This window comes from Rhododendron vialii, chromosome 9a (genome assembly GCF_030253575.1).
Source record: "Rhododendron vialii isolate Sample 1 chromosome 9a, ASM3025357v1".
NCBI lineage: Eukaryota > Viridiplantae > Streptophyta > Magnoliopsida > Ericales > Ericaceae > Rhododendron > Rhododendron vialii.
Genome location: NC_080565.1, coordinates 32,989,457 through 33,098,925, shown reverse-complemented (window position 1 = coordinate 33,098,925; position 109,469 = coordinate 32,989,457). Strand labels below are relative to the sequence as shown.

Here is a 109,469-nt window from a genome sequence, read left to right as displayed (position 1 = left end):
TTTTGAGATTCTAATTTTTATTTTATTTTTCTCTATTTTTTTCAATCATTACTCATATTTTTAATCATTACTTTATTTTTTCTATACTTATTACTTAGTATAAATCTAAATTCAAAATCTAAAAAAGAACAGGGTCTTATGTCTCCAACTCAGGGGGCGCCCTCCCTTTTGAGGGACAACACAGCTATGTGAGGCCTTCTCCTATCTCATTTTTGATCGATCGGAAGCGTTTAGAGCTATTTGCGTTGAACAAATACGCAAAACATCAGCTCAACGATTCCTAGTGCTGCCCTCTTTGAGCATGGAGGCTTGACCTTGATTAGTTTTCGTTAGAGGTGTCAAATGAGTGGATTTTGGTCAACTTGGGTAAGTTATAATTAGTAGATTGGGCCTTTAATAGGTTATTGATCCATTTAGACCCAATTAGTTAGGAGTCCAATTATCCAACTTAGAGGTGGCAAATTGAACCCAAACCTATTAAGAAACCCAAACTCACCTATTAAAAACTAGACCCAACCTAACCCATTTATTATTGGGTCTTAATTGGGTCAACTTAAATGCCCAATGGATCATGAATATTACCCAACAAAAAAATAAAACTACCACAAAAATGAAAAAAACAAAAATAAACATGTTACGTGAAGTGAACCTTTTTCTTGGTCAAATCGGAAACTGGTGACTCGGTTTGAACGGTTTCATGTTACGTATTCCAGTTACAGTACAAGCCGAGTCGAGCCGAATATTGTAGTGAACTCGTACACTAAACGAACCAAAAATTCAAACTCAAACTTCGTTTGTTTGTAAACGGGCCAAGCTTATACAAAACGAGCCGAGGATTTAGAGTGTTGAGTTCGACTCATTTACTGTATGCACCTGAAACTTGAGTTTGAACTCGACTCAATTTGGGGCGCTATACCATATGATCGGCGAAAGGATAATGGTTAAAACTAACAGAAAAGCTACAGGTACAGCATTTGCTGCACAGCAGCCATGCACAGATCTGTTTTGCGCTTGTCTCGGGTCCCACAAAGATGATCAGAGCCGCTCATTTTGTTCCAAATGCGTCGTTTATGGTCCTTGTAAAAAATTACCTCAATCCGATATCGGGAAGAGTGTTTACGAATCATCCAACTTTGCTTCAAAATTTAGCCTAAATTTTGAAGCAAAGTTGGATGATTCGTAAACACTCTTCCCGATATCGGATTGAGGTAATTTTTTACAAGGACCATAAACGACGCATTTGGAACAAAATGAGCGGCTCTGATCATCTTTGTGGGACCCGAGACAAGCGCAAAACAGATCTGTGCATGGCTGCTGTGCAGCAAATGCTGTACCTGTAGCAGAGTTCTAAAACTAACCTACTGAAGTTACTGTACCTTTAACCGCATCCAATGAGAAAACTTGTCACGTACTCTGCTCCGCTTGATGGTTTTATTTGAATTTTTGCTGGCTGCAGACTTTCCACATGTTCAAAGCTCATAATTTGATCAATCAAATAATTCCTAATCTATTTGTAATTCTAAATTTGATCAAAATTCATAGAAAGGATAAGAATAAGAAAAATAAGTTGATTTATTAACTTATTTTTGTCTTTATTCAAAAAATTATGAGTTGCGATCAGAATTTTTTACTTTCCGATTCCTCTCGTCAAGACAAATTAATAAGTCACAAAAGTTACGCAAAATAGATAAATGCAAAAAAAAAAATTCAAATAAAGAAAAAAAAAGTTACTTAACTTTTCAATCCAAACCCACCCTTAGCAATAATTAATCATATTGATCATTTTCCAATCCCAAGCGTCAGATCCGGAACAACGGGTGCCACCAGATCGATGATGATTCGCTTAAGATTAATGTTGATGGTGCTTATAATGCCGTGTTTGAAAGAGAGAACATGGAAAGAAAAGAGATGGGAAACGACTTTCACTTTTTTTTTCCTTACACTTTCTTTTCTTGAAATCAATTTTGCAAGCTACTATTGAATATTGATTGTTAAAGGTACATTACAGTTATAAGAGAGATTGGGGATGGAGATAGCCCACGAGTTTGGCCCAATCTGACATAAGGTTTAAAGAAGCTAATCTGGACATAATAATCACCAACAATTTAGAAGAGAAAATCAAGTAAAAAAAACCCTCAAAACTCTGAACAGTTAAGTTCAAAATTTCCTAAAATTTCAGCAGAATCTCCATTCGGTTCAATAATTTTATTACACAGGGGTAATTTGGTCATTTTAGTATAGGGGTATTATGGTAATTTTAGTATGCAAGGGTAATTTGGTCATTTAAATGTACAATGGTGATATGGTCATTTCTGTGTATATGGGTATTTTAGTCATTTTTAATTTTAATTGGGTTAATGGGCGGGTTAGGTTTAATTTTAAATAAATTGGTTGGATTGGGTATGGGTAATTAGACTCCTAACTAATTTGGTCTAAATGAGTCAATGACCCATTAAAAACCCAATCCACCCACTCCATTTATAGCTTACCCAATTTGGCCCAAACCCGCCCATTTGACACCCCTACCCGTACCCAACCCAACCCAACCCAACTCATTTATTTAAAATCAAACCCAACCAGCCCATTAACCCAATTAAAATTAAAAATGACTAAAATACTTATATATATTGAAATGACCATATCACCCTTGTACATTTAAATGACCAAATTACCCTTGCATACTAAAATTACCATAATACCCCTACATACTAAAATGACCAAATTACCCCTACATACTAAAATTATTGAATCGAATGGAGATTCTGCTGACATTCAAAAAAAATTTGGACTTACTAGTTCAGAATTTTGAGATTTTTTTTTACTTGATTTTCTCTTTTAAATTGTTGGTGATTATTATGTCCAGATTAGCTTCTTTAAACCTTCTGCCAGATTGGGCCAAACTTATGGGCTATCTCCACCCCCAATCTCTCTTATAACAATAATATACCTTTAACAATCAATATTCAATAGTAGCTTGCAAAATTGATTTCAAGGAAAGAAAATGTAAGAAAAATAAAGTGAAAGTCGTTTCCCGGCCATCTCTTTTCTTTCCATGTTCTTTCTTTCAAACACGACATTATAAGCACCATCAACATTAATCTTAAGCGAACCATCATCGATCTGGTGGCACCCGTTGTTCTTGATCTGACGCTTGGGATTGGAAAATGATCAATATGATTAATTATTGTTATGGGAGGGTTTGAATTGAAAAGTTAAGTAACTTATTTTTTTGTCTTTATTTGAATTTTTTTATTTTGGGTCAAACTTTTGTGACTTATTGATTTGTCTCGATTAGAGGAATCGAAAAAGTAAAAAAATTTAATCTCAACTCAACAAGCTGGACTGGACAAAATTCAACCTCAGCTTGTCTCTCTAAGTCTCAACCAGGAACCCTTGAACTCAATTTGTGGCCTCAACTGCATTTAAAGCAGAAAATATTTAACCTGTTGTGGAGTCCTGTAATGTACGACGAAGAATCGAGGTTTCGTTTAGTAATTGAGTCGAGTTCAAACTCAAGTTTCAGGTTCGTACAGTAAATGAGTCGAGCTCAACACTCTAACTTCGGCTCATTTTGTATAAGCTCGGCTCGAACCGGATTTGACTCGTTGACATGTTTACTTTTGTTTTTTTCATTTTTGTGGTAGTTCTATTTTTTTGTTGGGTAATGTTCATGACCCATTGGGCATTTAAGTTAACCCATTTGAAACTCAATTAAGACCCAATAATAAATGGGTTAGATGGGTTTGGATTCATTATAACCCAACTAATAAATGGATTGGGTTGGGTCTATTTTTTAATAGGTGGGTTTGGATTTCTTAATGGATTTGGTTTCAATTTGCCACCCCTAGTTTTCGTTGATAGCAAGAATGCTCCTACAAAAGAATAGGATAGCTTTCATCAACTAGCTAGGACTAATTTTATGTGAGCCTTTAGGAATAATTCATCAAATTAAATGGTTATATATCTAAAAAACGAAGCACGTGAACAAAATTCATTTTTATCCCATGCTTTTAATAATATGGCCTTGATCTGTCATTGCTTGAATAGATAATAACATGATCACTATTTTATTAAATGATGTGGAGAAGAGTAGTGACATTGATCACAAGAAGCTCATGATATAAAAAGCTCAATTTTTTGTGCTCTTGATACGGTTAAACAATCCTCTTTAAATAATTCGTCCAACCAAATGATAGCAATAATGTCATGAAGTTCTTTGTAACATGTGGACGAAGTGGAAGCAAGAATGTCGGCTTGAGTAACGTAAACATTGGTAAAAGAGAAATTATTGATGAACTGAGCCCTCTGAGTCAAAAATCATTAAATTCCTTATTGAAACACCTTTTATCTTGAAAAGAATGGATTCGAAACACTAGATCAAACCCACGAAACCCATTATTTTCAAGTTATATGTATTCCTAATATGCAGTTAATAATATCCGATCAAATTGATTTTTTACACACTAGTTTGTTCTATTTGACGAGCTCTACAAAATAAACATTTTCAATTAATCAGAATAATACTAGAGCGGCCTCACTCAACGGTCAGCACAATACTGTTCCTCAAAGAGACAACACGCCCCCTTATTCCCTTTGTCCCATATTACTAGCAATATTGCATGGGAATTTTTAAGCAGGCTGCAGGCAATATTGCATGGGAGTATCGTTTTACCCGTTTGATATAGGAGACAACAATAGAAAAAGCACCGACGTTTTTTCATTTCCCCGTGCACCAAATATCTACAGAGGTACGCCACCGAAAGTTTTAGATTTCTTCTTGTTTCTTGTCTTTAATTTTTATAACTCGCCCTTCACACAAATATATTAAAAACAAAATCACACCCCTCAAGTAGCTCCTTTCCGATGTTAGCTTATCTGATTGTACTCCTTAGCTTCCACGGGAGAGGTTTGAAATTCAAATTTATAGAAAGACAACAAACTCTCTTTTCTGTTAACCCCACTAACTTTTTCAAGTCTATGCGAACTCTTTTGATTGTTAATGATGTACATCATCGTAGGGCCAAAAAAAAAAAAAGAGTAGCTCCTTTCCAAGACAGTGTTGTTGATCTGCCACTCGTGGGACTCACCACGACACTATTTTAATGATCTAATTTTCTTTACCTATAGGTAGGGTTTTGCTAGTTACTGCCTAGTGGGCAGCACCTCGGTACAGGGGTAATTCCCACAATTGTACAAAAAAATATGACTTGTTAGCCTTTTACTCCGGTTTCTTTTCCTTTTGTCAACTTTTATGACACTAGTTCTCATATTTCTCTAAATGCCGAATTTAACCTTAGAGAGTATGCGCTGCACTTTGAAAAGCACCCGGGCTACTTTTTGTTCACTTTTCTCTCTCCTATTTTTTTCACTTTTTAATTTTCGAACGGTGCTATGCACTCTAATTTTATTTTACAGTTCATTTTTTGTGAGATCTACCTCTTATCTTACAAAAATGATTTGAACCGTTTATTTTCTAAATTTTTTTAATGAATTTCTATAGAAAATGAACTCAATCAAATATCGAGAATGGTTTTTTTTTTTCAGAATTCATAGTGCAAAACTGGGTGGTTTGCCCTATAAATTTTGAAACGATTCTTATTGATATTTAATTGACCTGATTTTTTTTACTGGACCCCAAAAAAAAAAATTTAAAGAAAAATGGTTCATATCATTTTTAGGGGACCCGAGGTGAGCCATACAAAAAAATATGTGCATGATCTATCAAGTAGAATCTATGCGCAAAGATCTTTTGTCCATTTTTGCCTTGAAATCACAAGAACCACACTGAACATACCATAACAATTCTAGACTTGACACCTACGGTTTTTATATTATATTATTTTTAATTTTTTATAGCAGACCACTCAATGTTTACACCCTTGTATCCAGCAGCATTTTAAAAGCCTAAGCCGGATAATCAACCACAAAAAAAAAAAAGAAGCCTAAGCCATAAAAACGAAGAGTACAAGTAGTTTGCTTTGCATAGATTTGTGCAAAGATTTTTTATGGGACCTATTTTTGTGTCTCACACAAATAATTCGATCCGTTTATTAATTTTAAATATTTTTTGAGGAACCTTGTAAAAAATCATGTCAATATGATATATGTAAGTGTTTGATCCAATTTTACAACTTTCAATCAGAATTTTAATCCGAAATTTTGAATGAAAAGTTATAAGATTTGATTGCAAATTAAAGTGAGGACTTGCCATTCTTCCAAGACTCCTTGGCTTTTTGTCTAGCAGAAATGACAAGTTCAAAGGGAAGAGGTGCTAAAGATGACCAATGCTCATGCTTTGGGCCCGCTATATCTGCACATATGCCTGTAGAGTAGGCAAGCAAAAATTGGGAGAATAAAAAAATAAGGTGATGGAATCACTACGGATGTTGGCTACTCATTTAAAGCTAACAACAGAACAATGGGATACAAGCAAATCTGGGAATTAACTTAATTTGATAAAAATATTAAATAGATTGGTGCCTAACAACTTGTTGCCTCACAAAATCATGCTTCATACAATACATACCCTCTATAAACCGAATTAGAAGATCGAAAAATGAGATAAATCTTTAAAATGACACTGATTTTTCATGCAACACAATACATGAAAATTCAACTAATGAAACAGCTAATATGCCACTCTTTTATGCTTTCTGCTTAGTTGTGTTTAGTTCTATCCAGGACGGCTATTTTCTAGATGCTCTCCCTCCTAGTTTGTAAAGCATTGAGGTGCCCCCTTTAAACATACTTTGCTTGGTTTTACTAACTTGCTCAATTACTAAAAGAAAACACAATAATTTCCCACTCTTTCACAACAATAGTAAGTCTTGACAACACTACAACAAGAAAGGGCTATAGCGAGGATTTAGTTTCCTCACAAAAGCACTTGATTTCCTCGTAAAATGTATTAGCGAGGAAAAATTTTGTCGCCAGTTTTCCTCGCTAAAACACTGTCGCAAAAAGTATTAGCGAGGAAAATAAATTCCTCGCCTAATTTGACGTGTTGCGAGGAATTTTTTCCTCGCTAAATGCTTAAATTCCTCGCTAAATGTTTTCCTCGCAAATACCATTTGTCGTCAAATAGGCTACGAATTTATCAATAGGCGAGGAAATTTTTTCCTCGCTAAACAAAAAGAATCCCAAAATAGAAGTTGTCTCCGCGCTTTTTGTAGCTGCTGGTACTCGAAACTTGGACCTCTCCCATAAGACGCGAAGCAACTACCAACCACGCTACACTGTACTTTCTGTGAAATAGGTGAAACTTTATTTATATATTATCTCTTTCACCACTCCAAATTAATTTTGGCCTTTCTACTTTTTGTAGTTTTATAGTGTCTGAACTTTATTTGAACAAGTTAATTTTTTGCTAGCACAACAATTTTATCTAACAACTTTTGAAGAACTAATAATATGTGTTATTATTCTCATTTTTTTTATGGGATAATCCTAACTTTTATGGAATGAGATTACTTTTGTCGTCATAAGCTTGAGATATATTTCAACGAAAAGTTAGGGACAAAGAAAATTTACCTCAGAGTGCCCCGAAAAGAGCAACTAGTGGTTGAGATTCAGTTTGATGTGTGGGACCCTATATATCAAAGTGAATCTCAACCACTAATTGTTATTTTCAGGTAAATTTTTTTTGTACTTAGTACTAATATTTTAATATCAGATTATGAATAACAAGAAGCATCACCCTCATTTTCTAATTTTAAAAGTGAGTTTGGCCTTCTTTTTTGCCAAATACAAAGGGTATTATAGACTTGTAATTTTTTTCATCATCGCTATAATAATATGAACAAAATTTATAAATATTCATATAAGATCATCTTAAAAGCACTAAAGAACATACTTTTTTAATTTTTTAATCTTTAATAAATTTTTTAAAATTTTAAATTGCCCCTCTCTCTCTCTCTCTCTCTCTCTCTCTCTCTCTCTCACACACACACACACACACACACACACAATATGTATATGTATAAATAAAATTATCCATGATACTTACAAAATTGCATTTGAAATTAATACTTAACATATTTATCTGGTTATAAATGAATGCCATTACAATCACCTAAGTTGGTTTAAATAAAAATCAACAAACTATTTACAGGGGAAAAAAAAATTACAGCATGAATGCACAATACATATGAAATAGTGTATTTTTTGTGAAATAGTGCATTTTTATGTAGATATTCTGAAAATAGAATTGTGATGATCCAACTTTGAGATATTTTAAATACAACATCAGTAACTTAAGATATTTTTAACTTTATCTTCTGTTGAGTTTTTCACTATTATGAAAAAAATCATCGATACCTACACTTCAAGATATCTTTCATTGCTAATTAGAATAAGAAAAGTGACAAATACGAGGTTTCTTCACCAATTCAATGCGATTGGTGATGAAAACTATTCGTTCCCTTTTAACACTTTTTTATTTTAATAAATTTCATAATGGTATAGTTTATTATGTCATACCGTCGTGATATTACAAAATACATAAGAATATAATTAATAATAACTTATATATATAAAAAATGTATCCTAAAAAAGGTGACAAAATATTTTCTCATCGAAAAGTTACATTTGGCGAGGAAAAATATTTTCTCGCAAAAAGGTTACATTTGGCGAGGAAAACAGATTTTCCTTGCCAAATGTAACCTTTTTGGCGAGGAAATTTGTTTCCTCGCTAGAAAAGGCGACAAAATTGAATTTCCTCACAAATAATATACTTTTAGCAAGAAAATTCATTTTCCTCGCCATATTTCCTCGCTATAGCCCATTCGTGTTGTAGTGCAATTTGACACACACAAAAAAATACTTAAAAAGAAGAACAATAGAATTTGCCTAGCCAAAAGCTAATCAAATTATTATTGCAATCAACCTTTTTTTCTATCACAAAGAACGCACTTGATGAGGAGAATATTCACACCTAATAACCCTCAACTTTCTATCAATTTTTCAAATCAACCCATGTCTCTCTCTAGTGACAAAACCGTAACCCAGAAATTTCATTCACAAAGAATTACTCCATATATACAGTAATAATCCTAACCAAAAATTAAAATCCAAAATCAAAATCCTAAATAAAAATCAAAGTCTGTGATGAAACCCTAACCCAAAATTTTGAATCCGGAAATCAAACTCTGTGAGAAAAAACCCTAGGTTGCTACTCTGGGGCAGAAAAATCACAAAGCACTAAAAAGAGTAGCACACAACAAAATCCCAACAACAACACCTAATCTGGGCAGTCACCTCTCAACCAACACCAGAAATGCAACCGGCCGCACAAAATCGAAGAAATCGCCCCAGAACCCTCTCTCTCTCTCTCTCTCTCTCCAGATGTTCCACGGAAACCAAACGAAGAAACGAAAAGCACAGGGGGAGGAAAGAAACGAAAAGGCACAAGGGGAGGGAAGAAGCCCGGGGAGAAGCAAAAAAAGAAGAAGAGAGGATAAAACCGGAGAAGAGAGAGGGACAAAGACAAATACCTGATGGTGATGTCGTTGATGGAGTAGAGAATCCGTGTGGTGGTGCGATGCAGTGGTCGTGGATCGGAGGGGCAGAGAGCGAGTGAACAGAGAGAGAACAGAGAGGGAGGCGAGAGAAAGGCGCTGTCAATGGAGACGATCACAACAAGCAACAATAAAGGAAGCAGCCAAACGACGAACAGCTGTAGACGGACGCAGGCGGGAACAAAATGACACAACTACCCCCATACCCTAGGCAATCCGTTAAATGGGCCAAATTAAAGGGTAAATTGGTCCAAATCGAATTTAAGACATCCGAAAAACTGCCTCTTTTTATATAATGGTTGGATATAATGGTTGGATACATGTTTATAATCCGGATCCCTAAAACAGTGCATTGGTGCAGGACGCGTTTGTGAGCCATTGGATTAAGCCAGGAAAAGAGAAGGCAATAAAAACTTGAGTAATTACACTGTCCCCCCTAAAACCCTCACACTTCCCTCCTTTTCATTCCATGGCTCACGCTTTAGAGAGAGAGAGAGAGAGGGAGGGAGAAAGACGCGACGCGAACCAAAGAAGGGAAAACGAAGAATGAAGAAGAGAACGACGACGATTGAAGCCAGAAATCTTACGCGATCCTAAGGATACACCAAGGTCTCTCTCTCTCTCTCTCTCTCTCTCTCTCTCTCTCTCTCTCTCTCTCTCTCTCTCTCTCTCTCTCTCTCTCTCTCTCTCTCAAAATTTGGATCTTTCTCTATCTAAGAAACTAGGTTTTTTTTTTTGTTAGGGTTTCGATTTTGATTTTGATTAAGAACAAGATATGAATAAGAAGAAGAAGATCGACTGGAGAACGTGATTGAACCAAATAAGGTATCTCTCTCTCTCTCTCTCTCTCTCTCTCTCTCTCGGTCGTTCGACTGATTTGAACCCCTTTCCATCTTCGAATCTATGTTTATTTTGTAATCTTTGGTTTGGTTCAGAAATTAGGGTTTGGGTTTGTGACATTGGGTCTCTCTCTCTGGTTCAGAAATTCTGGTTTAAAATAATTCTAAATTTTTACATTAATTCTGGAATGGTGTTAGGGTTAGGTTTTTATTTTGATTAGTATGGCATCTGTCCTTTGCATTGTTATTATTAGGAGAATAAGACTTGTTTGACACAAACCCATGTAGCTATCTGGTCTGAATCTGCTGTAATTAGACCATGTTTGGAATTTTGTTGATTTTGGCATAAGGCAAATCTCATGATTCTGATGTTCATGCCTTTGAAGTAATTTTCCTCAAATTATTCTTCTATTGTTGTGAAGTTATTGCTGTACGTTTTTAAATGAATGACTTGAAGATGTTTGTACTCCTCAATTTTCCAGCTTTGTAGTCAGGGTTATAGTTGGTTGTAGTTAGCATGGGAGACTTATAAGTGAACCCTCTCCAAGCCTGCCCCAACTTTCATTTGGTCTTGGTTAGTCTCTTATGCCATGGTGTCTGTTACTCTGCGTGTATTTGTGCTTACCACTTCTCCTTTGGCTGCCATTTGATGCATTTTAAGCTCCATTAGCCTTTGTGACTTAAACTTTATATCATGCCATTTTCACCTTTCTTGTTTGCCAGCAAATCAACTGGCTAGTAACAGTTTTGGTCAAGATTAAGATAAGTGGCGTCAAGTGAATTATTTCAGTGTTCTAAAAGCCGCTAAGTGCTAGTCTAGCAGAAGACCTAGAGGCCGACAAGTTGGGGCCTAGGCCGATTTTTATCTAGGCGTTGAACCGCCTAGACTGATTGTTAAAACAGAATTTATTTGTGTTTCAGAATTAAATATTACCTTTCTTTTATGTGGAATTGGAAATAGTTAGCTGCTAAACAGGGTGAAGGATGTTGTCTTGTTTTTTCATGGGATCAGCAGCTGTGAAGTGCTACTGCTTCTTTTCACGGTGTTCTACTGACAAGGATGAGGCTCGTTCTTCGTGACAATTTGAACGAGAATCATGTTTTTTCTCTATTTGATTCTCTTCTCTATATATACGGGGTGATTCCGTAAACAACCAATTAAACACCTAAAAAAACACCCAAATCTCAATCTCATAGTTTCCGATCAAATTTTTATGATCCGAACCGTTCAATGTGTGTAGAATGTGATTTTAAGGGTGCCGACGGGAAATTAGCAAAAACTATGACCGGAAAAGTGCTTGTTTTGAGTAGTTTTTTATTGAACCGTTCATTAAATCTAAGCTAAAAACTGCTCAGATCAAGCCATTCCTAGTCTTTTTTTTTTGTTGATTTCTCGCATGTACCATTAAAATCACATTCTGATCATATTGAGCGGCTCGGATCATTAAAATTTGATCGGAAACTATAAGGTGTTTTTTCAGGTGTCTAATTAGTTGTCTCCGGAACCGCTCCGATATATATATATGAACTTTGGCATAATGATCAATGTTGGAGCGCAGTGTTAGTATTATTGTGTTTGATTGCAAAATTTTATTTAAGATTGTGCATACTAAGAGCATCCACAGTGAAATAATCAAAAGTTATCACATCATCTTTTGGTTATCCATTTAAGGGGTTGTTAAGATTAGCAATATAAAAGTCCAAAATGGTACAACCAAAATTGAATAACCAAAATTTGCCACATCTTCGGGAAAAAGTTGAAAAAAAAACAGTTTTCGGGAAAAAGTTGAAAAAAAAAACAGTTTTTGAATAGAAAAAGTTTTTTCTTTGAAAAGAACAGTGTTTGAAAACAAGGTTTTAATAAAAAAAATTGTTTTGAAATAGAACTGTTTAAAAAATTGGAAAAAACAGTTTTAATAAAAAAAACTATTTTTGCGAAAAATTAAAAACTGTTTTTAAAAGTATTTTTGTTATTAACATGTTGAAAATGGAAGAAAAAGTATTTTTGTGTAATGATGGTATAGTTGATTGAGTAAATGTGAAAACAACTAAATTTGATTATTGACAAAAGGTTGGTAGTTTTGATTATCCAAGGACCAAAATTTGATGAGTTGTTATAGGAGTGTACACAGTCCGGATTGGTCCGGTTCTCTAGAAAACTAGTAACCGGACCATTTCCAACGGTTCTAGAAAATTGAGAACCAAAACTTAACCAATATATGCGTGGAACCTAACCAGAACCAAACCGCAAAATCGGTCCGATTTTGGTTCGGTTCCGATTCTATCCAATTAGCATCCAAACACTTATTCACAAAACATAAACTCATAAAATTTAAATTTTAAAATATCAAATAACTCATAAAATAATAATAGACATTTTATTAAGAATCAAAACCCAATATGATTCACGAAATACTTGACACTCGACCGAAAAACATTGACGAAAACCACCAATAAAGTAGTCAAAACCACTTATGGAATAATTAAATTTAGTGACATAAAACATTAATGACCAATTATATTTAGGACTAAAATTAACCTATATCATAAACTATAAAATATAGTAGCAAGTCTTGAAGTAAAGAACAGCAGCTCAAATGTCCAAAACATCACTTAAATCAGCAGTACTAACTGTTTCCATGTTCAAAAAGTAGACCAATCTCAACACATATATTTATTTTTATATAATTATATATATATTAGTTTTAAACGGTCCGGTCCGGTTATAACCACGGTTCTTTAATTGAAAACCAGTAACCGAACCAAAATTAACGGTTCTTATTTTTTTGGAACCACAACCTGATCATAGAACTGCAGAACCAGACCAAATAGGATGGTTCGGTCCGGATCAGACCGGTTTTACGGTTCGGGCGATTTTCTTGAACACCCCTAAGTTGCTAAGATGTTTCTAAATTTGGTTATTCCAATGTGAGCTCTTTTTGAGTAAATATTGCTAACCTTATAAACCTTTTTGTTTTGATTATACCACTGTAGATGCTCTAATAGTCTAATAGGTGCCCCCATTATATGTAAATCCTGGGTCCACCATTGATCCAAATCAAAAAGTTGCTAAAATTAATTAGCAATGTTTGCTCAAAAAAAGACTCATATTGTTATAATCAAATTTAGTAATCTCTTAGCAACTAACCAATTTCGGCCCTTAATTAACCAAAATTAGCAATTTTTTGTACTTCCATCGTTACAAACCAACACCCCCAACCCCCCCCACCACACTTCTTTTTTTCTCTCTCTCAACAATGTTTTTCACTAAAATGGTTTTTCTTAAAAAATATATATTTTTTAAAGAAAAAGTATTCAAATTATTATCATAATTTTTTATTTTTAGAATTTTGTAGTTTGAAAAGTTTTGATTATTCAATTTTGAAAATTAAATTGTGGATGCTCTTAAGAATTAAATGATTGGATTTCTTAAGGACTGGGGGAAGCTGCTATGCAGCACGCCGGCGACGCCTTGCCAGCATCGGTCCGGCGATCGGAGACGTTCACCGTGTAGAGCTCGTCGAGTTCTACGTGTGCGCCAAAAATCAGCTCGATCAAATATCGTTAAGTGCCTCATCGGAGTACATATGACTTGAAAAAAAAACGTAATGGATACAAAATATTGGATCAAAACCATTGAATCCATTTTTTTCAAGTTATATGTGTTCGGATGATATACTTATCGATATTTGATCGAGCTGATTTTTGGCGCACACGTAGAACTCGACGAGCTCTACGCGGTGAACGTCTCCGATCGCCGGACCGATGCTAGCAAGGCATCGCCGGCGGGTGCGCAACACGAAGCTGCACAGCAGCTTCTCCCAGGCTATTTCTTAAACATATTTAATTCTCGCCGACAGCAAATCCACTTCTTTCATCATCGGACGTCGCTCTGGATTCTTTTCCACACAGCCCATCGTGAGTTTTGTGATTTCAACCCCATCACCAGTATTGATCACTCTCGACCACAAGTGACTTAGACCGAGACTCTTCTGTTTCTTGTACATTCCCCACAACTTGGACACTGTCAGTCTCGACATTTGGGTTGCTCAAACCCAACTTCATGTCTTGTTGCCGATTTACTGATAAGTCATACAAAATAAAATAAAATAAAAAATATACAAGTACAAAAAATAACATCAAATTTTCAATGTTCCTTTAGATTGATAACATCAAAAAAATCAATATCGTAATGTAAATCCGGTCATAGTACTTTATAATTAACATGATTTGATTTGAAGAAAATAACAACTTCTTGCATTTTTTGAAGCAAATTTGTCAATTCAATTGTCGTACTCTACTTATCCAAGAACTCGGGTCCTATTTTGCTAATTTTTGATTATTTGGCTTTTTAATTGATATATCATATATGTGACGAGAATAGCCCATCTCGAAAAGTGTAAGAAGTTTAAAAAAAAAAAGTCGTCTCAAATCCCCAAAAATTCTTTTAGTGGAATGGAGCCTCATTTTCAATTAAGATTATAGCCAAACTACTTAACCTCTATTTCGATAAGATAGTTTGAAGGTAAAAACAAAAACGGGGGTGTGTGTGTGTGTTATAGGACTGGGAAGGAAAACAAAAACAAATAAAAGAGGTAGAAAATGGAGAAAAGAAAATGGAAAACAAAAACAAATAATTGGTTCTGCTATTTATGGGAAACGTTTTTATATTTATACCTAAGCTTAAATATTTTTTTTGGTTGGCCCAACCTGGAGATTGCCCAAGCCCTCAGGCTTGCGGAGATTACCCCTGGCAGGCCCTGAACTTGGACGGGGTTTTTTCCCTCTAGGCCCAGGAAAAAACATAACTAAGTGTTCCCAGATACCTTTTGCCTTCTTTAAATCAAACTCTCTTTTTGCTATGAGCCCCGGAAGTATAACACCTTATGCAAAAACATCTGTTTTATCCAACCATGCACCTGTTTAGAGATTTCCCCAAGAAAACCAATTAAATGTTCTGGCTGCTTGTACATTTGAATTGAGGTTCACTTATATATGTCCTACAGGATGGAAGGGGAGTGCATCTGATTTGAGGATAATTAAAAATGCACTTGCAAGAGAATATAAGCTCACAATTTCTAATGGTAATTCATTCTTAGATGAATTTTTTATTTTTTTTAAACATTACATTGTAGTAATATTGTAGTGATGCACTTTTTTTTCTAATTTAATAATAGGCAAATACGATCTTGTTGATGCTGGATATATGCATGTTAAGGAGCGGGGCTTATTGCTCCTTATAGAGGTGTGTGTGATCACTTGAAAGAGTACAATTAAAATAAGAACCTTAACGAAACAGGTCTTTAATCTATTGGATCCCTAGAAAGGTGCCCAAATAAAAAAGAATTACTCCATTTACTACAGTATACAGGTATCCTTTTAACACAGTATTTAAAAGGTGCGCATTCGGTGTAATTTAAGAAATAATAGAGGAGGCCTTTGAAATTGTCAGACTTTAGAGAGGTAACTGTAATTTACCTACCTTATCCAAACACCATTATTCCGGAATTAAAAAATTAACGCTGCTAGTGCGACTGTTGAAGTAGAATTTATTTACTCGGTACACCGTCGTACTCGCACGAAGATTTCATGCCTGTTTTTTTTTTTTTTTTTTTTTTTTTTCTCTCTTCAGGTAAATGGATTTATAAAGACAAGCAATCGGACAACGTGAACTCAATCTGTAGCATGCTACATGTACGATTAAGAGTCTAAATGCTTGCAATATTTATGTAAAGTCAGGAAATTGGAGTTATACCACACCCTTGTGTAATATTGTTCACTTGAGAATGAACCAAGCAAAAGATCAATGTATATACACACCAGGAGTTGCCTCAGTAGTAAGAGCTAATGATTGACTTTAGGAGAACTTCCCTTGGTCAAGGGTTCAATTCACCACCGGATGAGTACCCAGATAGTAAGTAGGGGGCCGTGACTGGTGTGACCGCGCTAGTTACCCCAAAGATTTGGATTACACGGTCGGATCCAATTATGACTCGACTGTGGGACTGTTCCTCGGTTATCAAGAAAAAAAAAGATCAATACATATGGTTTCAGTAACCTGTAAACATAACCCTTTTCGATGAACATCAGCAAATCTCCATGTGCGTGTTCCCCCAAAAATAAATGGAATGGGGAGAATTTAAAGATTTTCCCATCAAGAATTAACTAATCAAATGGGAGGGTATAAATCTGATAATTGTGCTGTTATCAGCTTCTTATTGGCGGATGAACTTGTTTCGATTTTAGAGTGGATCAATGTTTAGACTTGATTTTGGGGCTTTATTTTCTAAATTTTTGGTGTATGTAAAAAAATTAAATTGCACACTCAAATCCGCTGATCCAAACCAATCCGTCCAAACCGCATCCAAACATCACAGACGGTTGACAGATGGAGAAAACGACAATCCACCGTGAGCGAATCAGATTGGGAACCAGACCAATCCGCACTAAACCGATCCGCGGGCAGCCCTAAATCAACCATTTACACAGAAGCTAACAAACAGATTCCAAAATTAACGGCAACGGATGGCTCCGTTCCAGAAACCTTCTTATAAAATAAGTACTTATTTTGGAACTTCTCAAAGAAAAATAATAAGGATTGTTCCACAAAACCTAAATAAGCAGTTTATTTCACATTTTCAAACTCAAAAATAACAAAAATGAAAAATAATTTTTCAATTTTTTTTGCACCGTATTAAAGATCTCAATGAGATCTATCAAATAAGATCCATATTGATAAGAAAATTATTTGCGTAAGCACATAATTTTTGAACTTGAAATTATCTTTTTAAAAAATAAGTAATTGTTCACCCTTTTGTGGAACAACCCTTCTTATTAGACAAAAAATAAGAACTTAAACCCGTTCTGGAACGGGGCCGATCATCTAACAAAAGTGTATTTTCCAACCAAACACACCTCATACTCATATTTAAATAACACCTGAAACTTACATATTAACTAAATACAAATCTATTGCAATAGTTTACCCCAGGCCTGTATTGAGGGGCTACAAAGCAAGACCATCAAATGACTTAAATTTACAATGCTATTTTGTACAAACATGCCAAAATCGAATACTTGAAACAAAGTTAATTCCCTAATTCATTCAGAGCATTATGCAAAGAAAATAAACAAAGTACCCCCTATCTTTTCCCTCTATAAATTTCTGCACAAATCTATGACTTAAACATAGCCTAAATACGGAAGTGAAAGAGCACTTGTTCTGAGTAAAGAAAGCAAATATGCTACACTGATTCAAATTAATACCTTCCAACGATAGCTGAATTACTCACTCCTTGGCTCTGATGGTTCTGGGCCCTGATTTCTGCAAATTTGTGGCTCCAATGAGCTTCTTCACATATTTTTTCATCACTCATTTACCTTGTCACCTTGACAGACCTGTAAAGTAAAAACTTCAATTCAATTAAATCTGATGTATTATAAAAGAAAATGGTAGTCAAAGTTATATTCTAATCACAGCAACAGCAGGCTACAACAAATGAAGTGGCATAGACAATTGAAAAAGAGAATCACTTGGGATTATGATCGTGCTTTTGGGAAAAGTTCTTTGAATGGATCGCTATTATAGTCACCACAAGCTTCAAACCTTTTCACTTAAAATGCTATATAAATTATGCAATGCTGAATAGAAGGTAGGAAGAAAAATATTCAAGATCGAATTCAAAACAACATTAAATAACCAATACAGAAAAGAATTTTATTTTTCCAAATGGATTCAGGTCTTAAATAATGCTAGTCATAGTCAAACTAGTTCCCCTATTTTTAATTGAAGGATAGAACCAGAAAGAAAGGTAATCACTTGTATTTTGTATGCCAAGCCACCTGACATGCATAAGGTAAGTGAAAGAGCACTTTTTCTGAGTAAAGAAAGCAAATATGCTACACTGATTCAAATTAATACCTTCCAACGATAGCTGAATTACTCACTCCTTGGCTCTGATGGTTCTGGGCCCTGATTTCTGCAAATTTGTGGCTCCAATGAGCTTCTTCACATATTTTTTCATCACTCATTTACCTTGTCACCTTGACAGACCTGTAAAGTAAAAACTTCAATTCAATTAAATCTGATGTATTATAAAAGAAAATGGTAGTCAAAGTTATATTCTAATCACAGCAACAGCAGGCTACAACAAATGAAGTGGCATAGACAATTGAAAAAGAGAATCACTTGGGATTATGATCGTGCTTTTGGGAAAAGTTCTTTGAATGGATCGCTATTATAGTCACCACAAGCTTCAAACCTTTTCACTTAAAATGCTATATAAATTATGCAATGCTGAATAGAAGGTAGGAAGAAAAATATTCAAGATCGAATTCAAAACAACATTAAATAACCAATACAGAAAAGAATTTTATTTTTCCAAATGGATTCAGGTCTTAAATAACGCTAGTCATAGTCAAACTAGTTCCCCTATTTTTAATTGAAGGATAGAACCAGAAAGAAAGGTAATCACTTGTATTTTGTATGCCAAGCCACCTGACATGCATAAGGTAAGTGTTCAACCCCGTAAACACCCACCCCACCCACCCACCCACCACCACCCCACCCTCCCCCCCCCCCCCCCCCCCCCCCCCCGCAAATCGTTTTATTGGCACTTAGGTATTTTCTTGAAACTTGAATACTCCCAGTTAAAAAGGGGGCACAAAATGAGAGCCAAACTTGCTCAACCCTCCCACTCCAGATGAATACCTTAATGTTAGGTTAATAATGAACATATTCACCCTCTTTTCCCAATTAAAAAGAACATCCATCTAATCTATAACTTAGCTACCAAACGCAACAAAAAAAATTCAACAAAAAATGCAACCAAACGCAAATGCAACAAAAAATGCACCCCAAAAAAAGCCGATTATAACAGACCAGTAGTTCAAGTGCAGACCAACATATTTACCGTCAAAAGAGAGAAATTATTTAAATAAAAAACCTAATTATAACAGATGTCACAAGAACTACCTACCCAATCTGCAAATTACTTAACAGTGAATTCTGATTAACAAAAACAGAGCATTCCTTTTCTTCTTCCATAAGTACTAGGTGATTGGCTGGTGCCAGCACGCAAAGTTTCGTGCCTGGTTTTCTAAATTTAAGCTATTTATAGTAGAATATGGTTTGGAGGTAGTCTGCATATATTTGCATGTACTTATAAGTCATAGTTGATTTAGTTACATAAGGAGAGAGTGCAGGAGTTTAAAAGCAAATCATGCAAACCAAAAAATTTGTTTTCGAAGTTCTAGGTTAGTGAAGCTAACAATAGACACGGTCGCACCTCATATAAGCTAAGTCAAAAGCAGTCTTTGTTACTTTCTACTACAAGTATGCAATACTATATTTAACACATTCTGAAATAAGTTTGTAAAGACCAAGACCTTCACTTTATATGTATTGACTGAGATTTCATCAAAATAAACAGAAAGCAAGAGATGCTACCGCACAAGTTAAAGCTTTCTATACTGTCTTTTGCTATCGTCACCTGTGTCAAACGCAACATAGCATTACCAAACGTTCATAACCATTCAAATATTCTTTCATTATCTTGTATTGCATCAAACACCACAACCCTAACTTCGGGGTTTGCCGGCATTGCAACAAAGTTAAAATCTGTCCATTCGAGCTGTAAGGCTTCAATAAATATAATCAAAAAGTGCTTGATCTGAGTAATTTTTTATTGAATCGTTCAATGAATGATGAAGAAATAGAACTACTAGGATTGACAAATAGTAAAACCATAGGAAGGGGACTATATGAAACAAATGGTAAAATCATGAATGATGAAGAAAGGGAACTACTTAGGAATGACAAAAACATATTTTGTGGTTAATGTAGTGAGATATCTTTTCATGTGTGATAACTTGGGGGCGATTATTCGCAGCCCCGTATTTTCTCCCTTAGCCCACTATATTTCGGTAAGTAGTTGTTGAAAATCATACATAACATTTCAGTAAATAGCTGATGAAAACAAGATTATATTTTGGTAACTACTTGTTGAAAATATGTTCAACCTTCGGTAAACAACTGCCGAACATACATTTTTCTGTAAATAGCTGTTGAAAAAAATATTATATTTCGGTAATTGTATGCTGAAAATGTATCTCAATTTTGGTAACTAACTGTCGAGTATAATTGAAAATTTTTAACGAGCTAAGAGAGAAAATATGGGGCTGCGAATAGTCGCCGCTGATAACTTTAGCATGAGTTTGCTTATTTTGCACTCTTAACCTCGATCTTCACAAAATCTGTCAATGTTTTTATTTTTATGGTTTGTTGAACCTCAAGTTTAAATTTTGTGACATTACAAAATAAGAAATTACTAAGAATGAAAAATAATTACGCCAAAACTTTGGCACCAATTTTTTTTTATGCCTTTTGATTGCAGAAAGTCTACTGGTACAGAAAAAAATCTGTACCAGTGGGTACAAACCTCTTTTTGGGTTCATTTTGGGTCTCAAAAAAATGATCAGAGTCGCTCATTTTGTTTAAAATACTTTGCTTATGGTCCCTAAAAAAAATAAGCTTAATCCGGTATCGGTAAGAGTATTTACGAAACATCCAAACTTTGCTCTAGAATTCAGGAGACCAAAGTTTGGATGTTTCGTAAATACTCTTACCGATACCGGATTAAGCTTCTTTTTTTTTTAGAGACCATAAGCAAAGTATTTTAAACAAAATGAGCGACTCCGATCATTTTTTTGAGACCCAAAAAGAGGTTTGTACCCACTGGCATAGATTTTTTGTCTGTACCAGTATCACCTCTCTTTTGATTGTTTTGATTTGGGACAGAAATATTTTACTTAACAGGTTCTTAGATGAGCCCATAGTATAAAGAGTATGATCAGATGTTTTAAAAATTCATAAAAGTGAGGGGGGAAAAAGTGTGCCAAAAGTGTAATTTTTTTTAATTAGGCAAACGATTAACTCCATTTTTTACTCTCTTTTTTTTCAACCAGTAACAAGAAAGAAAGACTTTTTTAAACCAAAATACCACAGAACATCAAGACCTAACAACAAATACAAACCAGATTAAAAAAATAACCTAATCAAGCATCACAAAATATTCTTTAACCCCATTTCATTTCTAGGTAAAGGGAAAAAGAAAAAAAAAAAACTTTTGTAACTTTTTGATCAAGCTCTCACAATGGCAAAATTATCTTCTTGTTCTCTTAACCCCAGGGTAGCAATACAGCATTTCCCGAAAAGGGAGATAATCTGCTTTTAAAGTTACTCCCGAAAAGGGAGTAAAAAAGAATAGTTTCAGTCTATCAGGGAGTGAAAGTGTAATTTCTCATACCTCGGGAAGAGGATGTGTCGTAAACGTAAAACTCAGAGTGCCCACGTGTGATCTGCTTGTGATGACATGACATAAGCCACGACGGGAACGGATCCATCCCTCTGTAATTACGGAGTAGTAAAACCTAGGGTATTTCTCTTTCTTTCTTTCTTTCTTTGTAATCTGCTTGTGATGACATGACCAGGGTTTTGTTTGGCCGAAAAGGGAGGGAGGTGTGCATAATAGATAATAGCAGCATTGCTAAAAGCTGGAATAGTTCCCATCGGCCTCAAAACTCGAACCATGTGTTGAATCTCTTTGATCAATTGGGAATTTCAGCATCTTTTCATTCCGCTCACATTTTTTTTTTAATTTGTCATCACACTGCGCTACTATACTGCTGACTTTAGATTAATGTAGAGATACTCCGTCACAACAAAATCCCTAAAAAATTGCGATGTGTACGTGCAACGTACGTACGTACCTGCCCTTGCAAAGGGCGGAAGGAATATAAATAGTTTGTATCGGTATAAGTTTAGTGGCGGATCCAAAAATTTGACATAGTGGAGGCACCAATTTTCTTTGTAACCGTAATATATGAATTACAGTTAAGCACATTCACACCAAAATAATTTTAGCATTCATGATAAAGTAATAATTTTAAAGTATATATATATTTTAATAACCAGCTACTTAGGCAAACTTGCGCACCTCGATTATATGCGTTAAAACAAAGTTATCACGTGTTTATCGTCTATTTTTCTATTATTAACTCTACGAATATAAGTTTCGGGAATTAAAAGTATACAAATACAATGTGCGAGTTCATATTTTGCACTACACAAATGATCGGAGACATTGAGGGAGTGAGGGAAATCTTGGTTAGGAAAGTTGGAACATATGCAGTATTTTCCCAAACCTTGGTTAAGAAAGTTGAAGCGTTCTGCTAAGATCTTGAAAAAAAAAAAAGAAAAGAAGAGAAAAACTAATGCAAATTGGGGGGAACTTGAACACACAAAAATAAACAAATGGGAACGGGGGGAATTGAACTCACAAGCTGATGTTCCCAAGACTAGTTCTTTATCACTGCACCAAACAAGGATAACTTGCATGTATTTGACATATATGATATATGTGCAAAAAATCGAATTTTTTTTTAAAAGGGCGTGGGGCACATGACCCCACGTGCCTCAAGGTGGGTCCGCCCCTGGGTACAACATTAAGTGGTTCAATGTAACTTGGCTGTGGTCGAGTTTCAAAGAGTTGATAACTTAATTTTGTAGTAGTAGTAGTTGTTGTTGCTAGTTAATTTTGTAGGAGTCTCTGTCTTGTATTTTCATTTGATTTTCCATCAATAGTGTTTAATCAAGGGACGTACGTACAAATGGTTTTACAGGACTCCCTCCCTGTTTTTTTATTTTTTTGAATAGTACAATATTATTCATGGATGGTGTTTCAACTTAATTTTTAACCTTAGCACAAGACTTGTTTTTAGCACAAGACATCGAAACCTGACATTTAAACACCACCTGTCCATATTTTTTTCCCCTCAAACCAACTGGTTGCGCGCATCAAGACCCTCTATTGTACCCAGGAATGACCGTCAATTTTAAAGTGCTACATCGCGAATTCTTGCCCGTGTACGTGTTCTGCAGAGCATTTGATGAGTATAAGAGCCCATTGGGAATTTTTAGTGGCAAACCCACATTCTGGTGTAGGAGTAGTTAATTTGTAATGGATCCCTTAAGCGCAGCATGGCAGTTCTTTGTGGTTAATTTAGTGGTGCAATGGGCTTATTTCGTAATTTTCGTCCAGTTCAGAATTTGCAAGTAGAGAGACGTGGGGTGGCGGGTTATTGCTCGTGTAGGGGTTCAACTGCTATGGTTTGCTCTATAAAAGCAAGGAATAGAGGAGGGGAAAAGGGTCCCCGACCACACAACTCGATCATTAGCGCGCTAGTTTAATTATCTCTCAATTTCAATTTTCGTAGTCTAGTAGTATTTCCTTCTCTCCAACTTCATAGTTGTAACTTTTATTTCGTTAATGAAAATCCTTTGAGCTAGCCCCGTGCTTGATTTCCTATTCCACGTACATCACTTTACAAAATTTGAAGTCCACTTCATTGTGGCAAAGAGACCCACAATCTCTTGTTCGAAATCAGATATTTTTCACACATACACTCGCATCAATTTTTACAACGAACCAACCGAGGTCCTGGCACGCCCGCGCATTTTCTCGATCACACGCCAACTTGCGTTGGGGCTCTCTTTCTCCTCCTTCTTGGAGAAAAAACGCGTCAACACCCTCCCGTTGGTCTGTTAACTTATTAGGCCTTTGGTCTGTTAACTTTATGTTTGAATTCTATGTTGTTCTATCTAATTATAGAGCTAGAATCAGTTGCACTTTCTGTTTCTCTGTTTTAAAAAACGTTGTTTTCACCTAATTAGGCCAGTTTTGATTTTGAAGCGCATGCAGAGAGGATCAAAGTTGGCAATTAAATGGAAGCTACTATTGCTGCTGCTTCTGCATGGAGTGGCTACTGTTCGTCACCTTCAGGCAGTATGCATCTGGGGATCGATATTAAGCCCTAAAGCCTCCAATATCAGCTAGCTGGATGCAATTCATGCTTAATACTACAAGGCTAAATTTTCGTGATTTGAGTGGTGGCTAACTTCTCCGGAAGCCAGCCAGTGTTTCCATGCGCACGCCACAAAATGACTTTGAAGACTTGCATGCTAGCTAGTAGTAAGCAGGGGCGGATTCAGCCTCCTAAAATTGTCGGAATTTTTTTGTGATTCAGGGAAGTAAATAGTATATATAAAAAAAAACCCAAATTATATGTCAAGTAGGACGTCTAGCGCAAGCGGTAAGGAGCTCCGCCTCTGTGCGAGAGGTCCCGCGTTTGAAATTGTCTAGCGACTTCCTTTTTTACTAGATGCTTAGACGGTTGAAACAATATTTTTTTTAATGCACATAAAAACCAATAATGCTAGCCACACAGAGATTGAGAATAGATTTTGCACAGCCGTCTATGTGGCAAAAAAAAGGGGGATCCACCACTCTTTCCCCTCTGAAATTTCTCCCACTCTCTCTCCCCTCTGAAATTTCTCCTCCCCGAGAAACCCAAATTTCCACCGCCCAAACAGTTAGCAATTTAACAAAGACAGTAGGTGTTTGATTGAATAACGGACCAATAGTTTAGGAGTAAAATTGAAGTTTTCAAATATTTGAGTGTCTTTTAGACACTGAGGTCAAAGTTTAGAGAGTATTTTGAATTAAATTTGTAAAGAATAGTACTACTAAACTATAAGAGTAAATGCAATGCTACGGTGCTCATACCTAGTGGGAGAAAGCTATGGTACACAGGGTATACTATATGTCTAAATTATGACAATTTTTGATTTTTGATTTTTTAATGCATATTTATGATTCTAGTTACGACTTGTACTTTAAAATTTACCTGTTAAACAGGTTATTAGCAGGTTACTCATAATTAAACACCTAGTGACCATGGAATGTGTCATCAATGCATCACTAAAATGCAATCCACTCCATGAGAAATGGAATGTGTTATCAATGCATCGCTAAAATGCGATCCACTCCATGAGAAATCAAACACATTCAATTAATCTATGTGGGACACATCATATGGTACCAAAAACATAATCAGAAAATGTGGTTACCAAAGTACTATTGAAACACACAAAAATAATAATATTGAAATTGATTGGAAAAAAATTACTACTATCTACTTTCACCTCGACCCCCAAGACAAAATCAAATGACGCATTCTCATACAAACTTTTTACCGAGTTCTAGTTATGAAATCTTTTTTTTTTCGGATAAAAAAAATTCCTTAACCACAACTCGGATTCTTGCATATTCTCATCACTCAAAGAGAAAACTCATTCATGGCTATGGTATAGAAACGCTAGTGCATCAATTCCTCTTACTACAAAGATAAGGATTTGATTCTCATTCTCTCCTTTGCATTGGCACCTTTATTCACCATTTCTCATATGTACATTACATATATTGCATCAAGATTTGTTTTTTTTGGTTTTTTTAATTGGGTAGCTAAAGATTCCCAAACCATCACAAACAGGTAAAACCTCGTTCTTTGAAGGGTGGAGAGATCCACTGGACTCTGCCTCCTCTTTCTTTCTCTCTCTGAAAATCTGCAAGAAAGAAAACTGGTTCTTGTGACCAACCATTCAAGCATCCATGGGTGCTCTATGTACATCGAAGCCCAATTCTTCTGATGCTAATTTTCAGGTCATATCAGTCATCGATCTGGTCTCTCCTCCATTGATGATCCATGGATGCCCTACATTTAACAAGAAGATTCGTAAAATCAAACTCAAAGACATGAATTAATATGCACACAAGAAAATTTAAACAAAGTAAAATGATTCGAAATCACTTTTAGAGTTGGTTTCCCCTAAAAAGTTTGTCGACAGTTTAAGGACTTAAAACAAGTTATCTCAGCTAAGCGAACTTTTAATAGATGGATGTGAGGATAATGTCCTGTTTCAAAATCCGTGTTTTTTCCGAGCTTTTAACATGTTTAGTCAATTGGGAACCCAAACATTACTGTCTGGTTGCAGAAAAAGTGGAGCAAAAAGGAACAAAACATGGGACATGCATGCACGAGAGCCAGAGAAATTGGAGAGCTACTTACTGAGAACCTGTTCAGCAGAGAGCCTTCTGGAAGCATCCTTACAAATCATCTTCCTCAGCAAATCCTTCGCTTCATTCGACACCGCCCGGAAAACCCTCGTCGGAAACCTCAGATTCCCCCTCACTACCGCCTCAAAAGTCTCCTCTGCTGTCTCCCCGCAAAACGGGACAAACCCAGACAACATCACATACAAAACCACCCCAGCACTCCACACGTCCACCTTCTCGTTATAATCCCCACCCGACAACACCTCCGGTGCCACGTAGTATGGCGTCCCCACCACCCCACTCATCGGTGCCGCCCCCTCTCTGAACATATCTGCGGACCCGAAATCAGCTAGTTTCAATTCGTTATGAGAGTCGAAGAGGATGTTGTCCGGCTTGATGTCCCTGTGGGAGATGCCTAGGCGATGGCAGTAGGCGATGGCGGAGATTAGGGAGTGGAGAATGGAGGCAGCGGAGGGTTCAGGGAGGGGGGCAGAGGTGTTGAGGCGGTGGAAGAGGTCGGCGGAGGAGCAGAGGTCTGTGATTATGTGGAGGTAGTTTTCGTCGTCGAATACCTGAGATATAAATTGACATTGTTAGTTACAAGTTTTGAACGCCACACCGTGGTTCCGAGTTCTAGTCTTCATGAAGGAGGTACTCAACTCGTTATCGTAACCACTAACAACTAACCCCTAACATCCAATCGTGCGACCGGAAAAACCAAATTGTAAGTAGTAAGAGATAGTATTAATTAGGTTAAAGCAAGACGGTTACAACGAGTTAGGAAAGATAGGGACCGAATAATATCCTTTTCAAAGATTGTGTATATCTCAATTTTGTTGCCACGACTCCAGAAATTGGGTTTGTTTACGTCATTCATAACAAGTTACAAAAATTCAATAAATCAAATTAGGCCGGTACTACACGTTTTTTTCGTCAAATTTTAACAAATCAGATTATTTGAAGTTTTGCATACCTCGATCAATCCATCATAAACCAATTCTACCTTCACTATTAACTACGGATCCAATAAAAATCGGAACAAAACTCAAGAACCCCGTATGGGCGCCCGATTGCACATTCGGTGAGATCATCAAGAGATATTGCTTAATCGACCCAAATTTATTTTTTCTCGGGACTCAAATCTATGACCTCACACGAGTACACTAATACTTTGACCTTGACTAACTGCCTTGACCAAAATTATATAAAAATAATAATAAATCTATTGTCAGCTCATTACGTACAATTTTTGATTCGGAAGAAATTTTTTTTTTTTATCACCAAGGATGGACGGCCACTAATTGGACACATTCATAAAGCGTTAATTCCTAGATGATCCGAAGCAAACCACCACCCTGACTCGGCAGGTAATCCGCGGTATCAACCTTGGGGAGGAGTCGAACCGTGCCCCAAGCTAGGCAAGGGCCCTTTCCGTTACGCTGGGGCAAGCCCACGGGTAATGAATACAATTTTGTTCAGCTCGACAGGGTAACAACTGAAAATCTCGTCATAAACGTACGAATGCGCGCAATCTTGCCTTGTTTTTGGGAACAGGATTCGGTGTGAGAATGTATGTACCTGGTAGAGTTGGAGGATGTTGGGATGGTCGGAGAGTAGTTGGAGGATTTTGGGCTCTTTTTCGACACACTCCCGGTCGACGGCGTCGGTGAGTAGGCGCTTGTCGATGGATTTGCAGGCGAATGAGTCGCCGGAGACGGCGGAGAAGCACCGGTACACCACCCCGAATCTCCCCCGCCCGATCTCCTCGCACAATTTGTATTCTCTCTTCAAACTCTCACACATCTCTCTCTCTCTCTCTCTCTCAACTGGCGGAGTGTTTGATCAAGGGGGGCAGTTGGGGAGTGTGTGTGTGTGTGTATATATATATATATATATATATATATATATATATAGAGAGAGAGAGAGGGAGAGAGAGAGAGAGAGAGAGAGAGAGAGAGGAGTCGTTGGGGGGTTTCGGAATTCAGATGCGGGTGGTATACCGAGAGAATATTCTGTGGTAAGTTGGTAATTTTTAGAGTGAGAGGGGGAAAAGTGAGAAAGAGTAGTCACACTCTTTTTTTTTCTTTTTTCTTTTTCTGATATTAATACTCCAATTTATAATGTTGTATTTTCAAGATTCTTTTTTTTTTTTTTTTTCGCCATCATTCATACATTAGTGGGGATTAGGGGAAAGTTAGTAAGTTAACAACTTAAGGAAGTTCAATGTCGCTCCATGCTCTAGTCATGTTGTATTTTCAAGATTCAAGCGTGGAAAAGTATATAAATGAACAATTAATTTCGTAAGAAGACAAAAAATCAGTGTGATTATAAAAATAAATAAATAAAGGGAGCATGAGAATCTATTACCAAGCTAAAAAGTTGGTAAATTCTTGATGAAGAAAATTGCAAGGTCAATTACAATTTTTATCTGGAGAAACAGAAATCCTAGAATTAAAATTACTAAACGGGCCTCACAGTTGATTATTTAAGATTTGTTCGAAAATTTATCAAGCTAGTTTCAATATAAAGGTTTAAGATTAGCTTGATTATTAGTCAAGATAATTTTGAGTAATTTAACAGGAAAAACACCTGACTGAGTGAGTATAATAGTTTGATTTCAAAGCTTAGCGTTTTACAAGTTGAAGTCAGTCATCATGTATCTTTAATTACGTAATAAGTTGATATTAAACTAGCTATGATGCAATTGATTTTTTTTTATAATCGGATGTCTGGGCAATCTTATACGTGCATCTCGATTAATTTCGGGACCCTGAATATAATGATCGGATATAATTCCCAATGACCCCAAAGTTTAAGATGGTTAATTTTCGTGAGATTTGAACATGCTACCTCCGAATGAAATTCATTTGATATTCCTAAGAATCCTAACCACCTACGTACGAGAATTTTCCATTTGGATCCTTCTTTTCTTGATTTTCTCTAATTTATGCTCTCTCAAATCTCAATTTCTTGCTGTCATTTAGTATTTTCCTAACTGACAAAGTGGCATGCAAGTAGTTCTTTAAAAGGAGCCATTCTCCTTAATTAACTTTTTTCTCAACTTTGTTTTATGTGTTTTGCTCGGCTCTTTTGAATTTCTGTTAGATTTATTTTATATTTATTTTTTAGATTAACTATTCGTCTTAACAAGAGGAGTCTAAAAAAAAAAAAAATTTATGACATAAGCAAAAAAGTTTTTACTAAAGACGAAGAAAAATACCAAATAGCTGTATTTTTGTCTAAAGTACTATCGCCTTATATAAATTTTTTTCAATATTAGCCCACATTTATCTTTTGAAAAAAGAAGAAGTTAATATACTTTTTTTTGTGGACCCTTTAAAATTAAGTTGAGTGCCACGGGATCCTTCAGTTCTGCATCACGCACTTTGTTGGATAATCTATATAATAAGGAGTAACGATTTGGCCCACGTTATCTCAATTATTATACCAAGGCCTTCTTTAAATGAGACAATAAATATTCAAACGCTCATGATATCCTTATGGAGTATATTTGGATTTATGAGGGTAATATGTCAATAATTTAAAATAATTAAGTTCAGATATCGATACATATTTCGCAGACATTAATACACTTTCACAAATATCAATATATTTTTCTCGAATATCAATGCACCTCCTATCTATTATCCTCTGCCTTTAGGCCGAATGTTAACATTTTCCTTCAAATTGGTTTTTGTTTATTTGAGCCTTAAAACAAACATGGTAGGTCAGATATTGTAATAAATGAAATTCCAAATAGATTGATTGTTTAATTAATGATGAGTATTGGCGGGAAAAGGTTTGTGCACTAAACATGGAAGGTCAGATATTTTAATAGGAGTAAATGAAATTCCAAATAGATGCATACTAAAAGTTACTACTAGGAAATTGTACGAATATGATGAAATGCACCAATTTCTTTAGTTCTCTAAAAAATACGTCTCACAACTCGAAATCTTGTATGTGCTACTAATTGTCATGGGTGTTGTTCGTACCAAGTTTTGTGCTGACTATGTTAATGCATAGATAGATTGATGCTTCGTAAATCAGTTAAAATAGACTTAAATTGACCCACCGGGCCATTGTCAATTTTCAAAAAAAGGAAAGGAAAAGAAGAAAAGAAATAATATCATGCCCAACCCTACAAAATGTGTATCTCTAGCCTAACTAGGGATCATTCATTGGCTAATTTCTCATTGAGATATGCTACAATCACGCCCAAAATTACACACCTTCTCACAAATTTTTTTGTAAGAAAGTGTGTAATTTTGGACATGATTGTAGCATTTTTGTTTCTCAGCGATGCCCCACGAATGTACAATGTCTCCCTAATCTATTCGGAAAGGTTTGGAAAGGTGGAGGCATAGTTATAGGTGGCCAATCCAAATCATTTAATATGGGATGGCATCATTTCAATTTTCTAGGGTAATTATTAAGTCTTTTTCAATTGCCATTAACACCTAACTGTGATTGCAATCTTGCTCACCCATTTTTGTGTGTTTGTGTGGTGCCCAAACGAAGCTTCATTGATGAGAATCGTTTATTTTTCTATAGCTTGATTTTCTAATCAATCTTGCAAAACGAATCGACCGAGTATCGGTTTTGATCGAACAAACACCAGTCTGTAACTCAAATCATCAAGTAGAACCTTGGTGGTTCTCACATTACACGAGAGGATCGCTCTGAGAATGCACCATTTTATTTATTTATTTATTTTGATTCGTAATATGACAAAATTTACATAAAAATGGCCCTTGCCTTGTCTGCTTTTTTTGTGTCTTATTAAGTGAAAAAAGGAACAACCATTAGTGGCATTTGCTTTTGGAAAAGTAGGTTCTGTACCATATTTTGCTTACAGGATATCTTTTGTTTTATCCACCTTTTTTGGTTTTTTTGTATTTTTGGTAGTGATCCACTTTTTTTTTTATAGGATTCGTTTTTCGTACTACTCCGGACAGGTCAAGGACAACTATCAAACATATTTTCATACTAGCATGGATTTGCTTTTTGTCATTTTGGGCAGAATCAGGTAAGTGGTTAATTGGATCCTGACCTCTCACCGACTCCGATCCTATCCTTGAAAACAGTCCAACCCGGGATTCTATTCAATAATTTGAGACGTTCATTTTGTAACCTTTTATGTGTAGAATACCAATACGGAAATCCAATTAATCGACATCCAAAGCCATACCAAAACATTTCTCTTGTGAAAAAGGGCAAACGCCATTCCACTAATATTGTGTGTGATCAGAGCCGTTAACTTTGCCATCACAAGTAGTGGCTATTTTTTGATCCCCTTCACAACTTCATGAGCTGAACAGGATCTAATATGTTTCCCGGTTCATATCTCTCTCTCTCTCTCTCTGTTTCGATAGTCAGAGGTGTCCAAACCAGCTTAAATACACCTAAACTAATATTCATGTTGGGACTAGGAAATTTATAAGAAACTACTTTCTTATAGACTGATCGATTGTTTGGAGAACAAACCCACCAACCATTTCAACTAACCCATCCTGACCTACTTCATAAAATATTTTTAATATCTTCTCCGCGAGAATGGTGGTGATGGGTTTTCTACACAGCTTTCCTTTTGTAATCGTATTGTTCACTTTTTAAAAACTATAAGCCAAAGTTTTTCATTCCAAGCCCACGTAATCATTTTCAACAACCACCGGCCACAACTCTTCTGCCAAATGATCTCTCATGTGCTCTAACTGCACAATTTTGCTGCAGCGCTAGAAAATTTTCGGGTTCAAATTTTTCACTACTCTTGGAGCGCCTGCAGTTTTTACGGGTTAACCAGATGTGGCCCTTACTCATTAATTACTTGATGAGGTAGTTTTGTAAAAATGCCCTTTAAAAAGTGCTCCAAAATTCCCGAGTTCACTTTAAAAAAAAAAAAAAAAAAGGCCGATTACAAAATGTTGTAGTTTTGTATCTCTAAGTAAGTGCCCTATTAAACACAGCTTTTTGAAGCACTTTTCACTGCCCTATCAAATTACCATAAATAAATTAAATATATTAAATTTGAGGTCAAGACTGAGTGCCGCAATAGAGAGAATCAAATGAGGCATTTTGAAGGATGGTGCCGCGTTAACAACTTGATAAGGCATTTTTTGAAAAATGTCCTTTCAAAGGTGCCCCTAAATCCCCATTTTGTTGTAGTAGTGCTGGCACTGTTCATTTTTTCTATTTTTTTTTTATAACTTAGGTGTTCAACAGCATCGGTAGTCATCTAGCCAGTTTGAGATATACCACAATAATTTTTCAACCTACTTAAGTCATTTCTTTGCAAAGATCATCAAGTCAAATGTGGTAAGTCCCATTATAATACTATCATACAGTACTATCTTTGCACTTAGGTCACTATTGCGGTTCCGATAATGCCCAGCTCATTAAGTCGATCTTTTTCAATTGCTACTAACACCTAATTGCGATTGCAATTTTACTCACCCATATTGTGCGTTCGTGTGGTGCCCAAACGGAGCTTCATTGAAATTGAAATCGTTTATTTTCTATAGCTTGAGATTTTTTAATCAATCTTGCAAAACAAATCAACCCAGTATCAGTTTTGATCGAACAAACACCAGTCTGCAACTCAAATCATCAAGTAGAACCTTGGTGGTTCTCACGTCACATGAGAGAGGATCGCTCTGAATGCGTTTTTTTTTTTTCCATTCGTATATGACGAAATTTGCATAAAAATGGCCCTTGCCTTGTCTGCTTTTTTTGTGTCTTATTAAAGTGAAAAGGAACAAGCATTTTAGTGGCATTTGCTTTTGGAAAAGTAGGTTCTGTACCATATTTTGCTTACAGGATACCTTTTGTTTTATCCACCTTTTTTTGTTTGTTTTTTTTTTTTGTTTTTTTGGTAGTGATCCACCCTTTTTTATAGGATTCGTTTTTCGTACTACTCCGGACAGGTCAAGGACAACTATCAAACATATTTTCACACTAGCATGGATTTGCTTTTTGTCATTTTTGGCAAGAATAGGGTAAAAGTGGTTAATTGGATCCTGACCTCTTTCCCACTCCGATCCTATCCTTGAAAACAGTCCAAGCCGGGATTCTGACTGTTGATTTTGTCATTTTTATTTTTATTTTTTTGTTAACGTCACTTCCCTGTTGCAGGGGAGTCATGTTTACAAAAAAGGAAGTGGCATCCCGGGATTCTATTCAATAATTTGAGATGTTCATTTTGTAATTTGTTCGGACAAAAAAGACAAGTAGCTTATTTTTTTTGTCTTTATTCAAATTTTTTTTCGTATCACTTGGCTTATCAACATTTTTTGGGGATTATTGCATCCTCATGATCTAAAAACTAAAAAATTCTGATCGAAATCCAATTTTTTTTTAATGAAAACAAAAAAATTGGCTTATTGGCTTATTTTCGTCTTTATTTGGCTTATTTTTGGCGGGAAAGCCATTGGCTTTTTTAGAAGAACAACCCGGTGTCCACAATACCCATACGGAAACCCAATTAATCGACATCCATAGCCCTACGAAAATACATTTCTCTTGTGAAAAAGGGCAAACGCCATTCGACTAATATTGTATGTGATCAGAGCTGTAAACTTTGTGGCTATTTTTGGATCCCCTTCACAATTCCATGAGCTGAATAGGATCTATATGTTTCCCAGTTCTTCTTCTTCTTCTTCTTCTTCTTCTTCTTCTTCATTTTTAATGTTTCGACAATCAGAGATGTCTAACTAATATTGATGTCGGAACTAGAAAACTTATTAAGAAATTACTTTCTTGTGAACGATCGATTGTGTGGGGAGCACCCCCACCAACCAACTCAACTAACCCATCCTGACATACCTAATAAAATATTTTTTACACATCTCTGCGAAAAAACCATTAGTTTGCATCAGTCGTTAGTCCATGATCAAATATCTTCTCCACAAGAATGTGGTGATGGGTTTTCTACACAGCTTTCCTTTTGTAATCGTATTGTTCACGTACTCTAACTGCACAATTTTGCTGGCACTGTTCATTTTTTCAAATTTCTTTTATGATAACTCGGGTGTTCACCAGCATCGGTAGTCATCTAGCCGGTCTAAGATTTACCACAATATTTTCCAACCAACTAAATCATTTCTTTACAAAGATCATCAAGTCAAATGTGGTAAGTCCCAATATAAGGACTATCATACAGCATTATCTTTGCACTTAAGTCACTATTGCGGTTCCGATAATGCCCAGCTCATTAATTTGTAATTACAAATTAAATGAATTCGAATAACACTATTTAACATTCAAAATTGTACTACTACATTAAGTTGTACGCTGTGGGTCTTACCCGAAACGGTGTAACACATTTGCAGGAGATATGCAACACCAGTGCCACTTTTTTTTAATATATACAAATCTCTCCACAAAGGCATAACCCAAAGATGTGGTGACACAAGCCAAATTAATCACATCCAAAATGCTCATACCAAGTCTTAGATACCAAGTACCATCAAAAGCTAGCACCTAAAATGAATTTAGCAGTCCCCTAATACACAAGTACGCTAATAGAACAATGGATACACGAACGACCCTAGCTTTTCCATCACAGTTTTTCATTGTTTTTGTCTATTACGTCCAAAATTTCTCCAACTTTCGATTAATCTGGCCTCCTGGAGCTATGCATTTTTTAAGAGCAGTATAGCAACAACGCTGGAGGAATTAGATGAGAACTGAATTCGCAATCTACGAATGATTATCTCCAATTCGAATTCCAAGCACAGAAGATACACTTTCTAATGTAAGAGATATTTAGCCAAATGCTCTGAACATTTCAGAGTACAAAGCAAAGACATCAATACCTTTAACTGACCTATCCAGAGTCCAAACAAGGTGAGACTGGGATGTTTCTTCGGGGACACGGACACCCCAGCAGCGTAGGCCGCAGTCCCCAGTAACACTACTCAACTACAACTTTTCTAACGTACCTATCAAAAAAAGGGAAAGAACTTGACATAATATGCTCCCAAGCTCATGGTATTTCTGCATGATCGCTCTTAGGGTCTGCCTAAAATGGATTTCATCACCCGGGGCACACTTTTGTCTACAGAAACGGTAAAAGAGCACTACTAATAAGTCAAAGTCAAAACAAATAAAATATAAAAAAGCTATGATAGCCATAATAAATATTTTTAAATCATACCTGAAAAGTTTGAAATCCAAATAACAAAACAAATAAAATTTGGAGCATTAACAAATATCTTCTTTCACTTAAATGGAGATTAATCTCTGTTTACAAAGTAGGAAAGATTATGACCCCTAGTTACTGAAACAACAGAAGACAAAGAATACAATATCTACAGCTAACAAAATCCCCAATAAATTACAACTCAATTAGGGGGAATAAAGGTTAATAAGGTTACAGATTCCGAAAAAAATGGAAGACAAAGGGTACCTGCTCTTCGTAGCTTACACCATTGGAATCAAGCCTCCAATCAGCATAAGAAACACATTCTATTTGTCAGTGGAATGTCCTTTTCTTCAAGACCTCTCAAGAAGAATCTAATTCCGAGGTGTTCTGAGGCATACGTCATGAAAGACGCCAAAACTAGGCCACCCAAAAACATCAAACCTAACCTGTAAGCAAGGAAAACAAACGCCATCATTGACTTACTCGGAAACGCCAAAAGCAAAACATGAATTTTGTAATTGCAAAGGTATTCCATATTAAGGTTGTTTGGTCCATGTGTTCCACAAAAAACAGATAGCTGGAGTAATATTATTTTCTGGTAACTTGATGTCCAAATGAAAAAAGATAGCTTTAACTGCGAGGAACATGGTTCGAAGATTTAAGCATATCATTTCAAAACAAAAATGTTTGAATACATAATTTGCAGCAAGACAGTGTGGCAAAATTCTGAGAGCAATCCATTGCTTTAACATTAAATGAAGCGACAAACAGATGTAGTGGAACCACAACAATGGTTTTCTTCATATAACTACCTTAAGAACAGAGCAGTGATCCCGAAAAAACAAGGCAAAGAAGGAGCAGCAATAGCCAGAAATATCATTCCTAGCCCATAATAACATGTATCAATATCACAAGATACCTTCTGCCGATGACCTACAAAACATCACCATGAAAACAAGGTCAACTAATCGGTTTCAATTAGGAATCATGATGTTAGACTTGTGAATGACTAATGTCAACCAACCTTTTTGCAAATCATAATCACAAGATCCAGGACGAGAAGCAAATGATCCCACTTGATTTGCCTTCATTATTCCCCACTTATAAATCAAGTGTAGATAACTTCCAAACAATAGGAAGAAGAGTGTGAATGTCCACTCATACATCAGGATCAACCCAGTCCACGGCATTACTTGCCGAGGGACAATTGCAAGTGCAAGTGCAAGGGAGACCACAGCAGCCGCAAAACAGATGAAAACAGAAAGGCCACCCAAAAACACAGGCACCTTTGACTGTGCTCCATTTGAGTACTGTTATGATCACAACCAAAAGTTTTATCTCAAACATCAAAAGAAGAAATATGAGCATATAGTTCGAAGTTTTTCAATTTGCACAATAAACTAGGAAAGGTTGAACATCCATTTTCACAAAGAGAACCTCAGGGCACATTGCTTTTACGTGACAGACCGGTACAGACATCATCACAACATTCGAGAAATAACTGATATACCAATTAAGTTCTGAAATATGAACACAGTATCATAGATGATTATGCACACCTTTTCCCACTTGGACAAGGAACTAACCTCATGGTTGGAATCAACAGTAGAAGAAGAAACAGATGAATAAGCCAGGGCACCCCTAGATCTGAACTTGTAGTAAAGGTGCCTAATGTGATTGCATAAGGAACGTGTCTGCACCAAATCAAATGCTTTCAGATCTAGAAACCATTATATATTATATGCCAAAAGAAAAAAAAATGCGATGGTAAGGAAACAGCTGACCTGAAGAAAAGACCAATAATAACAGAATAGTAAAGCAAAAACTGGCAGCAGAAAAAGAAGTTTGACTAGAAGTTCATCGTTAGGATTTCTTCCCCCACTGGTACCAGGAAGAGACTCTTGAAGCTTTTCTCTAACATTCTGCAGCAACAGTAAACAAGCCAAAAAAAGGGACCGTGTAAGTAGGTGGTATATGTGTTGCATGAAACAACTTGCACTATACTGCATATATAGACAGCTGATGCCATGTGTGAAGGATGCAGTACAAGAAAAGAACACGGGAAACAGAAGATCTATGTGTAAGCAGGTTGGAAAGAAAGAAAATAAATCACAGTTAGACAGTAAAACTAGAAGTACCTGCCAGACATCAACAGGCTTTAAAAGCCAAGATGTCCACCAATCCCATGGTTTAAGAGGGCCAAGTGTATAATGAATAACATGAAGTTCTTTCTCATCCACCATCCACTACATGCAACATACAAGAAGGACGTAAATTAGCAACTTCAATAAAAAAACACAAGATCAGTCGGCGTCTCATTTCTGTGGCAGTGTCTACTTAAAACTACTTCACAAAAACACAAGAAACAAAGTGCATCCTCCAGCACGGCTCTCAACCACCTTCATAGTTGGATTGGGATAGAATCTATTAGTGGGACGTAATAACAGAAGGTAAGTCTAGAACACAAAACAAACATGATTCATGTCATGGTAATGATGTGGCTGTAGCCAAAATGGTCAGCAGTCGCTGCCAATTGCCAACTTTCAGATCCAGAAATCAATACTTATTTGAGCAATTTCTTCAGCCATCATGCGCAACATAAAGGGAGCTAATGGTGGAGCTAGAGACTGATAAATTACACCCACAGTTCAGGAATCAGTACCTTGTTTGCAAGCATGTAAAGACCAACATCTGCATTATATAAAGTTGACAGTCTCTCCATCTCAGGAACTGGTCTAGAATCTAACACTTCCTTTTTCAAGTCTGGCTCAAAAAGGTGCGCATTAGCAAAGCCTGTGTAGTAAGAGTTAAGAAACCCCTGATCTCCTGTGAGGTAAACACGACGTCAAAAACTATTAGTTCAACACAAAACCAGCATGTTTCATAGATCCACGCCTATAAAAATAATATTTGAACGATGTACTTAATCAAAAACAAAAAACTGATTGTAGCACTAATAACAAATAAAAGTGGCAGTCGACCAAAAATGCATGAACCAAATTTAAGGAAGCAAATTTGATACCTCCAGTATAAGAACGTAAAGTTTTTACTTTGCTCATCATGTCATTAAAAACCACTTGAGATGGTTCCACTACCATAACTCCTGAGTTGAGCCTTTCTGAATGCTTTAAGTTAGCACAGAACTTCCTACACTGAAACAAATCTTCAATACTCTTAACAACTATTGTATCAGCATCAAGATACACCACTGCAACAACCAAGAGAGAGAGAATTGTAACAATACTTCCATCAGTTGGTACCTAAGAAAAAGAGCAATACAAATACTTTTGCAAAGACAAAATATAGTTTAGGTAAGATTTGCTCTGATAAGCAGGGGTTGTGTGCTTGTTCTAATCAACTGTGTATGCTATTTTCCTGTCTTGATAACAACTGAGCCGCGATTTAGTCTTTTTGGCCTTCCAACCATAGTCACAAAACTCTCAATTTCTGGCTAGCACCCTGACATGAAATCCAAGTGTTTCCTGATGTATATTGGCAGGTGCTTGGAAAAGATCCAAGATTTGGAGAAGAGGGCTGAACTCACCACATAGGGAAGCCCACAACATAGTTAATTGGGCATTTTTTAGGTCACTTTAGTCAACGTTGGATTGTCAGAGATGGTGAATTGGACATTCTGATTTCTAACCAAATCAAGTACTATAATGCTTATCTGCAACCTCCACAGGTTGTATAACACTCCTGAAGAGGACCCCAATTCCAACCCCAAGCAGGTTATCAAACCTGGCGGTGAGTAGTCATGTATAGCGCTGTTATTAACTAAAAATTGTGCTTTTTTCGCTTCACATTAGGAAATACAATACACGAAACCATAGATAATTGATCTAGTTTTCTTGGTTAATAAAGAAAAGGATTTAGTTTTTCTTCTAATACCCATTTTTTATTGGAAAAAAAATATCACAAAAAAAAGAGGAGGGGGAATTACATTACCTTTCTTGTACTTTGTCATATTGAATATTTTTAGCTTTGTGTAGACTCCCCAAAACCGTTTTGGTCGCACTTGATTAGGGTTTGCTAATAAACTAATGGGCTCCACAAGCCAACCATCAGCCTGTGCATACAAAATCACCAAAATGCCTGCAATGTTAATAAGACAGGGAAAGAGAGCTAACTGATCTACAACTAAGGCAACTTTTCGAGAAACTGTAAACCTGAAGTTATTAACAGGTAAGCTAGACAGCATTTCTAAAACTCTCATCAATCCCGTTTGAGAGAAACCCAAACACCGCTTCTAGCTTCTGGAAAAAAGGTCATGATTTCCACAGCTCCAATCAAAGCATAAACAAAACTATGTATAAAAATTGCAATTTCTATCCAGATATTTGCCAAGAACCAACACTCATTTCTGATAATAAAAAAAAAAAAGAGCTCCTTTTACATTACATTCACAGAACTCCCGTCCCAACATTTTGATATTCGAACTCAAACTCTCACAATATGAAAGAGAAAACAAAAGTTAGAAATTCTGCAAACTCCTCCAAGGCTACATCTATACATTGGATAGACGTGGATTTCAAATAGGGGATTAAACTTTCTAAACAACGACAATCAATACTACACATACAGTTCGACATTTAGTTTATGAGTTTACTATGGTGATCTAAATCACTACATAAGAGCGAAGAAGTAGAAATCCTCCGACTTAAAGATAGTATCATTGTACTTTTCTAATTTTTATGGCAAGCGTAAAGGAATATAGTTATACAATAATCCCAATTAAATTTCTCTTTTACATCAAAGAGTAGGTCTACAAACAAAACAATGTGTACAACAATCCACACAACATGCAAAATGTGGCAGTACATGATCGGTGGAGCAAAGTAGTTATTATCCACAAACCGATCATGCAGCTGCACATGAGCATGTTGTGTAAATGGTCGTACAGATTGTTGTGTTAGTACACATTCTCTTACATCTAATCCATCTTTTACATCTAACAGCAGGTCTAGTAACACAACAATATGTACGACATTCTTCACAACATGTAAATGTGGCAGTACACAAAATCGGTGGAGCAAAGCAGTTATCATCCAATTACCAATCATGCAGTGCCACATCAGCCTGTCGTGTAAATTTTCAGACAAAATGTTGTGTTAGTACACATTCTCTTACATCTAATCCATCTTCCACGGTTCCACCCCAGTTTCACAAGCTACCTTTACCTAAACCTCTTAACATTTTTGTCAAAATCGAACACGGAATCCCTGCATTTGAAACTCCACATTTTTCACTAGCAACTATGATTGGGAGTTTCAACGCATAATACCATAAGTCAAAACCACGTCAATCAGTTATTATCCAATAACCAACAGAGCAGGTCTACTAACACAACTATTTACACATGTAAATGTGACCGTACATGATCCGTGATGCAAAGTAGTACTAGTTATTATCCAACTACCGATCATGCAGTGCAACATCAGCATGTTGTGTAAATTTTCGAACAGGTAGTTGTGTTAGTACACATTCTCTTACATCTAATCCATCTTCCACCCCAATTTCACAAAAATCCACCTTCACCTAAACCTCTTACATTTTTCTTGAAATCGAACGTTTAACTAGCAACTATAATTGGGAGCTTCAACGCATAATACCGTAAGTCAAAACAAGTATCTCTACTTAGCAACTAGGAAAAAAAAGCACCAAATTTCAAACCATGACATAAGGGAGTAAACAATTGACACCTCGAGGAGCTTCTTGGCGTAGTCAGAGACGCCATCGGAGACGAGAACTACCATGTCCTTCGCAACGGATCCGGTGTCGCGAATCGACTTCCCGAGAACCCTAACGCCTAATAAGAACTCATCCCCGTACAGAAGCGTCACGTACGCCTCGTCGGAAGAGGAACGACGAGCGCAGATCGCGTGATGAGACAAAGCGAGCAGAATCGACAGGACAAGCCATAATCTCGATTTACTCGGCTTCATCGCAATCGGAACGAATTGCAGGTATCGCAAAAAGAGGAGTTTTTCTCGAGGGAAAAATGGTTAGGATTCGTTAAATTATTCTTCTGCAACTTAGAAAGGAATCTGGTTTGATTGATTAGGGTTTGAATATTCTTCTTCTTTCTTCCTCGTGGTCTTCGTTGTCGTCTCTGTGGAGTGTTCTGAGAAGTTCCAACTGGTTTGAACTGGAAATTAGTTTTGGTAAATTACACAGAGGTTCCCTAAGATAAAAGTAAAAGACAGATTCGCCTCTCAAGTTCTAGGAATCAAACTAATCTCCCCTATTTGTACGGGGGGATGGTTTGTTTTGTCTGAGAGACAATTGTTCTTTAGATTCTTGATTGTTAATCGTAGGTTGTAGAATTTTACACTACAGTGAAAATTTTGTATAATTGTTTTAGTGATATGTGCATACTAGATTTTGTGGATGATCATTTTTTGAGAAGAAATATAACGAGGATCCAAAATGCTCACCAGCAAGTGATTTTTGAATTTTGTGTTATCTAGTTTATTTGTGGTAGTACATTATGCTACAACAAGTTATCGAATTGCCAAGTGCTCGGCTATTACATGAATAACATTATTCACTCCATTTACTCAATGGAATTTCAAGATATATTACCCCTTTTTATTTCATTTATCCTGCATCTTCTCATATATCTTAACCTTATGCAAAACTTTTCTCTCCGCCATTTTCAACTAAGTCACAAAAGCATCGAAATTAGTGCTGCAAAGTGAAAATAAATAGCGCAATTATCTTTTAATGTTGTTACAAGTTTTTTCTCCTCATGGAATCATGTATAATAGGTTTCTTAATGAACCAGCTTCATAACTCTAATAAGGGGTAGATTACTAGATTGGTATAATGTTTTGAGAATGCGTTCAGTGAGTGTCGCGAAGTGAACAGAAACTCGCATTGAGCGCAATAGCATGAACATCAATGAAAGACGAGATATCCAGACGATCCGATTTCTAATTTTTTATTGACCGGTCGGTGTACGTCCACTCAATATTACTCCATTTTCCTGCTCCGGGGTCCAAAAGTCCTAGAAAACTCTGGGAATGCCAAAGATCGACTCATCTTAATTGGCCAACACTTTCTAAGCAAAAGTACTCGTGTATTTTATGCTAATCTGATGCATGCTTGAGCCAAGTTTTTCCAAAGCCCAAATCTGATGTCTGTAAAAGTCAGGGATTTGCTTCAAATGCTTTTGAGCCTGAAAGGTCTCCCACCACTTTCGAAAAGGCATCTCTCTTTCTCAAGAAAGCTCCGTAATCAAGGCACAATTGAAATTTGGACTACCAAAGTCAAAGGGTTGATTTCTTTCAATGACGCACCGAGCCAATGAACAAACAAAGGTTAGCAGAGAATGGTGGACTGCTTTGAATTATCAAGGCTTTGTTCGGTTCTCAACTTAGTTTTAGTTTTAGTTTTGTTTTCAATCATTACCCTACTTTTTTCTTCAATCATTACCCTATTTCTCCAATTATTACTTTCACATCTCTCTCTATCTCTCTCCAATCATTACCCCTATCTTCAATCATTACTCTATTTCTCTCTCTACCCACTACCAAAACTAAACTAAACTAAACTCCCAACCAAACACTACCCAAATATTTTGTTCCCTCTCACTTTTCTTTCCCTATGTTTTCAAGAATCAAACATCCTCTCATGTGTTGGTCCTCATGTGACAGAAAAAAACATATCATGGTCCTAACTAACAATGAAATTCTTTTCACTAAAGACGATGCTCGTCAAAATGGAAACAAAAATAAAATATATACGACGAATCAAACAAACGAAATGTAGATAGATAAGCATAAACAATTAGATAATCAGATTTTTCCATAGTGTGTACAGAATTTCGCCGAACAACAAATTTCAAAAGTCCATTTGTAGAAAATTAGAATGCGAAAGTTATTTCTTCACTTGTGATAGTAGGCCCTAGAAGAATTTGAAAATCCTGCAGTGCGGGCTACACTGCAACTTGTACTGCAAGAGCTGTAGAGCAGTCAATCCGACCATTTATTTTAAGATCGATGGCTCGGATTTAATCTAAACTCCTATTGATCTGAGTCATCTATTGTTCGGATTAAAATCCAAACCATATCTGAAATGGACGGTTGAATCGGCTACCCTACAAATCGCCGCCTTAGAATTTTGTCGACTCCAGTCTCAGCTGGCTGTCTTTGATGACCTCACACAATGAATTCATGAATTGTAAGAGGACCCACCTTTGCTCAAGACCTTCTCTCCACTGATTTTCAGCTCCTTGGCTCTCACCCTCATTCCTTTCCCCCTCTCAAACTCCATCACATTCCTCACCATCTCCTCTCTCCTCACTACCTCCTTCGTCGGCAACACCTCCGGCTACACCGCCACACCCCCAGCTCCTCTGTCAGGAACACGGCATTCATTCTCCGCTCGGCACAAGTGGATATCGATGAATGATTCTTGTCATAAATGAAAGACACAGCTGACCGTCTATTTCGCTTGTGACAAATGTGATTTGTTCAACTGGACATCGATGTTCAATGAAATTAATTTTTTAAGACGAAGTAAAACACATCGAGACTTACGAAATGAATTGTTCGAATCATCAAATGGACCCGTTATTGGTTACATTTTGTGTCACATGAACCTGACCAGGGATCATTACATGAGAGGATTTCAAATCATGTTTTCAATTGAGAAATGTAACACTCTATAAACTGAATTCATTCCAATTGAATTTATCAACAAGAAGTACATTGTAGAGAATAAATTCATACCAACTAAATTGTCTATATTTTTCCATAAGAGATCAACCAAAAAAAAAAAAAAAACAAATGGTGGTTCAAAATTGTTAAAATAGCACACTATTCTGTCATTAGTCCTATATCAGTATATTCAGTACGATATTAATAAGCTAGAATTGTAAATAGAGATCGATAATAATTTTACGCTAGCTAATCGCTCAAAGATCGAGCAGATAAAGAGCATGCATGGAGGATTAGTGGTCTCGGGAAAATCATGAAAGTAAAAAGAGCAATTTCAAGTCTCCCTAGCTAGCTAGGTTTTATTTTGGAATTAAAAACTGGTTCAGGGCAACCCAAAAAGGTCAAAAGAATTTTAAGTGACTTAATATAGAATTTAAACAAATTTATTTACTAGTTTTTATGTCTGTTAAGTCCTCGATATATATCAATTTGTCGGCAGACATTTATATAAATTTCGGAACAAAGGCGGCAATGCATGTCCATGTCGCCTGCTTTTTTTGACTAAAAGCCAGCTTTGTCACACTACACTTTCCAACCCACAAAAAAGAGATGAAGCAACCAAGAAGGTTAGTAAAAAGCTTGGAAATGTTTAATATTTGCGCAATCCAATCAAAATTTATATTTCCATATAGTATTTGCGACGCGAGTGAGACAGTACTCTAAATTATGAAGTGATTTCCACCATCACTTGGAAGAGAAAAATAAACTAATGGTTGCAAAAATGAATACGAGCACATATAGCGTATTGGTTCTTTTAAAACACGATATTGAAAAAATGAGATTGGTCCCTCGATATTAATTGATCAGGCGCATGCGGCTAAATAAGTCTAGACGCTTTAAGCGCCGCGCGGTAAACAAATGATACTACAAAACAAAGTGATATATAGTTGAAGAAATACAAAATGTGAATGGCCCCCACCTATGGTATTGTAGGCTATTAGCTTTAGAGGGGTATCTAAAAAGCGAGATCCATTTCCATATCAAAAAAAAGTTGCTTTGTTGTTAATTAATAGTACCCATCTGTAGAACTTTCTTGTATGGTGAGTTCGGGAGATCTAGAGAGAGAGAGAGAGAGAGAGATGAGGGTTCCTTGCTGTGAGCACATGGGACAGAAGAAGGGGCCATGGACACCTGAGGAAGATGAGATACTGATTTCCTATATCCGCAGATATGGTCATGAAAATTGGCGGGCACTGCCCAAACAAGCTGGTAAGTCTGTGTTTTCATTTTTAATACAGTAATAATCTACTGGTAATTAAGAAACACGAGAAAACTAAATTCTTAGGAAATTATTGACATGTATTTGTTTTCTTGGATTGTTAACGTTGGATTCATTTCTTTTGTCTATAAGTAGGTCTGCTTAGGTGTGGCAAGAGTTGCAGACTGCGATGGACGAATTACTTGAGGCCTGATATTAAGCGAGGAAACTTCAGCAGGGAAGAAGAAGAAAGCATTATAAAGCTGCATCAAATCCTCGGAAACAGGTGACGTACAGTTTCATCCGGTTATTTGTAGGTCAAACACACGCATGAAATATTAATATTTGCATCTTAACAAGCTAACAGTGACGGATTCAGAAAATTCGAACAGATGGGTCACTTTTCGAGTATAAATTTAATAAAAATACTCACAATCCAATACAAAGAGAACTTGTATTCAGAAAAATATAACCAGAATAAAAAAATGAATGTTAGTATTTCTGTGTTCAGAAAAAAATTCCCGATATTTTCAGGTGGGTCATGTGACTTGCCTGTGCCTACATTAGATCCGCCTCTGCTAGCTAGCTTCATGAAATTAGCCATTTAGTAGGCAATTTAGAGTAATTAGGGATGGAATAATTTCTCACTTTGTGTAAAAATATACTAATTGTGTAAACGTATGTTTTGAAGAAACCTAGATACACATAAACTCGCGTTCGTAACTGCGTGCGGACGAGATGAATTTGGGTCAATCTATGTAATCAAAGAGTCATGCCAATAGTCCTTTATATGAAACTAAAGTGACCGTTCGAACAATACCACTTATTATTATTTCGATAATATGTGACCTTATGCCGTGGCTGACGATCAGAGTCTCTTGAGTATAATTTTCCTGATATATATGTAATTTTTATTTTTCCCTATGTTTTCTCTCAAATTTCTCCAAATGGTCTAAGAAATATCATCATAGTTCATCTATGTTTGATGATTGGTCAACAATCTTATGTAGAGAAAATTCCATACATGAATTGCAGAGTATCAGAAACCGTCGAGTACTACTGCAATTGTCATGTTAGGATTTTCTTACAAAAGTAACTTTGCATAATCTTATATTTTTCACACCGTACGTTGTCTCTCAAAATTTCTCTAGATGGTCTGCCATTGCAACAAGATTGCCAGGACGAACAGATAACGAGATAAAGAATTTCTGGCATACTCACTTGAAGAAGAAACTACTGCAACAAATTCGACCCGACACAGATACTACCATAACCGCATACACAAGATCAAGAACTGTGATCAACTTCTCTAGTCCTCAAGATTCAGCCCATGCACCAATTTTTGCACCAAAACTTGTCGAGGATTCATCAGCTGGTGCATCGGACACTCCTGTGGTAAAAATTGAGCAACCTCTCAAAGACGATCACATGATTTCGTTTCAAAATGCTCAGGAAATACATCAGAAGCTCGTCGCAAGAAGCAACTTCTTTACGCCTGGCAAATTTATGGGTACTGTTTTAGATCCAAGACTTAGGTTGCCTTCATTTCCAAAGTCTACAACTAGTCCATGCAGGGAAGATGGAAATTTCGGTACTAACGAAGACATGGAATTCTGGTACGATCTCTTCATCAAAGCAGGAGATCAGTCTCAGAATAATCTTGAAAATTAGTAGTAATTTGAATTACTCCATATATAAATAAACATTTTTCTATTTTAATTTTTTGATAGGTTAGATTTCGAAGGTCAGGTTGTCAAAGAGCTAGAGGTGTCGTGTAGTTTTGACTTGGTATGCTCTCAAGTGTGGAGGATCGATATATTTGTATGGCAAAGAGCAAAGCTTTATATATGTAGAAAAAATGGAAAAGAATGAGGAATAAATTGGTAAATGAAATAAAAAGAAGGTTGTGCTTTTTTTGGTGTTAAAAAAAATGTTGTGTTTCAAATTTGGTGGCATTTTGTTTGTTTTGTTAGTTGTAATTAATTTTTTGGGATTAATATAGCTGGGATTAAGGGTCATCATCGGGCCGGGCCGGGCCGGCCCAGCCCACCAATGTACTACACAAGCCCGCCCACGGGCCGGGCCGATCGGGCTTTTTCTTTTTTTTGGCCGGGCGGGCCGGGCTACCTACTATAAATTGAAGCCCAAGCCCGGCCCGCGGGCTAGCCCAATTGACGGGCTAGCGGGCCAAAAACCGGGCGGGCTTAAATTTCCTTGGGAAAGGGAAAAAAGAAAGGATTTTGTGGGATTTGGTGCTAATGCGTGGGCCCGTGGGCGGGCTTTTGGACGGGTACCACGGGCGGGCTCACGGGCCGGGCCGAGTAAAAATTTATAGGCCCGAGCCCGCCCATTACAAACTATGGGCCAGGCCGGCCCGCCCGTTTCACGGGCTCGGGCCTGGTAAAAGCCCGATGGGCCTGGCGAGCTTAGGGCGGGCCGCGGGCCTTCGGGCCAAATGATGACCCTTAGCTGGGATGATCTTTTAACTCGAAAAAATGTTTGGTTGCGTACTCCAAGCATTTTTTGGGCCAGACACTTTTAAATTACATGGCCAACCCAAAAGTTCAAATGGGCCTGCTTCAGCCCGGATTAGGCTGTAGGTATGGTTGAATAATTATTCAGAACCATAAATCCAAAAAAAAACTCCGAAGAAATTAAAAATGTGACGAAAGCCGTCATTTTTCCATTCAAAATTACTAATTTCCCGAACCTTATGGGATTTAAAAATGCGACGAAACAAAGTGGATTTGGCCCAAACGATACGCAAGGGCAGTGCCAGGATTATAAAGCGGTGGTGGCATCCAAAAATATCAACATACATAATATACTATATAAAGAAGTACCTTGTTCAAAAATTAACTTTTCATGGTATATATATCAAAAAAGTACATTTTCCCAATTTAATCATCCATCAACACAGAACGGAAATAGTTTGACGAATCTATATAATGGAACTCGACGTTCTTTTAAATTCCGATAATCATCGATCCAAGAGTGATTAGAAAAATCAAATTTCAAAGAAATTTCTCGGAAAGAGCGATTTTTCTGTTAAATTTAACTGAGAAGAAGAACGATATGTATTTTTTTGCCACTGGGAGACTGTTACTTCATTGACGTAAATCTTTTTATGTGCTACTATAATATTTGGAACGGGGTGGCAAGTGCCATTCTCCTTACCAATTGCCTCTGCCCCTGCCGATGTCCTAAATAGATAACAAAACTTTGAAATTATTATTACTAAAAAAACAAACTACTGGCTATAAACATACCAATTTGCACCAAATGTCTTCATAAGGTATTTAAAAAAATCGATCTACCCACTTACCAGACTCGGAACCCAGTAGTAAGCAAAGTCACCAAAGAGTTGCAGTCAAGGGGCGGAGGGAGCAGGGGCCCCCTTGGAATTTTATCACTTGCTTCTTCTTTTTTAACACCTATTCAAAAGATTTTGAAAGGATTGAAATTTTTGGGTATTGGGTTTATTGTTTATTGTTTATTGTGTTATCATGGGATTCCAACTAAATCAATAGACCCCTTTAAGAATTAAATGCTCATTTCACCAAGGAAAATATCGAATTACTACTTTTTGTGGCATATTTGAATCCATCCAACTCATTTTCTAGTTTTTCGAAGAAAAATTTGATCGATTTTCCTTATTGACTTTTATCCAAAAGAGTTTTTTTCTGTAGAGCTCATGGTACTCTCTTATCAACTCAATACCTTTATTTTTGACATACAATCTGCTATTTACTATAAATTCTCATGATTAAAAACTCGTCAAGGTCAATTGTAAAAAAAATGGGCAACAAATATTTAGACTTTTGTGCTTATGTTTTGAAACTTTTGAATAGCCATTGCGCCTAATAGAGGATATTTAAATTTTTGTGCTCAATATTTCTTTGTTATATTTTACTGTGAATTCTTTTAGTTTGTTGTGAAATAATGCCCCCTCTGAACGGGATTCCTAGCCCCACCACTGGTTGTAGTGACCATTTCAGCCGTCTATCTCATCAATTAACAGTCCGGATTTAAAACAAACTTTCACGGAATAGTAAATCCAAACCTTAAAAATCCTTTTGGACAATTGCTCACTACAGTCTACTTTGCTCATTATAAGGGTCCCTTTGCTCACTATAAGGGTCCCGGATCCTTACACTTACCCAATGAAATAGTGTCACATAATATTGAACGTACAATGTTATACAAATCGTTCTGTTTTTTAGACTTCTCTTTGTAAATCCTGGACATCATTTTGCTGCAAATTCATGCTTCCCAATTAACGGAAGCAGAAGTTTTTCTTCGTGTCCAAGTGTAATCACCATTGGAACAAATGAAAACAAAAACTCAAGGAACACTTTTCTTATGGACAATTTTACCCTTCTTAATTTCTCCATATTAGCTTGCTGCATGTCTGTGGAAACAGTTTTGTACGTGGCAACACGTACGAGGGCTGTTTCTACCAAACAAATTAACGTATGTGCAGCCCAAAACCATGCATGCAGAAGTGACAAATTCTGACCGAGTTGCCCGCGTATTCACAATGGCGTTTGAAAACAAGCAATGCATTTTTAACGATACAGATATCTTGTGTTCAATCCTCCGGTAGTCTTGGCTTGTGACTTTGGATTTTGCTCTTTTTTAAAGTTTCAGGTTGTATTCCACTTGCCAGCAACTCTTAATTAATGCAATCTGATCTTCACCTGTACGCATGTGAAACGGCTGTGAAAGAAACCATGATATTTAATCAGATGTGCAACGTAAATTAGTCCGGAACATACTGCATCCAAAATAAATCTCGCGTTCACAAGTTTGAGTTTATTAATCGGAACATGGAGGCCAAAAACAGCTCATCTCACCAACTACTCCACCCCACGTGGCAAATCCCAACCCTCCTTTTCCCTCCCTATAAATTCCCCACCAGCCCACACCACCACCTCCACCTCCACCTCCAACCCACAAACACCCTCTCTCTCTCTCTCTCTCCCCACAGCCATGGCCTCCCCCTCTCCTCTCCTCACATTCACCCTCTATCTTGTTCTATGCACAGCTAGCTCCCTGGCTGCTGAGACCTCCCAGGATTACCAACAGCAACAGCAGCAGCCGCGCGCCCAGCAGCGCGGGGCGCGGCGACAGGGCGATTGCCAAATCCAGAACCTCAACACCCTCGAACCCAACCGCCAAATGCAGCACGAGGCCGGCGTTTCCGAGATCTGGGACCAGGACGACGACCAGCTCCAGTGCGCCGGCGTCGCCGCCAGCCGCCATGTGATCGAGCCGAGAGGCCTCCTTTTGCCCGCCTTCGTTAACGCTCCCTTGCTTGCCTATGTCCTTCAAGGTTCACTATCGCTCCCACTGTCACATACATGCATGGCACCTTAATAATGCGACACATATAAATTTCATAAATGGCACCAAAAAAATAGCAATGTTTACGTGTTAGATTTTATTTCACATCGCCTAATTAGCCACCTAAACTCGGTTAGTATAATCTGGAGACTAAGCCACCTAAACCTGGTTAGTATAATCTGAAGGTGAAGCCACCTAAACTCGAACAAACCGAGTAGTGGCTTGTTGAGCTCGGTTTGAAACCTTAATGACTTTCAAAAAAAAATGTTCAAGTTTGGTTCGAACCTTCGAAACAAACATGAATCAAACTCAAGTAACACGAGCCGAGTAGTGGCCTATTGAGCTCAGTTTGAAACCTTGACGAGTTTTAAAAAAAATATTCAAGCTTGGTTCCTCCAAAACGAACACAAATTCAAACTCAAGTAACTTGGTTCGTTCGTTTAGCAGGACTCATCATTTTCTGGGTTTGTTAATTTATTTACAGCATTTCCACAGGGCAAGGCATACTTGGGAGTTCATACCCGGGATGTCCGGAGACCTACCAATCATTCCAACAATCTCAACGAGGCGAAGGACGACAATCCCAGAGGGACCCAACACCAGAAGCTCGTCCACTTCCGCCGCGGGGACATCTTGGCCCAGCCCGCCGGAGTGGCCCATTGGGTCTACAACGACGGCGGCGACCAGCTTGTTCTGGTGGTGATTCACGACACCAACAACCATCAAAACCAGCTTGACCAGAATCTCAGAGTAATTAATAACGAACCTTCCCTAGCCTAATCTTATGGGAGTTTATTTATTTATTTATTTATTTTTATTTTTATTTTTATTTTTGAAAGATTCAAACTTTTCGAGAAACTAGAATCGTCGCTTAAAAAACTTCTAAACTTATATTAATCCTTAATTAAAAGATTTTTCATAAAGGACTGAGATCAATCCACTAGCTCTAGGATCCCACTTCAATGATAAAAATAGGTTATTTTTTTACACCCAGTCAAGATTATTGATTACGTCAATAATCATGTTGATAAGAGACAAATTAATATAATTTTGGAGTGCATTTATAGCTTGAAAAAGATTTATCTCTGCCACACTGGATTAAAACCAACCTTTATCAAGATAAATCTGTTTCTCAATTATGTGTCGTTTGATATCTGATCATAATGAATTTTGATCACGTGGTTGATGACCTCGAGTCCTGATGGATGAGCACTAATAACAAATGATTATGATCATCAAATTGCCGCCACAACTGTATCCGATCATTATCAATTCGACATGATTGATGGTCTATATAAGTTCTAAAATGAATGATTCAAATAATTAAAATGGGCCCGGGGAGGGTCACCCACAGAGGAACAAAATTTATTCTTGCTTGACAAAGCGTTGGTCCCTAAAATGTTTCGATGCGACAAATCGCACCATGATAGTACTATTTTAATGTAGTACTTTCTTCGTTCCTAAATGAAAGTTCACTTTACTTTTTCTGTTATTTTTATCTTATTTATATTTTTCAATTTATGATATTGTTTATGATTTTAAAATTTTTGTCTAACAAAGCAAATTAAAATCTATTAAATAAGGTTCATATTGGATATTTTTAGTATTGTAGATTGAAAGATATAAACAATTTTTTGAAGTGTCCGAAATAATAATATGGACTCTTATTTGTGAAAACAGATTTGTCCATGAAAAATGACAACTCTTAGGCCTCGTTTTAGATTTCAAAATAAGTACTTAAAAAATAAGGATATATTTTTAAACTTAAAAATAATTCGTTTACAAAAATATTTTTTTAATTTTTTGCAAGGTTTCATCGAGATCTATAAAACTAGATTCATATTGCATTTTTTTTATTTCAATGAACTTATTATTTTTAAATTTGAAATTTACAAATCAATACTTACAGTATCTTTTAAGAGGTAAACTAGAACGGGCCCTAAAACCTCACAATGAATTAAGGTGTGTTCGGACAAATAAGCTACTTTGGTTTATTTTTTGTCCTTATTCAAATTTTTTTCGTATCACTTGGCTTATTGTCATTTTTTTTGGAATTATTGCATCCTCACGACAAGAGGAATCTAAAAAGTAAATTTTTTTGACCGAAATTCAATTTTTTTTGAATAAAGACTAAAAAAAATCAATAAGCCAATTTTTTCATCTTTATTCAAAAAAAATTGGATTTCGGTCAAAAATTTTAACTTTTTAGATTCCTCTTGTCGTGAGGATGCAATAATCCCCAAAAAAATGACAATAAGCCAAGTGATACGAAAAAAATTTGAATAAGAACAAAAAATAAGCCACTATAGCTTATTTGTCCGAACGGGTCCTTAATCACTAATTTTTTGTACATGTACCAGAGATTTTCCCTAGGATCGAGGCAACCCACAGGAGCAGCAGCAACAACAAAGAAGCTTCAGGGGACAAGAACAATGGTCAGGCAACAACATCTTCCAAGGCTTCGATCCCCAGACTTTGGCCGAGGCCTTCGGTGTCGACGAGGAGACGTCGAGGAGGCTACAGAGCAACAACGACCGGAGAGGGTTCATCGTGAGGGTGGAGAAGGAGTTTGACGTGGTCAGGCCGCCGAGGTACGAGGAGGAGGAGGAAGAACGGGAGAGAGAGTACAGGAGAGTGAATGGGTTGGAGGAGACAATTTGCACCGCGAAGATCAAAGAGAACATTGATGACCCAGAAAGGGCTGATATTTATACCGCAAGGGCTGGGCGTATCAGGACCCTCAACAGCCAGAATCTTCCCATTTTGAGGAACCTACAATTGAGTGCTAAAAGAGCAGTTCTCTACAGGGTAAGTACCAATTTTTTGTTCGTTACATAAGGTTAATTCTCCCATTTCGACCTTGAAATTGCACGATTTTTCATAAAGATTGGGACGAAGGGGTACTACTTTTTTTTTTTTGGCAATGGATATGAATTCTCGTCTTTTTGCAGAATGGTATGGTAGGCCCCTACTGGAACATAAACGCACACAGCGTAATGTACGTAACCCGAGGAAGGGGCCGTGTCCAAATCGTCGGAAGCTCCAACGACCGACCCGTCTTTGACGGAGACGTCCGCGAGGGGCAACTCTTAGTCATCCCGCAAAACTACGCGGTGGTGAAACTGGCCGGAGCCGAAGGCCTGGAGTGGTTTTCCGTCCAGACAAACGGCTTGGCCAAGACAAGCCCTCTCTCGGGCAGGACTTCGGTGATCCGGGCGATCCCCGCGGACATCTTGGCCAATGCGTATCGGATCTCGAGGGAGGAAGCAAGGAGGGTGAAGTTCAATAGGGATGAGGAGGCGGCTATTCACACCCAGAGGAGGGGGTCTGGTGAACAGAGAAGGGCTACTGCCAATTGGGCCAAAAATGCTTTGCTAGAAGTGATTTCGAAGTTTGAATGAGTTTTTGCTAACAAAAGACTGAGAGTTGTGTACTAATAAAGAGACTAAAAGTGGCCGGCTGCGATTTGGATCATAGATGACTGTAGTGATGAATACAGTTAAGACTAAATAAAATGATGCTTTTTGTGAAATTCTGTTTTGGTAGACTACAGTCTATCGTGCTGTTTTGTTTTAGTTTTCAAGGGTACACCTAAGATTTTCAACGCCTTAATTATTATGGAGTGCTACCTGACAGTCGTGGGGGGAGCCGGGAGGTTACTACACTTTGGGGCTTGTTTGATAACAGGATTTGAGCTTTGAGATAAGATTGTGAGTCCTAGGGGGCTTTTAAATTTTTGTTTGGTGTTGGCAAAAACCGCAGGATTGGTAATACCAGGGGATTACGAATTTCACAAATCCATAGGATTACCCATCTCATGGGGGCGGTATTAACAATTCTATCAAAAACAAATATGTTATTCATAATCCTATAATCTAATTTTGTCCAAAACAAACATGAATAATAGATTCATCTCCTCATTAATAATCTCAACTCATTACAAATCTCAATTCTAATCCCACCTTATTACGAATCCCCCCAAAACGAAATCTGTTATCAAACACGTCCTTAAGTCATTTGCGAAGTCTAGCTTATCCTTGAGAATAATCCAGTTCTTGTTATAATTTTAATGGCTTCGGGCAAGGGTCCTTTAAAGAAAGGGATGGAAGTGTTAGATACAGAAGCTCCTCTGAGTGCTATGAAAGATTGAAATGAAACGTTTGAAGGTGGCGAAAGCATATACATCGGAGGGATTTGCAATCTGGCTTTTCGAGCCAGAAAGTTTATTCTTGCTTGAAATGAGAGTGGTTCAAAAGTATACACGGGGTTGCCAAAATTTCAAAGTTCAGCAGAAAAACTAAAACTGAAGTTCCACAAGAAAAGAAATAAACGATTTTGATTCAGATTTTGCGTAGAGTGTATATAGAAATATGACTAGATAAAGATTTGTCTGTGTTAGAATGAAAGATATCGATTGCCTTGTGATTTACTCGTTTTGTATTTGTTAGACGATTAGAGCATCCGCAATGGGAATAATCAAAATCAATAACTAAAATGTGTCACGTCAGTATTTGATTATCCATTTAGTTTATAATCAAACTTAACAACATTTACCTTCACATTGGTTATTTTTGCATCCCTATAAAAAAAATCCCACAATACGCAATGTACCTATGTCCAATAGCAAACGAGTTCCAATCACGCACCCGACCACACCAAATTATTCGTCTCGATGAGACGATTCTAATGTGAGGTATTTTTTAGTTATTGAGTTTTGAGTTTAGTTAGTGGGTTTGGTTATTGAGTTTTGGTTATTGGTAAAAGTTGTTAAGTTTGGTTATGGAATGAGTGGAATTTGGTTATTTGTTAAAAGACTTGTAACTTTGCTTATTACAATGTGAGGTGTTTTTTTAGCATTGTTGTTAAGTTTGCTTATCCATATCAATTTGATTATTACAATGGGGATGCTCTTAGTTTGGCTTTGTCCAAATTATTTGTAATGATCTCCGTTTTGTAAGTGCTGTTTATCGAAACAATCTTCTCACTTTTGACAAAAAAAGAAAAAAAGAAAAGAGATTTTCAATAACTACAATCTCGAAGTTTATGATCGTTTATTGCAATTTCCAAAGCGTAACTCATTGTTTTATTTCGTTTCATTTATGGAAAATAATGTAGGACCAGCTGCTCCAGGATAGACTGCATCACACTGGATTATATTTCAGATTAGTTTGTTAAGAGTATCACAGAGTGGAATAATCAAAGGTGGATAATCAAAATGTGCCACATCATCTTTTGAGTATCCACAGAGTTGCTAAGGTTAACAATGTAGAGATTCACAGTGGTACAATCAAAATTGAATAACCAAAACTTGCCACATCACCTTTTTAACTTGTAAAAATCTAGAAATTGTGACATAGAAAATAATTTTTTTGAAATAGTTTTCAAATTAATAAAAATAGGTTATTAGGAAAAGAGAAAATAGTTTTTTGAAAACTTAGATTAAAAAAAAAAAGTTTTCTGGAAAAAGTTAAAAAAACAGTTTTTGAATAGAAAAAGTTTTTTCTTTCAAAAGAACAGTTTTTGAAACAAAAGTTTTAGTAAAAAAACTGTTTAAAAAAAATGGGGAAAAACAGTTTTAATAAAAAAAATTGTTTTTGCAAAAAAATAAAAACTGTTTTTAAAAGTATTTATCTTATAAACATATTGAAAATGGAAGAAAGAAAGTTTTTGTATAATGATAGTATACTTGATTGAGAAAATGTGAAGACAATTAAATTTGATTATTGGCAAAATGTTGATAGTTTTGATTATTCAATGGCTAAAATTTGATGAGTTGCTAAGATGTTTCTAAGTTTGGTTATTCCAATGTGAGCTCTTTTTTAGCAAATGTTGCTAACTTTATATACCTTTTTGTTTTGATTATACCACTGTGGATGCTCTAAATACAAGTGAGTTAGGCTAAGCCACTTTAGAACATCTGAATCAGCCTATTTAAATTTTTGACCAAATTACATCTTAAAAATCTATTTTATTACTTTAGATAATCACTTTAAAAATATCTACTACATCATACTCTTTACTCTCATTCTCTATTCATATAAATATTTTCTTTATTTATTCCCACATTTCTCTACTTAATTAATAGTTGAAAGGGTGAATTATTACTCTTTAAAACAAAAGAATCACTTTAGCAAAGTTATTTATTTTGCAAAGTAAAGAAGAAGGAAGAGAGGCTACTGCTGGGCATTTTTTGTCCATTTTCTCATCGTTGCTCTTTACTTTAGTTTAGAAAGTTGTTTAAAGAGTCATGTGCGGATGCTCTTAGTTGATGTATGAAACTAGTACTATATAAGGTGTACTGTAATAGTGACTTGGGATGTTTCCGGTAGGCAATAAATTTTGAGAAAGAACTTGAGTTGATAAGTCATTAGTTGTTTCCAATAAATTATTGAAAAATTTGATTGTAAATGAGTATGTGAGTGAAAATTTGTTAAAAAGAGTTATTTTCATTAGCCAATAAGTTGTTACCAAATGTCAAGTTATTTCTCCTAACCAATAATTTGTTACCTAAAATTGTTAATGAAAACATGGGTTGAGTGGAAATCATGTAATGGATTGAGATTCCCTTTCACACTCACTCTAGAATTTGTTTTAATGTTTTCATCACAAAACATCTACAAATTAGTAGAACCCCATCGCATAAGGTTTTTAATGAATAAATGTAAGTGTTTAATCCAAGCTTATAATTTTTCCTTCATTATTCCGAATTAAAAATTTGGATGAAAAGTTGTAAAATTAGATTAAGCACTTACACTTATTTTGTTGAGCTAATTTTTTACAAAATTCCTTAACAAAATATTTTAAATTAATGAACGGATCGGACCATTTGTAATCGTAACCCAAAAGTGGGCCCCATAAAAAATTTGTGTAAAAATTTCCGAAACATAAAAATTTTAGTGTAAATATACGTTCACGGTGGGACTCGAACCCACAATCTCCCGCTCCGGAGGCGAGCGCCTTATCCATTAGGCCACGCGAACACTTCTCTGTCTCCGACTCCGAAAACATAATTTTTATACTCAGTTTTCTTAGTTTCAAGATTGTAAAAACTGACCCAGTAGCTATAAGACAATACTCGAGCATCCGAATGCAAAACCCCCCATCGAAAACCTCCACTTTTCCCTTAGCAAAAACCCAAGGAACCTAGAGAGAGAGAGAGAGAGAGAGAGAGGATCAAAGACATGCCTTTGGCAATATCAAACGTCCTCCAATGTCCCAGCTTGCAGGTTTCTCGAAAGAATTCCTTTCTCAGAAGTTCTGTTCCGAATTTGCCCCCCTCTATTGTCAGGTAAATTTTTCCTCGGAAAGTTATTTCCTTTTAATAAGTTGGTTAAACAAATATTCCAACGCAGGCATATTCAAGAAAACACCGTCAGTGGACGTTGGGATTCGTGGATTCTTGAAAAAGTTGTGTGTTTATGTTCTCTCAGCAACTGATAGAGAACCCAAGTTCTTCAATTGGGACAGTTATTCTGTGCCCTTGGGATATTGCCATGTGGCTCCTAATTTCTGTACAATTGGTTAAGAATGTGTGTGGCCCGTGATCTTGGATCTGAACTCCTCTTCGATGGGTCTTGCGGGTGTCTAGCCTGCTTGCCCTAACCTACACCGTGAATGCACGACTAAGACCTGGCCAGGGTTTTCCCGGCAAGGCCCTCCGGCGAGAGGATGAGAATGTGCAGAGAGCAAAACAAGAGACTAGGGTTTGAGTGTCAGTTTTGGTGTACCTCTTTAGGGCTGCATCACTTGGTATTTACAGAGTCTGCTTGGCTTGCTCTCCAAGTACAAGTATTGCCTTGCACGGGTCGGCTGGCATCACTGTGATGTCAGCGGTTAGGGTTTTGTAACCGCTTCCAGGGTGAGCTGGCACTCCCATGTGTGCCAATCATTATCTCTTGGCGTAACCATTTTCCGTGCGTGGGGGAGCGTGGCGCTGAGAGTGGCCGAGCCAGGGCACTTGGTTGCCAAAGGGGGTGCCTCGGAAGGAGAGGGATGGGATGAGGCCATCCGTCCGAGCCTCGACCTTCACCGAACCAAAACATTCTCCTTTGGCCGATGCTTTGAGCAGGTGAGATGAGACGAGGTCCACTTCAGGTACCGAGATCCGAAGCTCGGCTCCTCATTAGCCCTGGTCCGTCTTCAGGGACACGTGGTCCGAGCCATGATGTTCGGCCTACTACAGAATGTGGAGTGACTTTTGTTTGTGTGTGTGGTGATAAAATGGGACATGGAAATGGTATACTTTTTTTTTGATAGCTTACGCCGCCTCGCCTAATACCTGAGAACCAATCACACCATCCACTAGCAGGCCAATTTTGATAACTCAATGCTGATAAAAAAAAAAATTTTGATAACTCAAGAGTTGATAATACCTAGGAGATTTTGTATGACGTTACTATGTATAAATTATGCAACAGACACACATACATGCGTATGTGTACATTTGAGCTCATCACTTTAAACGATACTCCTTTAGTTTGTTTATCTAGTTTCTCTGTAGCAGTGACGTATATTATCTCAATACTGAACAAGTCAGGTTTGGTAGAACCTCTCAACTCAATATAAGATTGGTTTGTGCTGCTTCGTCGGCTGCAGGAAGTTCAAGTTCCAGCGGCAACCCGTATGAGGTAGTTTCAACTGGTGTTTTTTTGTGCTGTTCGTTTCCATCAATTTCTCCCTTTCTAATACTTTTTTCAGGTGCTTGGTGTGAGCCCTGTTGCAGGATTTGAGGGGGTCAAGCAGGCATATGCAAGTAAACGCAAGGATGCACAGGAGAAAGGTGATAAAGCAACCGTTGCCCAAGTAGGTTACCGTTTTTTTCTCTATACCATCCTGCTTGTATTTAATTTATCTGTTTTCCAAATGGTATTTATGCAACTATTTCTGGGATATTTGTGTTCTACATGGGTTTTTTCCAGTTAGAAGAGGCGTATGACAAAGTGATGATGGAACAATTGGAAAACCGAAAGAAGGGTGTGACATCTAGTTCCTTTGAGGTATATTTCGCCAATCTTGGTTTGTGAAACTTGAAGGATGAAACAAGTTATTTATCTCTGAAGCCACTGATGTTGAGGCTGGGATCTTCCTTGTACATGGAACACCGAGGGAGATCACAGGGTTATTATGAGGCTGTTGGCGTGTTCGTTTGTTTATTCTTTTTGTAGACTAGATAGTGTCTTCGTTATAAGATGTCTACCTGCCATTTTTCCAGTGCCATATGATGCTGGTAACTGTTGAATTTCAGGAAACAAAACAAGGAAGCCTAAAGATCTTTTTTGAGAAACTTATGCTTATATCACCTAGGGGAACTTATGAATTAGTACCTTACTTTTCTCAATGTTATATGCTGTTGGCCATAGGTTTCAATGTATGACCCAACAATAAAGCATAAGAGTTTTGGTCAGAAAATATCGCGTCTTTTTCGCAGGATAAATCCTCAAACTATTCCATTACTTGTTTACTCGAATGCTTTTTCACTCTGCTGGACGCCTGTCACTTGGTTCTCATTAGTGTCTGACCATCTATCATGCGGTTCTCTATCTTGTGATGCTTCGTTTAGATATTCAAGGCTCATGAGTGGTTATATATTTTGGCATAATGTTGATTATGAGTCTTGTGGTTCTACCATTCAGGTTTCTAAGCATATCAAGTATGCCGATAAGCAGCCAATAGTACCATGGTGGCCAAGGTCTGTCTTTGCATTTCATCATAGCATAAGAGATTAGTGCCGTTACGAACTCTTCTTAGCAGTTCGATTCTCATACTTTACCAATTTATTACTGTTCGTTATATATTAGTATTGAAGCTGCTTTGGCAGTGTAAGCATCCCAATGATAGTTATGCCCCATATCTATGACAAAGAGTCATTGTGCCTTATCGATGTTGATGGGTGTAGTTGCAAATGTCACCAAAATAGGTGATGTCCTTCTCTTCCTTTCTACATTTTGTGCGAGTGTGAAACATAGGAGAATTTGTTTGTAAAAGTTATTTCAATAATAGAAAATTAGAGGCCGATCCTTCTTTTTAGGTCCGGTTTAATTCCAACCCTGAATATTTTTCCGAACCTATGTAGGTTTGGTAATGTTAAGTAATGACTTTTATAGCCAGCCGATCAAAAAAAAGAAAAAGACTTTTATACCCAAATGAATCGAATCAAAACCCCACTCTCTCTCTCTCTCTCTCTCTCTCTCTCTCTCTCTCTCTCTCTCTCTCCCTCTGAAATACTCCATCTCCGTCCCACCTGTCTTCAACCAAGGGAAACCGAGGCCATACCAGTTCGTTCTCAAGATGACGCAACGTGGTCGTGGCCCACTAGCGTACACGGATGCCGTGGCGTTGTCGGAGACTTGGACGGGTTTGAGGCCACCGCCCTTGAAGACGATGTTGATGGAGGTGGAGCCGGCGGTGAGTCTGTTCTTGATCAGCTCCTTCACGGCGGAGACTGACTGCTGGATCAATTCTCCAACGATGATTTGATTCACCACGGACGCATCAATGCACTGGATCTTCTGGATCTTTGGTGGTGATTCACCACGGACACATAACTAGTTCTCATGAGCAGTTCTCATATAACTGACTATGAGACTTGACAGTTTTCATAGTCAGGAATTGATTCTAAAAATATAGCTCTCATAGCCTCAGTTCTCAAAGCCATATTTCAGGGGTATTTTTGTCCAAAATAATATGTTAGCTCGGGTTATGTGAACTGACGGAGATATTTTTGTCTGAAATATGATGTTAACTGGCTATGAGAATTGGCAGTTCTCATAACCAGTTCACATAGTCAAGGGTATTTTTGTTCGAAATAATATGGGTCAGGAGTTGATTCTAAAAATATAAATTTTACTAAAAATGGACATGTACACAAAAAGTTAAGAAGAATGGGCAAAATAGTAAAAATGCATGAAAAGTAAAAGGAAAGGACTGAAATAAAGAAGGAATATTTTTGTCAGGACTAAATTAAGTCCGAACCTACGTTTTGGGGCTGGCCTCGAAATTCCCCTTTCAATAACAATGGCAAGAGATTCTACTCAATTGGAGGAAAGATTGAGAAAGGAAGAGAAATTCTCCACTCAACATTCATGACTACTTCTCTGTTGTATTGATGTGTCTGTTTTGTGTTCAACCTTATCCTGACCTTGTACACTCAACATTCATCGGATCGCTGTCTATACATTGATCAATCACTCGACCCTGGGTTAACTAAGGAGATCAAAATGATACAAATGCTTTATGAGTAGTAAGACTGCTAAATGATAAACACCTGTGGTTATAATTTTTTGAAGTTCGAAAGAAACTATTGCACTCCTATTTAGAGTATCCATTTTTGCTCTCTTTGGATAACACTGTCAGGAGATTCCCTTGCAATCTCATTTGTTCCTTCACCCCAACCGTCCAATTGTTAACATTGGTTCCTTCTGCAAATTATGTTGATCTGTGCTCCTGTGCACACTTTGGTTTTTAGTTTAGTTTACCCAGTCCATTGTTAAGATATGCGAACCAACACAGCAAAATTTGTCAACACTGGGCCATTTTGTAGAACTTCGTAGTTATTTAATCCAGCGGACGCTGTGCTTTCAGGTTCACCAAGTCCAGTATCAGAGATATCCAGATCAACCTGGCAATATCTGCTGTATTTGTAAGTGGTGATATTTTTTTTTGCTTCTATTACCTTTGTTTATCAGCATTTGCAACTTTCATAGCTTCATGACTTGAACACTAATTTGTATGCTATTTCTACGTGGTATGGTAATTGGGATTAACATTCTTGTGACTTATTTCTTTTTCTTTGCTGAACTTTCTTTTGAGGTGGGGATTAAAGTAATAACTAATAGTAGTTTTTTTGTCGTTTTTCTATTCTGTGGCGGGGGATGGGAGCAGAGGTGGGTTTGTTGCACTTGCACATTATCAGCGAGTAGAATCTGGCTATTATTCATTTAAAAAGTTATCAAACTTCTGTAGGTTTGACGTACATAATAGTAATTGTAATCAGTCTGTGCCTTCCCACTAGAGCGGCTACATATATCCTTTTACCTCTGCATTGAAATTTTTTCGCCGTGGATGGCATATGTCTCAGTAGCATGGTTTACAGTAGCACGTGTAAAGGCAGTTTGGAAATAGACTCGAAGGGAAAAGAAAAGACATTCAGTTTTCCCATCAAGTTAGATTTGGGGCACATGGGAAATTTCTGCATATAAAATCATGTAACCCCCAAGGAAACCATGCTATCCGCTTGCATATAGGGAAGAATTAGAAATTGTAAAGCTTATTAAGGTCCGGTTGGAAGATTGGAAGGATTTATCTGAGGTATCCTGCAGGTCTATATTATGTAGCAGATTACTATTCTTGAAGATAATATAAGAATTGGAGAGGTGAATCCAGTCCCTTTTTATACCTCTTAAACAGTTCTGATGATGAATTTTACAGTTGCCATGCCTTTGTTTTCATTCCGGTCTAACTGTTTTGTGGCCTAAATATGCCAATTTTTTGTTAGCTATTTTCTTTCTTTTTGTGATTTGGTCTCTTTTTTATCTCAACATTTCCCAATTGAGTTTAAAATCTGCTACAACTCAAATGTAGGACAATACCAAGCACGTTCAAGAAGCATGCTGTATTCTATTCTAATTTTTCTTCACATAATAATGCAAGTCTTTGAGTAAGTTGAGATTGCAATGTTTACAATGCAAAGAATCACCTTGCTGCTTTGCTATAAAAAATTCATTCTATGGTTTTGAAACTTTATCTTCTCTCCTTTCTTTTTGTTTAAGAAAGGACAAATCCTGTCTATCATTGTTATCATTGATAAGTTACCAATATATGTAGAGCTGAATGGGTTTTAAATATTTCCTGAATTTGTTGATGTGGAATCTGGATGTAAGAAGACCTTAATATGGTTATAAGGGAATTCAGGTAAGAGTCCTAAGACTCAAATTTGTGAATGTTGTCACTTTATAAAATGGGTTCTATAAATTTCATGACGAGTAAATGTTGTGTCCATAGGGCCTAGGTATTCACAGTGTTATTAACTTTTGAGTCTAGGTACAGTGCATTATTCTGCTGGATTTGATTTGAACTCGCATTCAGGCATCAGTAATTGGATCCATATTTGTATATTGCCAAATCTGCCACAATTTTAACCCATAAAATAGATCCTACATTCTAATGTTTGATGCTGGTAGTCAACCTATAGCTGATAATAAGTTTATTTTGTGGTATAAAATTGCTGAGATTGTCTGATACATTTTGGAGAAAGCTATGAAGCACCAACACAGGGACACGACAAAATACGTACGGGACAAATATTTTTTTTTTATTTTTAGGGGGACACATGGGGGCATGACAGGGGTTAAATGTGCAATTTTAAAAAAAATCGGGTGGTTAAATGTGTATTTCTTCAAATATTTTGGGTTAAAAGTGTAATATCATGTAAATAGGATAATTTTTTATATATATTGAAGCTTCATGCTTATACATCTAACTATATTTCCATGGGTATAAAATAAATTTTATTTATTTATTTTTGCCGTGTCCGGGGTCCCCATTTTTTAAGAAATCCCGTGTCCCATGTCTGTGTGCCCATCCGTACCCGTGTTACATAGGGAGAAAGTAAGTTACGCAATAGGAAAATCAATTGTTTCTTCCTACCTCTTTATGTTTTGAGTTACAAAATCTACTTTATTTGACGACTTGACGTGGTTCTGTTGACCTCTTCCAGTTGTATCGTATCTTATCCTTGTCTTTTCCTGATCTCTCTGCAGACTACTTGGATTTTTATCCAGCGAAATGCCGAATATAAACCTTTGGAGTTTCTATTCTTCGCCTTTGTATATCGAGTTTATGAAAAGCTGAGACAGTTTGAACCACCTACAAAACCAAAATATACAGTGAGTACCATTTTCATCTTTATTAACATCATCCGGAGCAAAGCTTCTGAGTGTTTGTCTTGGAACCTTCTTACTTTGTCATTTGGTATGTTAATTACGAAACTGAATTTTGGCTGCAGGAAGATGGTGAAGAGGAAGGACGGGTACTACGAATGGGAAAACGAATTCTTCGTTCTCTTGCCCTGGTTGTAAGCTGTATAGCCGTTTCGTCTTTTGTAAGTACTTCCATTGGAATGTTTATGACAACTCCAGAAGCTGTACCTGTCACAGTCATCAAGTGGTTTTCCAGACAATAGACTCTACGCTTTCTGTTAAAATGTTATTTCATAATTGGAGATATGAGAACCTTATGTCGAAGCCAAAAAGATCCCATTTGCCACTTCTTTTTTTTGATAAGTAAATAATTATATTAGCAACGATGCATTAAGGGAATGCCGCCCATATACAAAAAGAGGCCGAAGACCCGTTTGCCACTTTCCCTTGCATCATAGGTCAGTTGGAGATAATGGTACATAATTGTAGCTACGAAGGGTGTATTGTATGGCTTAGATCGCACCCTAGCATTAGGATTGAACCCATATGCTTTCATTAACTTAGTTTGTCTAAAATCAGAGGGTACGAGGAAAAAGGTATGAACTGGTGTTTGATGATCATCAAGCCAATTTTTTAGCAACCAGAACCTATAAGGTGACTCTACTGAAATATATCTGAATTTTTTTCCTTTTGTGGACGGATTGGGAAAAAGATGAAAGAAGACAACAAATCACATCCCAAAACTTCAAGGAATTATTGTGAACAATAAGCATTGAAGCTCTGAACCTAGGTAGACTCATGTGATGAACACTGAAGAAAAGAATAAGAGAGAAGAGACGGGTTGTAAAGTGAGTAGGGAATAGATTAGGGTTCTCTACCTAATCCCCTAGAATTTACATCACATTTGTATATTGTGATTCGATGTCGGGTCCAATTCCAAAAAGGTGTGAGAATGACTAGTTGAGCTGATATTTTTCTGGGGTTTATGAATTTGGATTAATTGGTTGACATTTCCACACAGACCACCTTTGATTGAGTTCCCTGATGACTCTGTGGGGTTTCTTCTATTAGCTGATTACGCCTTCTCGTTTTGATTGCAGGGATACACTAGTATCCTGAATGTGATGGAGTCTGTTTACAAGTACATCCCCGCTTTCGTATACTATAACCAGGTATATCACTATCACTAATTTGTTTTATAGAAGAAGATATTTCTGACATGTTAGTTTTGGTAAACCTCATGCTCGAAACTTTTGTATTTTCTGTTTCTACATGTCCCAAACTGTACACAGCTCAGGTTCTGTAACCACTCCAAATTTCTGCTTTATTGTGTATAGAATGGTGTTTTCCCCCAACATTTATGATTTTCTTAAACAGAAGATTCTACTGTGTGTGTATATATACATGCACTTTCAGATAAAGGCACCAATAATGACCTGCACTTGAGACTGGTCGCACGTTTAAATCAGTGCCATTTGTCATTTAATATGTGCAATTCAAAGTTGGCTTTAAATTCTTTTGAAGGGTAAGTTGGTAAAGAGACATTCCAGAAAATATTGGATATCCCTTTTGGAGCAAACAAGAGGCCAAGATTACCGATGAGAATGTGTTGAAAGTTCTTATGCCTAAATGAAGAGGAATTTTTCTGTGAATTGTCGAAATTGAAACTCATCAAGGCAAGAACTAGTTTGAGTAATTGAAATTGATAAGATGAAGGGATGAAAGAAAAAGATTTCTACTGCTGAATGAACTTGAAATAAAATGGTACCTGGCACTTCTTACTCCACTATTACTGCAACTGAACTGCCACTGGTTCTGCTTCAAATCTACACCTACTACAAGCGCAATGCTTACTAAGCTACTCTAAGTTACAGATTACTCCCTCAATGAAATTGGAGTAAAGGCAAGTCTAGTTGTCAATGACGATCATTGTGTGCAATCTTTGGACAGGGCCTTATTTACAGTTTCTGTTGTAATTTGAAATTCAAAGAGCATAATACTTACTCTGCACCTTGTCAAGCAACCCACGACAGGTTTCCACTTCTTGGAACGTTATTCCAGCTTTTAGTGTTGAAACAAATCTTCATGTCTTGGAACACCCTTGATCTCTTTCAAGTCTTCAAATTACCGGGAGCTACTGAGTAGTGCTGATATTTAATATTCTGAACCCCTTCATGGTCTCCCATATCTCTCATGAACTTCATCTACTTCTTTTAGTTGCTCCTATTCTCTGGAACCTTCACGAGTCTTGTATATATCCTGAATCACCTTTGAAGTAACTTCTTATGTCTTAAATGTGGTTGATTATACTGAGCGGCATGCTGTCTCGCTTTGCCAATTTGAAATAGTGTCTCAGGTTTCTCGTTGTTAGATTATGTTGACTTGTCTTTCTTGGGCCCTCATAAAGCTTTCCCAAGCCTTAGGGCACCTTTGAAGTGCTCGCTCCTCTTGGAAACTGCCAGTTACCCCCGTTATGTTTCTGTGCTCATTTAACTACGTATCAGCCAATTATTTATTTAGAGTTGTATAACTGTTTGGCAGGGAAATTCCATTTTTAATCAACCTTTAATCTCCTTCAAGAATCCATTTCAAGTATTACCCATAGGATGTTTACTTGTTTTGATATGTGCTTCCATGCAAGATGCGTTTATTTTCAGAATGATTACGTAAAGGAATGACATGCTCCCTTCCAATATAGTTAGGTTTTTTCGTACGTGTTGATATAGTTAATACATGTGCTTGTTGCTCCATTGACAAGTTAATGCTTGTGCAGGAACTTTTTGTCACTGCTTCATCAGCACTCATGCTCTTCTTTGCGGCATCATATTACAGATGAAAAATCACTTCGCGAACTGGGGGGACAAGGTGCTGGGTTATTGTTGGGGATATCGCTGTTGTCTCTGATACCAATTTTGAACTGAGTTTTACAATTTAAAGAGATCAAAGGGAAAGGTATAGACTTTATGCTACTGAATTATCACTAGGAGCTGTTTTATTATTACAGTTTTGAGTCTTGACGCGGGCTGAATTCTGTCATGACCTTGTGCTGAATCAGACACTGCTTGCTGCAACGGGGCCTTACCGGTTTTATTGTAAAAGTCCAGTAGTTGTCTTTGAGACGGAGCTGTTGAGATATTTACTCGATTGTGATGGGAATGGAAGTATATTTACTTTTGTACTAATTGTTTCGCCGTACATGGGCAGTTCAAGATCGTGGGAACATGATATATTTCCCCATATTTCTCTGTTAATTTTGATAAATCTTTTTTTTTTTTTCAAGTTAATTTTGATAAATCTTATCAGCACTCTCTTGCTGCTTTCTAGTATTTGAATCTTTCGGATTTCTTTCTTCATTTTCGCGCACACTTTGGGACTACAAAAAATTTGAAGCTATGTTTGGACTAAGGAGAAAAAAAAATTGGCATTGCATTTTCTAGAGAGGTGGAATTTTTGTTTATGAAAGCTTTCATTTTCATCATTGTTTTTGTTTATATTAGAACTAGTGATTGATTCTCCTTTTCTATTGGCCGTCCCGCCAACCAAACTGACGTCTCCTTGAAGTCACATTAAAGAATGTTTAAAAATAAAATAACAATGATACACATCAATTCTATGCAACATTAAAGAATGTTTAAAAATAACACATTTACTGATGCCTAAAGGCACTCCTAATAATCATCTCATTTTTAAAATTTCCGCACACATTAATACATTATCCCAAATTTGTATTATAAAAAATAATAGTCATGTGATTAGAAAAAGAAAAAAAAACAGAAAATCTAATTATTGCATGCTTTCCTTGCTATCTCTCTCTTTTTTCTATAATATTTACTCTCTCTCTCTCTCTCTCTCTCTCTCTCTCTCAAGTTGGAGAGAAATAGAGAGGAAGAAAATGTTACAAAAAACAAGAGAGAGAGATTTGGTATGGAAAACAATAATTAGGTTTTCTTTTTTTGTTTCTTTTTCTAATTACATGGCTATTATTTTAACGATGAGTAATCCAACTTGCTCTTTTCTCCGTTTGGGTTGGCTAGAGGCGGCTAGGTGGTGATCAGAGGCGAATGATCGGCGGTTTGGGTATGGCTTGCTGTCTGATTGGTGTGCGGTGGTGGGCGGCGGGTTGAAGATTTGCATCGTTAGGGTTTGTTTTGGGTTTTAAGGACTGGGTTTGGCCCACTTTGGTGGGTTGGGTTCCTTTGTTTGTGTTTAATTGTAATATTTGGGCTTTTAAGGCCATCTGGTGTTTTTGAGCTTCATTTGTAATATTTGGGCTTTGAGTCCTTTAGGTGTTTTGGGCTTTGCCCTTCAAAGTGTATGGGCTTGTCCCATCTGGCTGTACTTTTCAACCTTGGTTGGCAATTCCTTTCCTCCTCTCCTTGATAAAATGTTACTTTTGTCGATAAAAAGAGAGTATTAATCCAACTTGATAAAGATAGAGATAGAGAGAAAATTAATAAATCTTACTAAAAAAAGAGAGAGAGATTTGGTAAGGAAAGCAATAATTAGTTTTTTTTCTTTTTGTTTCTTTTCGAGTCACATGGCTACTATTTTAACAAAAAAAATTCGATAGCAATAAATGTTGATTTCATTTATATGCCTTGACATTTTCAAAGAAAACACTCTATTTATAGGTATTTTCAAAGAAAACTGCTCTATTAACAAAAAAACAATGTTACTTTCATTTGTATGTAGACATTTTCAAAGAAAATTGCTCTTTTTATGGGCATATATATGAGAGCAACATTTATCGCCATCGAATCATTTTTCGTTAAAAGAGTAGCCATGTGATTAGGAAAAAAAAAAGTTATGCTTTCCTTACTAAATCTCTCTCTCCTTTTTTTTTCCATAATATTTGCTTTCCCTCTTTGTCTCTATCTTTATCAAATTGGGGAGAGGGGAAGCAAATGTTATGAAAAAATCAAGTTAGAGAGAGGGGACACAAATGTTATGGAAAAAAAAAATGAGAGAGATTTGGTAAGGAAACTTAGGAAAATAATAATTTAGGTTTTTCTTTTTTTGTTTCTTTTCTAATCAAATAACTACGTACTATTTTAACAAAGAGTAATCCAACTTGATAAAGATAGAGATAGAGGGAAAAAATTTATAAATATTACAAAAAAAAGGGACAAAGATTATGGTAAGGAAAACAATAATTAGGTTTTTTCTTTTTATTCTTTTTCTAATCACATGGCTCTGAGTATAGAGAGAGGAAGAAAATGTTACAAAAAAAAAAGGTGAGAGATTTTGTAAGAAAAACAATAATTAGGTTTTCTTTTTTTAGAGATAAAAGAGAAAAGTTAATAAATATTACGAAAAAAGGGACAGAGATATTTGGTAAGAAAAGCAATAATTGGGTTTTCCCTTTTTGTTCATTTTCTAATCACATAGCTACTATTTTAATGAAGAGTAATCATAGATATAAATGTTGCTCTCACTTGTAGGCTTAGACATTTAAAAAAAAAAAAAAAAGAGCTTTGTTTTATAATATAGATGATAGAATGGTAATCATTAACTCATTTAAAAGCTTAAGATGTTGAAAATATTTGATTTCTTTTATAAATTTCCTATTTATATTCTCAACAGTTTATGAGAGAAAGAAATAGGTAGTAAATTTTTTTGATAAGAAGATATTTATTTTGCATATCTAACTGTGGGGAAATGTGTCCAAGTCTTATTTTGATATCATAGAGGAGAAATCAAAAAAGAAACTACAACCATTTAATCTTGTAATTAAACTAAGGTCTTGTTAACTTTCGCCTAATAGGCATAGAATAATATGCAAAAGTAGAGTATACTAGGACGCTTGAGAGAACCATGCCGAAGGAACTCGACAAAATGACCCCATAACTTCGAGAGAAAGGGATAGAATGCCAAACAAGCTCGGATATTATTCAAAAAAAATTATTTCGTTTGAAACCTACTTGTTTCTCTCAAGCCATTCGCTTGCTGGGCTTGCAAAGACGAAAGCTTGTGCCTTTTCAAATGTTTCTCAACTTTCAATTCAACTTATTTCATTCATGAACCATCTCATTCAGCTTATTTCATCCCTAAACCATCTCATTTAATTCTTTGGCGTTTGATCAACAATATGATCCTCAGTATGGGCAAAAATTGTTTTAAGGTGACATCATGAGACTTTAGCTAGACCAATTCATGAAATTTTCAACAATTAATCATCTAACTTGGTCCAAGAACTTTATTCTCAATTCTCACGACAACAAAAAATTCAAATGTTTTTGCAGCCACTTTTAACCTTCAATTTGCTGAGCCAAGTCTCTTGCACGTCACTTGGAGCCCGTGGCCTGGGCACACTTTGGCAATTGGGCTAGGTTTTAAATAAGATGAACCAATTACATCCGTCATAATTGGTTCAAGTTAGACGAACCAATTTCGAGGTCCAAATAAGATGGTCGAGGGACGAAAGTGGTTCAATTGATAGTTGATGGATTAAAATTGAAGGAAGAAGAAATTGAAAGACGTACTATAAAGAAAGAGTATCTTATGAAAGCAAAATACTAGACGGAAGTTGATGGAACAGTGGAATCTTGTGTCAGAATCAGGGATTAATTCGAGAAATTTCTGGGTGCCAAGGTACCATTTGGCGGTACTAGTAGTCAATTTCAATTGTCCAAAAATATTTTGGGTGGTTCAAATTTATTCTCCCTCTCTCCTCTTTTTTTTTTTTTTAAATTTGGACTATCCATTTCACGTATGAACAATTAGAATTGCCGACGGAATATTACGTATGTGGCAGCTCGGTACCCAATTTCTTCACGATTCCGCGGCTCCTATTTGATTCCTTATTCTTGTGGACCACAAGATAGACAGACAAATGAAAGCAGTCATCAGTTGTCAACAACGTTTCTTTTTTTGCATTTGTGGTGGTGGGTTAAGGTTTTGGATTCTGGAATATTTTGTTCCAGAGTACTTCAGGCTTTTAGTCACATACAGATCTTTCAAATTTTCTGCATTCACGCGTTCAATTTTTGTACTGCGCTTACAATCTTAATCTCTGTTGTCACGGATTGTAGTATTTTAAGATGCAGAAATGATTCGTGCACAACAGCTGTGCACAGCGGCATTTTTCTCCTGCTTCGGATCGCGCAAAGATGATCGGAGCCGCTCATTTTGTTCAAAATATGTCGTTTAAGGTCTCTGTAAAAAATGAGCTTCGTTCGATATCGTTAGAGGCGTTAACAAAATACCCAAAATCACTTCAGAATTTAGCCTTAATCTTAGCTCCGCCACGATATGCATAGTGCGTGAGAAAAGGAATTTGGGCTCCGAAACGGGGCCCATATATGATGAGTCTAAAATTGGACCACTGACCGTGCATGCATGCAAGAAAGATGAAGGAAAGTGGTCATCCTCTGAGGCGCCACTCGTTTGCGTGTTTGGCCTTTCATGTGATACGTGGGTTTTTTTAACCTTTTTGGGGTTTTCCGTTTTCCTGATATAAAACAGATACTCCTCCTGTGGAATGCAGTCAATCCGTCACAGCTTTCCTTAGCATTTGTGGTGGTGGGTTAGGTTTTGGATTCTTTGATTGTTTGGTACAGATTTCTACAACTCACAAATCAATTGTGCTTTGCAAAATCTGGGTTGGTTTTGGATTTTTGGCTTGCAAATCTATCTCTCTCCATTGAATCTGAGGAATTCAACTTGGGATTTTTGTTGGGTCTTGCAAGTGTTTGGTTGGTTTTCGGTTCTTTCTAATTTGGGTCTGAAAGTGTGAGGGTTTTGTTTCCAGTTCTGCGAGATTTCTCTGTTCTTTTTTTTACTTATCTAGCATTTTCCTTGTAAGAGGTATTGATCTCTCTCTCTCTCTCTCTCTCTCTCTCTCTCTCTCTCTCTCTCTCTCTCTCTCTCTCTCTCTCTCTCTCTCTCTCTCTCATACATGTGTGTGGATTTTAACTTTGATGTGTTCTCTTGAATTTACTTTATTAGGGCTAATTAAAGATGAATTGCAATGGAATGACCGCCTCAAGAATGGAATCAGGAACAGAAATTATTAATCTTACCCTACGAGGTTTGTCTTGACTGGAACAACTCTTCCAACCTAAAATGAATTTAGTTTAGTATAAAATAGTTCGGACGATCTTACGAATCCAGATTATTATTATTTTTTAATCTATTCTTAAGTTTACAGCATCTGCTTTCTGTAATTCTAACTGTTCAAAATCCTCTGTTTCATTGAATATGCAAGTTGATTTAGCATTCTAATGTTATCCCCAACTCCTATGCTGAGAGCTTCAATTGAATCATCTGTTGGTGTTTCCATACAAAAACCTCTTCTTGATTGAACATGTCAACTGTTTTGCTATTTGAATATCTTTTCCCAACAAAGGATCAAAATTTCATTTCAGTATGTTGTCTCGGTTAGCTAGGAAAACAGAACATTTTGGAAGTATTTCGAAATACGTAACCGGAATGTGATGAAATGGATTTGGGAATATATTATGACAATGTCATTTTTGGATAATTGTAGTAGGTGTCGAAACGACCCAATGTTTTTTTTTTTTTTTTTTTAATAAGTAAAAACGACCCAATGTTTTGGTATGCTTCATAGAATTTCGACATGCTTCTGTGCCTTTTGCTGTACTTCGGTGGATGGATTGGAATTTCTAGATTCTGCTAATGTTTCGTTTCAGTCTCTTAGGGAACAGAAATGTTTCGGCCCCATGGAAATAAAACATAATTTTGTTCGTAATACCCAACTGAGAACTTCAATCTGAACACTAAGTTTTTGTTCCAAGTGAATATTGTCAAAACTATTTGTGTAATAGCAGAATTGTGAACCTTAGTAACTTTGTCCTTTGTCTTGGAGGGTGGATTTTATATTCAGATTTTTGGTTCACATTGTGTATTTTAGAAGTTTGAAATTTGCTTTTGAATGAATAGTTTTTGGTTTTGGTTCCAGAAAAAATGGTGAACAGAACGGTGGATCTCCGGTCTGACACAGTGACCAAACCAACAGAATCTATGCGGATTGCAATGGCCAATGCTGAAGTTGATGATGATGTACTGGGTCATGACCCGACGGCCTTTCGCCTTGAAATGGAGGTGGCGAGAATTATGGGAAAAGAAGCAGGCCTTTTCGTTCCCTCTGGCACTATGGGTAACCTAATTAGCGTGCTTGTTCATTGTGAGATTAGGGGTAGCGAAGTCATTCTTGGTGACAATTCTCATATTCACATATTCGAAAATGGAGGCATTTCAACAATTGGAGGTGTTCATCCAAGGACGGTAAAAAATAACCAAGATGGGTCGATGGATATTGATCTCATTGAAGCTGCCATTAGAGACGGTAAAATGGACATATGCTATCCCACTACCAGGCTTATCTGCTTGGAAAATACTCATGCAAAGTAAGTACTTGTGTTTCATTAGATGATTCTTGTAGGTTCATGCTAAACGAGTTAAGAGTTAAGGTGGTGAAGAATGCCAAATAAGTTTAGTTTCAATACACAAATCACATAATTCCGTACACTGGTTTACACATATACCAGGGTTATCCCTGCCCATGGACTGCGGCGCTGCGGTTAGCATTTCCCTTTTCTATAGTATTCAATAGTACTTTGATTCCGATAAGCTGGAGGAAAAGGAAAGGAAACAAAAGGAAAATGGTATCCTTCCTCATATTTGGATAGTGGAGGCCAAAAAACAACGAAAAAGGGATAAGAATGGTGACAATCTATCTCATGTTTGGAAAGGTGGTGATATTAAAGAAAGAGTTTTAGGATGACTTGCTTCTTTTTCTAGCTTTTCCCCTTTTCGAAGGCTGCGGATTCATTAGAACTTAGTGGAATGTATGACCATATCCACTTTCATGATTAAACTAGTATACTTCATTACTTGGTAGGACCTCAATATGGGTCTCACAGTGGCTGGAAAAATCTGTTTTTGCTTGTTCTTCTGGGGATGAGGGGACCATTTATGGATCTTCTGAAGTGGAGATATTCCTTTTCAATTTCATTTTGGATACTCCTCACTTTCCTATGAGGTGACTAGGATGACTTTTACAAAACGATGCACTATAGGTTCATTTGTAATGCTATCAAACGATTCAAACCACAAGCAGAAGAGAGTGCTTGAGAATCTAGACTCTATTTGATGTTTGAAGCAAGTTGGGCAATTTATGAGTTTTTTGTGGGGTCAAAATTGCAAAATTTTGTTCCCAAATATAAAATGTCTTGGTGAGAAATTAAAGTGACTGTGGTCAAGTGACCCCACTTGTATCACGATGGCTCCGCCCTTAAATTACAAATGGATGTAAATCAAGTTGCATTGATGCCAATAGGATGTCTTAATTATAATTGCTACACCTCCATTATACATGAAGAAAGTTAGGCCATTATTCATTTCATGTTCTTCTTTGGATTTATCTCATCTGAACTAGAGTTCTGTGTTTGATACCTAATTGATTATAAAAAAAAAGGATTCAAGTCATGTGGGTAGCTTGATATACATTGGTGGGCCCATTCCTCACAGTTTAAGCTTTCGGGATCATTGTTAATTGAAAAGTCCCAATATCAAATAAGGAGAAAAGGAAATTGATTACATTTTGCCCAAAGGAAACTGATTTCATGAGGGTAAGGAAAAACAGAAAATGAAAGTACTACTTATCCATTCTCATTACAATAGGAGTTCATAATCAACACCATGTAGTATTGAGTTTACAATGAAGAAGAGAAAAGCATTATTATCATGTTCCTCTATTTAATCGACTCTTATTCCAATAACCTTTCACCACGAGCACGATGTATAATTTTCTGGATAGTCAATGCAATGGCTGTCACATTTTGAAATTGATTTTACCAACAAAAAATTGGAAATCAACAAAATTCATTGCTGATATTTGAGGTAATATTTATGTCTCCTGCTTTTATTTGTTTTACCATTTCATTTGTCCTTCCTCTATGTAATGGATTGCTTACTTGTAGTATCTTGCTAAATGCAGCTCTGGTGGTAGATGCCTTCCAGTAGAGTATATAGACAAAGTTGGAGAACTAGCAACAAAGTACGGGCTGAAGCTTCACATTGACGGTGCCCGTATATTTCACGCATCAGTGGTGATTATTCGTTTTCCAAATTTTGTGGTTCTCTTTATATTATCTGCAATGCTTTGTAGGATTGTAGATTTTAACGAGAATGCGGCTTGTAGAAATGGATTTAAGTGGCATATGATCTACTAGCACACTTGATTAGTAAATGCATATATGCGAACTATCTGAATTTTTTACTTCATTAAATTTGTTTTCCAGGCACTTGGAGTTCCTGTTCACAGGCTTGTGCAAGCTGCTGATTCAGTTTCGGTAGGATTGCATGGTTTTCAGCATTCTGAGTTATCTTTGTCTCTCTAACTCTTTAGCTTTTGGATTTTCTCTTTTTCTCATTGTTCAAGCACTCGGTGCTTAAAGCGAATTTGCAGAATCAATCCATAATTTTACAAAATCAGATGATACAATGTGGCATATTTACATCCTATATATTTTATTATCGGTGCCATACTTTACATTAATCTCCACTGTCTCTTCTTTTTTTGATATTAATCTCAAAATCCTGCAATCCAGGTCTGTCTATCTAAAGGTCTGGGTGCTCCGGTGGGAACTGTCATTGTTGGTTCAAAAGGCTTTATCGCAAGGGTATGGCGGATATTTTTGCAAACTGTTAGGTTTCTAGTTTGTCTAATTACAGAAACTTGACACCTAGCTCTTATGTGGTTTACTAGGCAAAGACTCTCAGGAAGACCTTAGGTGGTGGGATGAGACAAGTCGGCGTCTTGTGTGCCGCTGCTTTAGTTGGACTGCAAGAGAATGTTGCAAAGCTTGAGCGTGATCACAAAAATGCCAAGACTTTAGCCGGTACATTTCCAAATATTTTTTGTACATAATAACGTAACACTTATTTGCTTATAGGAAATATCATTTTTGTACATAATAACGTAACACTTATTTGCTTATAGGAAATATCATTGTCTTGCCTTGTAGTCTTGTCAATTAGATGTTGGTCTCGACTAATGGGAACGGAAAATTCCGTTCTCATGTACCAGTTCATATTCCGTGAAGTTTATCATTATTTCAATGGACAGCTTCACTCGCCAACTTTACACGCATGTATTCAGACACGCCCACACTTTCATGCATATATGCCATGGCTATGTTTCTCTTGCACATTTTTATGGATCTGTTTTCCAGAGGGACTTAATAAAATCAAAGGACTAAAGGTGGATGTTGCTTCAGTGGAGACTAACATAGTAAGTGCTGTAATTATCAATGTTCTAGAATATTATGTTGATTTTTTTAATAAAATCCCCCCTTTGTACCGGGTTTTGGTTAATAGCTTACCTCATTTGCTAATCTAGTGTGGAGTCGGATATGTTTCAACTATTATACCTAGTTGAATTGATCTTCGCATTGCCTTGCCTTAATGAGATCATTTTTTCAATTTGAAATTTCACGTTTAATCTCCATTATTATAATAAAGAAAAGGGAGACGAAACCATTGCAGCAGCAGTTAATAGTTCTCCATACTTCTGTTTTAGCTTATATCAATCTGTGATATACGTTAAGCTGTTTGTGCTTGCTTGGGTCAAATTTGAGTATTCCTGTCATAGAACATAATCGACTTCCGAACTCACTTTCTTTCCTTCTCTTATGAGCAGGTATATTTTGATATTTTAAAGAGTGCGTATGTCTCAACTGAAAAACTCAGCAAGAATTTGGAAGAACGCGGCATACTTGTGATGTCATTGAACTCATCCAGGTGTGTTTAAGCCTTTGGACAAAGTACTAATTTACTTATTTGAATTTTCTATCTAACTTATACTAGGATTATAAAAAGTGTGGCTATCCGTATTTAGTTAGCTAGTATGCTGATACTTTAATAGCGTCTAGGGTTAATTGTTCGTGTACCCTTCCAATTTTTCTCAAATTTCACTTTGATCATCGTGGTTCCTACTGTGACAGTTAAAATCTTGCAGTTTTCAGTCAAGATTTATTTTTTTTGAATTACCAACCTGACAACATTTCATCAACTTCATTATGGAAGATAGGCAGATATGGATTACGTTACTATCAATTCAAATCTCGGGACTAAAGTGATCCATGAGAGAAATTTGAAGGGATATAGTGCCACCATATTAGGCCATGCGACAGCCACCTTTCCGAATCCCTGCAAATTATCGACACTAATTGGAGAGTCGATGTTGTAACCTGGCCAAAATTGGTGGGATTTGACTGAGACAATTAGAAATTTAGATGAATTGAGATTTGAGGTAGCAAGGGTGCAAAGCGCAATTCTCTGACTTTTTGCCAAGAGAGAATTTTTCTACATATATCTTTACCTATTTGCTCAATCATTCTTGATTGCGTATATGTCACGTAAATAAAGACCTGTACATTCATCGAACCAACAGAGTAGATTGGAAAATCTCCCGGTCCTGCAACATTCCTCATCTGATTGGCATGATTTTTATTGGACGTATGAAATAGCTTCAAAATTCATTTCAGACATCCCTTTTTTCAAATCAAAGCACTCTATAGTCTCGATTTGGCTTAGTTTATTTAGTTTGCAAAAAGAAAACACCAATTACATAATTGAAGTGATTCATCCCTGCTGGGAGGCATTGTTCTAGTTAGACTGCCGGGATGAGAGGAGGACTTCTCCCGAAATGCCATTGAGATGGATAAGAAGGAGCAGGACCTTCAACCACCAAACTGACATCAACCTCAAGGAAGAGCTGCTATTCACGTGATTAAGGTTTGGACTCTAACCTCACCGAACCCAGGTGGAAGGGGTCAGCTGCCATCAAGATGATCCCGTCGTGACTTCAACCTCAAGTGCTCCCAAGGTTAAGGATTAAGCACACCCTTATGGCAGGGGTCCAAGGTCTCCTAGTCTGGTGTTCGTAGACTCGACAAGTCGCTCATAGAATGCTGACTACACTACATAACATAAAAGGCTACTACCATATACCAGGAACTTTATACAAGGAAAAACTAGCTTCTGAAGTCCCTCTGTTTCGTTCTCTGCCTAGGTATTTTACCTTCTTTTCACAAGAAACTAGTCACTGCAAGATTATGGTTTGAATGTGGAACTTATTTCTCAAAAATGCTTCATGATTGTATGAAACTTCTGAGTTTTGGGGAAACCACCTGGAACCGATGTCCAAACACTCTCAAAAAATAGCTGATAGGAAATTAAGAGGTGATAAATGCTTAGTAAAACAGAGCAACCTTTTGACAAGTGTCCATTCCTCGATGCATGTGGAAGTTTTATTCAGGAAAAGTACTCCTAAAATTTATATGTAAGTTTGCATCACAAATATTCATGTGTTGGTTTTCAATTCCGAAATACTACCTTCATACTCTTTCTTTGGGAGTTGCATGTTAACTGCTTATTGTTTCTAGTCACCCCTTCCCATCTCTTAACCATTATGTTGAAAGGGGAGTTATTGACTAGAATCTCCAAGCTTCGCCTAATATGTCATTTTGGCCTCCACCGATTATTACATGAGACCAACTTTTCTCCAGTTCGGAGCGAACACTGGAATCCGTGGGCCTACCATGGGGCCCACTTGGATGATCCGATTTGCTTGTTCGTAGGTCTCTGTATGTAGATCAGCAATGAGATAAATCAAATTGATCTGCCAGTATGCTTTCAGGATAACCATAGTGCCGCCAGCACAGCCTTACGTGGTTCATTCAGTGTCGACTTCTTGATATCCAAAGTTGATGTTGGTTTTTATATGGTTGCAGGGTTCGGCTTGTAGTCCACCATCAAATTTCAACGACTGATGTGCAATACACCTTGTCATGCATTAAGGTAATGAATTACCAGAGCCGAACACCCATATTAATTCTTGCTTACTCGTAAAAACCGGCACTCACATTCATCTTCTTCGGATGCTGCAGGAAGCCATGACTGGAGTCCCAGATGAAAATGGTTGCAAGTGAGATTGTAACTTATTCTTTCTTATCATTTCAATCTCTAGTAAAGATGTTCAAGCTTTCAGTGATATTCTCTCCGTTAAACAGTCGTAAACTTGATTATAAGCTTCCAAATGTCGGTGGATTGAGAAGCCATTGATTGAAATTCGGGTTTTTTTCGTGAAGCCTATATTGTACGTGTGTTTGGTACGTTGCATGTTTGGGAAATCAAGAGGGGAGGATTTTTTTTCTTTGAATTTATGAAGCAGGCCTCTGTTTTCTATTTGTGTATGTTGTAAACCCTCCACAAAGTGGTATCAGAGCCACACGGCGCCTCTCTCTTCTGCTGCCCGGAAAGCAAAGTCCCTGCCCGGCAACCTACTCGATGTACAAAAAATTATTCAATACCCCTCGGGCACCCGCCACATAGTACCCCAAGGGCACTGATTTATCCCACCCGACTCGTTATGAACAGACACTCCACCATAGATCAGAATCTGATTGAAGGATTCATCCCAACCCAGATCTGATGTGGTCGGTCTGGTTGAGCTCCATCCTAGATCCCAATCGGATTCAAAGATCCTATCCCAACCCGAATCTGACCGGTCTGGATCAATTTTTTTTTGGCTTGGTTCAGCTCAGTTTTTGGACAATTTTGACGAGTTCAAAAGAATTCCTAAATAATCTACCTTTTCCTGATGCATCTCAGGTTTGATCGTATTTATCAGCAACTGTTGAGGATAAATCACACCACGTGTAATCATGGAAAAGACAATGTTGAGACTAAATCACGTCACATGTAATTGTGGAAAAGACAACGGGGGACTGTATAGGTTGAGATAACGGACAAGATAATCCAGAGTACCCTGTATTATTGGGAAAAAAAAAGTTACAATAAATGCTATAGTACCCAATTATATTCGCCGCAAAAGTTAGAAATCACCTTTTAATACCTCGAACTCCTGAAAGCTCCCACCCAACTTTTCCAAAATCATGTTTAGATGAAGGAAAAATAAAAAATAAAAAATATTTAAAATTTTCGATTCTTCTTGTTGAGATGAACCGATAATATAGAAAAATTTGGGGCGAAATTAATAAACATAAAAAAAATTGGAATAATAACAAATAAAAAAATTGTACTCAATTTAAATATTTTTTCCTTCATCTTCACCTTTTAAGGCGTCTTTTGTGTGAGTTAACTTTACTGTTAGTAACTTTTTTATTCTGGACCAACAAGCTCTTAATTTCTCTTGATGAGAGACATTAAAAAAGATTTAAAAAAAAAGTTTGGATTGGCTTCCAAATTCAGAAAAAAATGGTAAAAAAAAGTAGTTAGAAAACTATATTTTTAATTTAATTTCGTCCTTTTTAGTTAATGGCTAATTTCATAATTTTTTCATATCTTTTTTTATCAAGGCGAACAAAAAAAATATCTGATCTAAAAGACAAAAAATCTATTAAAATAAAATAGCAAACCATTTTGCTTTGGAGGGCCAAACTCATGCCTAACTTTTAGAAGCTTTTTGGCACTGTCTTTTTTGGTTGTTTTCTTCTAATTTTTATAAGATTTGAGTCAAATTTTTATATTATATTTTCCGTCTTGACTAGAAAAATCGAAAAAACATACTAACATAGATTAATGTTGAAAATAATTCATATAAGACAACAAAAGAGATATTAAAAGTCATTGATTTTTTAAAACTTTGATCTATGTAAAATAACTATCCCAAATTTTAATCTTGAAAAGAAAAATATAATATAAAAGTCTAACCCAAATTTTATACTAATGATTAAAGAAAAACAATTAAAAAAAGAATGCTCCGTGCACAATGGTTGTGCAACAAGTTGTGGCACATTTTTGAATCTCAATCGTCCTAAAATATTTCTGACGGTTCAGATTTTAAAAAAAACTCTTACAAGGAAGAAATTGAGTGAATCCTAGCCATTAATTACAATAATGAACGGTAAGCGATGATTGTGTTCCTCTCGTTATGCACATACCATTTTTTATTAAAAAAATAATGCCAAAAAATTCTTACAAAGTTATGCAAAGAGGCCTGCAAACAGACGTAGTGCAGCCTACACAACAACATCGTATGGTCGATTGTTCACGCAGTTTAGTTATTCTCCCGGAATATGTCTTCGTTCGAAGATGAAGAAAACCCTAACACACACAGCCGTACACAGGCGAGTTCACTGTTCGGCGTAATATCAAAACCCGAATTCAAGAATTTGATTCCAAATCTATCAGAACCCAGTAGGCCAATACCCATTACTTGTTTCTCTCAGTCTCCAAGATTTCAGCAACAATAGGACCACATGTGTTGCTTCTCATCATTATCTCCCATAGATCAATGACTCTCTGCTTGAGAGCTTCAAAATCCATAGCCAAATGTAGCAGTAGAAGAAACCTAGATTCATTCAAGGTACGCCTCATTTTTTCATTCTCTTTTCATCAAACTGCCTGCCGCTCTCACGACGGTGATAACAACAACATTCCAATCACAAAAACATACCCAGATAGCCATTTTGGCTATTTGATACTCAAAACGGTGGAAAAGATGCCCTGGGCTTTTGGCAGCAAGGACTGGGTTTTTTACACGAGTCCTCAGGTAAGGGCAGTGGTTTTTGAACCCAAGTTGTTAATAAGAGTGCTTGATTCGATACGCCGGGAAGCAAGAGTGGCGTTTCGGTTCTTCCTGTGGGCAGAAGCTCAACCGGGTTTTAACCGGTCGGGATACGCTTTTTGTACTATGCTTGAGATTCTTGTTCAGAGTAATTTGATGGGTCGGACTTATTCCTTGATGAGGAGGATAATAAGTTTGGATTTGGTTGATGTTGTGGATGTTTTGATAGATGGGTATGTGAATAAGGAGGTTTCAATTAAGTTACTCGATATTTTATTAGGGTTGTATATTAGAAACTCGATGGTCAAGCATTGTTTGTCGGTTTTCAATAAGATGATAAGGAATGAGTTCTTGCCGGATGTGAAAGTTTGTAATAGAATCCTTAGGATGCTTAGGGACAGGGATTTAGGTGATAAAGCAAGGGAAGTGTACAGAACGATGGGCGAATTTGGGATTAAGCCGAGCATTGTCACATATAATACATTATTGTATTCATTTTGTAAGGAAGGTAAAGTGCAACAAGCGCTGGACCTTTTAAATGAAATGCAAAGAAGTGGTTGTGCTCCTAATGATGTTACATATAACGTGTTGATCAGTGGGTTGTCAAAGAAAGGGGAACTTGACCGTGCCAAAAATTTGATTGAGGAGATGCTTAACTGGGGATTGAAAGTTTCAGCTTACACTTATAACCCTCTGATTTGTGGGTATTGTAGGAATGGATTGCTTGTTGAAGCATTGGCACTCGAGGACGAGATGGTAATTCAAGGAGTTCCCCCAACAGTCTACACTTACAATGTATTTATGTATGGTTTCTGTAAGTGGGGAAGAATGACTGAAGCTAGACAAAGGTTTTGTGATATGATGAACAAAGACTTGTCACCTGATATAGTGTCCTACAACACTTTGATATATGGTTACTGTCAACTGGGGAACATCAGTGAGGCTCTTCTATTGCTATACAAATTAGAAGGTAGAAACCTCTACCCCAATGTCATTACCTATAATACTGTTATAGATGGCCTTTGTAGATGGGGGGAATTGAAGGATGCGAAGAAGCTAATAGAAGAAATGACGAGTCATGGGATTCTTCCTGATGTTTTTACTTATACGATTCTAGTAAATGGTTCTTTCAGGGCTGGTAATTTACAGATGGCTAAGGAATTCTTTGACGAAATGTTGAATGAAGGTTTGAAGCCTGACCACTTCGCTTATACAACCTGCATAGCAGCGGAACTTAAGCTTGGGAATAAACCGGAAGCATTCAGTCTTCAAGAAGAAATGTTAGCGAAGGGTTTTCCCCCTAACTTGATTACTTATAACATTATCCTGGATGGGTTGTGTAAATTGGGCAATTTGCAAGAAGCATTTCAATTGTTGCAAAACATGGTTCGCGATGGTCTCGTTCCTGATCACATAACATATACCAGCATCATTCACAGTCACTTGGAAGTTGGGCATCTCAGGAAAGCAAGGGAGTTATTCAACGAGATGCTGAGTAAAGGCTTATCACCTTCGGTAGTGACGTACACTATGTTAATTCATGCTCATATTGGAAGTGGGAGGCTAGAACTGGCTTTCATGTATTTCTGTGAAATGCAAGAGAAGGGTGTTATGCCCAATGTGATCACCTACAATGTGCTGATAAATGGTCTTTGCAAATTGAGAAGAATGGATCAGGCCTACAGATATGTGGATGCGATGGAAACTCAGGGAATACCCCCTAATAAGTACACCTACACTATATTAATAAATGAGAACTGTGATTTGGGTAATTGGCATGAGGCTTTGAGATTGTACAAGGAGATGCTAGATAATGGGATTCAGCCTGATTCTTGTACGCATAGTGCATTGTTTAAGAACCTAGGCAAGGACTATATGTCGCATGCAGCTCAGTACCTTGAGTATATAATACTGGAGAACGAAGAAAATGCCAAAGTGAAGACTTAATAAGACACAGGAGAGCGTTTTGGATACCATATATATTGGTAAGATCCTGGCATATTCTCATGCTAGCACTCATTGCTCTGGAAACTCCAGGGAAGATTCCCGTGGGTGACTTTTCTGGTAAGATTTGGGAAGCTGGAAAGATTTAAACTTACTAATTCAAAGCACTTTCTTACCGTTTCTTTTGGCCTTAAAACAAACTCCTTCACTTTCTAGGCTTGTGCTGCGAATGGGGGATTTTTCGGCAACTCCAGAGGTCAATGAATCAATCCTTGCCTTAGTTTTGCATCTCAGACACATCTAAGTAAAAGGGGAATGCAGCCTCGGATTGGACCTTTGATTATTAATCCCAGAGGCCATATGTTGCAAAAATCAAGACAGGTGCAAATGAAATTTTTGCTGTAAAGTATATCAAAATAAATATTGTATCTTCATTTCTTCTTATTTTCTGATATTTTATTTGCTTATTTTCTCCTATTTTATCTACCTGTCTTTGGTTTGTTGGTGTTCGGGGAGTGGGAAGGTATTTCGTGACATATAATTTTAGCTGATAATTTTGTAGTCCTGGTAATGAACAAATAAAAAAGTACTCTATTCCGGCAAGGTATGTGTAATCACTTGACTTGTTTTTCGTTTGGTAGATCAATATGTGGTGGTAAATTCATAAAGATCAGTGATCCTTTGCTTTCTTATGTTTCAGAATGTTGCAGGCAATCAAATATATTTTGAACTTTTGAAGAGCAATGCGTATTGTTGAATTTTCCTGCTTGTCCGCATGGGGTCCAGTGTGGCCCCGCATGTTATTTGTATCTGACTAACAATGGAAAATAAGGAAATGTTACTGGTATTTTTTACATCTCACCAATGGTTCAGAATTGTGGTCGCCTCCAGTTATGTGTTTTACTGTGTTTTTTTGTTTGCTTTCTTCTTCTTCTTTCATTTCGACCCTTTTCTTATGTTGTTTTTTTATTTTTTGATGAGCTATCTGTCATATTTTGTCTACTACTTTTCAAACTCTGTCTTGCTTTCCAAACTTCATTGATTTGAATTGAAGCAAAAAACCCATCAGTTTGAGACATCTTATGATATGATGATGATAGAACCCAAAAGGATAGCAATAGTTATGACGGTAAAGACAGAGATCATAATGACAATATCAGCAATCATAAATTAATAATCCTTGTGGTTGGTAGCAATGTAAAATTGGTTTCTAGTGATAATCAGTACGAGTGGTAAACTGATTTCAATTGACAATACATGCTAACTTAGTGGTTCGGTTCTTAATTTTCAGCACATTGAAGTTTATTATATTGTGTTCAGAGGTCGTTCTACTTTTTCAAAAAGAAGGTAAATTTCAAGGTCAAAAATCATGTGTTTACGCAAATAATTTTCCTACCAATATGGATCTTGTTTGATAGATCTCATTGAGATCTTTTAAACAGTGCAAAAAAAAACTGAAAAATTATTTTTCATTTTTGTTATATTTGAGATTGAAATTACCTTCTTTTTGAAAAAGAAGGTTTTTGGAGAAAGCGGAACGGGGCCTTAGTGTCTGAGGCAGGTAAAAATTGAAGTCCTCCTTGGTCCTGTGGTTCCAGAAGAAGTTATTGCGGGATCATGCAATACCGTTAAGTTTAACACTTACAATAACTTAGATTGTGGTGTTGTTGAGCAAGTTTTAGTATGATCTATTAAGTTGAGTGACTGAGGGTGGGGGGGTAACAACTGAAGTCCTTCTTGGTCCGTGTGGTTCCGACAATTTATTGTGGTATCGTGCATTATCTTTGTTGGTTTCGGGGTGTTCAAATTTAATCTAAGATTCTTATATGTGTTCAAGTTGTACTCCAATGACTTATTGTTTTTGGCTATTCACTTCTGTTCATTTGGTTTGGAGCTTGTTCTCGAAGATTCGTTGAATGAATTTTTTTGGCTTAAGAGGTATGCTGTATTGTGCAGATGTTGATTTTTACCCCAACTAACTACTTTTCTTGTTATAGTTGTATAAATTCTGAGATACTATCAATGGTTACTCCCATATTACTATGCTAATGTAGTTCATGTATGGAAGGGTCTTTATTGTTATTTTTTCCCTATAATAAAGATGTCCATTAAAGTCATTATGCGGGTCATGCACATGATATAATCCTTTAGAAAAGTTTCAAACATAGTTGGGGTTGCAAAAGTTGAGATTCCGAGAATGGTGGACCTCGCTACTGCTATGTGTTCGACATTCTGCAATATTGATCTTGAACTGGGGCATTTCGAGAAAGTATCAGTTTCTGAAACTTGTTAGACACTATCAGAGCTCCTCACAATAAGTGTTTCTGCTACTTTAGGTTATTTGCCACCATATGAAAGATGTGCTCCTATAGAATGTTGCTTAGGGAGAATTTTAATATATTTATTTACTTATCCAAAAAAAAAATGTTGCTTAGGGAGAATACTTGGTCTGGGCTGGGGTTTCATGGATGTTTCCGAAGCAATGAGAACCCTGACTCATCTTATAAAGTTGACTTTCTTGAAGGCATAGCTCACATCTTTGAGAAGTCATTTTCTTGGTGTCCCCGGGAAAAGTGTCATAGAGACAAAATGGCAAAGGTTGGTTTTTCAAGCTAAAAGTTTCCTCCAAGGAATAATTTCAGAGGCAACTGAAAATCGTACATAGTATTTTGTCATAAGTAGTAGGAATTTTGACTTCAGTAAACTGCAAGATCGAAGTTGACTTTGGTCCTTGACAGTTTAGGGCATACGGGAGGGGAATGTGGGAACTGGGGAGTATTTTCAGCATCTCCAACCGTTCCATATTTCTATGTCTGGATCTTGTGTTAGTTTTTCATTGTAAGGAATCTTTGTTTTCTTACAATCATCTCCATCAGTTTGTTTTGCTTCTAAGAGATAGCCATCTTTAATTTAAGCATCTCTATGTAACAACCTGTACTTGGCTATTGACTAGAAAAACAACCCATTTGTATATTTTATACTGCCAATGTGAATCCAATCTTCAAACAGATTGCTCCATTCTAGAACTCTACCGTCTGGTTTGGAAGATAAGATTGGAAGTCAATTTGCTAGGATAATACTTCAATTATCTAACAAATTGACTGCCTCAATCTTTGTTTTACTCAGGTTATTCCTGTATCATTCCATTTGTGGCGACTTTCTATTTCTTATCTTGTTTGTCATGTATGACACTATTTGAAAACATCGATGATTCATATGCATCATCAGATTGTCTGAACTGAATGTGTGTTTACACACATGCATTTTGTTTAAGTTTCTGATGAATCTGGACACAATCTCACTTCTAAGTTTTATCCAAGCATATTTTGACCTTCATTTTCTCTTACACCTGCAGGCATCTGAGTTCCTTCTACAACTTGGATTACCCTCTTCGGCAGACAGTAGATGGTAAAATCCTTGTTGGATCTCACAGAAGCTGCTAATTCATCACTATACCAAGGGTTGTAGTTGTACAGTAAGTACTGAAAATAACTGCATGCCTTTGTCTAGATCCTCAAGCATTTTCCATGTCAAACCTTATCAGGTGACCACTACTTGTCAGAGATAATGTACTGTACAAGTGAATATTAATAGATAATTGAAAATCATTTAGCAGTGACATGATTTTATGGAGACCTCTTTGGCTATTTTGAGTTCTATTACTCATTTCCCTTTCATAGTCTAATTTCATAGTGTCATGTAGCAGCCATGAGTTTTTAAGACTTTTGATGTACAATATCAGTGAAGATTTTGGCTTTGAGTATAATATGTCACTTATATCATAGGCAATTCTTCAGGAATTACTGATGATAAAGGTTGAAACAGCTTAAAGGGGCACGTGGACGGTTCGAATCAGCTCTGTATAAAAATTATTGATTACAACAAAACACTTACAACTATTCCATAGAATAGTGGCAAAGGTCCGAGTATCATTCCTCAAGGACAAGAGGACAGTATTGTCTCGGTCTCAACTAGTTTTTCAAGAACAAGTTTTGGAATTGAAGTTTAAACTAAGAAATCAATAAGAATTGTGGTTTTGTAAACAAGTAGAAAAAGTTCTATGGATTCAAATCCCTTTTCCCCTTCTTAGCTTGATTTTGCTTGGTTGAGGACTATCCATTCGAATCAATGCAAAATAGTCACGGACAACCGATTGGCATAAATTATCGTTGTGTAGTACAAGTTGTCTTACTAGCACTAGCCGAATCTATGTACGGTTTGTCTAACATATCTCAACCAAGTTTCCAACTCCATGAATTGATAATAAACTGTGCATGCAAGTGTTTGAAGTCTAGAATACAAATACAAGAGCTTGATAGAAAACATTCAAGCCATTCATTAAAAGTGAAAGCATCCTTAAAGTCTTACAACCAAGATTCTTAAAATACATTCACGACTCAAGCTACTTGGGAAAAAACCTACATCTAACCCTAGAGTAGGAGGTTTAGCCGGCCATGGGAGGAGGTGACTTCAAGTTCTTAGGGTTAAAACTCTCATTCTTGCTTGAATTCCTCTCATTTCTTCTTCTTCCTTGCTTTTCTCCTCTTTTCCCTTTGCTTAGCCTTGAAGTAATCTAATCCTAGTTCCAAGGCAAGATGATTTTGTTAGAATGACCTCAGAAGACTTTATAGAGTTCCAAATCTGGAGTTGGCTCTTCAAACCTCCAAAAAGTCAAAGAAAAAGGCTGCAAGGCAGCTAAATCGGTCTGGTTGGGTGGGTGGTCCGTCCTGACAGACTCAACACGTGTCCATTGCTTCTAGCTCACGTCCCTCACTTCCAACATTGAGCTTCAAAATCAGGACAACAATCTATGAACGCCTGAAACACAAAGCACATGTATAAATAACCAAGTAGCATAAACATGGACTTAACAAAGATAGATTGGGGAGCTTATTTGAGCTCCTATTGTACTGCTTGCCTGAACATATTTGTTTTGTTTTCATCATCCGAAAATGCAAAGCTTGCCTTACTTTGTTCAAGACTCTTCCTCCTTTTCATAAGGGACTAGAGGATTTAGGAGAAATCAGAAACGGATAGGAAAGAAGTTCGCTATGGGTGGAATCTTACAGCTAGGCGTTGTAATGACGTATGATAGTACTGTGGCTCAGTTATATAAGAAAATTTGAACTATACGAACTTGATTGATGAACTACTCCTGCCTCAGACTCGGACAAAAATTTCACCCATAGCATCATTAGTTTTAGTTAACATGATCTGGGACAACATGCTATATCTTAGATTGTGTGTGTGGGTATATTTCCGTTTGACCAAAAAAAATGTGTGGGTGCTTATTAGTTAGATTTTGTTGTAGAAGGCTGATGAAAGAGACTAAATCTCAGCCTTCCAATGTGCCACGGAGGACGGTTGTGAGAGACATTTTGCAAAACCACTCTCCGTTGTAATATAGATTTAACGTATTACAAATCTGATTGCACGGCTGATATCTCATTCAGATTGTACATATGTTGGTCAATTTTCTTGAATGCTAGACTGGGAATTAGATTGTGCTTTTTGCAAAATGCAACCTTCTGATGAGACGATCCTCTATTGCTGTCTAATAACTGCAAAGAATAGATTGTTATCCATAGAAACGTGCTTCGTCATCTTCCCAATTACTTTTATTTCAAATTTAGTTAATTGTCCTAGTTCTGGACTAACTCAGACTTTAGTGTCTGAATCTAAGACTCTATTTAGATCCTTGATTTATAGAGGGACTTTTGTAGGCAAAAACAGAGGAGCAAATTTGGATATCATTCCCATTCTTTTCTCCTCCTTTGGCAAATTCTTCCACAATCTGATATCGATCGTACATGGTTGCAGAGGTAGTGGTGTTGCCCGAGTTCCAAATACATGCAAGTGATGTGTTGTACACTATGTAGCACCGACACTCCAAAAGGGCGCCGTGTCCACGTATTGGACACGGGGACATGGCGGGGACACGCGGGGACACGTATTGGACACGCCACATGGAGTGTCCAATAATTTTTATTATTTTTTGATAGGGGACACGGCTAGGGGTCAAAATGTAATATTTTTTAAATTTTGGGGGTTAATATGAAATTATTCAAAACATTTGGGTTAAACTGTAATTTTTCCTTTGAAAATTTTTTATACAATTTGTGAAATTATTCATATACAATGGTTCATATATATATATATATACACACACACACACACACACACATTATCAAGTGAGGGATCCCTCACTTTGTTAAAATGCAGGACTTTTATTTCCCGATCAAATTTTGAAAATCCGTACCGTTCAATGTGTGCAGAACGTGATTTTAAGGGTCCCTGTGAGAAATCAGCGAAAAAAATGACCGGGAAGGGTTTCATCCGAGCAGTTTTTTTTGAACCGTTCAATGAAAACTGCTCGGATGAAGCCCTTCCCGGTCATTTTTTTTGCTGATTTCTCGCGGGGACCCTTAAAATCACGTTCTGATCACTTTGAGCGGCTCGGATCATCGAAATTCAATCGGAAAGGGGAGTCCCGCATTTTTTTAAAATGCGGGATCCCTCACCGGAACCCGACTGATTATATATATATATATATATATATATATATATGTACATATATTTATTTATTTTTTATGCACGTGGTGTGTCCCCCGCCGTGTCCGTATCCCCATTTTTTTAGAATTGCCATGTCCGTATCCGTATTCGTGTCCGTGCTACATAGGCTGTACACCCTTCAGATGCAGGCAATGAATAGTGATGGCAATATCCATCTTGATTGATTCACGCTGTTGTGGAACTGACATTCATGGTACTTTTTTTTTTTTTGGTAAACTACATTCATGGTACTTAGCATAGCATCAATCTATCACCGGACTCTGATTCAATATCGTTTATGTTAATCGTTAAGATTTTTCAGACTATAGCGATTGAAGCCTTCTTAAGAACTATGATACATGCATATTCTAAGACCGTATTTTTCTACTTTTGTGCAAAATCATTTCATTTCTTTGTTACGTGAAGTCACTATACAGGTCTTACATTTGACAATTCTTGATACACTCTTGCACAGATGGAAATGCAAACTTCATGGTTTTGGGAAATTCATGAAGTATCTCCAAAAGTAACGTCGTGTACAAAAGTGATGCGTGAAGTCAAGGATAAACTAGAGATGGAAAGTATATAACAAATATTTTTATTCTTGGCTTGGTGTGATACGGTTTATTCAGATTAAAGGGGTGATGAGCCTATGCAGGGTTTTATATTGAGTTACTATATAGCGGGAGGGCTTTCTGAAATTGAAGGGATGGCGATTGCTCTCGTTTGTCCGAGTCTTGTTCACCTCCATAGAAAGGGGCAGCTTTTGATAGAGGTTCCTCAAGAGGCGATATTGGATGTGTTTTTGTTCATATTTTAGGCCTGTAACGTGCAAGTCACAGTCCAGCATGCGTAGTAATTCACCGATAACTCCATGGCTGTACGTAAGTTGTAATATTATGTTGATCACTTATCGTTTTATTTTTGGGTACTATGTGACGATACCAACACTAAACTATTTGTGTCGTGGAGTCTATTGACTGATTTGAATAAATATCATATACGTTATACAATGTGCTCAAATATTGACATCAGCAGATCAAATGTTCATGCACAAATTTTAATCTCTGTCGAACTTTAGGAATGGTGGAAATAATTGAATGCGAATTCTGTCGTTTTAGCATGAAGTAATCCCTGTTGAAAAGGAACAACTATGAAACCCCGTCCGAACTCCGACCGGGTAATTGAAAGCTACCCTACTCGCGCCCCTGTGGGGGAACGGGTTTACCTGCCCACCCCGCCACCTGTTTTCTCACGCATGACGAAAAACATAACAAGTGATCTTGCAACAAATCTCCTGTTAAAAAAAAAATGTTGCAACAAGTTCATCCCAAGTCATGGCGACCTAAGTGCAATATGTTACTATGTAAGGAACAGCCATTCAGCCCACAGCCCAGATTATTTTTTGAATCAGCCCAAGCAAAAACTTAAAATTATGAAGTTCTATTGTTGATACGGTTAAAAATGTATGAATTAATATAAAATATGAATTATACATGCATAAATATACTTGTATATAAATTGGGGCGGGTTTGGGGCGGGGCGCTATATATGTAACCCCAAACTCTACCCGAACTTGATCAGGCTTGACTAATTTTTTTTTTTTCCGATCCAACCCTATACAAGAAAATTTGGTGAAAATCAGCCCCGTTCGGAGCGGGTAGCCTCGTATTTTCCAAGTTTGTCGCTACAGTTATTTGCAGTTACTTAAAACAAAGGCAAATTAAAATGTAAATATATACAGTATATTTTTTCTGGTTGGATAGTTTGAGTATAAAAGTTGACACAATGACCAAAAAAAAAAACAGGAGACTAAATTTCTTCCGCTGGCGGTGAAAACTATGGGTCTTTCACCGCCATTATTTTGGGCCCCACGGTATGTTAATTGTCGATCTGAACCATTCATCATGTAGGGTCCGCAAAGTAGTACTCATTCAAAAAATTAGCTTCACCAAACATCGATAGGTGTGTTAAAATTTAAATTGTGATTTATAAAACAAATGATTATGGACAGTTTAACTTGACAGGATCAAACCGTCCATTTTATAAACTAAAGCTCAACTTTTGATTGATCTATGAATATCCAATCAGGCTAATTTTTTGCGTGAATATACTACACTATGAGCCTTACAAAATAAGCGGTTCGAATTATAACAATAAATGCATGGTGGGCTCCACAATGGACGGTGGTGGAAAACCCACCCTTTCAACCGCCGGCGAAAAGAATTTAGACACCGAATTGGTGCTCTCTTTTTATATATTAGAATAGATGACGCTGCCACATTTGGTTGTTCAAAAGTTACAGTTGCATCTTTCTAATTTGTTGTGTATTGTTTTAAAATTCGAATTTGTTACTCTGTTTTACTAGTACTGAAATTGCCTTTTTCTCTTATTAATTTAGCTTCTGACTCTTTTCATAAGCTTCCATCAATTATGGAACCCCTTCTGAGTGATTTACCACTATTATCAAATGAAAACGAAATTGAGGAAGGCAAACCGCTAATCCGATCGATCACTAAACAATTAATATGAAGTTATTGTGCGTACTTTTATCAAAAGTCGCTTTGCACACGCATCGTGTGTGTGCCGGCGTGGCGGCGTCTAGTCACAATTAAAAGGGCTAAAGTTAGGACACAATCATCACGCTCCATATATTAACTTTTTTTCGTGCATAGGATTAATTACGTTTATATCTATAATTCGTAATTGTAGCAATAATTTAGCCTCGTAATTCTCCGTCGTAAAATCTTGAAGTTCAATAAAATAAAATAAAAAGCCTTCCATTATCTTCAATTTTCCATCGAGTTAACCGTCATCTTACAAGTCACATCTAAAAAAGAAAAAAGAAAAGCATAAATTACGTACGACTTGGAACCATTAATTTCACTTTATGCTATGTCACATTCAATTTCACTTTTAACACTTTCCAATTACATTAATCTTTGTTCGAAATCTTTGGTTGGATTCCCCTCTCCTTCCCCATCTTGCTTTACCCTCATCAGGATTTCCTCAATAAAACTTGTTGCCGTTTCAAAAATATATATATTTAAAAATCTCGGTTTGGCAACACCAAAACACAGCATGCATTATATTATATAATTTCATGATCAAACCCACTTCTTGGTTGGTTCCAAAAGCCATGGAATAGACTCTAGAGTCTAGGGAGCCTAGTGGTCATATGATCATATTCCCATCCCATTGGTCACACAAAATCCTCTACTTCTTTTTAGATTTGGGAACTCAAATTCAGGAAAATTTTATTGCTTTAATGCACATAGCTTTGCAGGTCCCTACAGTTTCACCCAAATTTGGAAATGTATAATTCCAAGTACTTCCAAATTTGTCATTTCTTCTCTTGAATGCCTCTTTGTTAGTGGTCCTGAACGTGGTCCCCTAGCTATTAGGGTTGCAAACGGCTACCATGCCCCAAAGTAGTATTGGGGCATCATGTCCCGTTGGGCATCATATCCCGATTGAAATACAGCCTTTAGTTGTGGTAAGTATGTCTTATTTTGAAAACACCAAAATACGTTGAAGTACAACCTTTAGTAGTTATAAATGTCTTATTTTGTGGTAAGTATCAGCATAAAATATGGTAAGAAGAGCTAATGTTCATGATAAGTATAATGGCTTTTTTTGACTGAAAAAACGTAAAACCACCTTACTTTTTGGATGTAGTTTTGATCCAAGGACCCAGATTAACACTTAAAACCTGATCTAATGGTCCATATTAAATGGGGGCACGATGCCCTTTCTACATGTGCCTTGGTCTATGGGTTCCACTCTTGGCTTTCTGAGAATATTGCAGAAAATCCTATAGAAACATTTTTAGCTTTGATTTTTTTTTTTTGGTGTCCCCAACCCAACGACTAAAGAAAAGAATTTAACCTTTTTTCTAGTTTTTATTTGGTTCCCTTTCACTATAAGATTTAGGCCCCATTTTCGCTAAAATTCTTATTTTTTAAGTACTCCCTCCGTTCCCATATTTTTGTCTCTCATCCTATCCTAACCGGTTAAAAAACTAATTATAAACTTTTAATTGGTAATACTATTTATATACAATACGAATATTGTTTGATAGATCTCAATGAGCTCTTCTAAACGATATTTTCAAAATCACCTAAAAAATTATAGTTGAGGCTCCGTTCCGGAACTAAAAAAAAAGTCTTTATTTTTTAAAAAGGCAATTTCAAGCTCAAAAATTATGGGCTTATTGAAATTTAAAAATATGCAATATGGATCTTGTTTGAAAAATCTCGATGAGATCTTTTATACGATGCAACAAAAATTGAAAACAATATTTTTAATTTACTTTATTTTTGAGTTTGAAAATGTGAAATAAACTGCTTATTTTTTAAGAAGGTTTCTGGAACGGGGCCTGAGAGATATAATCAATTGAAAAGTGGCACGGACTTCCAAAATGAACTAAGGAATATGGACTGAGGGAGTACGTAGTTTCTGCTTTACGAGACAAGTCATTCTCTCACAATACATCACCTTTAATTCCAAAAATAAATACTTTATTTTTGTTAGTGAATACACCCTTAGATAGAAAAGCTGCAACAACAATGCCTTGTTTGTATTTTGTTTTCTCGCGGTATTTTCCTATAATAGCTTTTGACAATTTAGTATATGGTTTTATTTTGGGGGGTTCAGCTCCACTCCATAGTTCATCTCTCCATAACCCCACCATACTCTTATAACTCACAATGAAGTTTATCCACTCAAAAAATTAGCTTCATCGAACATATATAAACACCAAACTAATTTTGCTTCAAAGAAACAGACGATTTAAGTTTCGATTATGTATGCCCTCCATTCTATGGAATAAATGCGATAGATTTTTCTGTATTTTACATGTCCGCTGAAATTGATTTTTCGCACAGATAAACTTGAATGCAGGGTTCTAAACTATTCAAATTAAATCACACTTTAGTAGGAAAGAGACCAGTCTTCACAAAGCGCCCTTCTATTATGAGCATTAAACTTTTAAAGTAGGGTAGCTGCACAGGTTGATTCGAACTTCATCAAACACATTAGTTCTTTTTAACTCATCTCAAGTCATTAGCTTTCTTCTGAAAAAATCCTCATATCAGTGATAGAAGCAGGCAAACAGCCAAAGAAAGCTTATTATAGATCATATATATTCGGTGGCGGAGCCAGAATTTTGACCCGAGGGGGGCCGGAGTAATAGACATATATTTTTTATTGGAACGTATACTTATTATATCATACTCCGTAAAATTTTATTTTTCAATACATTACATTTGTATATTGAAATGATTCTAGCCTAATGCAGTTATAATATACCAATCATTTTATTTTTTTTAGGCAACTTCAACAGTCACGTGATTTATTTTTATTTATGAAAAACAATTGATAAATGACTTTGTAAAATAACCGATTTTTTATCAAATCAAATCAAAATTATTAAAATTATAAATAGCTATACACGAATAATTATCAATAATATTCAAAATTAGGTATAGACAAAATAAAATTTTTAAAACTTGAGGGCTCAGACTGGGTCCTAGGAGGCCGAGGCCACCCCGGGCCCCAAGGTAGCTCTGCCACTGTATCTATTCCTTAAATCTTTCTTTCTCCTTTGTTGAGTCGCCTGTCTTATATCTTGCTCAAATTGACGGCAACAAATGTGATGCTAATAATTCGACTCTGCAAAAGCACGGTGTTCCACACTTCCTTGGCCAAAAAAGGTTTATAACAGCGATTTGTAGTCCTTCCGAAGTAGTAATTCATTTTATAGTCATCTGCTAGAAACTATAAAATCGTGCGCGCGCGGGCACGTTCTTTCTCTCGTCGAATGCTTATTTCGGGAAAGCGGATTTTAGGACAATGCCAAACACGGCAAACCTTTTTTTACACGGGAAAATAATCACCATATAAACAAACAAAGTACAGCACACTTTTATTTTTGTTTCTTTTACGTATTATTTTTGTTTCAGTTGAGCACACGTAGGAGTACATTTTTTCATGTGCCAATTGCCAAATACTGGAGTAAACCTTAAACCGAGGAAACGGGACCACTTTCCCCCTGTCCTGTATATGGCAAAACGTAGCCCAGGCCAAAGATGGTAAAAAATAGATAAAAAAAGCGAAAACGAATATCGGCAGACGATCTTGTACGGACGGGAGGGATCGGACGGTCCAGATTGTATCCATGTGTCGGCGTTCTAGCCCCGCAGCTGCGCGGATCGAGGGAGGAACTGTTTGCCGACAGGTGGTACGAGGGGGCACGTGGGGCTGTGCAGAGTACGCGCCGGTGGTCCCCACTGTACTTGCACGTTTTACACCACCCCCTTCCTAGGCTCGCGTGCATCTCTCTCTCTCACTCTATTTCTCTCTCTCCTCTATTCCTATCCCGATTCTTATTCCTATTTTTGGGTGCGTGACAGGATTAATGCTGCAAAAAGGAAAATTAATCCAAGCAATAGATTTGTTTAATCTTGCAATAAATAAGATAAAAATAGGTCAGGGGTTGCAATCTCTTTTTTTCTATTTTTTTCCAAGAGTTGAATTGCTTTTGAAACTATATTGACAAACATCCCATAAACTATATTGATACACGGGAATTCCACATGGTCGATGAAGGGTTAACAGTAATCAAACGATTTTGAATACATCGGTATCTAGATCTGTGCACTTTTGTCTATGGCCGTAGTATTTTTGAAATTTAAGAAAGGGAGAGAACAGTGTCTCATGAGCACTGAATTTATGTGTTGTAAGCGTTTTTGAGCGTTCACTTTCAGATTCTTCTCGAGCTCGGATATTTATTTTCAAGTGTTCAACTTCTTCGACTTGCTAAGTAGCTTCTCCTTACAAAAGTTTATCTTGATCGGACATTTGTTGCCATGTAATCGGAAAAGCTTCAATTCCAATGCTTTATATATAGCGGAAGTGCCCTATAAGATTGTAATGCACAATCAGGACTGTTCAAAGTATTTTTGACGGTTCAAATTATTTAAAATTAAAATAAGTATTCGAATGACAAATTCTGAAAAATGGTTTAGCGATAGTTTGATACCATATTCGATTCGACGCAAGAAAATAAAAACGTTTAAATGCATGAATAATTTCGATTACAAATACTAGGAAGACCTACAGTGGACCCCTTTTGAAGAACTTGGACTATTTTTAGTACTCCTACCAAATTTTTTCAAGGCTTAAAGCTTGGCTTTATAAAATCTGTAGGCCATTGGTATTGCTCATGATAGAGTTCAATCAAGGTGACCCAAATTAGGGGTGAGAATTTTCAACACCATACAAATTCGACACGAAATTAACTGTTAGGGTCAATTATTTTTAATATGGAACACGAATATAACACGACACGATAATACAAAAAGCTTAAACATGGCCGGGTTAAAATTGAGAGAATTTTGATACGAACACGAAATGACACAATACATGACACGACTCGCCCACCCCCTTTCCCAAATGTCATCAGTTGCTTCTCCCAATTATTAAAAATCACATGGAAATAGTGTTTTAGTACAGTTTTGGCTACCTAAGGCTACTGCCAATAAAGCAACAGCCGCCGCTAATTTGGGAGGCTCTGAATATAGAACTTATTGCTAGAAAATAAATGTTCGCTAAGAGAAGGTTTTTTTTTTTTTTCCCTTCTAATATTGTATAAATCGTTAGAGAGGAATTAGTGGAATAAAAACCAAAGAGGTTAAGAGAAGGTTGGAGAATATAAACTGTACTAATAATACGAGAATTACGTTCCTCATAGATTTCACAATAATTTTTTTCTTCTGAAATGCAGGATGTCCAAAGCCAACTTTGCATGTACCACGAACTTATTACTATAACCCCTTCCACAGCCTCTTTAGACGCTTGTGCGTGGTAGTGAGCTGACCCTAATAATTGCTGGCACGGAGAAATGAACGTAAAATCCGAAGTGAAAGCAAACTGCGTCCTAAGTTTCACACCAAAACCACTAGCCCAAATTTACTTGAATCATTTCCTAAATGTTACCCTTTTAAGATTCATTATGATACTAGCATATAACAAAATATATAGGACTTGAATTCTAATCTGACAAACAAACTGGGGTTAACTCAGTTAGTCAGAACTCTTACATCTCACTAAGAGGTCAGAAATTTGAGTATTTTCACCTGCGTGTGGGTGTTCTTTCCTTAGAAGGCTTCTTGTATTGATTTAGTTGTTAGGCTTGGTTATTGCATAACCTCATAATTGATATAGTATTTTAGATTTGTATTTCGTAACTAATGTAAAATAATCTCTTCTATTAATAGAAAAAAAAAATCTAATCTTACAAGCCAATGTAAGTTTAATCATTTTGAAACCCACGTCCATTTCCTGAAACTTGGACCTATTACAGTACTTTCCATTTTTTCCCTTCTACGTGGAAAGTGGAAACAAAAGATTCCTCAACGCGAATTGAGATTGATGTTACAGTGGACTTGCTAGAAACGAAGTGCCAAATTGTACACCGAGCTCTCACACAGGATGTTCTACCCATTGTTCTGAATACTGTATCGATTAAAGTTTTCATTTTCTTACTAGTATGGTAGGTATCAGTATCAGTGAGATATCGGATACTGTTTCGGATTGATCGCTATTAGTGTTATTATTTTACCTAAAAAAATTTATAGTATAATATACACTTTTTAAAACAAAAAAAATAAAAAATATTCCGGTATTTGTCCGTTACCGTCAGATATTTGCCCTGTACCGTCCAGTATTGTCCGGTATTTGAAGAAAAACATAAATTTAAAAGTAGTCCGGTACTATCCAGTACTTACCGGCATTTGAACCGGAACAGAATTATAGGTGTAAGGTACCGGATATAAACAATACCGGTACATACCGGTCCATACCGGCCGGTACGGTACGTGATTCATAACCTTGGTCCTACCTTGTGGCGTTGATGATCCTGAACTTCCAGAGCCGGCCCTAACTTTTCAGGGTTTTAAAACAAAAATTTAAAATGAGGTTTTTTTGTTAAACTATTATTAGAGCCGGCTCTGTGAACTTAGCACTAGTTACCCACCCATGGGTTGCCCCAGTGGTAAGGGCGAATCTGCGCCTGTAACATGGCAAGATTCGATTCCCCTTGGAAGCAAAACATGATTTAAATGAGGGGGCCATGGCGATAAGTTGTTGCTGTGCTAGTCTCCCCTGAAGATTTAGTCAAGGTATGAGTAAATTGGCCCGGACACCTTGGTTACCAAAAATAAACTTAGCACTAGCCTAAAATAGCACAGAATTGTTTACTCATAGAATGCATCATTCCAATTTCATAGGATGTCGACGAAGGGACATGAATAGGAATGTACAGGCCTAAAAAACTCTTCGCCGTGCATAAGATGCCTCCCCAAAGAAGGTTTCTCAGATTTTTTTAGCCTTTTGGGGTTTGGTGGGTATGTGTTGCTTCTTGGTTTCGAATTTGCCCTTTAGGTTTGCTATCTTGGATTTCGGATTATGCTTTTGGGCTTAGGTTTTTTCTTGGTTGGGACATTGTTTCGATCAGCAGTTGTTTCGGTTTTGATTTTCATTGTGGTGTTTCGGTTAGCTCGTTGCCTTCCTTTAGGTTTAGTTCTTTGGTGGCGTTTTACCGATATGGCCATCATCCGTTAAATCTTTGTAATCTTTTGCAATGATTTATAAAATTTTCTTTGGCTAATTGTAGGGGTTCGATTTATCGGGATATTGACCGTGGGTCAGTTCCGGTTCCTTCCTTCGCGCGCCCGCCGCTTGACCTGCAGCAAGTCACTAGGGCTATGGTAGTCCAGCAACTCTCCAACAATTAAGTTAGATGTAGGGAGAAGTGTATACGTCTAAGGTTAAGGTAGAACAACATACCTCTCTAGGTTAGAGTCCCTTTTGTATTTATAAACCTTGTTTTGCTTGGCCTCCAAGCTAGCACGTGGAGGATACGCTTGGGTAACCACCTCGGGTGACGTCATATGTGACGAATGGAATAAGGTGGTTACGGAGCACATGACCAGGGCAGACCCCAATGATTACTCTCGAGGCGTAACCGCATGGGACCTTCCCGGCGTAATCGTATTCTTTCAGACGGCCTCGGGGCGTCGGGGTCGGGAATACTCCACACCCTTAGGCAACGACAGAGCCCCGGCCAAACTCCCCTTACTGAGCGACATTCCGAGGGTGGCGCTGTGGTCTCCAGATCCTCATAACGAATGGCGGACGGGCATCCTCATGCTTGCTCAATGCAATGTGGCTTAGTGGGCTGTCAGAGCCCCAGTTCCGGAGCCACTACACTAATCAAAAAAAAAATCCTCACGCATTTTTAAGAACGTTCATTTTTGTTGAGTTTCATATTTGTATATATCGGAAATAGTATCGATCACTTTAGAGAATTTATTGCAACTGCATTCTGTAAAACTCTTAAATACCAACAAATATTAAACCATATATATCCTATCCTCCTATAACAAAAACAAGAATGTGCTATTCACGTTGCAATTGCATTCTAGAAAACTCGTGACAACTAGTACAAATTACTAACATAGCAATTAATACAAATTTCTTTGATGATCCAAAAAAAAAAAAAGAGAGTCTACATACACTACCATCCATCCACTACACCATCCACTACATCTTATGCGAGGCTCATCCTGAGTCCCAAAAAAATACAGAAAAATGTCCATAAATTTTAGAATAATATTTTATGGGGCCTTGTAAAAAATCAGCTCCAACGGATATCGGTGACCCCATAATATATTATTTTAAGATTTATGAACATTTTTCTGTATTTTTTTGGAACTCGAGGTAGGCCCTACAAAAAATGTAGTAGATGGTGTAGTGGTTTGAGATAGGGTACCTAGACTTATTGTCAAGATGCTACATACACTATCATTCATCCACTACATCATCTATTACATCTTTTGTTAGGCTCATCCTAAGTTCCAAAAAAATACAGAAAAATATCTGTAAATTTTAGAATAATATTTTATGGGGTCCTGTAAAATAACATAGCAACACACAGGATCCATCCAACACAGAAGTCGTACACGTTTGAAGTATTTAATAAGTATCTTTTCTTCGCTCCCCATCACACGCACAAAAAATTGAAAGACACAGATTGACTAATGTCGTCTTAGTGTGTGAGAAGTGTATGTTAATTGGTAAAGTATACGATTTCGTGAATTTTATTTTTCACTAAAACACGTTGAACGGGCTTTTAGAAGTTCATTCGATTTCCACAATACTTTGTGCGAAATTCATTCGATCGAACACCCAATATCTCAGAAGTTAGATGCCAAAAAACAAGAAATAATTTGCAAGTTCATAAGTAATAAAAAGTAGCAGTGGACATAGAACTCTTGATTGGTGTAATGGTAATATGATCCTTTATATGCTCGCACTTATGCTGGAGAACTAGGTTTTCTCCTAGTTTAATATATGAATTTCTGACGTACCACCAAAAAATATTTCAACTCTTCACATAAAATAAAATCATGCATGCCAAATCGAACTTTAAAGTCTATTTTTTTTTTTCAATTGATAGCATGATATTCATTGATAACAAAGGGATAACAACGAAAGGTCAGTCATCCCAAAAGAGGGAATATAGCAACCACAAGGAAGGTCTAAACACCACGCCGAACATTCAGGACCTTACACAACCTAATGAGCAAAATAGATGGAGAACATCTCCGATCAACACAACACTAGCCAAGCAACCAACAGAAAAACCCACGTAGGGGTTAGTTAACGAGCAATTTAAAGGGCATTAGTTAACAAAACTCACAATTAATGTTGTACACTCAATAAGAAAATGGTGTAATTTCGCATTGTTGCAAGTGGAGTGGTAGCTAGCCAAGTGGCAGCCGGCAGGCACATTATACTCACATGAAGGAGTTCAAACGTACAACGCTAATTACAACTAACGATGCTGACTTTCGCCGAGGGAAAAAAAATGTGTGATGTCAAGTAACTTGAGTATGTCCACAGACTCTACACTAATAATACGAACAGCATGGACATTCCTTTCAGATTTGTAAGCCTCAAGCTTTTAACAGACAATGCATCCCTCCCTCTACTCTTTCTTTCAACATTTCGCTCGATAGATTTCCCCCTCTACTTTGCCTATGAGTTTTCTCATAGTCTTCGTATTGATTTTCCTTGATGTACTATTTGTCAAGTTCTATTAATAAAAAATTTGATGCCGATAAATAAATAAATAAACAGGCAATGCATCCTAAATAACCGCACCTTTGACCTTTCAAAATTGGCCATTTTTTGTGAAATTAATGTTTTTAGAAACAGAATCCAACATCAATGTCAGGTTCCTTGGTGTTGTCAGCAGATGGATTAGGAAAAAGGTTGACCAAACAAATCACAAACTTTATTTTCAAATTGAACCTTTTCAGTTTTACTTAATTGTTTATTCCACATGTGTAGAATTTAGCTAGCTAGCACCATTAGTGGAAAATTTTGAATTTGGGTGTTGTCCTTTTCCCTAATTTAAGATTTTCTTTAATCATAAATGAGTCAGTTCCTACCTACAATAATTCACTTTTAAAAGGCTCTTGTGTTTTCCACTTGTCTAATCCTCGTTTAGGAACATATCTAATCAAAGGGAAAATTGCACTTAAGAGTGTGTGGACCAAATTAATTACTTTTTCAGATAGTTGGTATTATTGGTGCTTAGAGAATTTTGGAAGAAAATTCGTCAATAATTTTATAATTGTCTTTCATCTCAATAAGAGAAATTAAAGAGGTATAAAAATATAAACCGAAGTTAAATAAATTTTAAATAAGATGAAAAAACAGTGGAACTATCCTTTTCCACGAGCTTTTTTTATTGTAGTTTTGTACTTTTTACTAATTTCCACTCATTAAGACAAATGATTACCTAATTAAATTATTTGATGTGAATCTAACAAAAAACTTCAAAAATGAGGACAAACAAGCGTACAAGTTAGGGGGTGTTTCAACTAAACTAAATAGACTCGATAGACTAATAAAGCCCATATTTTTAGAGGTTTCTAGACAGGTCATTCTCCTCAAGTACACTAAAATACCATTTAGCGAAAGTAACTTGACCATGGTTATTAGCCTAAAGCAAAAAAATCTAGTGGAAACGCACCCTTTAGTACCACAACTAAAAAGAAATTTCACTGAAGAATAAGAAAATCGAATGGTGTCTGCCACAAATGGCAAACAGATCAAAATGCCTGCACCCATTACCATAAATGAGGGAAAACTTGGGTAAAATTGTCTCAACTTGGGTAAAATTGTCTCAACTTTCATAGATCCTCTAGATGTTGACTCTGCCTCATGTGCAAACATAAAAATAAAAAATAAAAAAAAGAAAGAAAGAAAAAGAAAACAGCCTTCTTGATGGATTTCCACTTCATTTTAGAGCTATCTTATTTCATTCACTAAATTTCTAATACTCTAGTCATAATTAAGTGTCATGAGTTGAGAAAAATACTACTGTGTGAAATGTACATATGTGTGTATGAATGGCGAGCATTATATTTTTAGTAACTAGAAATATCAAAACATAAACCACACGCTAACCGTAGTAGAAATCCTAGAGCTACTACGTGCAACGAAGTATATGCAACACCACTGAAATTATTGGAATATTTTACAGTAAATAGAAATATCAAAACATAAATCACACGCTAACCGTAGTAGTTCTAGAGCTACTATGTACGTGCAACGAAGTATATGCAACACCACTGAAATTATTGAAAATTTTAAACTAGAAATATCAAAAACATAAATCACACGCTAACCGTAGTAGTTCTAGAGCCACTACGTATGTGAAACACCACTGAAATTATTGGAATTCATCAACACCATTCGGAGTTAAGACTATATATAAACAAAATTCCAAAATTAAAAAAGAAAGAAAAAGAAGAAGAGCTGGGTTGGTAAATGTAGCTTTTAGTAACGTATCTGCAAAGCCAAAATGATTATCAATAGTTTACAACTATATCTGCTACTACAATTTACTGGAAATTCCTGCCATTTCCATTCTTAGTAACCCCAAACCCTACTATTTCCAGTAAAAGCAAAATGGAAGATTACCCACACATATATATATATATCCAAACATGGTTTTGAAAAACCACTTCAACATACCCAGATACCATAAATATAAACTAATTATATAGCTTCCATGCCATAGCAGTATACTATAGACTGTGTTTGGATCTCGAATTTGTAGAAGGATTTTCCAAGGGAAAGAACCATTGTAAGGAAATTACTAAAACACTAATGCAGCTTCCTCACTAATCATCATCATCATCACCTCTTTTTTTGTTCATCCAAAACGAGTGAGAATGATTCTCATTCTTTACATCATTTCTCACCATCCAAAAGGGTTTTGATTTCGGCCCTCGCCAATCGAGATTCCTTCTGAAAATTCACGATCCAAACACACAGCCTTAACTAGACATGAGGTTGCAACGGTAGTACCTTCTGCTTGGGCCTCTTCCTCTTCTTCTCATAGCTAATCCCCCTCGACTTCGCCTGGAAATCGCGGACCTCCCTCAGGAAAACCCTAATCGTCCTCGCTCCGAAAGGGTTTGTCTCGGGCTTCCCCCCGTGCTCCTCGTAGGCGGCCCTGAGGCGGCCGATGAGCGCATCGAGGCTGCCCCAGGCCTGCCGGAGAGGGCAAGGGCACGGCGAAGGTGGGTTAGGCATGCCAAAATAAGGGCACGTTTGGTGGTGGACTTTGGTCTTTCCGAATTGGTCGAGGTAGCGGAGGAACTCGAGCACGTGGGGGCCGCCGCAGAGGGAAGGGGAGAGCGGGGGGCGGTGGTTGCGTAGGTACTGGCAGAAGGTGTTCCAGTCACGCCGCTTCTGGTTCTCGTACCGGCTCGTGGGAGCCGAAGGCGGAGTCGCGGTGGTGGTCACGGTGTTTGTGGAGCTGTGGTTGGGTTGTGGTGTGAGAAATTCCATGGGAAGTGAGACCTCTTTTAGGGTTTTTTTTGGAGTTCCTGTTTAATGGAGAGAGAAATTGAAAAGATAAGTAGCAGTCAATAGTATCTGCAATTTTTGCTAATCAAATAAAATTGAAATGTGCGGAGTAATTCAAGTGGTAAAAAAATTGAGCAATCATTCTGCCACAACGCCCAACTACACATCCAATCACACATCCTGCTTACAATAGGGGCTATCACGACACTCAACTACACTCCCAATCACACACCACTACTTACAATAAGAGTGAAGCCCACACACACTACATATCTAATGTGTATGGAATCCACCCTTATTGTGAATGTGTAGTTGGGTATCTGGATGGGTGTGTAATTAGACGTGGTGTTAGAATTATTGAACAGTGTTTGACGGATGCTAGAGGGTAGAGATTCCTCGAACAGCTTTTGAGAGAGAGGAGATTCAGGTGAGTGGAAATGACATTTTTTCCAAAAGTTTTTCAGCTGATAGTGCAATAAAAAGGACAATAATGCACAAAAAAGTCTGCCGTAAGTGGTAGATGTACTCCATCTTGCCGATGAGAGAGAGAGAGAGAAATAGAGAGAGAGAGAGAGAGAGAGAGAGAAGAAACTACCGTAATCAGTAGTAGTTTACCTGATCAAGATTGGAGAACGGTGAAAATTAGAGATCCTGAGAAACTGCTGCTTGTAAATTAATATTGTGATTTTTGGGAGACTGGTATTTGGAGGAGGAGATCATCAGATTTTGTTTCTCCAGGGGCAAGCGAACTGAACTGAAGTTAAACACTGTGCTAGCACAAGGAGAGAGAGAGAGAGAGACAGAGAGGTGAATAGAAATGTCATGCAGTGGTACTCCTCTGGAGCTGGAGAGGTAGAGAGAGAAAGAGAGAGGGTTGCAGCTTTTCAGATATTAATGGATGTGATTTAAAAAGGACATATATTGTACAAAAAAGTCCATCATGGATGCTGGAGCGGACCATGGAGTTTCATGGAGTTCCCAATTAAAGAAATGAATATAAGGGGGTGTCTGGGGGGCCATTAACAGAAATCTGTTTGGGAACTCCATTTTGATAATGGATTATTCCACAATGCATTGTGCAAACTATACCGTAATAGCACAATATGAGAATCAGTTCTCGAGGAGCCTTTTCATTCTTCATTTTGAATTATCAGATTCTGATAGATCTAGAAAACTCCTTACGTTAGGTTTTATTTGCAAGGCTTGTCAAATGGTGATTATTCCTATGGACTTGTTATTATGTTTTTTTTTTTATTTTGTTATTGTAATATGTGGGTCATTTTTCTTGTTTTTGTAATCATGGAAGTCTCTACATTTGTATTGCATAATGGTTGTTTAACTTTATTAAGCGACCAATAATTAGTATATCATTTTGTGCCCAACAAAAAATTGAAGCCTTATGTGGATTTATAAAGTTATTTAGTAGTACTATTTATTGATAATTTTTTCAAACTTGAAATGATTATTCATCCAATTATAATACCATAATCACGAGCAAGGGCAAAAAAAGTAAAAATCAATTCATAATCCATTAATCTGACCACAAATCAAAATCAATAACTCATAATTCAATATGCAAAACTAATTAGGCTCCCAAACACCCCTAAGTAGTAAAAACAATCTATAAAAATAGGAGTATGTAAAAGTACTCCATATAGGAAAGTGTAAAAATACATAGCCGATCAAAAAAGTATAAAAAGTATATTGGAGTACGTGTTTTTTTAGTTTTGCTATCAACTAATAGACAGCCAAGGCTTGTCAATAGAATGATCCTTTTACAAAATTTTAAAAAGAGTTTATGCTACTTAAAAACACAACAATGTACTCCCTCCGTCTCAAAATATTTAAACTTTTTCGATATACGTGCTGTTCTTTAAATTCTTATATTCCCCAATTTATAATATTTTTCATAATTTTAAAAACTTTGTATTATAGATCTAATCGAGAACTATCAAATAAGATCCATATTGCATATTTTTGGAGATTCATATTGAAAGATATAAGAGTTCAAAGAACGACACCAATATCGAAAAAGTCTAAATATTTTGGGACGGAGGGAGTAAATGACATTCTCGTGTTTGTGCCAAAAGTCGTGAGTTGTGTTATTACTAGATTTTTCCAAAGAAAAATGTAGTACATGTGTCATGCTACTTTCTTCTTCTTTTTTTAAACATTGTGTCCGTGTCAATCTATACTTAACTCAAGTACGTTGTGGACTCCTAACAACTAGAAAATTTATTTATAACATTAACAAATTTTTTTATTAGTGATGAAAGTCGAATCTATATGCTCAGAATAACAAGTCTCTTATGTTCTGACTCGACCAATCATAAGATACCTCTATTACTTGTCTATATATCAAACTCTAGGGATGACCGTTTCTTTCGCCATCCCTTATGGAAGATAAAATACTAAAATTTGTGGCTAGCATGCACTCAAATAAGGTGAAATGCTAAAAACAAGTTAGAAGTGGTTGATTTATATTATTAATTTAAGCCTTTTCTTTTGTCTTGTATGAATTTTTGTTTATTTTCTGTCAAACGTTTTTACATTTATTCGTCTCACTAAAAAAGGACAAAAAATATGGTGTTAGGTTTTAGATGTATTATTAGTATATTAAGTCGTAATATATAAGTGCAAAGTACATGTGTGTTTTTATCCAAAATCATATCTTCTACATGTATGAGCGTGAACGAAAAGCAATTTTTAGTTCTTTTGGGGAGTTCTGTCCGCTTTTCAATTAACTTTTATCTTGTATTTAAATGTTTTACCCTTTAAAGTGATTTTAAAATTTTTGTTAATTAATATAATTAATTGGGATCTATCAAACAAGATTCATATTATATATTAAAAAATTACTATTAATTAAAAAATATAATCAATTTCTATCCTGTTGGCAGTTGGGGAAAAAATGGGACCAGTTGATTGAGAGTTTTCAACCCAAAGCAAAAGCAACTGAAGTTGTAAACTGTGTTGAGAGGGAGAGAGAGAGAGTTAATGGCTTAGGCCTCATTCCCGAACGCAAAAAAAGTCCTTATTTTTTACGAAGACAATTTAAAACTCAAAAATTATGAATTTTTTAAAATTTAAAAATATGCAATATGAATTTTATTTGAAAGATTTCATCGAGATTACTCATACGGTGCAAAAAAAATTGAAAAATTATTTTTTATTTACATTATTTTTAAGTTTAAAAATGTGAAATAAACTATTTATTTTTTAAGAAGGTTTCTGGAACGGAACCTAAGAGTATTTTGCGAGAAAGGGGGAAGGTTTGGAAGTAGAGTACTGCAAGTGTTTAAGGCCCCGTTTCAAAATAGCTTCTTAAAAAATAAGTATATTTATTTCACACTTTCAAACTCAAAAAAAATGTAAATGAAAAATAAATTTTCAAGTTTTTTGTACCATTCAAAAGATCTCAATGAGATCTATCAAATAAGATTTATAATGCTAGAAAAATAATTTCCGTAAATATATATTTTTTGAACTTAAAATTATATTTTTAAAAAATAAATACTTATTTTGAATTCGGGAATGGACCCTAATTTCAAAAAAAAAAAAAAAAAAAGGGTACTGCTTACGATAGAGAAAACTGTGGAAGTACGGTAGGGTCAATTCAGAAAGTCCACTTCTGTTTCACCCATCTCCCACTGCCCACCGCCCTTAGGTGGAGTTTCACTAATTTTTTGAATGCTGCTACAGGTACGTAGCTTTCTGTATAGACAAAGCGTACAACGTTCATTTGGGTCCGTTTCGGGTTCAACAAAGATAATCGGAGTCGGTCATTTTGTTTAATATATTTTTCTTAAGGTTCCTGCAAAAAATCAGCTCC

At 36.7% G+C, this 109,469-nt stretch overlaps 8 protein-coding genes and 1 non-coding gene across 15 annotated transcripts; 5 read left to right on the top strand and 4 right to left on the bottom strand.

Moving 5' to 3' along the window:
- Positions 1 to 25,588: 25,588 nt before the first annotated feature.
- On the bottom strand, positions 25,589 to 28,176 carry LOC131301191 (phosphoenolpyruvate carboxylase kinase 1-like). Its single transcript, XM_058327357.1, has 3 exons — positions 27,886 to 28,176; positions 26,321 to 26,879; positions 25,589 to 25,966 (listed from the first exon to the last, which is right to left on the bottom strand). Exons 1-3 carry the CDS (start codon positions 28,108 to 28,110, stop codon positions 25,911 to 25,913), a joined length of 840 nt encoding a protein of 279 aa, XP_058183340.1. The 5' UTR covers positions 28,111 to 28,176; the 3' UTR covers positions 25,589 to 25,910.
- A 7,323-nt stretch (positions 28,177 to 35,499) lies between these two features.
- LOC131301188 (inositol phosphorylceramide glucuronosyltransferase 1-like) lies at positions 35,500 to 41,589 on the bottom strand. Its single transcript, XM_058327352.1, has 10 exons — positions 41,152 to 41,589; positions 39,398 to 39,518; positions 38,472 to 38,657; positions 38,112 to 38,275; positions 37,588 to 37,695; positions 37,234 to 37,371; positions 37,036 to 37,143; positions 36,474 to 36,759; positions 36,262 to 36,382; positions 35,500 to 35,895 (listed from the first exon to the last, which is right to left on the bottom strand). The coding sequence occupies exons 1-10, from the start codon at positions 41,392 to 41,394 to the stop codon at positions 35,754 to 35,756; spliced, it is 1,617 nt and encodes a 538-aa protein (XP_058183335.1). The 5' UTR covers positions 41,395 to 41,589; the 3' UTR covers positions 35,500 to 35,753.
- Positions 41,590 to 45,170: 3,581 nt separating this feature from the next.
- LOC131301192 (transcription factor MYB14-like) lies at positions 45,171 to 47,353 on the top strand. 2 transcript variants are annotated; one of them, XM_058327358.1, is made up of 3 exons: positions 45,171 to 45,381; positions 45,524 to 45,656; positions 46,522 to 47,223. In XM_058327358.1, the coding sequence occupies exons 1-3, from the start codon at positions 45,210 to 45,212 to the stop codon at positions 47,039 to 47,041; spliced, it is 825 nt and encodes a 274-aa protein (XP_058183341.1). In that variant the 5' UTR covers positions 45,171 to 45,209; the 3' UTR covers positions 47,042 to 47,223. The 2 variants fall into 2 exon arrangements, with proteins under 2 accessions (XP_058183341.1, XP_058183342.1); XM_058327359.1 differs by having other exon boundaries at positions 45,178 to 45,381; positions 45,527 to 45,656; positions 46,522 to 47,353.
- Positions 47,354 to 50,362: 3,009 nt separating this feature from the next.
- On the top strand, positions 50,363 to 54,127 carry LOC131299810 (11S globulin seed storage protein Ana o 2.0101-like). The gene is made up of 4 exons (XM_058325384.1): positions 50,363 to 50,705; positions 51,201 to 51,466; positions 53,090 to 53,524; positions 53,668 to 54,127. The coding sequence occupies exons 1-4, from the start codon at positions 50,363 to 50,365 to the stop codon at positions 54,115 to 54,117; spliced, it is 1,494 nt and encodes a 497-aa protein (XP_058181367.1). The 3' UTR covers positions 54,118 to 54,127.
- A 3,496-nt stretch (positions 54,128 to 57,623) lies between these two features.
- TRNAR-CCG (transfer RNA arginine (anticodon CCG)) lies at positions 57,624 to 57,696 on the bottom strand. Its single transcript has one exon. It is a non-coding gene; the product is annotated as a tRNA-Arg (tRNA).
- A 90-nt stretch (positions 57,697 to 57,786) lies between these two features.
- LOC131301190 (protein CHLOROPLAST J-LIKE DOMAIN 1, chloroplastic) lies at positions 57,787 to 67,814 on the top strand. 4 transcript variants are annotated; one of them, XR_009191200.1, is made up of 11 exons: positions 57,789 to 58,004; positions 59,253 to 59,343; positions 59,414 to 59,518; positions 59,635 to 59,712; positions 60,349 to 60,404; positions 62,297 to 62,354; positions 64,474 to 64,599; positions 64,719 to 64,814; positions 65,733 to 65,804; positions 67,406 to 67,584; positions 67,688 to 67,814. XR_009191200.1 is itself a non-coding variant. In XM_058327355.1 (10 exons), the coding sequence occupies exons 1-10, from the start codon at positions 57,898 to 57,900 to the stop codon at positions 67,466 to 67,468; spliced, it is 843 nt and encodes a 280-aa protein (XP_058183338.1). In that variant the 5' UTR covers positions 57,788 to 57,897; the 3' UTR covers positions 67,469 to 67,814. The 4 variants fall into 4 exon arrangements, 3 of the variants coding, with proteins under 3 accessions (XP_058183339.1, XP_058183338.1, XP_058183337.1); XM_058327355.1 differs by having other exon boundaries at positions 57,788 to 58,004; positions 59,262 to 59,343; positions 67,406 to 67,814; XM_058327354.1 differs by having other exon boundaries at positions 67,406 to 67,814.
- Positions 67,815 to 71,897: 4,083 nt separating this feature from the next.
- On the top strand, positions 71,898 to 79,823 carry LOC131301189 (low-specificity L-threonine aldolase 1-like). The gene is made up of 11 exons (XM_058327353.1): positions 71,898 to 72,438; positions 72,580 to 72,661; positions 73,553 to 74,000; positions 75,593 to 75,704; positions 75,897 to 75,947; positions 76,206 to 76,277; positions 76,364 to 76,496; positions 76,830 to 76,888; positions 77,297 to 77,397; positions 79,392 to 79,458; positions 79,548 to 79,823. Exons 2-11 carry the CDS (start codon positions 72,592 to 72,594, stop codon positions 79,587 to 79,589), a joined length of 1,155 nt encoding a protein of 384 aa, XP_058183336.1. The 5' UTR covers positions 71,898 to 72,438; positions 72,580 to 72,591; the 3' UTR covers positions 79,590 to 79,823.
- A 1,796-nt stretch (positions 79,824 to 81,619) lies between these two features.
- On the top strand, positions 81,620 to 91,722 carry LOC131301187 (pentatricopeptide repeat-containing protein At1g22960, mitochondrial-like). Of its 3 annotated transcripts, none has more exons than XM_058327349.1 (6): positions 81,620 to 84,253; positions 84,350 to 84,514; positions 87,489 to 87,608; positions 89,954 to 89,996; positions 90,813 to 90,899; positions 91,161 to 91,722. In XM_058327349.1, exon 1 carries the CDS (start codon positions 81,917 to 81,919, stop codon positions 84,134 to 84,136), a length of 2,220 nt encoding a protein of 739 aa, XP_058183332.1. In that variant the 5' UTR covers positions 81,620 to 81,916; the 3' UTR covers positions 84,137 to 84,253; positions 84,350 to 84,514; positions 87,489 to 87,608; positions 89,954 to 89,996; positions 90,813 to 90,899; positions 91,161 to 91,722. The 3 variants fall into 3 exon arrangements, with proteins under 3 accessions (XP_058183332.1, XP_058183334.1, XP_058183333.1); XM_058327351.1 differs by having other exon boundaries at positions 89,843 to 89,996; XM_058327350.1 differs by lacking the exons at positions 89,954 to 89,996; positions 90,813 to 90,899.
- Positions 91,723 to 104,586: 12,864 nt separating this feature from the next.
- On the bottom strand, positions 104,587 to 106,530 carry LOC131301186 (protein LIGHT-DEPENDENT SHORT HYPOCOTYLS 1-like). Its single transcript, XM_058327348.1, has 2 exons — positions 106,253 to 106,530; positions 104,587 to 105,657 (listed from the first exon to the last, which is right to left on the bottom strand). The coding sequence occupies exon 2, from the start codon at positions 105,617 to 105,619 to the stop codon at positions 105,107 to 105,109; it is 513 nt and encodes a 170-aa protein (XP_058183331.1). The 5' UTR covers positions 105,620 to 105,657; positions 106,253 to 106,530; the 3' UTR covers positions 104,587 to 105,106.
- Between the last annotated feature and the right edge of the window lie 2,939 nt (positions 106,531 to 109,469).

Bases quoted from the DNA above. Each gene is read 5' to 3' on its own strand.
- LOC131301191 (XM_058327357.1), bottom strand. From the start codon at position 28,110: ATGTGTGAGAGTTTGAAGAGAGAATACAAATTGTGCGAGGAGATCGGG. The intron at 26,880-27,885 runs GTACATACATTC...TTTATATCTCAG, and splicing joins ACATCCTCCAACTCTACCAG to GTATTCGACGACGAAAACTA. The intron at 25,967-26,320 runs GTAAGTAGCTCT...TGTTAAATGTAG, and splicing joins CTCTGCTGAACAGGTTCTCA to GGCATCCATGGATCATCAAT.
- LOC131301188 (XM_058327352.1), bottom strand. From the start codon at position 41,394: ATGAAGCCGAGTAAATCGAGATTATGGCTTGTCCTGTCGATTCTGCTC. The intron at 39,519-41,151 runs GTGTCAATTGTT...TTGTATGCACAG, and splicing joins ACGCCAAGAAGCTCCTCGAG to GCTGATGGTTGGCTTGTGGA. The intron at 38,658-39,397 runs GTAATGTAATTC...TGGTTGTTGCAG, and splicing joins TATGACAAAGTACAAGAAAG to TGGTGTATCTTGATGCTGAT.
- LOC131301192 (XM_058327358.1), top strand. From the start codon at position 45,210: ATGGTGAGTTCGGGAGATCTAGAGAGAGAGAGAGAGAGAGAGATGAGG. The intron at 45,382-45,523 runs GTAAGTCTGTGT...TTTGTCTATAAG, and splicing joins GGCACTGCCCAAACAAGCTG to TAGGTCTGCTTAGGTGTGGC. The intron at 45,657-46,521 runs GTGACGTACAGT...AAATTTCTCTAG, and splicing joins CATCAAATCCTCGGAAACAG to ATGGTCTGCCATTGCAACAA.
- LOC131299810 (XM_058325384.1), top strand. From the start codon at position 50,363: ATGGCCTCCCCCTCTCCTCTCCTCACATTCACCCTCTATCTTGTTCTA. The intron at 51,467-53,089 runs GTAATTAATAAC...GATTTTCCCTAG, and splicing joins AGCTTGACCAGAATCTCAGA to GATCGAGGCAACCCACAGGA. The intron at 53,525-53,667 runs GTAAGTACCAAT...GTCTTTTTGCAG, and splicing joins AAAGAGCAGTTCTCTACAGG to AATGGTATGGTAGGCCCCTA.
- LOC131301190 (XM_058327354.1), top strand. From the start codon at position 57,898: ATGCCTTTGGCAATATCAAACGTCCTCCAATGTCCCAGCTTGCAGGTT. The intron at 58,005-59,252 runs GTAAATTTTTCC...TGAACAAGTCAG, and splicing joins TTGCCCCCCTCTATTGTCAG to GTTTGGTAGAACCTCTCAAC. The intron at 60,405-62,296 runs GTCTGTCTTTGC...CTGTGCTTTCAG, and splicing joins ATAGTACCATGGTGGCCAAG to GTTCACCAAGTCCAGTATCA.
- LOC131301189 (XM_058327353.1), top strand. From the start codon at position 72,592: ATGAATTGCAATGGAATGACCGCCTCAAGAATGGAATCAGGAACAGAA. The intron at 75,705-75,896 runs GTGATTATTCGT...TTTGTTTTCCAG, and splicing joins GTATATTTCACGCATCAGTG to GCACTTGGAGTTCCTGTTCA. The intron at 76,278-76,363 runs GTATGGCGGATA...GTGGTTTACTAG, and splicing joins CAAAAGGCTTTATCGCAAGG to GCAAAGACTCTCAGGAAGAC.
- LOC131301187 (XM_058327350.1), top strand. From the start codon at position 81,917: ATGACTCTCTGCTTGAGAGCTTCAAAATCCATAGCCAAATGTAGCAGT.
- LOC131301186 (XM_058327348.1), bottom strand. From the start codon at position 105,619: ATGGAATTTCTCACACCACAACCCAACCACAGCTCCACAAACACCGTG.